This window comes from Calidris pugnax, unplaced genomic scaffold, assembly GCF_001431845.1.
Source record: "Calidris pugnax isolate Ruff unplaced genomic scaffold, ASM143184v1 scaffold111, whole genome shotgun sequence".
Lineage (NCBI taxonomy): Eukaryota > Metazoa > Chordata > Aves > Charadriiformes > Scolopacidae > Calidris > Calidris pugnax.
Genome location: NW_015090872.1, coordinates 6,354,245 through 6,472,430, shown reverse-complemented (window position 1 = coordinate 6,472,430; position 118,186 = coordinate 6,354,245). Strand labels below are relative to the sequence as shown.

At 47.4% G+C, this 118,186-nt stretch overlaps 1 protein-coding gene across 5 annotated transcripts; it reads left to right on the top strand.

Annotated features, from left to right (window-relative positions):
• Window positions 1–42,672: 42,672 nt before the first annotated feature.
• Window positions 42,673–116,187, top strand: P3H2 (prolyl 3-hydroxylase 2). 5 transcript variants are annotated; one of them, XM_014945745.1, is made up of 16 exons: window positions 43,436–43,481; window positions 63,576–63,641; window positions 98,760–98,906; window positions 99,851–100,040; window positions 102,810–102,941; window positions 104,116–104,258; window positions 105,687–105,776; window positions 106,266–106,306; window positions 106,805–106,899; window positions 109,787–109,914; window positions 110,384–110,479; window positions 110,563–110,713; window positions 111,233–111,350; window positions 111,866–111,941; window positions 112,836–112,976; window positions 114,027–116,187. In XM_014945745.1, exons 3-16 carry the CDS (start codon window positions 98,805–98,807, stop codon window positions 114,117–114,119), a joined length of 1,596 nt encoding a protein of 531 aa, XP_014801231.1. In that variant the 5' UTR covers window positions 43,436–43,481; window positions 63,576–63,641; window positions 98,760–98,804; the 3' UTR covers window positions 114,120–116,187. The 5 variants fall into 5 exon arrangements, 4 of the variants coding, with proteins under 4 accessions (XP_014801229.1, XP_014801231.1, XP_014801230.1 ...); XR_001412472.1 differs by lacking the exon at window positions 63,576–63,641 and having other exon boundaries at window positions 42,673–43,481; window positions 111,238–111,350; XM_014945743.1 differs by lacking the exon at window positions 63,576–63,641 and having other exon boundaries at window positions 42,673–43,481.
• The last annotated feature ends 1,999 nt before the right edge of the window (window positions 116,188–118,186 follow it).

The window sequence follows — 118,186 nt, the reverse complement described above, 5'->3', positions numbered from 1 at the left end:
GGGGGGGGGGGGGGGGGGAGGTCTTGGGCTTTTTGGGAGCCTGCCTGCCAGCCACTGTGGAGCTTGTTTAGCTGTTTGTATCTACAGCAGACATAGGTGGGGACAAATCTTCTGCAGTGAGTCAGGCAGTTGTGGCCTCTGGCAGAAACTCACCCAGTAATCTGCTGCGATTGCAGCCCAGGAACCAGAAGGTCTGCTCCTCTGTGAGGCAGGCTGCACCCTGGGTGGAGCAGGAAGGGGTAGGGGGAAGGCAGATGGCCCCTTCACAGGGGAGTGGGAGCTGCAGGAATGGGGTAGGGATGGGGTGTGGAGCCAAGGCACTCCCAGGAGGGATGCTCTTGTGTTTCAGCAGTGCCTTGTTCTCTCTAGCTTTATCTGGGCTAGGGTATGTCCAGGCTGTGGCTAGCTGCATAAGATGCTCTGCCTCCAGAGCATGAAGAGACCTGCTGACCTATGTGTCTCAAACTCTTCTGTGCAAATCCTTGACATTTCTTGGTTAACAGGATTGTGAAGAGAAGGGCCATAGGAGGATCCATCTCACTCTAAAGCCTCTTTGAGAGGGTATTGTGCTTTTCCCCAGCTGTGACAATGAGCACAACCAGTCAGGTGTACGTTTTTGCGGGTGAGGTAGAGAATGGTTCCAGGTAGGGATGGTCTATTCTAACCTGCACTGATGCCTCCCCAGGGTAGCAAGGCTGTATCCCCTTGCTTCTGCCTGGCCTGGAAACCTTTTTCCATTCACCAGAGCTCTTGTGTTCATCCCTTTCATACTTTCAAATACATCTGATGAGAGGCAAACTTTATTTAAAACATTTTCTTAAGTTTAGTCAAGGAGCTGCCTCCTCTATTCCCTCTCTCTCTCTCCAAGGGCTGTTTGCTTTTGTAATTACAAACAAAATGAATAGAGCTAATTAGGCCTTGTAAAGCTGGCAGAGCAAAACAGCCAGGCATGTGGCTGGCTGAGTGAGCTTGCAGTGCCTGGAGCAGACTGGTTGCCTGGCATAGTTTGGGGTCTGTGGTCATTCTTATTCCAACCTGTCAATTAGTCAAGGATTTCCAATGAGATTAATTTTTTCCCATGTTTTCATGCTCACTCCCTCTTCAATGACTTTTTCAAGTTCTACTCTGAGGTTTCCTGGGCAGAAGTAAGGTCATGGGCAGAAGAAAAGGGAAGGAAAGCAATCCTACCTATAAAATGGTCAGTAGGATTTCTCATCTGCTGGAAAAAATAAACCACTGTGGGAGACACAGATCTGTGTGTGAGGCTGTCACAGAGAAAACAGCCAGAGGCTAGCTTGTTTGTTTGCTGTATTTTTAATTTGACAAAATTCACAGCTAAGCTTTTATTTGGATAGGGCTTGTGGATTTCCAGCAGGCTGGCTGGGAAGCCAAGGGTGAAGTCTGGATGTAAATGTGATCTCATATGGCTTATGATCCTAACTCCAATTTGGTGATGACAAGGAGCAGCAGCTCTTCTCTTACTATGCAGGGATGGGGACAGGAACATGGAGAGCTGGTGTCCCAAGTGATGACCCTGTCCCAGTTAGGACAACTCTTCCCTTCCTTCACCCTGCTTGGGCGGGAGCTTTCCAACCCTTTTCTCCTGTCTTTCACGAACAATCATGGAATTCCTCTTGGCCATATTTTCTATAACCCTTTGGCCATCTCTGCTGTAGGTTTCATGGAAAAGGACTAACATGAAAGTTGGGAGAGTTTCCCACTGGATTTCAATCCTTGCATGTGATTGGCACTCCTGCTGCTAAACCCATCTTTCAATGGAATGATGGCATTTGTCTGTACAGACAATGGGAACTTTGACTGCTTCTTGGCATCGTCTTCCACACCTTATTTATTATTCTCATGGTGCCAGAGCTGTGTATACCATGCAGGGAACTTCACTGTCAGTGGGAATTACATGCTCGTTTACAGTGCTTAAATATTTCAAAGAAGAGAGCTCAAGTTGTTTTTGGAATAGCGTCAGACTGTTGGATTTCTTGGCTTCTCCAACTCAATAATTTTAAGAAACTGTCTATGCTAATGCCTTTATCAGATTCAGCTTCTGATTTACACATGAGCTTCTTATAATAAATTTGCCTTTGTTTTCTGTACTGCTCTGACTGCATATATATATAGTGTATTAAAGCACTAAGAACTCTCTGACAATGGAGATCCCAGAAATAAACAAAAGAGCTGGTGACAAGAAATGCTTGTGAAATATTCATACAAGCTCAGAATCTTTATAATATAAGACAGAAGCAGAAATAATGGCATTATTGAGGAAAAGAAGTTAATGCAGCACTTCTGCTTAAAAGCAATCCCCAGCAATGCCAGTAGCTGCCTTAAGATGCTCAAATGTAGCAGATTTACAAATCTAGATGACTAACTAGACTGAAAGAGCTTGAGCCTTTGTTCTGAGCGTGGAGACTCCAGGGCAGCCAGTAAACTGATGGTGATGTAAAATTGTCTCAGTGTTTTCACAAAGGATGTCTAAAAGATGCCAACAGCAGCAGCATCTTCTTCCAGCATCTTATACCTGTGTCTAGTTGAAGAGGCATCCTGCAGCCAGCTCTTTGCACTGTGGCAGGGCTGCAGTGAAATTCTGCAATGTAAGACTTCTCACATGGCCAAACAGTTCTGCCAGCTGCCTGTGTATGCCATCAGGATCTCTCCCCCACAACGTTGTTTGGCCACCATCTTAGCACCCACCAACTGGCAGAGAAGACGGCTGGCTCCTTACAGAGCAGGGATGGGATTGCTCATCATGGATCTGGTCCAGGTACGCTCATTTTTCAGAGGGTGCAGCAGCTTACCCCGCCAACCACAGACTCACAACAATATGTTTCAGCTGAGGCTTTTCATCCAACTGGGCAACTGACCTGGACTTTCCAAACTGGCCCTTTGATTGCAACACAAGCAGCATTGCAAGGGTTTCCTCATTATCCCTATTTATTAGACTCTTCATTCCTCCAATCCCACTGGCTCCTTAATTTGCCTGGTTGCCATTTCCTTTCTTATAGAAGCCTAGCCTGTGACAAGGACCTTGCTGTTCTATGGCACGTTGCTTTTGACCCTGTCTGCAGCTCCCGCAGAAGTCCTGCCTGCTATTGCATCTGCATCACTGAGCAGAAAGGGAAAAACACTCCTTTGTTGAGCCTCATGTGCTCGATTGGAAAACATCCCAACTCCTACAGCTTTTCCAGAAAAGCCCTGCCTGGATTCCTAGCATACTGCGTCAGGGACTTGGTGTTTCTAGGGTCTACATTTCCTACAGAGACCTGTCGGAGACTCCAGGAGCCCTTGGCCAGGGGAACCTGTGGGTGCTTTGGCTTTGCTGTCACAGGGGCTGCAAGCAGCCATCAGCCAGAGTCCTGCTCAGGCTGGGGGTGAGAACTGGGCAACCCATTTGGGAAAACATCTGCTGGGTTTGTCTCTGAGGCACATAAACTGCGCTCCGCTCCTGTCCAGTTAATCATTGAGGCCCAGGAGCAGGTTTCATGTCAGGAAGCTGAATTTTGACATTGTTTCCCACATTTAGGTGTTTTTGTGGGATTGTTTTTTGCTGATCTTCCTGCCCCTCTTCTCTACAGTTGTCCAGGTCCTCCTCCTTGAGGAAGGACTTTTTCAAAGTCCCTGCATTCACCAGGTCCATCTGACCATACCAGGCTGTTCCTGACAGGCACAGCTGGGCTGGGTTAGGTGAGCTGGTGGCACATTCTGTCCAGGACATTTCACAAGTCCTGTTCTTACCATGATATTTTTGTACTTCACCTACCACATCACAAAATACCATACCTGCAAAAGGTACATGACTGATTCTTGTCCAGGAATGTGAAGGATGTGACAGATATAAGAAAAGAACTGCATTTTCACATCGGGGCTGAGAACAAACTGTCTCATCAGAGTTAAGGACCTCCATCTGCATTCTCAGCAAGGATTCCCAGGACTGAGGGGTACAAAGACAGCCTTTGCCAATGACCTATAGCTTACAGGTGGCTTTTAATAATAATTAAAAGAAAAAAGGTGAGGACTCTATCCTGCAGGAGGCAAGGAAGGAAGAACAACATGGGCTAGCTAGTACCAAGCTTCCCTGGATCCTTGGAAAGACTCAGCTGTGTGAGAGCTGCTCAGTGCTAGTACTAGTGCACTTTCCTGCCTTGGATCCACCTCCTGCTGCAGGCAAGGGCTTTGATTTTTAATTTGGGAACCACACAGCAACATTCAGCAGGTGGGAGGGGTGGGATGCTGGTACTCCCAGCCCGGCACTCCTGGCAGCCTTCAGAGCCAGCTCCCCCAGCAGGAGAGCGGCAGGGGAACCGTGAAAACAAGCTCAGCCAAGGGAAAAAAAGCAAGAAATAGCATTCTTATTACAAGGTAAACAGCATTAACTCCATCTTGGGGGAGTAGAAACACCACAGCAGTGATAGGTTTTTCTGCCCACAAGCCGTGGAAGGGCGGTGGAACGCACTCCACCCTCCCCTTGTGTAACACTCCCCACGCAGCAGCTGTAAATAATCATTTACCTGTGTGTGTGCCTCTTTTGCTGCTTTTTTTTAGGGCCTTTCTTCTTAAATGCAGGTCCCGGAGGGGTGGCTGCACTGAGGTGTGCATGGCACGGCGTTGGACAGAGCTAGCAGAGCTCTGCCACACGCAACCGGAGCTGAAGCCAGTGCTGGTGGCCTCGGGTTACTCCTGCGAGCTAAGCTGCCAGCTGCACTAAGGGGGATGGGAGAGTGTGGGCTGCATTTGTTGTTTTTCCAGCAAAAACAGCTCAACGGTTCATTTTAATTATTGTTTTTCCCAGACCTGCAGTAGTATTTCTCAACACTTTGCAGTTCTCTAGAAAAGGTCTGTTAAAAACCACATGGGCCAAAACACATCTGCCCGTGAGCCAGGTCTGCTTGTTTACCTGCCTCCAGAATTTCAGAGCAAGTGCTCTGGGGAGTTGTTAGAACCTCTCCTCACTGCAGGTGCTCAGAAACTGGGGACAGCAAGGGGAAGCCAGTCCTTCCTATGTGCAGGGGTTTTTTTTTACATCAGTAAAAATGCCCTACCACTGACCCAGACCTATGGGTCCACCTTTGTGGAGACTTACTAGTTACTGGCATGGGTGTAACATGAAAAAAGCATCCTCTGGGGAGTATGCATGGGACGGATGCTCTAGAAATGTTTGCAGAAATGTGACTGCTCGTGCCCAAGCACACAGCTCCATGCAAGGGGCAGGGGAGACCAAGGAATAACGAAACTCTCTGCCGCTGCCTTCCTTAAGGGAGGGATGTGGCCTTGGCCCAGTAAGCAGAGTCTGCACAAGAGGGAGTCTAATTTACAGTGCCCTGTAATTTGCTGAGGCCGTAATATGTTTAGCTTGGGGAAAAGGCTCTGTTGATGTTAACGTGTTCGCTCACAGTGGAGCTGCGGTATGTTCCATCCACGTGAAAAACAACACTGCACCGGGCTGCGGCTGGACCATCCTTGTGAAAATAACGGAGCAGCAGCTCGGCTGGGACTGAGCTGTTGGGGCATCTGTGGGGTGGGAGCAGCCCCCTCAACCCTCCAGAGCCAATTAGGATGTGCCAGCCCTGCAGCCGCTGCAGCCTTTTCGTTAAGAGCTATTGCCCAGGTTAATTAGACTCAAAGTGCTAGCACTGGGTCAAGCAGTGTTGCCCTTCGAGCTTTGGAGCTGGCTCCAAATCACTCATGACAGTGTCAAAATGCAAAACTTTATCCCCGATCTGCTCCAAAAGTGCTGCTTTTGGAGTCCAGACAACAATGGCGAGGATATTGTTGTTAGTACCAACAGTGATAACAGAAATGATAAGAATGATCTCAAGGCATAGACTGGGGTGCTGGGGTGACAGACAGACAGATGTGCACTGAGCACAAATAATTACTGCTCTGTGATCTGGTCCTACTTTGGGATACAACTTTGTGATGGCTCAAACACACCTCTCTGTTTGCCTAGCAAATTTGTCATTAATAACTGCTTATGCCTATGCAGCTCTGGAGCTCGTGGGACTGCTCCAGGCTGCGGGCTTCACGGCTCAGGGTAATTCTGCAGGACTAAGCCCTGCAGATAGAGAAAGTACTTGTTTGAAATTCAAGCCAACTCCAGAGTGGGTATCTATTTCCACAGGACTTACATGGCTCTTTACAGTTTTATCTGCACACCTAAAGTCACCTTCATCATCCTCAGAGCAGTCTGGTGGGCTAGGACAGTGTGTTCAATCTGCTTACAGATGAGCAGCAAGCAAACTATAGTTCTAAACATAAAATTCCTGAAATTAAGGGAAATGCCTACAGATCTATGAGGCTTTGAACTTGAGTCTCCTGTCATCTGTGCTGGTGCTGTATCCTTCCTTCTCCTCCAAGCACTCAGAGAGCTCCAAGTATGTTGATTTGGGTCTGACCAGCTGTGATGAATTATCCGGCTCTGGGTGCAGGCACAGGATAAAGGTGGACCACTTTGTCCTGAAGCTGCTTGGGAAAGGGGAAGGTATCCCTTGCTTTATCCTCACTGGCCGTGAGCTCTTGCCTCCTTCTTTTTGCCATTTCTGGAGCATGTTGAGGTGAGCAAATATTTCTCTGCCAGGTTTGTCACGGGAGTGGTCAGATCAGCAGAAGGCAGGGAGCAGGGAAGAGACCCTTCAGCTCAGAGGCAGGGAAGAAAAGCAGAGCAGTGGGGTAGAGCTGTGCTTTTGGCACCAGTGGGCCCCAGGACATGGCAGCCCAGCAAAGCTCCCAGGCTTTCTGCAGGATTTCTCAGAAACTGGAACACAAAATAAGTAAGACTCTGTCTGGTGTTTTATCGGCAGAGAAATGAACAAGCTTTCCTTGCACACACCTAATTCTGCTGAAGGCATGAATTAGTCCTGACGCAGAGCAGTTCTTATCACCACAGGACCATGCTTTAATAGGAATTTCCTTGCAACTTTTCTCCAGAAGGAGGCTCAGGCCAGCTTTGAAGGTGATGACATCATGACCAAAGTTAGGAGTAGACGAAAACTGCTCTGGTAGAATTGCGCTTTGCATGAACCTTTTTCCAAAGAGGACAGATCAGGTATTTCAAACTGAGTTAAAAACCTTAATTACAGCCATAGCAGTAGTTCAAAATGTGACAGGCCTTTTATAACTTGTTTGTTACCATAGATCACAATGTCAATATTGCAAAAGTGTAGTTTGTTTCCATCATAATCAAGTTGTCTAGCACTGAATAATGGACTAGTGGAGGCTGCCTCTTTTTATCTTAGCATACACAGAGCTCAGCAGTGTGTGTCAACATTGAGAACACTTGAAGGATTGCATTGCTTTGTTTGCTTGGACCCAAAAACACAAGGGCTTTGGAAGGGATTTGAGTTGATTCGTAAAGTACCCGCTCTAAGCCAGCTTACCCCCTCTTAATATTTGGCAAACTTGCTTATCTATGTCCTGGCTTTCAGAAGTTAGCCCTCCCTTTCCTCCTATTATTCACCTGGATAATCAAATTCATGCTGTGTGAAAGGAGCAGTGATACACTCTGCATGCAGACTGGCAGAGGTCTCCATTGGTGCACTGCTAACCCCAATTCTTTCAGTATTATATAAATTATATTGTTCCCCAGCCCCTCTGAGCACTGGCTTCAGTTTAGCTGTGCCAGGTGCTATACAAACAGCCCAAAGCTTGAAAAAATAAATAACGTATTAAGGGTGGGACAGAACTAAATATATACACTTAAATCAACTTGCTAATGCATGACTGAAGCTCAGTAATAGCTCTGGTTAAGCAGGCAGTATAGTGTCCCTGAGCCTGCACCCAGAATTGCAGCACCTGAAGTCCCCTTTTGGGATGCAATTTGGATGTTCCTACTGATTTTAAAGAAAGGATAACTATGGAAACGATAGGACAAAAAAAGCAGAGGGGGTGCTGGGACTGACCACAGTCCCATCCCTGCTTTTGGTCAGTTGAGTGCTTCTTACAGAATAGCTGCAGATGATATGCAAAGCGCAAGGCAAGCTCTGCTCCTTCCCTGCCAGAGGGGCGATGTGGACGTAAAGCGGTGAGAGTATTTCCATGAAGAGATTTAGAGAAAGGCTTCTTTGGGGCTCCCCTAGGACATGGGTAATTTTGATTCACATCTCCTGGAAAAATGGGAGCTAAAAGCAGTGATTACAACATCCATGACTTTCAATGGGAGATTCTTCCAGGACATTTGAGTTTTTACTTTTTTTGTGGAATTGAAGGGAATTCAGAAGAAATGCTGATAAAAGCTAAATAAACACTCTTCCTTCTCCCATGGAATTCATCTGCAAAACACCTCACATTGCAGCTAATAGAGATTGGAAAGGTTCTACTCAGCCATGACTTTTCTTTCCTCTTAAGAGTGAGGTGATTTCCTATGAAAGACTATTTCTGCTCAGTGTCTGTGGCAGTGTTTTTCTTCTCAGGACAGATGGCCACACATATTTGTGGAGACCACTGGTGCCCTTGCTGCTGGATGTGCTGTAATGCCCAGTCTGGGATGGGTGAAGGTGTCCCTCTCCATGAACATGGCACATGGGTCTGTTCCTAACACCAGGAATTCAGCACCAGCTCTCTTCCTCCCCATGCTCCTTGGAGCCCCCTCAGCAGTGCAACCTCTTCCATTGATTAGATTTATTTTTTTCTGGTGGATGTTTCTCAGGTGGATTTAATTCTGTTTGTGGACGCTGCTGTGGGTACAGACCAGAGGAACAGGGTAGGGGAGTGGCAACTTCCCACATGTTATCTCTGGTTGACCAGGGCAGGTGGGGAAGGGAGGCTCTGGGCTCCATCCAGCCCAAAACCTGTGGGATTGCTAAGGACGGTTACTATAATGATGATATCTCCTTCCAGAGAAGACTAGAAGAATGTGGTGGGTGCAATCTGGGACGCATTCCCACACCCGCCTCTGTACACTTACACTCATTCAGCTTGAACATCCAATTAAGCTTGATGGTAGCAATTAAAAAAAGCAGCAGTATCTGTTCTTACTCATCTGTGAAAACCAGTTAGCGAGATTCTCTTACAGATGATCAGTCAAATTTTAAGCTGACTGGTGAAGTTAGACTCCCAGGATAATTCTGTCTTCAGGAAACGCTGCACATGTGTGTCAGTGTAACGAAGCACAGCCCAGCGCAGGCAGCCTTCCAGCAGGGTGAAGTTTAACTACTCACCAGAGTGGAGAATGGGTTTCTGTTCTGACTAGGACCTGCAGGAGTAAAAGTGTGTTTGTGCGAGTGTGCACACATAGGTGACATGCACCCTGGACTAACTTTTCAAGGGCAAATGCCAGAATGCTAGAGACAATCACAGCATCTGTTTGAAAAAGGTTTTTGGAGGTATCGTAAGAGTAATGAAAGCCTGGGACTTCTGCCATTTGTGGGGCAATTTCTGTTGTTTTTATATGGAGTTTCCACTGGAAAAGAGGTTAAGTCCATTTGTTTGTTTTAACAACACAGGAAGGGAAGAGGTTTTCCTTTTATCCTGCTATTACAGCTACCTTTGTCATCATATCCCTTTTCTCATCTGGTTGAGGTCTGTATTCAAACTAGTAAAGATCTTGTCTGTAGCTACCATTCAGTAAACAGTAACAAGCTACAGCCAGCTTTTATCTAACTGAATTAAGCAAGCAGCAGATCAGTGATGTAACACATTTACCTTTCCTTACTCTGCAGGAAGGGGTATACTGGAGTCCAGTAGGAAAGCGTCTCCCTTGGTTCTGATGATAGAAACTCCCAACTGCAGCTGATCAAATAGAAAGCTCTTGATTTCTGAGCTAAAATGTCCTAAATGTGGTTGACAAGCTTCTGACAAAACTAGTGGTGAGCCCCTGCTTCCTTCAGGTGCTCAGGTCAGTTCAAATCCAGAAATGATCCCAATCTCTCCAGACTGTTACTATTTGAAAATGCCATCAGATTTTCAGATCTGGATGTACCCTGACGCAGCCCTTGGCTACCAACTCTGGACTTTAATCAGCCACCAAAACTTCGACTAAGCCCTTTCTCCTTTTGGATAAATAAACCACCTTTTGCCTCCCTGATCCCCATCCAACAGAGCAGTCACTCCCGAAAACGAAAGCAAGCTGATTTACTGATCTAAACTGCTCATTTCCCAACATAATACTCAATGCTGTGAGTCATACAAAAATACTCTTCCCTTTTCCGTTAAGGTCAGAAGCAGTTTCAGTGGGGAGCAGGCAGGATTGGCTGCCTGGTGACAGTGCCAGGCTGAGCTGGCAGCAGAGTTCAGGTGGAGGAAGGCTTCCCGCACCTGCCTCTGTCACAGATCCTTGCTGGCTGGGAAGAATATACTTGGGGAAGTATATTCTTTGCACTGATAAATCTGATTATCAGCTCAGTTACACTGTGGCGAAGCAGGAAATACTCCTCTGGAATCAAATGTGTAAATAAAAGTGTAAATAAAATCCAAAGTCAGACCGTAATCTTAAAGGAGGTCAGGTGAACCAGATCAGTAGCATTGCCCCAACCTTCTTTTTTAACGACTCTTTTGGGATGCAAATAACTCAGTTTAATAAAGGTAGGTGCTGCCTCAGGACTCCATGTAATTTGGGTGACAAATGAGGGATGACTGGGAGGCAGGGAGCTTTGCCTTACTTTAGGAACAGTTTCATCTCTCTCTTACAACTGTAACAAGGGGGACTTTTCTTTGTGTTTGTGTCCTCAGACAAACTTCCTTTGTTCTGGTGCAGTTTCTCCTCCCCTGGAATTTGCTGTCCCAACTGCCTCGCTCAGTCATGCTCAGGCTTGCTCCAATGCCAGCATCTCAGAAGTCTGATGAAACCTTTGTGGTCCCCATACGCCTGTACCCAGCCACCCAAAGAGAAGGCACAGAGCCATTTTCATCAGACAATGTTGGCCCAGCAGCACCATGCAGGGATGAAGGGATTGCACCTGCTGGAGCTGGGCCATTGGGTACAAATATTGAGTGACTCGTGTTCAGAGTAAGACTGGCTCACCAGGAGCACGGGAGTCTTGTCTTTCTTGATGGGTGTTTCCACATTTGGGCACACCTTGACCAGAGTCGAGGACAGGGAGACACCCAGAAAAGCCACCAAACTGACCAGAGCAGGAACATGAATTTAATTTTCCACCTCTCGCGTGGATATCCTAACCGTGTCCACAAAGCAAATGCTGCTTTTTCTCAGGCTGACCTTATTACCAGCTTTGAGGACCCGTGGGGCAGAGGCTGGGGAATTGCCACTGGGTTCTCCTTTAGGGAGAACCAGCTTGAGCTTGAGAACAAGCTCCAGCTTGAGCTACTCCTTTGCAGGTCCTCACCTCTTGGGCACCTTGGCACACCTTGGTGAAAGCTTGGGATCCTGCTAGGTACACGGACACGCTTGAGTGAGGAACTGTGACCCAGGAGCCAAGCCCATTCCCACCAGCTGAGGCCAGTCAATCAGCAATCTGGGTGGCTGACTCAGCCCAGCTCTCCCATTCGGCTTTACTGAGGAGCACCTCAAATCATGGTGTGACTTCAGACCTGGCTGATACAGGCACTGGACAAAGGAGTCACTCTAGGATTTACGGATTTGAGTGCCAGCTTAACTTGCTATCTTAGACCGGGTTCATTTTCTAAAGGGCAACACCAAATGCAAAATCTAAGGCACCAAGATGCCTGCTGCAAGAACCCTCCTCCATTTCGTTGCTGCTCGTGGAGTCGCGCGGCCATTTCAGAATCAGAGCTCTCTCAAATCTCCTACATCATTCTTAACCCTTAGCGTGTTCCTCTACACATAGAAAGCCCTTTTGCAACAGGTAGGATCAAACCTAGAGTCAAAAAGCATCGCTATGTTCAGTGAGGGAATTCTCACTGCCAGCGTCAGAGCAACATGCTCAAAGGGCCAGTGTGAGGCCAAGTTTTTCACACTGGGTAGGGGCTGGAATCACTGGACGGAGCCAAGTTTCGCCCTGAGAGGTCGTTTCCACCAGCGCTGCCTGCACCTGCCTGTGAGACACCCACCTGGGAATTACAAGGAGGGGGAGCAGGAAGGGACCGGGCTCCATCTCTGATCCAGTCTGTACCTACACCCTCCCCTTAGCTGCTTGCTTTATTCTGCTTTGCGTTTGCTTCAGTGCTTTGTGGGAGCAAAACTCAAGTTTCAGGAAGTGTCTCATTAATTTTTCCGTATTTTGAAATGGAGTGACTCACTCTTACCTAGCCAGCCACTGTTTTGTCCTTGCTCTGTGTGCTGAACCGAGCACACCACTCACCCCGGCCCCACGATTGGCCCTAGGGGCCGGTCAGCAGCCAAAGCTCATCACCTTCCCCCTCAAAAAATGTCCCTTTGTGGCTTTTAGAGACAAACATGAATGTACATGAAAGGGCAGTGGGTGGGGGTTTGTGCTGAATAATAAGCAGGTCTCCTAGAAGCAGCCAAACGAGTCGAGCAGGTCTGTGGAAGGCAGGCAAGCCAAAAAGATCGTAAGGCGAGATGTAATTATGATCCCTCTAAGCTGGGACACCAGGAGCCGAAGGATCCACGACACAAACATCAACCGTGCAGCCATGTTACACCAAGGGGAATCAGGCCCCAACTAACAACATGTTTACAACTTCACGTTTGTCTTGGATGAGGCAGCTCCGTGATGATGGAACCGGGAGCGCGCCACACCTTGGCCAGGCCAAAATCTTTTCGGGTGTAAGAGGTGACGGGGAAGAGGGACACAGGGATATAGAGCACTTTTAATTTTTTTTTTTCCTTTCTCATGTCCTATCCTAAAAATATTTAACTGGAGAGCAATTTATTCAGCATTTTTCCCCTGTTTTCCATTGTGTGTCACGTGCTTTGCTGGTGTATCAATGATGAAGGGACTGCAGAGCAATAGCTCACATCCAGCGAAAGTAAAATGAAGGTTCAGAGTGCAAGCAAACAGCCTCCAAATCTCTGCTACACCGTTAGATAAAAAAGAGGCCAAAAGGCACCTTGGTTTTCACTAGAAAATAGCTTTTGGAAGTATCCTGCTCATTAAGCTATCCCTCGCTCGTTTGCAGGTCTTGGTTACACAGTGGCACAATGTGAAAGGATGAAAGGGTGGCCATCATCAGCCAAGTGCCCAACCTAAAGCTAAAGGGAAAGAGGGAGAGTTTGATATTGACTGGTCATTTCAGATAAGATCTGACTTTCTACAGCTGAAAAAGGGAATAAAATGACAGGGGAGAGAGAAAAAAAAAAAAAAAAAAAAAAAAAAAAGCGGGGGAAAAGCTAAAGACACCACAACAAGACTACGGAAGAATAGAAATTAGCATACGGTGAAAGGAACAATAAAATTCCCTCCCGAAGATACCAGCCAGAAAGGGGAGAGAAAAAAAAAAAAAAAAAAAGAAAAGAAAGAAGCTGGGGAAATGCTGAAAGCTTTCAGGCTTTGTTCTTATAGCACACGAAAGAAAAAAAAGGAGGAGCACGTTTTACCCTTTGTGAGTTGTATTTAAGAACTAGACCCTTCTTCATTTCAAGCGAAGGGAATTTTTACTTTTGAGTTTGAAAAAAGCAGAATCAGGGTCATGATTTTTAAAAAAGCTGAAACTCCAGGCATGTTTTAGAAACGGATTCAAAAGCACATGCTCACTGCAATTATCTACGCCTGCGGTGTTTTCGGACATGTGGACTTCAGGAAAACAATAGCCAGCCCTGTTATCAGCACAAAGGAGGATCAGTTTGGAATTACCGTACCTGTAATGTCGGCAGCCCATGGCTCTGAGGGTTTCCATTCCCACTGTTGTTCAGCTGTGAGTTTACTTACAACATTCCTGAAATAAAAAAAAAAAAAAGAAAAAGAAGGGCACTCCTGACGGTGGGGCAACGAGGAGAGCTGGCATCCTCTAAACAGTAATCTTAGCACCACAGGTCTTGTCTAAATCAGGGGGATATTCTCCCAGTGGAAGCTGATGGCTTTTGAAGCAGGAAAAAAAAATCAGATATGTGTGTGTGTGTGAGTTATCTGAGCCCTGGGCTGCTCCAGCTCAAATCCAGGCATTGCACAAGGGTAAAGAGGTGTTGGATATGTCCCTGGCTGCAATATTCCCAGAGCAGAGACTGTTCCCATCCATTTAAAACATTGGACCATGATGAACCATTGCCACCCCAGAGGGCATTGGTTTATAGAGAGATTTGGAGATGATGGAATATATCCTGATGCTACCTGGTGTGATCACTCAGAGGTACACACATCCTTGGGTAGCTGGGTTGGGCTGGTGAGGAAGTATCCCTTGGAAGCCCTCAGCTTGTTATTTAGGTTAACTACATGTGACTCGTGTATTTAACACTCCAAGGATAATATTGTTGAATTTCAGAAAGTTGGGTGGGACGCAGCTAGGCAAGGGCAGTTAAGACTTAAGGACTGAGCTGAAAAAAAAAAAAAGAAAATAAAAGGTGTGGTGGAATTTTGGTGAGTTTTAGCAGGTTCTGACCACCTGGAGCAGGAGCTCCAGAAGAAGTGGTCTCTCTGCTCTGCTTGCACTGCAAACTACACAGTGCAGGTAGCAACCCTGCTCAAACAAAGTGCCAGAAACATCTTAGAAACATCTTAAAAACATCTTAGAGAACTTGGGTCTCTATCCCAAGGGCTACAAACCGTCAGTGGCCTGGGCCTCTATGGTATGTTGTGTCGTTGTAGGGTGATGGGTCACCCTGTGGGTGGATGCTGTGGAGGAGCAGAGCTCACGGCAGCCGGCTGGGGGGACTCTGCTGTCAGCACAGGTGCTGGTATCTGTAGCAGCCATCTCGGCTCCTGTCAGAATCGATGGGGAGAAACTGGGAGGAAGGCATGATTCACCCCACCTTGCCTGACACTCCTCCAGAGCCCTGCATGGGTGACAGACCTTCTGCGTGGAATCTGCCCTGCCAGACTTCTACCACCACTCCCCTCCCTGCGCAGCGTGTCACCTGCACCCCGTGTCACGTGCACCCCGTGTCACCTGCACCCTGCACCACCATGCGCATCCTCTACTAACAGCCCCTGACACCCAGACCCAGGGTGGGACGCTGCAGCCTCCCTGCTGGCAGCTTGTGCTGTGAATGCTGGGACAGGGCAGAAGCTATGACACGGGGCAGCACCCCCAAACCAGCACCCTGCCTCCTGCACGGGTGATCCCTTGGCACCTTGTAAGCAGGAATGAGTTTGTGTCACCCTTATCCACACGATCTCAGCTGTGCGTTTCGTTTCTCCATCTGCCAGAGGAGGAGCCGAGATCTGTTCCAGGTGTGATTCATTCATGAGACTGCAGCCTATTTGTGCCATTACTATGGGTAAGCCCCATGGTGATGATTAGCAATCACCTACATAAAACACCAGGTTTCCAGGCTGTTGGGTACCCATGAACGGAGACAGATTGCAGGCAGGGTGCTTAGATCTCCTGGATCCCCTGGTCTCTGGCAGAAGCACCCATGGGCTTCCTTTGCCCCAGGCTAACCAAAACTGTGATGCTGTGTGGCAGTGAGCCAAGGTAACAGCCCTGCCAGAGGGCTTTCCCCTGCCTGGGGTAGTGGGTACCTGAACCTCCCTGTGGTCCTGGTCCAACTGTTGGTCTGGGAGGTGCAGGGTTATCTTGAGGGAGAACCAAGCCAGCAAGAAAGGACTTGGGATGGGAAGGAGGTAGGAGGGTGTGATTGTGGAAGGGAGGATGTGGGACAGGCTGTGCTAACGGAGGGGAGGGGGGGTTGGAGAGGGGGACAGACCTTGGAGGTTTCTCTGGGAAGGAAAGGCTGGTGAAGGTGTAGGGTGAGAAGGTGACAGTAGAATGTGAGGATGCTGGGAGCAGACACACTGGGGTAATGGGATGGAGCTGGGGAAAGAGTTAGCAGAGGAAGGGAAATGTGGTGGATTGTTTCCCAGCTTTCTGCCATAAATGAACGGAGCAGGAAAGGCTCTGAGGACAGATATGGAGACTCAGCTAATTTATCTTGAGTTAACCCTTCTCTAAAGACTTGCTGAGCAGGTAGCCCATCCAAGGGGCATGCAGGAGCCAGCCCTGATGCTTCATCCTTCTGTGTCTGGTGGAAATGCACCAACTGCCGCTAACTCAGCATGTGCAGAGAGACCGAGTGAGTCCAGGCTGATGGCAGCTGGATGAGGGACAAGAACTCCTGGTGCCAGGCTCATCCCTCTAGGGCTCCTGGCAGGGACCACACTGAGCCTTGATGAAGCCAGATAACGGGGTCTGGGTGAACTGGTCCTGTGGGGAGCCTGGCAGAGCCAAGCAGCCAGCTATGCACTGGTTAAAGTCAGCTCTGTTCCTCGCCAGAAAAACACTCTGATAAATAAGCCAGCCAGCCGTGTATTTACCTTCCGATGCTGGCCAGCACTGACATGCTCTGCAGAGCCAGGCCAAGCTCCAGCGAGAGGGGGAGCGCCCGGGAATGCTGTTGTGGGGAAGCAGGAGGATTTATAGCTGTTTGCAATGGGGGTCAGGTGGGTCACCTGAGCTGAGGGGGCCTCTCAGGTCCTTTTTTCTCCCTTGCCAAGAAAGGCTTTCCTTGTTTGGCCTCCTGGATAGTTGGATCCTGCAGCCCCCTCCCGGGGAGAGGGGTCACGTCAGAGCATCTGAGCCTGGGAAATGACCCCATGGGTAGGGCTCCCATCTCACAGGGAACAGAATCATGGTGAGGAGAAGAGCTTGTGGGGCTGCAGGGAGCTTGGCAGAGAAATGAGCTGGGCTGTGGATAAGTTCTGTTTTCCTGAGCTTTTCTGTCTCACCAGCTGACCACTTCTTTGTACACCCCCACCCATCCTGGCTGCTCTCACACTAAACAACAGCAGTAAAAAGATATTTTGGGGTGAAATGGGGCTGATGCCTGACCTGGGAGGGGTGCATAGGGATGGGTTGTTTTCTGGGTACAATGGCTTAGACTGAGACTAAGTGTTTTGCCAGCCAGAGCATTCTGCAGGGACTGTAGCACCCTGACGTTAACCCCCCCAGACTGACACACACGTAGCCGAACATCTCCCATCTCTGCTCACACTACCATCACCTCTGCTCACTTGCTGATTTTTACTTTTTGTTTTCCCTCTTTGCCAAGAATGCAGGAACCTGCTGCTCCTGGACATCTCTGAGATGAGTTTCCGCTTCAAGTGCTTCCACTTCCGAAGTGGAGCTGAGAGTGCATCCAGCCAAGCTGCCGGAGACCTGCACTCTGCCAGGGAAACGCCTGTCAGAGGCTCCTGCAGGACCCCAAAGTGCCTGGAGCAGCCAACCTGGCGTTGGGAAGGGACACAGAGCTGGAAGGAGGGGATGCATGGGGAACCCCGCATCTTCCCTGGGTTGTGGTACGGCTGTCGGGAGTGTGTGTGTGTGGGGAAGGTGTGGGCATTGCCCCAGCTGCTGCTCTGGGAGAAGCTGTGTGGGAGGAGCACTCGCAGTAACAATTTTCCACAAAACTGGAAAACCTCACAGAGTGTTTCACAGCAAGAGGTGGCATTTAGGTTTTCCCCTTGGGAAAATTTCTTTGGTTCAGGAAGGAGTTTTTGCAGGAAAAGACAGAAATCTGAGGAGGGTCTAGCAGGTTCTTCTGTAACCAGACGCTGGGGACAGGGTCAGTCTTTCAGGGTCACTGAATATTGAATATTTATGCTAATTGAAAAGCTTGGCAAGGTGGAGGCTGCCTCTGCAGCTCCGCATGGTGGTAGTCCCGGTCCCTGTCTTAAAGTGCACAAAACACAAATTTCAGCATGTTTTCTAAGCAAATGACCGGACATTTGGGTTAGTGACTGTTTACTTGTGGTGTTGGCAGGGCTTCCCTGCCTGTCTCTGGGACTTCTCTCCCTAGTTAGGAAAGCGTTTCAGGGGCATCATTGAATTCCTCCAAACATAACAACGATTCCCCAGTCTGGGGAACCTCGACTTTCCCATGCCAAAGTCTGTGGCTGGAAGAGGGTCAATGTGCTCCCCCCTACCGCTGTCCTGCTGCCTGCCTCACCCACCACCCACCCGGGCTTTGCAGGCAGGGTGGGTGCTGCCTGCAGCCCGTCAGAGCCGCTCTCGCAGCTCCATCTGCAGGTGCTCAGCCCAGGCTGTGCCTGCACTGAACCCCGCAGCGTGGATTTCCAACCAGGCTGCCTTGGTCACGCTGGGTTTGCACAGCACATTGCTGTCTGGCCCTTTCGGTCAGGTTCCTGCCCTTCGTTGCAACACCGGGGTGCTGCTCCACCCGGCTGTCCCACTGTCTGCCCCACCGTGCGGTGTGTTCCCACGCTTCACCCTCCAAACTCTTTGAACCAGTCTGTAAGATCCTTTTATCCTCCTGCAGATCTTCCTTCGAGACAGGATTTCACTGGGACACCGAGGAGGAATTCATCGTCTAGGTATGAGGAGAGGAAGGGTGTGGGGCGGTATCTTTAGCTCCAGTCCCTGCTGGGACACAGGCTGCTGGTGTGATGTGAACCACTTGCTGACATCCACGCTTTTAAACTCTCCATCAGTTGTTCTGGTTGCTGCTGAGTTTCTTTGGAGAAACAGGACCACAGAGCCATGGGTAGCAAGTCCTGGGAAGGTGGTTGAAGGAGCATGCAGATGTTCCTGTCCCCACCTGCCCATGTTACCCCCTGCCATATGTGACTGTCCTCAGAGCAGGCAGGAAGGTCTATTTGACCTCAGTGCAAAGTCCATCAACAGTTAAGACAGAGCCTATAACATTTCATCACCCTGTGCTTCTCAGGACTGGCAGGGAACAGTGGCAGCCTTCTCCCAGCTCCACATGGGGCTGTGGCTGTCCCTTTGCCTGCTGGCAGTCAAAGTGAGAGCCCACATCACCCAAAAACCAGCAGCTCTCACTGCCCCTTTGGTGACTGCAGTGGTTCAGGTGGCTCAGCACACCTTGAAACCACAGCCGCAGGGTTACTGCATTGACCCAGGCAGTGTCTGATCAGATTAGCACTCTGCAAGGAGGGGATACGAGGATTGGGAAGACCTTAAACACCCTCATCTGCACCTATAACCAATATCCTGGGAGCAGCCATGAATGGGGAGGGGGCTTCTGGTCTCGTGTTATTAATAACAGCAATGAAAAGCTTTTTAACAGCAATCCTACAAAACCTAGTGTGGGGCTTGTAGATGCAATTCATACCTGGTTTGCTGTGTGTTGTGAAAGGCACCTGCTCCGAGATGTCTGTGGGCAGAGCTTGGCAGACTCTCCACAGGTGAGAATGTCAAGGTACTGGTGCAGACTGTGGAAAAACTGCCCAGGAAGAAAGAAGCTCCTCAGCCCAGGGCTGACTGGCTGTCAAGTTGGATTTCACGGTGGCTGCTGTTGCTGTACCAGATTACAAGATAAACAGGCGCACTGGCCTACAAGGCTTTTAACTCAACAATTTTTCTTGGTACGTGAAAGCAAAGCTGACCAAACGAGCCAGCGATGGTCAGTCGCTCAGGCTTCCAGCACTGTTTGAAGCAATGTATTCAGGCTCATGGGGTGTGTGTTGATCCCATTAGCCTCAGAAAACGTGGGCAGAGTCACTCCTGTCAACCAGACAAGTGCTTCACACCCCATCTCTTGTGCCTATGCGCACAACCCTTGCTTATCCATCCATCTGAAGGAAATGGCAACAGGGAGAGCCAGACTGACCACCAGCCCAGTGTCTGGGAACTGCTGGATCTGAAGTTTAGGCTTGGAGAAATCCCACCACCTGTGACATATAAAATGGGCAACAATGATGCTTAAGTAAAAGTTGCTTAGAGCTGTTATGGGGATTAACTAGTTAATCCCTGCAAAGTGCTGTAGACATCTGAAATGCAATGTTAATATTACTGGCTTCCACGTAGGCAAACAATGTTCACTTCATTTGAGAACTTAAAGCAGACTGCTCTCATTAAGACTCCCAGAAGAGTTTTTGCAACCTTTTGTGTATATGACCTTGTCAGGGATGATGTGACCAGTCTGTGTGAAATAAACTACCACGATCCTATTAATTCTCTTTTTTTTTTTTTAGCAGTCAACCATGGTTCTTTCATCAGCTCATTTGTCTGATGGAGAGACCAGTGCGTGGGATTTCAGGCCCCTGGACCAAACCTGGTGCCTGTCTCGGCACAGATGGGCTGCTGTTGGCCTGGCTTCACCTGCAGGTTTGTAAACTCTCCATACTGAATAAGCTGGCAAGAAGCACACAAATAGCATCAATCCACTTACACGTTCACACATGGCAAATCCAAGCAGTACGGTCTGGAGCAGAGTGTGCCTTGATTGCTTCAAAACCAGAAGAGGGCAATTAGGAAAGTACCACACAGTGGGAAAATGGCTGTTGCACACAGCTGGGAAAGCCAGCAAAGAGGATCTCTGTCTCTGAGAGAACCCAGGGATGCGGAGATGCTTACCAGCCCTGGCACAGCTTTGCACAGTTGGTAGGATGGCTTTTTTGGCACTGCCAAGGAGGCAGGAGGGTGCCTGAGGAGAGGCGGGCAGCAGGGCTGAGTCAGGCTGCAGAGGGACCCGCTGGTGCTGCTGCAGAGGCTGTGCAGTCAGAAAAAGCCCAGTAGATGGTGGTATGATCTTGGCACCTCTTCTTTACGGCGCTGATGCAGTGAGGAAGCATCATTTCGAGGAGAGCAGAGGTGATTACCCGGGTTACCGGGCCCTCAGCCCAAAATCCTGCCAGGCAGAGCCCTGTGCCTTCAACTACAAGAAGCCCAGAGTCCCAAAAGTCTACCATACCTCAGACAACCCTGGGTGTGCTGCTTACAGCTGGTCTTTGTTCTCCCAGATCCCCACGGTTTGTTCCCCAGCTCTAACCGAGGGAACATGCGGAGGAAGGAGGGAGGAATTTGCCAAAGAGCCAGCTGGTTCTGACCTTCCTACCCTTGCCCCTTTCTTCCCCCCTTGAGCGCAGGGGCGGCTGCTTCCCCGCCTTGCAGGGAATGAAAGGCCAGGGAGTGAATGAGAAGGGAGGCATTGTACCCTGCTAATCCCCTTGAGCCCACACTTGTCAATAAAAGGCGTGACTTTGGTCTCAAAGGGTGTTTTCTGCCTCCTCAGTGCAGCCAGGCAGCGTTGTCCCCAAAATGCTGACTGGCCTTGTCGAGAGGCTGCCAGCTATAACTTCAGTCCTCAAAACAGGACGACTCAACCTCCCTCTGCCCCTCCCGTGCTATGGCTCCTCTTTTCCCTGGGTTTTGTTTGCCTCATGCAGCATCTAGCTCTGTTACGCAAGAATTATGCAAACTTAATCCTTAACCTTCCACTATATTGATTTTCCTTTTTATATTTTCCTATTAAAGAGAAATACTTCCCAGGCACTGAGGAGTCATCTTACTCCTCCACCTCCTACTCCTGAATTCAGTACCTGGGAACAGCAGAGGTACCAGAGAGCAGGGGGACATGAGGGGCAGCAGCGTGTCTCCTGGACGCGTTACTGACCTAGCAGGACAAGGGCAGTGCTGGGTGGAACCGTACATGGGAAGGGAAAAAGAGGGACTTCTTACCATGGGATGGTATTTTTTGGTCTTGTATTTTAGAGCCTTAAATTTCCCCGGGATGGGAGTCTGGGCAACCTCCCCCACACCTACGAGTGGGGATATCCCCCTTGTGACTATCTCATGCCTGTGGGACCTTCGATTTTCTGTGTCCCCTCAGGTTTGCCTCTATGCAGCACAACACCCACACCTTCCTCTTGGCCACCCATGTCCCCCCACTCTGCTCTGGCACCAGTTTTCAGCAATCCTCCTTCACACTCCAGCCCCAGAGGAAGAGCTGGGAGGAGGGCAGTAAAATAGGCAGACAAGGAGCTGGGGCAGGAATTAGGGAAAAGAAAGACCAGGTAGACCATAACTTCTGTCCGGTGGTTCATTCTCCTGCCATGCCCCCCCACAACCACTTTGTCTCACTGCTTCCCAAATATCTTCTGCAATACAGACACCTTGCTTGCTTGCTACCCTCCAAGTCCTCCAGCAGCTCCCCAAACACTCCCTAATACACTTATACTCTCCTTTTTGCCCTACTCCCCATTCCAAAGAGAGAAGAGAAGCCATCCTCACTGCTCAAGTTTACAAGGTGCCGTGTCCTCCTTCTCCCCCCTGCACCCATCGTAGCCAAGTGGCTGAGGACAAGGTGGGTGGGAAGCATTCAAACTCCCCGGGCAGCTATAGAAATTTTAACACTGAATAATACCCTCCCATGCACCCCAAGCCAAGGGCTGCTCCTGGTGCACGCAGCGTGCTGAAGAACCTGGCCTTGGTTTTCAGCACACTTGGGGCCAACTCCTGATTTATTTATGGCAGTTTTCCAATCAACTGGAGTAGATCAGGACTTAGACTGAGACACACAATCTCACTAATGTTTCACATAGCTGTAGTTATTCTTGCAACATGATGGTCTTGTTAGTAGTTGGAAGGCTTCAGAAATGTGCAGAACAGATGCAGGTAATTTGGGGTTTCCAGTCTTGGGAATATTTTGTGCCCATTGAAGTCAGTGGGAAAGCTACCACCACTTCCAGTGGGTGCTGGAATGCCTCTGAGCTATTTGGCATCATAAATTTGACTGTCTTAATGAATAAAGGAGGGCTTAGTTTTTCCACCAGATAAAATAATCAGCAGTAGTGAGCTCCAGAAATGGTTGTGCTGTCACTGACATATCTTTCATGCAAAAGAAAAAAAGATATGAGAAAAAAGAAGTTCTGAATGCAGGAAAAATTAAAAAAACCCAAACATCTTTTTTTTCCTTAAAAACTCTGGGCATCCAGTGCACTGTGAATCACTGTAGAGCACTGACTGGTTTGAAATCAGGGTGTTTCTTAACCCCAGTTTGTTATGGAAACATGCAGCCTGGGTCAAACAAGCTGGTATTTCTGTTCTGAGCAAAGAGCTTATCTGGCAAATGAGCCAAACTACCCAAAAGACTCGTGTTTATCCCACTCCTATGGCACAACAAGGTCCAAATCCAACTCCATGGACTCACGCAGCTGTGTATGCAGCCAAGCTCATTTTGGGAGGACCCTTGAGAGGAAGATTTCCAGGAGCTCCACACTGTGCATGGGGTGCTTCTTTCCCACATCATGGATGTTTCCATGCTCCCAGCTCACCCATTAGACTGATGGGGGCTATGTCTCCTGCTCAGCTACCCAGGGAAGACTGCAACCTCAGAGTCAAAGGCTGAGATGCAAACTTTTGCTGTACCTTTTCTTCTTCTGGTCTGTTATGCCGTGCTTTCCCTTCCTCCAATAAGGAGATTACTTTTTTCCCTCTGAAAATGGGTTGAGAAGGGGGAGGAAGAACCATCCATGCAGGAGCGAAACCTCTTGCATGATGTGAGGCTGATTCACAGCCTCCTGTTACACTGATAGGTAACAAGGGTATCAGCTGCGTGATGGGGGAGATATTCTCAGGAGAGCTTAGGAATCTTGAACAAGATACAGAAATATCTCAGTATGGAAATTCTTTTCATTCATGAGACATCAGGGACTCTTTAAAAAAGTCATGAAAGAAACAGCCCTTTGAGCATGTTGTTCAGGGACCTGCGTGTTTTCCTAATGCGGGAATAGGTGATGGAAAAGCCCCCTTCTATTATCAAATCCTTATAACTGCTCTCAGCCAGGGGAGTGCTTTCTCTGTAGCATGTTTTCCCTTTTTATTGTGTTATTTCATCACTTTAATATCCCTTGCTTGTATTTCTTCAGTTCCTAGCTACAGAAAGCGACTTCAGCTGTAGTTGTCCTGCAGCCAAACTGATGTGCTCCACGTAGGAGGCAGTATCCTGTGAGTGACCTTATGATGACTTCACTTGGTGCCTCACAGTAACCTATAGATACTGATACTGTAGAAATGTTTTTTTGAGAAGTATAAATACAAACACCATGAGATCACATATTCCGAACTATAACTGAATGCAGACTCTTGGAAGAAAATCGCCTCAAAGCCCTCCTGGAAAAAGCTGTCAAGAACAGCACACTTCATAAATTTTTCCACAACCCCAAATGTACCATGCATCAAACAGGTTTCTCTCAGAAACTGGTGCTGTGAACCCCACAATGCTTGGACATTGGTTAGATTACATGTAATCCATCCAGGATGGGGAAGGAAAAGGGCTGTCTCAAGTCCTCTGTGCTCGTGGTGTCCTGAGATGCCTGTCCTTGGCAATCTCCATGAGAACCATTGTGCAAGACCATAATGAAGGAGTCAAGTGTTTGCTCTGTAAAATGAGCCTGGTGGCTTCAATCTTGTGCCCTGCGACAGCTCCTCTTGCCCAGGGAATAATAACGAACCTGGTTGATTGAAGACAGTCCCAGCAGTAAAGCTGGTGAGTGCGTGGATCAAGAGATAAGCCCACCCGACCCAACTTTGACCCTGGGTAACGAAGGAGGAAACGGTGCTGAATCTCTGTTTTTCTGGACTTGAAGTGTCATCAATGGATCTGAGACTCACATACTTACCCACCAGTTTAATTTTTGCTGTCCTTTTCTCTATAACTCTAGGCAAGCCAGAGTAATGACATTCCAAGCAGGACTCCTAACAGCTTATTACCCTTGCTCTGGAGCCATAATCTTTCAGATTTCATTGGAAAAGATTAACCATTCTGGCAGATGCACCTGCTTGCAGTCAGAGTAGCCAACATCTGCTGTGCATATGATTTAGTGACAGTTAACCTGGCTGTAAAAGGTGCCATAGCAATGAAAATTACAGCATGGCCAAAGGGATCTCAGAGCTCTTTACATCCCATCCCATGCTTATCTATTAGTGTCTGGTGATGTTGCACAGAAGCCTGGTGAGAGCAATCAAAAAGAATTATGAGCTTAATTAAAAACTACCATGACCATTTAACTAGGCATAATGATGCTAACCACCCTGGAATTTGCCCAGCACTCAGACACTTGCTATTTCAAAGGAGTAAAAATGGCCAGAAGTTGTTTTACATTTTGGGCAGAAAATGGCATATCCAGTCCTACAGTCCCTCTAAATCCATGCCAAGGCCTCAGTGCAGCATGATCTTTTGTGCATCTCCTACCATACAGTAGCTGGGCACCGGGCCACCCCAGCACAGCCCCTGCCAGGAGCGGTGGCCCCGTCTCAGCGTGCTGCACACCAGCCTCTGCTACGCTGCAGTTTTTTCTCCCTCTTTCCGGCTGTTGCTCTTTCATTATTCACTGGAGCAGGGACTGGATGCTGTGACAACAAAGTTTGTGCTGCAATCCTGCAGGGTCCCTCCCAGATTAGTAAATAGTTGTTGATATTGAAAATAATCCATCCGGGCTTCTGTTCAGCATCAGAGGAGGAAAATACAGAGGCCATAGAGGGCTTCCACTGCCACCTCCTGCTCATGCTGTTTTTAATGAGGTTTAGCCATGCTCATCAAGGCTCTGGCTCAGCAAGGGGCAGCAGCGCAGGAACATCTGTTTTGGGAGGGATGCCAGAGCTTAGCCATGACGCAGGACCCCATCCCTCAGCGGGGTCAGCCCAAGTGACCACTGCTGCGTTGCCCCTGAAGACACTGCAGGCACACAGGCTGGGTGCCCACTTGCGCTTCTGGGCAGCACCTCCCAGCAGAAGACCTTCCTCTGTGACTCTCTGAGCTAAAGGTTTCCATGCGGTCTGCCCGCCTCAGGCATTTCCATGTTTTTGGAAAGTTTCAGCTATAATTGTCCTATTCTCTGTGGCTAAGATTTGGGACACGTATGTAGTTTTGCGCATTCTTGTCTCTGGTTTGTTGAGAAAACAAAGTGCTGTCCAAGCCTGGAGGTTTGGCAGGAGGTGCCCACCTTGAATAGGAGGTTTGCTGCTTTCCCCAAATTGGCCAAGTTACAGGTGAAAACATTCTGATAGAATTTGGCGAGGCTGATGGTGCTTGTGGATGCTCACTGATGTGGCTGATGTTAATAGAAATTGAATCCTAGATACATTAAATATGTCATACTCTGAAAAATCAGCATACTGATGCCTCAGAAGGCACACCAAAGTTTGTTGCTATATTTCATCTTCATTTTGTGTGGATTGATTTTATACAGATAACATGGAGCTGATAGTATTTCTTTCTTGCACAAAGAAATTAATGAATGGCAGAGCAGCCCCTGGGGACAGCATAAAACAGTCAGAGAAAAGCTTAAAGTGAAGTTGTGTTCTCAGAGCAATATTTAAATGCTTGCTCTGAATGAGGCCTGAAGCTGCATGCTGAAGAATAAGGAGAATACAAAACACAAAATTATTTCATGCAACGTGAACATCTAATCTGTGGTCTGAGCAAGACACAGTGCTGAGGGGGAAGGAGGCAGAAAGAGTAAATAATGAAGAACATGCCCTACAGGCCTCCTGTTGTGCATTCATCTCATGGGTACAGCAGGAAACAAAATAAAGCAGCCTTAGCTCTGATGCCCCCTAATTTCAGAGAGTTAGGCAGTACAACTGTCGCATTCTCATAATATTTTCCTTTTTATTTCTATTCAGTGAATATACATAGTCAAAGATTTTTGATTATACCTCCTGAAAATATTTGTTTGCTTATCTGGAGATGTATAAAATCCATTATTCTTCTATTACTGTATTCAACCTAAAAATCTGCTCTGGGTGTGCATCTCTATTCTGTTTCTCCTCTCCTCTTGAGACCTCTGACTGGGTCTCTCCCACAAAGAAGCCACCTTTGCACAACATGAAGCTTATTTTCATAATAAATTATTCCCAGGCTTTTGGATTACGGTAGGATGGAGAAAAAAAGAGAACTTCCTTGCATGACATGTTAAAGCCATTTATTTGTGGTTTGCCTTCAGTATCCCCAGCTCTTTGACTTCCCTTGGGCTTGCATTAAACCTGTGGATCTCTGAGATCCTACGCCTCTTTCAGATACCTGGCCAGGCTCAACCTTGATGTCTCTTCAGCTTTCTAGCATACTAGATGAATCTCGAGAACATCTAATTTGTACCTCACTGTGGGGTTCATTTCTCTCCCCCCACTCCAAGATGCCAGGTTGAGACCAAAGGGAGGGAAGGGAGCTGGAGGCTGGGACCCTTCTTCATTATTCAGGACTGGGTGGGGTGATGGGATGGAAGGTTTCCCTTGGTTTGTTTGTCATCATGAACCCATGAGTCTGGATTGCAAACCTTTCACCCACCTTCTCCAAAGACAGACCACTTTGCACAGGTTCACATGAAGCCCCCAAACAGCCTGGGGTGGATTTATAAGTTAGTGTGGAAGGCATACAAACCCCTATGCTTTTTGGCACAAATGCAGGCAATATAACACCTATTGGCTTCCAATTAGGAACAGCATTTAGCACATATATAGCACCTGCAGCTTTCAAAGTGTTGTTCCAACATCACCAGAGTCCTGGGAATGTGGCTGCAGAGAGGTAAGAGGCTTGTGCAGAGACCTGGCCCCAAGTCTGTGCTCTCTGTTGGTTGGCTCAGGTGCAAGTAGCAGACTTTTCCATATAACCATGATCTTCCTTTTCCTAGTTTATGCTAGGCTGTTTATACCACAGCAACTGTGGCACAGAGAACAGCAGCCTTCAGGTAGCAGCCACTAATCTAGTCAGCCCTGTTGCAGTGGCTTTGTTTGTCCTTAAAGAGTCTGAAAGATCTTTGCTTCCTTCTGTGGTAAAATCCTATGGAAAATAATTTGTTTGGCTTGACATCTGATGACTATACTAATAAGTTAGGTCTCATACTAGAAAGATTTTGCTCTTCACCTTTCAGTGTCCCTAGTCTGTGCATTTAAATAACACCCTGAGGCCAGTGCAGACACCAAAAATACCAGCTCTCCTGAGCTAGTAGTGGTCCTGTGAAACTAGACCTGCCTGCAGACACGTGAAAATGGGTGTCAATCAACATGGTAAGTAAATCAGGTGCTGGATGGCTTTTTTTAGGCATCATAAGTTTAGGGTTTTTTTATCTATTTTTCTCTGTGTCTAGCTGCTTTCTGTTTTTATGTTGTGAGATCCTGACAGTCGGGACTGTTTGGTTGGGGTTTTTTATTTTGTATTTGTACAACATTTTGCACAAGTCCTGAGTGCTGCCATAACACAGATATTCTAAAAATTCCTGTGTATGTAATATGTTGTGTTGCTTCCTGATCTCGTGATGTAGTGTATGATTAATGTATACATCCAATGCTTGGACCAGCTCCATAGCTGGTGTAAACCAGCCTACCTGCCTGGTTCTTGTCCTCTGGTAGCAGGATTACTATATTTAACCTGACAGACCCTGAAATATTACATGTGGCTAGAGATTTCTGTCTGAATTTTCTCACACACACCTGTCACTGTGAGAGATCATTTGGTACCAGGCAGCACTGGTTCTCTCTTATCAGCTCTCAGCCCTTCAAGGAGAAGGGCACCCAATCTCAGCTCTGTGCTTCACTGACCGTACAGACCGTGCTGGAAACCAGCAGAAACCTCTTTGAAATGAATAGGTAGCCCTAATATATGATGATAATAATATGGCTCCAAATATGTTTAAGGGAGGGACATCTTGATCTTTTCTTTCCTAGCTGTTTAGATGAAGGAGAAAAAAATAGCGAAGACACATATAAGACAAATAGAACAGTTGGAGGCATGGGGGTAGAAGAGGGCGGTCTGTATTCATGGGTGCCTGCCCAGCCATTTCCCCTTTGATATGAGGAGAGGCAGTGCCTTGGTTCCCAAACACAAGGATTTATTGTCTCAGCGTCAGATTGTTGAATGTCACTGAAATGTCTCGGTCTCTAGTTTTGCTGTGCTAAGTGCAGGAGAAGTCTCCATGGCCAAACCACTGCAGAGAGATGAAACACTCTGATTTCCCTTGTGTTAGGGGCTAAACCTGCTCTACTCTGCCCACTTCAGCATCAACCCTACTCTGTGTTTGGGACAGAAGGAACTCAATCTTGACATAACTGTTAGCCTTGACTTAGCTTTTACCTCAAGTAATGCTGTCTTGAGCACAGAAGCTCAGTCTACTAGCACAAAAATATTTGTGTGCTTGCGAGGCTGGGGGTGCAGAATAGGGAAGAATGAGTTGCTCTGATGTTCTGTGATGAAAAAGCAGACACACAGTTAAAGAAAAAAGGTCCCATTTTCTCCTGGCCAAGCCTCACTGGGGAAACTCCAACAAAATCAGTGATGTTTGGCTCAGAAAGTGAGCATGTTGGCATAAGCATAAAACAAAGCATCCAAACACTCACAGATGATTTATGAGAACTCCTAATGCCTTTACTGCCTTTTCCTCCAGCTGCCCGAACTCCTTCCACACCATCCTCCCATCCGAGAGCAGGAATTAGCCTCCTTTTTCCTAAATGTGAAATCTGACTAAGACATCTGACTGAGCAGGCACTCTCTCCAGATGCTCGTGGGGTGGGTTCAAATATAAAAGGGCTTATCTTAAAATAAACAAGTTAGCTTGAGCCCCCCTGGAAAACCAAAGACCTCCCTTGGGTTCCTTGAGCAGGCAGTGTTTCCCCTCATGGAAGCACAAAGTCTGTGTGTAATGAATACAGCATCAATTAGGGAAAATCTAGCACTAGCACATAGATGAGCTGTGTGATTTGATCTCTCCCCCACTGTAGCATGGGCGGTGATATTTTGCCTTGGGTTCTCTGCTTGCTTATTCATCTCTCCATGTCAATCCAATGCTTGGTTAGTCCCAGAGCTGAACCATGCTTTTACATAGGTCATCTTCAGTCTCCATCTACATCTTCTGCTCTTAGGGCAGGGGAGCTGCAGAGCTGTGGTTAATGTCCTGCAGAGACCTGCCAAATTCATGAGGGAGGAAGACGATCACAGACCTTTGGTGTTCCTGTCAACCTGACCATCATGAGCTTGAAAAATCAAAGCAGCCACTCATTTCAGCTGGGGGCACTGAGCTCCTGGGAGATCTTACTGACTCCTCATTTTTGGGGAGTGATGCTCAAAATAGGCTTCTTCACTTACAAATAACCTCCAGCTAGAGGTGTGCTGTGCTCCAGGAGCCAAAGATGGTGGCAGTTTTTAGACAGCTGGGGAGTTGACAGTGGCTCACTGAGACCACAGGACTGGGGAGGTGCCCTTGCTCTCTGCTAGCTGGCACTGACCCTGATGTCAATGGCAACCCTCAGCACTGTCATCACAGCTGGATTTTGCCATCTTCTCTCCTCAGGCTCTGTCTCTAGATGCTGTGTTGTCCGTGAGCCATCCCTGGCTTAGGGACTGACCCTTGCATCTTTACCAGGATGCCACTCTTTGGGGAGAGAGAGACTGAAGAAAAAGCTGTGGGCACAGCATCGCTGTTTGCCACTGGTATGCAGGATCCTGATCAGCAAGCTGCTGTCGTGGTGAGTCAGAGAAAATCCACTGAAGCCCTGCTTAAGCAGCCAAGCTTGGCCAATGCAGTATGAGCTGTTCTGCTCAGATGGTTAGTGCAGAGGGAGAAAAGTTTCCCAGGGATGACTCACAAATTCCTGGTGATGAATGTACTGAGGTTTGTCTGAGATGAGGTCAGCTTTCATAAAGCACAAATGCTGCGGGAAGGGGGTTAGCTGTTGACTTGGTTTCCATCCCATGTGTGTACAAAGAGGCACCAGCTCCAGTGCAGTGTCCAGCACTGGCACACGTCCCTCTCCAAGGGCTGAGCAAACACAAGAAGCTCTGCCAGCATCTCTTTTGCCATCTCTCCCTACTGTATTAATATCTGCAAACTCGTCTGGAAGCAGAATATCAGCATTTCCTTGGGATTTGTTTGGCGCTAATAACCAGCACTGTAGCATGCTTATAGGCAGAGACAGAAGCAGAAAGAAAAACAAGGGAACACTGCAGGCAGTGCTAACATCAGACTTGTTTTTATTTTAACTTTCAAGGTGCTTTTCCAGATTTAGTTGTGTTCAATAGTTAAAAAGCACATTCATTTTTTTGTTACGCACAGCATATTGGAAGTCCCTGTTCTTAAGTTGTTTTGATTTCTAGGTATTTGAGAGTTTATTAAGGGTTTGTGTTTGTTTAAGGAATTATTGCCCACCCAATTGAAAGATAATGGGACACTGTAGCCTTGCCAAGTGTTTTTATGCTTCAATAAAACAACAAGCAATTTACACAAGGCAATAAAATAGTACCCTGCGTCCCCAATGAAGACAAGCTTGGCCAATGCAGTATGAGCTGTTCTGCTCAGATGGTTAGTGCAGAGGGAGAAAAGTTTCCCAGGGATGACTCACAAATTCCTGGTGATGAATGTACTGAGGTTTGTCTGAGATGAGGTCAGCTTTCATAAAGCACAAATGCTGCGGGAAGGGGGTTAGCTGTTGACTTGGTTTCCATCCCATGTGTGTACAAAGAGGCACCAGCTCCAGTGCAGTGTCCAGCACTGGCACACGTCCCTCTCCAAGGGCTGAGCAAACACAAGAAGCTCTGCCAGCATCTCTTTTGCCATCTCTCCCTACTGTATTAATATCTGCAAACTCGTCTGGAAGCAGAATATCAGCATTTCCTTGGGATTTGTTTGGCGCTAATAACCAGCACTGTAGCATGCTTATAGGCAGAGACAGAAGCAGAAAGAAAAACAAGGGAACACTGCAGGCAGTGCTAACATCAGACTTGTTTTTATTTTAACTTTCAAGGTGCTTTTCCAGATTTAGTTGTGTTCAATAGTTAAAAAGCACATTCATTTTTTTGTTACGCACAGCATATTGGAAGTCCCTGTTCTTAAGTTGTTTTGATTTCTAGGTATTTGAGAGTTTATTAAGGGTTTGTGTTTGTTTAAGGAATTATTGCCCACCCAATTGAAAGATAATGGGACACTGTAGCCTTGCCAAGTGTTTTTATGCTTCAATAAAACAACAAGCAATTTACACAAGGCAATAAAATAGTCCCCAATGAAGAAACACAAAGCAATGTTTGAAATGATGTCTAGCTCAGAAAATAAATCCACCCTTACTCAAGAACTCCATAAAGTTAACTAGGTACAAAATCCCCCTTACACTCTCCTTTTCCCAGAAGTTTAGAAAATTAGCACAAGATGCGCTTGAAAACCCTGTAATGTATCCGCATAATTTGTCCCAAGGTACTTTGCTGTCTGCAAAACAGCAGACTGACTACTCATTAGGACTTCCACAGGGGCATAGGTTTGATCATATACTCCATCGTCCCTGATTTCTTTTCTCTTTGGTCTCTGTCACTTTTAGAGCCTTGCCCAGTTGTGTGAAATGCTGAAGGACTCCATCTGATGTCATGATTTGCCTCTTTACCCACTCTGTTGCAGGGTTCAAGCATTTGATGGCATTTTCTACACTGGCTTTCTGAAAATTTGGGGGGCTGTGCATCTGTCTTCTATCCAAGGATTGAGAGCATCTCTGAATTCTGAGTGACCTCTTGTTGCCTTGCCTACTTCTTCTGCAGTGGCAAAGGAAGATTTTTGGAATCTGTTCATGTCACAGTGAGCACTTTTATCCCACAGAGACTGATGCTAGCAGGGAAGTAAGAGCCCTGTGCACTCAGAAGCGTGCTGTCATGTATCTTGGCTCAAGTTGAGTCCTAAGCTTCAAAAGCCTACCTGAAGCTCCATCTGAAAGACCTTCTGGCCATAAGGATGCTCTGCCCTGCCCCTTCAGGGACTGCCATAGAGAAGAGATTTCAAGTTGTGTCTTGGCTAAAGTGGCAAGAAGAGGTCTGAGCCCCAAATGGGGTACAAACCCTGCTGTTCTCATGTCCTGCTTATTCTTGGCAGGAAAGAGTTTCTACTGGCTGTTCCACTGGAAAATACCACAATGAAGCCTGAGCTTTGTTTGCTGATATACAGTGACCTGCACCATGAATGTTGCTGTTGGTAGCACAGCAGAGGCACCACCAATGAGTATAGGTTCAATTTTCTCTTTGCAGATGCCAGCTGAACTGAGGTCCTGAAGCATGGGATGGCAAAAAGCATGGTAGAAAATCACAGCAATGCTGCCCTTGTTTACAGCTGTGACTCAGTGGGGAAACACGCTTTCCAGGGCTGTTTGTTAGGTGGTTAGCCCCTTTCAAAAACCATCAAACCCAGCATTTCAAAGTGTGCATTGTTTCAAAAGCTTGTAATCATTCTTAATAGCACTAGCCCTATTGGCATGAGGCACCCCCAGATCAGCATCCAGCTGCATCCAAGGACCTTCTGAGATGCTTTTTAGGACTGCATCTCCACCCAACCAGCTGCTAATCCCTTGGAAATGCCCTACACCCTGCTTGGAAATGCTCTGCTGACCTTTGCTTTGGGGCGCCCGCCAGCCTCTTCAGCAGCTGCTGCTCAGAGTGACCCTCCTGGCTTATGACAACGGAGGCTGTTTAAAAAAATAAATATACAGTCTGGCCAGTTGCATAGCCAGGTTCACAGCAATCTCTCCTGACAAATAAGGTCACAATCTTCTTAAACAGAAACACACCCTGGCATAAAGATTAAAGCATTCGCATATCTCTTTTGCTATTAAAATCCCACTTCTCATGAGAAACCTCCCTCCTCCTTCCATAAATGATCCAGCCCGTTTGAGCCATCCGCTTGTCAGAGTATGATGGATTAATGCAGCCAAAGGTTGCTGAAGCTTTTAGCTCTCCTTCTCTGGGCATATACTTCAAAAAGCCCCCTTGGCCTGGCATACTGAGCGAATTTCACTCCTAGTCCTGAAGGTTTGGCCAGGGGGATGCTTCTGAGACCAGATCACTGTTCTCTGCAGAAATTACAGGGGTCAAAGAAGTAACCGCACTCTAATTTCTAACAGCTGAGATCTTCGACGCAAGGAGCAGATACAAAAGCACCACTGTCTGTGGCTTACTTATTTTTCACTAGAAGCTATATTACAGAAACTAGAAAATTAAAGAAAACAGAGTCCTTGCTACCGTATTCAGAGATCTTCTCCTCTTGGCTATCCTCTTAAATCTTTTTTTGGACAAGTCCCAAAGGTAATGCAATCTAGGAGAGAGGGAGCGAATGCACACTAGGGTCTATTTTTAGTTATTACAGTAAGGCTGAGATCTGCTTCCTCCCCTCTCTCCCTCCCCCCAAAATCCATCCTCAGCCAAAAAAGGGCCTGGAGAAACTGCTGAAGCTATAGTGAACAGCCTGTGCAGTGACACCCTCTCTGCTGGGGTGCGCACCTTCAGTGCCTAGCACTGACCTAGCAAAGGGTGGCTCCATTCAAGATCTCCAAGAGAAGAGTCGTGAGAGCTGCTTCTGGGTGATTTCAGGCTGCTTCCTTCCCTGCCTGAGTGCACAGCACCTTGTGTGTTGGGAATCCGCTCCCTCCAAAGTCTTCGCCTACTCCCGTTGGAGGAACAGCCACTAATCACAGCAACATCAGCTTTCTCAGAGCACTACACCACAGGGAGCGTAGAGGCAATTTCCCTTCTCATTCTTCAGCAGTGTTTCTCATTGGCAATTTCTTTAATTATAGGGAATGCTTCAATGAGACAGGATATTTGCTCCTCTCCACTTCATTATCACCATCTGGATTTGCTGCTCTTGCCGTCTGTTCCCTAGCTGATGTTACTGTCACCCTCTGCAGTGCCACCACCAGCTGGCACGCAGCTGGTGTCCCTGGTGCTTGGCATCTCCTGGAAGGGGAGGGTTGCACAGGGGATTCAAGGCAGCTTCTGGTCTCACAGGTTTCAGTGTTGATCTTGAGCAAACTGGAGTCACTCTGCATCTTTACACCGCTGCTCCACCATATCCTACACTTTCAATAGCCAACTTTTCTGTAATTTATACCGCTGTGAAACCAGAGTAAATATGCTGCTGTAGGGGAATTCATCCAGCTTTACTTCAGCTTTAACGAACCCTAAAAATTGGCCATGGGGGAAAAGAAGGAAAGAGAAAAGGGAATGAGGGAACATGTCATTGCCTGGATTGGAGAACTGTTCCCAAACTGAGTGTTTTCCACTGGCTTGCAGCAGCTCTGCAAATAACGGTGTTACTCAGTCACCCATTCCAGTCTTCTTCCTCTGCTCAAGGCTTTCAGCCTTCTCAGACCTTCCTCCAGCAGGAAGGGCCCTGTGTAGTACCCGTGCAGCATCCAGCTTTCCCCAGTTATTGATACAGGTACAAAGGATGGGTTGAGAGGAGGAATGATGGTGCACACCACAGCTGGCCACAGACCCTCAATCTCCTCATTACCTTTGGCCAAGCTTCTCTTGTTGGGGTTGATCAAGTGTTAGGAAGTTTCTCATGGGCTGGGGGCCAGGAGGTACGCCCGCTGCTGTGTGGAACCAAGCTGGTACCAAGAAAGGCAGAGTAGTTGCTATGGACCCACCCCCAGATTAATCCTGGCTCGGTCCTTGCACACTCACAGCCCAACTCTGAAATCTTGGGGTTTTCCTCTCATTTGCCCCAGGGCCACACAGTTGGCTTCAGTGCTCCACCTCCCAAATTACATGTGTGAGGAGAGACCAGGACCCCCAGAGGTCTGTGTGTTACACAAAATGTTAAGAATTCAAGTTCTGCTTCCTTTCCCAGGGGTAATTTCCCTTAAGAAGGGATTTTGCTGAGATGTCCTGGGTTGGTTATTCCCTTCCCACATCTGGGTGGGAAGCAGTGTGCCAGCAACCCTTCTGCCTAGCAGCTGTAGTGAAGTGAGTTTTATGTGTATAGCATTAGCAGAGCATTTTAGGATTCTCTAGGATGAAAACTATTGCTATATAAACCTATCACCTTGCAGTAAAAACGATTCTGCCAAATGCACTTTGGAGTGTATTTAGTTTTAACTATCTCTGTGCCTCTATCTCTGCGCGCAGTGTGTTCATGATCTGCCCCAAACTCTTCATCCTCATGAAGATTTTTTGACTTCTAACCAGACAGGTCTTCTTTGAGGAAATCAGGGACCAGGTACAGAGCTACATTAACTTATACTTAATTGCACACTATTTCTTCCAGTTTCCCTTTGTTGTAGATGATTGGGTTGTGGATGTTGATTTATGCATTTTGATCGGATTAGTCAGGACTGCATTAATGTACAAGAAAGATGGACGGTGAAAAGGGAGCCACAGGGACCCAATAATTGTGAAAGAGGTGAACTCAATGTTTTTTATAGTCTCTTGGTCCCCTGCCTTTTCACTGAATCATAAAAATTAAAATTGGGAAAGACTGACAACATGAGAGTCCCCCCTCTGCTGCTGCTGTGCCGCTGGCAATGAGAGCTGTTGGTGTTTGCTGTGGTCCTGCTGAGGGCTGCCCCCAGTTATCACCTCTGGTGCTCAGCTGTGCCTCTTCCAGGGAGCTCCTCTCCGCAGAGTGCATCCAAATTTAGTTTTAATTTCCTTAGTGGACTTTCTCCACTTCTTGGTTTTCCCCTGCAGCTCTCTCCCCTCCTCTGATTTCACGGGCAGGATGTTGGGTTTCCCCTTGTGACAACTCTCCTTTCTCTTCCACTGGGTTGCCCTCCAGTGGGCCTCTTCCCCCTGCCTGATGTTTCCTTCTTTCTTCCCACAATAAGTCGGGGTCGGGCTCGCGTAGAGAGCTCTGCAGGGAAAACAAATATTTGCTCTTGGAGACTCAGTCTCTCACTGCTGGGTAACTTAAGGAGAAAGGTCTGTGGATAAAACCTTGCTGTTTGCAGGTTACGTTTCAGAGCTCGATGCAGTACCTACCTGAGCTGGCTCAACAGCCAGGTGGCTTTCACATAATCTTATTTTTAAATGTTTTTGAAGTAGATGCTTAATGATATTTTGAGACTAGACAAGAACTGATGAAGACAACAGCAAAAATAATAAATGCATCAAGGTGTCCAGGTTATGACTTAATGCATAGGAAAAATAAGTACAAGGTCATGCAGAGGAAAATATGGCCACGCTGGATTTGGGGATAGTTATATTGATTTTAATGGGACATCATTTGACATGTCTACTAAAAGATACAAGCTGTTTCAAAACAGCTCTCAGGGGATCCTTGAGTATTTTCCCTATTGTCCCACTTTGATGCCCACATCTTGCTTTCACAAACTGAGATTCTCCCATGTCACTCAAGACCAGCTCAGTCCTGACATTTTCAGTGTGAGCAGCCCCGTTGCAGGCAGCAGAGCGGCCAGCACAAGGAAACCTGGGAGTCAAAGGTACCAGATGTTTACGCAAAGATTTTCATGGTCATGGTTTTCATGGGGAGGTCTTGCCTGGAGAGGTGGTGAGTCTGCAAATATCCACACCAGCTGCACGCTAGCCTGGGCCACTCCATCCGCAAACTCTCTTCTCTATGAACAGCCTCATTTTGGGCAAAAATAGGAGGTTTTCTACGTCTCTTTCTATGTCTCCTCTCTCCCCCGTCTATCTTCTCCCTTCACGCACCACCACAGGGCATCATAGTCATGTCAGAGAGAAGTGTCACCCCTCCTAGATGAATTTCATGTCCTTACTCAAACAGGGCACTTCATCCAGCCTGTCCCACCACCATCCATTCACCATGTGTGGGACACAGCCAGACTCAGACTGTGCGTGCACACGCTCTACACTTGACCCATCATTTTGGCAATGTCACTGACTTTGGTCCAATTACAGCAGCCCTGAATTGGACCCTGTTCACCCTCTGAAACTGAAACTGCCGCAGCTTACGGCTAAAGTTCAGACTGTTACACAATGAAACCATTCACACGTCTCATTAACTCTGGACTATGCATTGAAAATAACTGTGTCATATGAGTCTGTGATTAAATTTTCTCAGTTTATAGCATTTATAGGTACCTTCCTGTTCATAACAGCAACTCTCTCTCAATACGTAAAACTTTTAGTGCTGCCACTGTAGGAAAAGTGCTATGTAGAGCTCAATGTAACAATTCCTTAGTGTTATTAATTGTTGTCATCCTAAATAACACAGGCCATGGAGGTATTTTAAATCCAGGCTCAAAGATACAGGCATGTGGCCAATGCCTCCAAGACACCAGAGCGCCTGTGGTTGTGTATGTTGTACTTTTTGAACTTTATTTTTACTGGGTTTTAATTTATAACGGCAGTAAAGTAGAGTCCAAGTTTCCGAGTGAGCAGAGCGTAATGGACACTTGGAATTCAATAAGGTTATACTGTTGCCTACACGTGGGAAGACACAAGGATCTTCTGCTTATGTGATTTATATGATTGTATTTCTCTGCTGAGTGCCAACAGCAAGCCTTGTCTTGTACTCGCCTGTGCTCATGTATTAAGGTTTTTATAACAGATCCAGCGCAGGGATTTCTGTGTATCACGAAGCTCTTGCAGACTGAAGCACATGTCCAAAGCCTTGAGAGGCTCAATGGAGGGATCATTGCAGAGATGACTTTGGGGAGTTAATCTTGGTTTGTGCTGCAGTAGAGGAGCAATGGAAAATTCTACAGCACAAAACCTTTTCCAAAACAGGCAGAGATAGAATAAGCCCCATGAAACGAAGCACAGAGCCAGGCCAGAGCAGGACAAAGAAAAGAATGAGCTGTCAAGGCCGGTATTAATAATGGTGTGTAGTAGAGAGAGATGTGGACGAGCACGTGGCTTCTGCCTGGGCCAAGGCAACTTTACTGGATGCTGCAAAGGTGGATATGAGATGACCTTGACAGTGTGTGTGAGGAAGCATACATAGGTGGGTGATGTACTCAGAACAACATTGTAAGCAAAGCTGGCAATCATTTTGTCCATCTGCAGAGGTAATATCTGTGCAGATGTCAAGGGGAAGTCATAAAAAAAGAGGCTGTTATCAGCAAGATATGAGATGGACATGCCTGGAAGAAATAGAAGTATAGAGGCCTGCTAGGACAGAGGACTTCCCATGTTCTTGTGATTGTAGGTTATGGAAGAAGAATATCCAGTGTTTGATCACCAATCAGATGTCTGTTTGGGGGAAAATGATAAAGTCAGCTGCCGGCACATCCTGAGCCTACAGAAATATTGATAGAGGGAAGACAAAGTGAAAAGGTTCAGGAGGAAAAATTAAAGACCTCCTGTTCACCTGTGCTGACCTCAAGTCATCAGCCACCCACCTGGAGCAATGTGTCAGAGACAGGCTGAAATGTACAGCTGTGGGGAAGCAGATCTGTAAGTCAGCAACAACGAAACAGCAGGTACAACCTGGAGGGGATGGGGTGGCATCCCCAGCATGCAGCTTGTGTCCTCTCCATCCATATTCTGCTCTGTTGCAATGTGCATTCATTGTGCTATAAACAAGAATAATAATTTACAGAGAAAATTACTCCTCGGTCGCTCAGCCTTTCACCCCTCCTAAGCTTAGACCAGTTTTATGTGACTCTGATGATGGATTTTTCCTAGAAGGAGGTTCCCAAAATGTGGTGCATGTTAATTATTGCAGCACAGCTATTTATTTGGTATTCATTTCCTGACATCTACTGACATTTACAATCACTTCCACACTTTGTTGAATAAAAAAGGTGTTGGGTAGATGGAGGCATTCCACAGAATTTTGGTCTGGATTTGGGTCTAAATCATGAAGTACTTCACTAATGGTTTTGATATATTCAGTAAACGTGTAAATTCGTACATGAGGCAAGGACCAAAGCCCTACAGTGGGGGCGTGTTGTATTTTTCCATCTGATTCAAAGCTCGCTCGCTCACTCTCTCTTTCATTAAGGTACATGGCTGAAGGGGTCACCTGTGTTTGATTTGGGAATTATAAAGTTTGTCCATGAATTAAATGCAAAGGCAAGTCTACAAATTGAACAGAGAGGGCTTGAAACTTAGGTCTGCTTGTAATGTGCATGTTGAAAAGCCATTTTGAAAGGCATTTTAAAATTTTCTCTTATCTGGTTGCCAAATCACCAGTGGTTTGACCCATATATCAGAGTTTTCCTCAAAAAAAGAAAAAAAAAAGGGGAAAAAAAGCTTCAGATGAATCTATTTACGTAGGAAAAGGTCTTTCAAAACAACTGCACAGGGGCCAGGATCAACATTTGAACACGGACTGAGTTGTTACATTTTTAGAATTATTCCTTTCATTAGATGCATGAGGGATATCTCAGGCATCTTGGGGCCTGATTCCAAGCTGTAACATCCTAAAGTACTAATTGCCCTGCTGGTTGAAATCCTGCCTTTATATGTACAAGGGTTCTAAACCCAGCTCCTTTCCAACTCTAACAAGGCAAGCCCAACTTGCCTACCATGCTGCTGGCCAAATTGTTATGGTTCAGATCTTCTGCAAGAACAAGACCTCCAATCAGGGGACCAGCAGACCTCTTTCATCTGGTTGCTGCCCTTTCATTTAGGCAGTGAGCAGGGGCATAAGAATAAGGGTGGCTGCTCAAGCAACTGCACTACATGCCCTAGAGATACCTTGGACTGAGTGCCTTGTGTGTGCCAACTATTTTTGAGCTCTTTGCTGCAATTAGGTAGTGATGAATCATCAAGATGAGAGAGAGCACAAACTTTGGTGAGCAAAGAAAGTGTGACCCTAGGCAGGAGGACTGCAAAGCAGGGGCAGTGTCCGTCTAGTCCTAGAGTGAGTGGGTGCCTGCAGAGAAAACCCTGGAGAAAGCACAGCAGAATTGGGCTGCAGGGTGTCAGAACTAAGAACCTTTTCTTTACCATTTCAAAAAGGATTTTTAATGAAAGAAACATCTGGATCAGAAAATGCAGCAGGATGAAGTTTTAAAAAAAACCACTTTATTTCATTCTCTTTTCAGTCATTCATTGCAGAAATGTCACTGACTTGGAATCAATATGGAATTACAGACAGCACTTCTGCAAATAGATCAGCTGAGGTGAATCCATCAGAAAGTGCACCCAAGGAGCACATCGTTTATCTGTGCCATTTGAGGCAGAGCTGCCTCTCACTCTAAACTTGTGCAGTCACCATTGGCACCTCTGTCTTATATGTAGGCAGGAAATCCTCAAGTGACCCTCGAGAAGGTTGAAGTGGCCCTCTCATATGGTCGCTTCCATTCCCCAGCAGTGCTGATAGCCCTTCCCTTGCAAAAAAAACCCTTCCTTTTACCTGGACCTGAGAACTCGCATTGCATGGGCTGGTGGTACAGCAGGTACCTCTCCCCACTGGATATCTCCCCTCAGGGTGTTGTTCCCCCTGTTGTGAGTACCCTCCCCAGCATGTCTGGCTGGGCAGGAGGACAGAGGGATGCTCAAACCTTGAAAACATTTTGTGCCAATTTGTAAGAAAGCAACTGAGATTATGTTTGTTATGAAATTTTTGCCAGATGGGAAAGCTCTTCATCAAGAACTCTAGTAAATCTCCAGCCATGTGGGAAAAAACTTCCCTTATGTGAAACTGCCGCAAACCAGACTCCATAATTTCATCACTTGCCCAAAGAGAGGGCGCTGAGCCCTGTTTCTGATCCTGGACACAGCAGCATAAACTCAGAACAATTTGATCAAAGCCACTAGAGCAGCAGAGGGGAAAGCCCAGCTCAGCAGGACTGTGAGGAACATCTGGCTTGATGAAATAACAAAATCTGGACCAAATGGGTTTTGAGCATCTCCCATTGGCAGCTATTTTAGTCTATGAAAAGACAGCTAACAGCTACAGAGATGTTCCTGAAATGTCTGAAATGACTAAAGCCACCATCCCTGGTGAGAGAGCCCTGAGCACAGTGCTGTATGCAGAGACTTCAGAGTACTCGAGCCCAGAACAGCTTACAGTAAAGCATCTAATGGGATCCAGGATTTGCCTATTCCCTCTCACTCAGAAACAGCTGATTTTGACCAATTTAACAGTATTAATATGAAAAACTTCTTGCTGACAGGTGTTCAACACTGAGATTATTTTAAATGCCAACTAAGATTTTTGTGTGTGTGTGTGTGTGTGTCACTAGGTTGCATTGCCAAACGTCTCGTCACAAGAATGCCTTAAAATTCATGAAAAAAAAAAAAAAAAAAAGAGTAACATTTTTGGCAGGGCAGGGATTTGCAGCATTGGAAGAGAGAAACCTTGGAGAAAGCCAGGCAAACACACAGCTGGGAGCTGAAAGGGCTTTAGCAGCCACTCACCGTGCCCATCCCAGATGACTGATTTGCAGAATTCCCGGCGGCGGGAGGCTGTGGGGGGGGAAGAGGGGCTAGGAGGAGGAGAACCCGGGGAGAACCGAGCAACGGCCCCGCCGAGGGGCAAGAAAAGCATCCTGCGAGTAACGCCGGCAGCCGCGGGGATGTGGGGAAGCGGGAGGAGGTGCGGGGCACGGCCGGGAAAAAGAGGGAGGAAAATCTGCCGCTGCCCTTTAAATCACCCCGGGGCAATTTCAATTTCACGCCGTCATTTTACAAAATCCCTGCAGCCAGGAGGCGAGTCCCAGAGCGGGGATGCTCCGAGCGGCTCCCGGCCGGTGACTGCCTCCCGAACCCCCGCCTCCCCGCACCACCACCTCGTCGCGGAGGAGGAAGGGGGGGGCTGGGGGGAGGACGGGGCGGGCCGGCCGTGCGGGGCCCTTTAAGAGGTGCCGGCGGGGCGGGAGGGCGGCACAGGGCCGGGCGTGCTGGGAGCCGAGCCGCAGACCCGCCACCGCCGAGGGCAGGACCGCAGCGGAGCTCCCCGGACGGACCCCCGGACCCGCCGCACCGAAAGCCGTTGTGGTGTGTCCGGCTCCTCCTTTGCACAGACCCCCGGGCCCCCCCGCTGCACGGACCCCCGCATCCCGGTACATCGAGACCCACTGTAGGGTGACCGGCTCCCGTTGCACGGACCCCATCCCACCGAGATCCGTTGTAGGGTGACCGGCTCCCATTGCACGGATTTCCGGATCCCACTAGACCCAGATCCGTTTTACGGTGGGGGGGGCTGGGGGGAGGACGGGGCGGGCCGGCCGTGCGGGGCCCTTTAAGAGGTGCCGGCGGGGCGGGAGGGCGGCACAGGGCCGGGCGTGCTGGGAGCCGAGCCGCAGACCCGCCACCGCCGAGGGCAGGACCGCAGCGGAGCTCCCCGGACGGACCCCCGGACCCGCCGCACCGAAAGCCGTTGTGGTGTGTCCGGCTCCTCCTTTGCACAGACCCCCGGGCCCCCCCGCTGCACGGACCCCCGCATCCCGGTACATCGAGACCCACTGTAGGGTGACCGGCTCCCGTTGCACGGACCCCATCCCACCGAGATCCGTTGTAGGGTGACCGGCACCCCTTGCAGGGACCCCCCCACCGAAGGCGGACTCCACTGCGCGGCCCCCCGGCCCCTATTGCACCGAGCCCCCGCTCACACAGCGTTGCGGACCCCCCCGGCGCCCCATCCATCGCACGGACCGCCGGTGGGGCGGGCATGGCAACCGGGAGCCGGCCCTGGGGGGCCCTGCTGCTGCTCCCGCTGCTGCTGCCGCCGGCGTGCGGGGCTGGCGGCGTGTGTGCGGGGGAAGGCGGCCGGTTGGAGCCCTTCGACGCCCTGTACGCCAGCGGGGTGGAGGCGTACTACGGCGGCGACTTCGCGGGGGCGGCGCGGTGCATGGAGCGGGCGCTGAGCAGCCGGCGGGAGGTGCGGGCCGCCCGGTTGCGGTGTCGGCGGAGCTGCCGGGGACAGGTGCGGTTGGCGGCTCCGGGTCCGGGAGCCGGCGGTGATTTGCCTTTCTTCGGCTCGGTGCTGCGGAGGGCCGGCTGCTTGCGGCGCTGCGAGGAACCGCGGTTGGGGGCCGCCTCCCGCCACCTCGCCTCCGAGGAGGTGGGGGCCGACTTCCAGCGCAGGGTGCCCTACAGCTACCTGCAGAGAGCCTACATCCAGGTAGGCATCACCCCCCACCCCGAGCAGGCCTGTCCCCCGCCCTGTCCCTCCCCACCGCCCCCCTCCAACAGGTTATATCCTCTCTTCCATCCTCCCAAAACATCCCGGGTGTGGTCCCCCCCTCTTCCACTCTCACTGGTGTCAGCAGTCATGGCCTGTTCCCGACACAGAGCATCCTGGATGACAACTCAAACTCTGTCCAGCCTTGGCTTACCTGTGCTTTTCCAGTTTTGTTTTTTTGTTTTAGGGGAGGGATGTTTTTGTTTATCTTTTAGTGTAACATAGTATAATTTTGCAAATGGTTTGCCTTCCATGGAGAGTTTGCAGAGAAAAGTCCCCAGCAGTGGTTGCCAGTGAGAGGACGAGGGGTAACGGGCATAAGCTGGAACATAGGAAGTTCCACTCAAATATGAGAAAAAACTACTTCCTACTTCACAGTGAGTAGAGTCCTTCACAGAGCCCTGGAACAGGCTGTCCAGATAGGTCGTGGAGTCCCCTTCTCTGGAGATTTTCAAGACCCGCCTGGATGCAGTCGGGAGTAACATGCTCTAGGCAATCCTGCTTCAGCAGGAGAGTTGGACTAGATTATCTCTATGGTCCCTTCCAACTTCAAAAATTCAGTGAAATTCAGTAAACCCCCCCAGTAACACGCCGATGTCCTCTGCCAGAGGTGTTTCGCTTTCAGACAAACTGAACTGATGCTCTTGTTCCCAGAGCTGGGATTGTGTGTGGAGCTGGGGGATATCCAACCTCTGCTACTGAGATCTGATGATCTTTCTGCTGTTGTGTGATATGAAATGCCTCGCATGGCACTGTGCAGTCAGTATTTAGCAGCCACTGGCATCTTGAGTGTCATCCTCTTATCCCAGTAGCTTCTGCCTTGTAGCTGTTGCTTTCCATGAGGAAAACAGTGTTACACTTTGAACTTCCTTGCCAAAGGAAGACAAAAACCCCAAAACAACCAACAACAAAACCCAACCCGTGCCAGCACAGTTAGTGGTATTTTTCTTTTAGTTCAAGACTTGTGCTCTGTCAAGCCAGGTACCTGTAGTAAGTCTTCCTGTTCATGACTTGTAAGGACAGAAACTGTGGGAATTTTTATTCCATGCCAAGCTGAATGTTTAAAACATTTCTGGAACATTTCCCTCTGGGTTTCTGCTTTATTTGAGCACATTCATAACCTTTTAGTTGCTATAGGCAACTTAATAGGTGAAGACCTGCACAGCGGAGCACAGGGAGGGTGATTCTGCTGAAATCTATTTCTGGTTGGAGAAGCAAACATCTGTCCCAGGCAGTGCCAGTGCCTGGGGTGCAGTGTCTGTACAGCCACACGTTGAAGAGGCAAATCATCAGCTACTGCACTTTAAAACTTTTTGGAAAACCATAGCTATGTTGCTTTTTCTGTACTTCCTTTTTCTGCCTTAATGTAATTTTTTATAAGTCAGGGACTAGAACTGCATTGGCTTAAATTCCAGTGTCCATGTGCTGCATAGAGTTCCTGAAAGAAATCCTGCGGGTGAACTGGGACTAGAATTTGGCTTGTATGTGATCCCAGTGAAGCTGGCAGATGCTCTATGTAATGTCACCAGCTGTGGGAAGTGACACAAAATTTGTCATGCTTAAAAATGAAGGGATTTCTTTGCCTGAATTCAAAGCCTTTCCCAGAGTCACAAAGGTTTGTTCATGTCAAGCTCATCAAAAACTTCCCTCTAAATTAGGGAATGGGGTTTTTGTCTCCCGTTTCAGTAAAATTGATATACAAAAATCCAGATAATTTTTGGGGTATGGTTTGTTCTTTCATTTCTGATTCTACTGGGTCTAAGGTTTTTATTTTTCTTGTTTAAATGTACATTGTAAAGTTATCAAAGCAATGTGTTGAAAAGAGCCTTCTTTTTTTTTTTCTTACCTTTGACATCTTAATTTGTGTTTGCAATGTCTGGAGATTTTATATTCATGCTAACACTTTAATTTTGCCTCTCTCTGGTGCAGTAGTGGATGTTGCTATCTGCATGGATGCCCAGATGTCAGGCACTGTAGCCGAGGGAAAGTGCTCTTCGAGTAGAGCTGTTTGTGTTTTTAATGCCTTTTTCTGTAGCTCTTTCTGATGTTCTTGGGCTTTGTAAGCAGCACAGAGCAACCTGTAGTGGTTTGTCCACATCCTCCCCCTGGTGCTGCCTGTGCCTGAGCTCTGCTCCCAGGATTGCTCTTTTGATCTGGCTCAACAAGTCTGTGCGCGGAAGAAAATGCCCCGCGTCGGATTTGCCCACACTTGCACAAAGCACGAGGTCTAATGTCTAACACTTACGTACTCTCGGATGTGAACCATCCCCTCATGCCAAGGCTGAGTGCCAAGGCCTTGGCATGTTCCCGGAGGGTTGGGATGCATCTCCTCCAGGGAGACCTGGGCTGCAGCACCCGCTCGGCGTTTTGGCTGAGGAGGGGAGCTGCAAAGAGGAGCTTCTTCAGAGCCCCCCTACCTTGCCATGGGAGCGTGGGCAGGCTGCGTGGCTCCAGGGGAGGCTCTTTGACCCACCGTGTTTTTTTTCTCCTTGAAACCCAAAAGGAAATGAGATGAGGTTAAACATCCTGCTGCGTATCCTGTCCGGTCCCTCCCCGGGCTGCGTGGGGAGGCTGGATGCTGGGCACCGGCCGGGCTGGACAGACAGCAGGGGTTGGTGGCATTTGTGGTTTGAGAGAGGAGGAGGAGCAGCATGGAATGTGCTTCCCACCTCCCACTCCCGCTGACCTCCTGCTTGTTTGTTTCTCAGGAGGGGAGAAACGCATCCCTTCGGGAGGGGAGGGAGTGACAAAGCAAGGAACAGATTTAAAAAAATCAAAGGGTTTGGCTCTCGTGCAGTGCTTTGAAAAATGGTGCTGAATAAACATGAGCTAATCCTTGCAACACTTCTGTGGGGTATGAAAAGCAAAGGCTTTTAGTCCTGCTGGACAGATGCACAGGCCAAATGTTGGCCTGCACTGTGTGTGTCTCTGTCGCTTTTGGGACACCCCGTGTTCCCTGGAAGCAGGCTGGGGTCTCCCATTGCCTTCAGTCTCCCACTGCAAAGCAAGCGCCACCACAGCCTGGCCCAGTCGTGGTGACGTGAATTAGTCTCTGCAGTGAATTGGTGGAAAACTGATGTTAGAATTGGAGGATTTGGATTTTCTTGGCTGTGTATTGGACTGTAGCAGCAGCTGCCCTGGGCTGTGTTGCTCCTGCTGCTGAGCAAGTGCTTGAGATACTCCCTCACGGAGCACAGAGAGGTGACGATGTGATTAGGTTAAATGCTGGTGATGACCCTGTTTGAGAATATGTTCCATCAGCCTCTAGATCCATGTCATCTTATCAGTTCCCTAAATGACTTCCTAATTTATTTTTTTTCTCTGTACTTTTCTGAAATAGAAATGGTGGTGTTTTGAAGAGCACTCTTCTGTTTCAGAGATGTGATCCAAGTGTTCTTGGTGACTCAAGCATGATGTGAGGGGAGACTGTAGTGGTCTGCAGGACTGGTACAGCTTGTGGATTCAGCTGAGGGTTTCTGTGGTCTTCAGGCTCTGGATCAAGCCCCTGAGATTGACTGCAGTCTCTACAGAGACTGTAGACAAATTGCATTGAACAAGCAGCACAAGTCCAAATGTGCTTGCAAGTCTTCTTTGCAGCTTCCAAATATGTATTGTAAGTAGGAAGACTTCTCCTTTTCCTAGGAGAGCTGATGTTTTCAGGTAATTTAGAAATATACTGGGTACATCTAGCTGAGGCAGTTAGAGTGGGATGGGTTTTGAGAAGATGTGGAAACAGAGAAGGTGATGAGAACATGGGATTTCACTCTTGTAGTGTATATAGTGAGAGGGTTCTCCAGACTACAGAGAAAAGGTCCTTCCGTGGGTTTCTGATGACATGTCCCATGGGCAGAAGGGCAGTTTTCTTTATGCTTGTGGCTCTCTACTGTGTGCTGGCTGCTTTGCTCTTTGTCAGTGAAATACCCTCTAGGCTTGGCAGATGAGTGTGTGGGAGCAATCTTTTTGATCTCTTAAATATTTTATTAATCATGTCCTCCTCCTTTTGCCACCTTAGTCATCTTGTTTCTGTTAAAACCTAGCCTGCAGGAATGGTATTTCTAACCCCCCTTTTTTGGGGATTTTTCTAATTCCGAGAATGAGTGGAGAAGGAGGGAACAATGTACACTGTGTGAGCGTTTGGTAGCCATGAACTGCTGACTCAGTAGCCATGTTGGAGCTTGCTGTGGATGGTCTGCCATGAACCCTGTGACAGAACATCGCTTCCAGTCCTGGTTCTGCCTCCTGCAAGTCCATCTGGTCCAAAAATAGCAAGTAACCTAGAAAAGTTGATCACTGTATCAATTACAAAAAAACAGGTCTTGCCTCTCTTCTACCCTGCTAACCCATCCCTCAAGGTCTCTTTCTCTCATCTCATCTTGTTCCCAGCCAGAGTGTCATGGCCTTTTTCTGGGCAATCGCTATAGCTTATTTTCATTTTCTCTGTGTATTGTTGTGCTGTTCCTGAGATCTTATTCCCATTTTGTAAATGCTGACTTGCAATGGTGTCATCTTCCCACTTGCCTGCATGCCCTTTTGCACATCGGTGAAGCGCGGCAGGAATCGTGCTTATGTAGTGTGTAACCACCAGCCTTGGATCTAGATGAGGAAAGGCATTTTGGTCTGTGCTTGCATTTAAAACAATAAATAAAACAAGTCTCCAGTGCATAGTACGTTGCTCCTCTCTGGGTAACGTGAGATTGTAAGTAGAACAAAAGGTGCAAGAGTCCAACTTGGTCTTTCTTATTCTGTCTTTGTCTTGAGTTCCCCCTTGCTGTCTCTGAGTTGTGGTTTAGTTCTATTATCATCAGGATTTCATGTGTTTCAAGCATAAAACAACAATCTTTTAAGTTTTTCATGTTGTAGGAGAGGCTGTTTATTTGTTCTTTAAAGTTGTTGCTTTTTAAAAAAAATCCTCTGATCATGCAAACTTTATATAAGCAGCTTAATCTTTCCAGTGGTCTTGTTTGTGGACAACTTTGACTTCACACTGTTGTCTTCGGTGCCGGGTGTTCCACGCTGCAGCTGATAAGGCAGTGCTGGAGGCACCACTGGGAGTCCGTCCTTGTGTCACCCAGTGCTCTCCAGCCCACCCATGCCAGCAAGATTTCTGAAATGCAATATGGACACACTAATGACATGATGAAAGACCACAGAGGAAAAAAAAAAGAAGCAGAGTGGGAGCCCAAACTTCAGAAACCTTTGTGATACAGGTTATTATTGTTGCTTTGCTCCAGTTCTGCCTTTGAAAGCTCCCTATTTATGGGAATCCAAGCTCAGGGGAGGAGACCCATGTATGCAAAACCAGGACTCTAACCACTCCAGACTGATCATTCTGTCTTTTGCCAGTGCTTATGTGAGCCTTGCCACCAGCCACGCTTGGAGATCTGTTTCTGAGCATCTGTAGCAAGCCTTGGGATTGTTGTTAAGACATCACCACCAAATTCATTCCACCTCGCATAACTGTTTGCTGATGCTGCTTCCCATTTCTGTGCTGTTGCACCAGGCCAGAGTCTTTTGTCTCCTTGATAGACATCTGCATTACCGACCTAGGGCTTGCAGAGTAACTCTGGGTTCACACCAATGCTGGGAATTTGATTTATTTCACTCAAGTATACTGGTATTTCCCATGAACGTTTTGCTCTGTTTTCCTTCATGTTGCAACGCTGCATAAACTTAAGGAGATAATAGTGTCCTGTCCCTGGGGTGAACTGCAGCATTTGTAGGAAAGGTGGTGATTTCACTTATAGCATCTCATGGGTAGTGATACAGAATAACGTGCAAAACCCCACAACTTAAAAATCTTTGTGGAAACAGCCTACTGAGGTTATTTCTCACCACAGCCACCACCTGTCCTGTAAGGTCTATCCACTTAGTTGGTCTTGTTTTCATAGGATTTATATGACACATCCCAGACAAAGACCTATAGTAAAACTGTCAGATAATCATTATTATTTGGATTATTATGATTAGCAGTGTTTATTTATCTTTAATCTTGAGAATTGGTATTACTCAGATACTGGATAAATAAATAGATCCCAGAACTAATCTTTTGGAACGTCTCTTTATTTAGATTTTCTGAGAGAGCATTCCTAGTCCTCACCAGAGGGTAAATGTTAGTGCTCAGAAAGTTAAAATTATGTAGACAAAAATAAACTCAGTTTATGGGATGGAAAACTTGGAGTCCTGATGGTTGGGTCAGTGTCCCAGGTTTAGGGAAGGATATTTAGTCACTGACCCAACTGCCCTTGCCCCTGTTCTTGCTGACCACTTCAAAGGAAACATTTCTGAAATGTTTCGTTTTGGGTTGAAAGTCTTATCAGAGAGAGAAAGCGGTGGCCAAGGGGCTCAATACTGACACTAGCAAATGCACACTGGAAGACAGGCACATGGTTTTGTGGCGAAGGTGAACTAGCAACTTACCAACATACCAGGAATTACACTGGACTCCATTGCTGTCTTCACAGGAAACTTAGTCTTGACTTTTCAGATTTGACTCTGGGCTGGTGCTGTACAAAAATTTAGACTAGATGGTTGTAGTGACTTTTTTTTGGTTGTTTTTGGTTTGTTTTTTTAATAGAGAAAAATCCAAAAGCAAAACTATGGTGTTTGCAGATATCCACATCATTTCAACTGATAGTCAATTAGCACTACCCTGCTCAGCACTGCCGCAAATCAGGATACAACCCATTAGCACAAACTGGTCTTAGACCCACTAAGCTCATTTCATGCAGGCTGCTAATCAGCCATTTGATTGACCAAAGGGTCGCTTTTTTGTTTTGCTAAGTTCCTCTTCCTCATCTCATAGCTATGCAGTTGTGCCAGGGCTCAAAAATATACTGGTGGCAGGTCCCAGCCTGCAAAATTTCTGTCTTCTGGACAAAAAAGGTAAGCTTGGGTTCCTCCTTATTTCTTGGCAGTCCCTGGCATTCTGCCTTGGATGATGGAGGAGACAGTACTGTGACTCAAACAGTTTCACTGGATCTTTTGAAGTCTTGATCAAAAGGTGTCCCAATGCATGAGCTAGGCTAACATCCCAACTCAGGAAAAACTGGGCACCGATGGCACAGGAGAGCCCATTGGCTTGGGAGAACAGATTCCTGCTCTGTGCTGTAACCTGGGAACCTGCCCCTTCCCTGTTCTTCTATCTCTTTAGTTTCCTGTGGTTTTTTGCACCTTGCTCATCACTCATCTCGTGACGGCTTCTTCGGCTGGCTGCTCCTTGGCAGAGCCTTGCTGCTGAACTGCCCCGTCCATGTGCCGTGTTGTGCTGGGATTTGTTAAATGGCTTTTGTGTTGCCTGTTAATTCTCATCCATACATCCTAGTGAGCTCTGCTCTGGCTTCTACTGAGTCCTTTTGTTGTCCTTGGCCACAGGAATAATGAATGGCAGCTGATAATGAACTGCATGTGAATTGAGCCCTGCTAAGCAAACTTATGCCCAGTACTCACTAGCTGTGCCTGAGGTTTCAACAAGGATTATTCCCATTTCCTTGTACAACTGGTGATTTCATCGTGGATGGCGTGGGCAGTAATGAGAAACCATTGCATCAGTAACTGAGCCGTTTGCTGCCAACCTCCTGAGCGTTGCAGGAGCCTTGCTAGCAGGACTCTGGGCTTGAGGCAGCACTTGACATCTGGAGCAAGGGATTCAGGGGTTATTTATCTTAGGTTTTTTTTTCTTTGGAGGTGGTATGAATTAGTCATTGTGATTGGGTTTGTTCCTGAAGAGTATGGACCCCCACACTCTGCACGTGGCATATCTCCATGTGTGTAGTCTGGACTGAGGCTGGGCTGAGTTTGGCTACATCCATGTGAACCCAGGGTGACCCAGCTGAGGGCCGTGGAGTTTCTCTGCCTTTACACTGGGGAAACTGAGATCAGGATTTGGCTTGTGCTTTTTAACAGTAACTGATGGCAGGAAGGAGGGCGCGAAGTTCCCTGGATGCTTTTGTTTCCAGCCAATGTATCAGCAATAAGGTATTGACATTTTTATTTCTTGGCTGTGAGCTGGTGATGACTAATGAAGGCAGGGGGTCTGCCTGTGTGTGGGTTCAGGCAGCAAAGAGCTGATCCTCATCAGCCCGTACCTCCCAACCAATCCTCCCTCTTTCCATGACAACTGGTCAGTTAAACAGACCCTCCAGAGCTGACGTCAAGGGTCAGGGATTTGGCCACGGAATAATTATAGCAACAAAAATAGCATCCCCTCCCCACCCCTTCCTTCCCACACGCTCCTGCTGAACCCCAGCTCATAAATGTCCTTTTTTTCCTTTCTTGGATGGGAAGCAAAGCCCACATGTATTAGCTGGAACATATGGCAGAGTTTGGCTGCAGCCCATCGGTTGTGAAGGCCAAATACTCACTTGTAGCTTCTTGTTCACTTGATGAAAAAAAAAAAAAAAAAAAAGGGAAAAAACACTTTCTTAGCAAAGCCCACATGTATTAGCTGGAACATATGGCAGAGTTTGGCTGCAGCCCATCGGTTGTGAAGGCCAAATACTCACTTGTAGCTTCTTGTTCACTTGATGAAAAAAAAAAAAAAAAAGAGGAGAAAAACACGTTCTTTCAGGATTGGATGAAAGGCTGAGTCTGTGCTCATGCTGAGATGGGAAGCAGATAGTGTGCAGGACAGCACGCTGACCATGCTGTCACGCCGAGGAACGTGTCCCTTCACAGCGTGGAGGTGACAGGCTGGCCATTGAGAGGAGGTCTGGTGGCAGCTGCCACCACCCTCTGCTCCCTGCCATGATGCTTGTTCTCAGGTCAGGCAGAGGTTGCAGATGGGCTGCTTGGGAAAATGTCATTAGCATGAGGGGTACAGGGCACCCAGGAGATTTTAAATGTGGGGTAGCTATGGGCAGGAGAAATTTCTGTCTTTGTAACACTAAAGGTTTTATTGAGGTTGAAGAGGACATCTGGGGGGTGACAGAAAAACCTTGAAAGAGAAGAAAATGAAGTGACATTGTCAGAAATGGACTATCTACATTTTGGACCACCAAAATGTATCTCTGTCACATCAAGGCATAACATCAGATTTTTTCAGTGAATGGCTTCCCTGGATGCCCTAAATCACAGGGGCTCCTATGGGAGATGCGTTCAGTGCTCAAAAACTGGGATTTAGCTCCAAAACCAAACTCATGTTTGTGCCTTTAAACAAATCTGGTTTCCACTAGCAAATTGCATCCTTAGAATATGGGGTTATAACTTGGTAGCAGATCAGAAGCATGTTTCAGGCATGCTGTTGGCTCCAGGGTGCAAGGTGCTCTGTTGCTTCTCTTCCATCACTGGGTTTGCTAGGGTGATACCACGCTGTGTGCAGTCACACTTTGGCACATGCATGTCCGAGCTATTTATAGCATTGGGAGTGTGGGTACCACAGTGTATAGCTGGTGTGAGTGGGGCTGGACACGACATGGCCATCAGGAATCACTGTGGCTGCAATAGATGGCAATTGATGCTAAGGTACTTCCATGACTGTTCGCTGACTTGCACAAGGCTGGTGGGTTTCTTCCCTGGCAGAGCCAAACTTTTACTTGCCATGCAACATTGCCAAGCAGCATCGTTCCTTCCTTTGCATGGAGGCACTTTGCCAGGTCCTCTGCTTCTCTTCAATGCAAAGCCCCCCTGGGTCTTGCACAAACTCCTCTCCCTCCCAGCACATAGGGATTTTGCAGTGGAATTTAAACAAAAACCAAACAAACAAAAAAGCAGAAAACTCACAAAAATTATTGTTAGACACCAATATGCTGCTTTCTACCATGTTTTTCCCAAAACAGCTGCAGTGGTGGCCTTGGTCTCACATTGTATCCCTGAAGAAAGATAAGCCTGAGATTGTGGTGTGTCCTGTCAAGGTTAGAGGCAGGAGCACATGAATCCAGAGGACATTCTGCATGCAGCTTCGCCGCAAAAACAAAGGGTGGGCAAATCCTGCCAGAGGGTACTGCAGGTAGGGCACTGCTGAGCCCACAGCTCTTTGAGGTCAGGGCTGGACTCCCGAGGGTGTGATGGGGAGATGTGCTGAAGTTCATAGCCCAGGGCTGTGGGTGCAATTTCTTTTGAAGATGGAGCCAGCTGTATTCCTTCCCAGAAAAGATCAGTGGGGTACAGAGAGAAAGAGCTTGGAAAATATCCTTCAAAATATTTGCTGAAGGTGTTGCTGTGACTGCCCAGGGTCTGAAGCAGAGTCTGTTGGTTCCCTTGCTTGGAAAGCTCCGTTTTTAAAGTGGTTTTTGCCAAGGCACTGCCTGTTCTAAGGCTTATATATATTCTGGGGCATCCGTGTCCTGAGTTACTCTGTCTCTTTGGAAACAGATGAGAATTGCAAAGTTTCATTGAAGTAGTCTAAAAGGAAGAGCACTGACTTGTGGTACGTTGCACTGCGCTGCTGCTGGAAAACACTCCTTCACGCAGGGCTGCCAGACTCATACAAAGGATCTGTGAGTGAACAAAATACCTTAGTGATGGGGAGGAAAGAACATTGTGTCTTATCCCCGTTTTTCATACTTGTAGAACTATGTAATAAGTGGATTTTTTTAATGCACTGGTACTCATGGGATGCTTCACTGAACAAAACTTTTCATTTTACTCTTGAGAGTCTTTCTAGGGATAAAAATGGCAAAAGGACTCTTTGAGAAGTGTAGGTTGGGTGATAAGGTATTTTTTTTTAAGGGCGTTATTAAAACTCATTCTGTATTAAGGAAGCTAGAGTTAGTTAAAAACCATTATTTTCAGAGAGTTCACATCCCCTGTGTTCCTTTCAGATGTGTTGCAAAGCATCCTACCTGCCAAGAACAGCTGATCTCTGTGGCACAGGAGCTGACAACAGACAGAAGTTGTCTCACGTGTGGGCAGTGCTGATCTCAGGGGGGACATGCTAAACAGGCTGTGAAGCAAGAGTTGTGATACACACCGATCTCTGGAGGTGGGTGAGGGAAGGCTGTTTGTTTAGAGGGGACTGACATAGTTTTTGGGAAAGACTTCTATTGCTTGGTGGTGTTCCGAGTCCTGCTGATCCTTTGTGAGAGCAGAAGGTTGGGGCAGGGCTTGCTGCAGCCTGGGTGAGCGGTGCTGGTGCATCTTGTGCTGTGAGTTACTGTGGTACAGAGTCCGCACGCCGTGTGTAGGCACTTCAGGGTGCTGCAGTGACTGCAATTCCCTGTTGTGGGCTGCTGGAGAAGCTGGTTTGCAGCCTCGCAGGGACGGCTCAGCACTCCCACCCCTGGGAGAGGCAGAGGGTACCCATTTCATGCAGCTCCATGCAGCTGTGAGGTGGGTTGGCATCGTGTTAAGTCCCCAAATGGGCTCAGCCGGGGAAAGAATAGGCCAAAATACAGCTCCTAGCACCAGCATCACTGGTGTTGGTGGAGACCAGACACCTGACAGCAAGCACAGCCTCCCCACGTGGACAGCATAGCAAGAGTTGAATGGCTCTCATGTTCAGTCACTTCTGTTCTCTTTGCTTTAAGTACTAAAGTCTTTGGCAGCTGGTAGTTCTCCTCATCCCTTGGTTGGCAGCCACACTCCGTTTCCTTTAACAGAGGCATTGCATCCTGGTGTCCGGATGCTGGTGGCTCTGCTGCTTCCCTGGAGTCGGTGCTGGGGTCAGTCACGGACACGCTGGCCGTGCCTGCCCTTTCATCTCTTCCTCCAGCCGGTCACCTTGGCTCACTAGGGTACTGCTCATAAAACTTGATTTCAGACTGGATCCTTTTCCAAGGCAGGCAAATAGCAAATAAAACATCTGTGTGCTTCTTTAGGAAGCTGTTTGTCCACTCTGCAGCTGTTAACTCTATGTCCCTTCTGAACAGCCCAGGCTGTGCTACACGCTTCTGGTAGCTTCTGTGAGCATGTTCTGCACCTGGTAAGGATGCAAATGACATTGTCAGGTTCTGACCCCTCTTTACATCAGCCCCAGCAGTGCCCATAGAGCTTTACCTCTTTGATTTGCCTGTGTCTGAGCTGCCCATGCACCCTGCAGTCCCATCCGCCTGGCTGCTGTGGCAAACCAACAGTGCCCTGGTTCAGCTGCATGGGCATCCACCAGGCAGTAATTCTAAGCCTGTTTGCTGCAGTGCTCCTTATCTGACTAATGTCCATACCTGCTCCTCGCTTTCAGTCAGGTTACAGCTGAAGTCTGGCCCAGTCAGGTTTCACGCAGCGCTTTCACCTGCATGGTGGAGACCCCTGGCTCTCATCAGCACGTTCCTTGTGCTCTCCTGATGCTCCTGTTCCTGTGTTTCCTTCTTTCCCAGCCATCCTTCCTGCTGCTTGGTTTGCCTTCCACCACCCAAACTGACTGAATCTTTCTCACTGTGACCTGAGCATCCCTAGACCTGACTGACCACCACCATACAAAGGGGCAGATCCTGTATGTACTTGGTGCTTTAATGATGGATTTAAGGTCTCATTCCAGCAGCCCCAATGACTTGGCTGTAAACTAAACCACAACATGTGACATGGGTGTCCCCCCTCTGAGCCCAGTTGTTCCCCCGTGCCTGAGCGGGTAGTTCAAGGCTGGGTGATGGGAAGGATGCCGTGAGCAGTGTGAAAGGAGGTGCCTGGGGGAGACAGCTCTGCAAGGCAGTGGTTTGTAGAGAACAAAGCTTGTAGCTCCCTGGATGCCTGGGATGTGCAGGACAGCTTCAGTTTTGGTGGCTGGTCTCACCAGAGTGACAGATGAAGCTCTGGGAGTTGAAATATTCTTTGAACATTCCCAAGCTCAGGTCAGAGTAAAACAAAAGAGATTTTCCCATTTTAGGGGACTTGTTCCAGCCTGATTACTGTTTGGGTTTTAGATGTTCAACAAAACAGTCCCTGGAAAATGACTTTTGCACTGTAACATGAGGCTTCCCTTGGTGTTTTTTTTTTAAGTCCAAATCACTGTTATTTTAATCAGTGAACTTCTGTTTTCCAAATCTATTTTTGAATCCTTGCTGTGAAATCTAGCTAGATTATAGAATCCCAAATAAACCATTTCTACCCTCTAGTGCTTTTTGAATCGATCCAAACCAGGTAGAGAGATCGGAATAATAATTTGCCTGGACTTTTTCTTTGAAAGTTACAGAACTTAAAGCTGTCACTGGCTTGCCTGTAATCAGTGTGCTCAGTTATCTTGGAAAACACAGTGTGGAAACCATACTGTCTTTCACGATGCCTTTGAGAAGTATTAGATAGGAAGGGTTTGCATGCTTCAGGCTTATTGTTTACATTCTTGTTCCTTTGCTATTATTTTCCGCGGTGGATGGTACAGTTCAGCTCCCAAATGGAATTGTCAGTGGAGTCGGGGATCCCACACCATCCTTAGGGATCTTCTGTGCTGCTCGTTGGGGATGCTTTGGTGTTGCATCCAGCCCGTGCTGAATGGTGAAGTCCTGCTAAGCAGGGTTGAGAGTTGTGCTCTGGGGATGTGCCACAGGCTGTGCTCACGTGTGCGCAGAGAAGCGTGGAGCTGGGGTGATGAAGAGGAAAACCCTGCTGGTGTTTTCCCGTGCTCCACACCTGAGACAGGAGGGACTTCTCAGGGGTAGGAGCCAGCCACGCTTGGCCCTGTGCCTCAGGGATTATTTCACTGGGGTAAGAATATACTCAAGCCTAGAAGGAAGTGTTTTTGGGAAGCGATCAGGACTACTGTGCCAAGCGAAGCAGCATTCTGGTGTAGCTACCAGTGCTTCTAGGTACAGCTGGGTCAATAGTGCACTATGTGAACCACTTCACTGTCCGTCTTGTTTAAACTATTTAACACCAAGTTTGGAGATAATCCTCTACAATTGAAGAAGAAGAGCTAAGCCCAGATAGTTGAGTTCTCAACCATATTTAATTTTTCCATGTTTGCTTGTTGGGCCTGAGGTAGGAAAAGTAGAGTTTTGAGAAAGACAAGGAGAGGAGAAGCTGCTTCTATTTTCATAATTTGTCCTATGTGCCAGGAGGGTCACGAGGCCTTTTGGAGGTTATCCTTGTAGATTCTCCTGTTGCAAAACTGCAGTAGATTTAGGCTGCGCTACACTCTCCCTTTTATGTGCCAGCTGCTTAGTGCTTTAGCAGTACTGGGAATGGAGAACTAGATCTGCTTTTACTTAGCATTAGGAGTCATAAAACAGTGCTCGGCTATCTCTTGTTTCAGAGCCAGGATGCTGCTCAGTGCAAGCACAAACTTTCTCCCGCTAGTGACTGGTGACAACAGAAGGATGTCAGCGCTAGGGAATTTCAGGCAGAGATATGTACCAAATGCTGCTGGAAATAGCAGGGTTTGCAGCCTCCTGACTTGCATGCTTTGATCTTGGTCCATCCTGAGGACAACTGTTCTGAGCGCCAGACTGTGCAGTAAATTGATTATGGATTTAGCAGAGTGTCCTCACAGGTGTCTGGGTTTGAAATCTGGTGATATGACCAATAAAGGCTGCAGTTTTATACGGTGTAATGGCATTGGTGTGTCTGAACTGGAGGTTGTTAGTATAAATGGAAGTGACTGTGACTTAGCTTATGCAGAAAGAAAAAGGGTTGGCTGAGTTGGTACCTCTACTTGCTGTGAACTTGCCTGCATCGGCTCTGATGGCTCAGGTTTGTGGCTGGTCACTTACTAAAGCACAACAACTGCATTGTGCATTGAACCATACATTTTGAATCCAGAATGTTGGGTTTTCATTGGTTTTCATTTTGCACAGTGCTCCGTTGTGATCTGGCCGACCATGTTTATAACACAGCAACAGCTTGATGGTCTCAACTGTGTTTTATTTGGGAGTGTGTGACCTGCACAAGTGCTCCTGTGGCCGTTGCCAACAGCTCATGAGGCAGGACAGAAATGACTGGGACTGGCCCATTCCAGCCCATATTTTGTCAGTTTAGGACAAGGGGAACCAGCTCTCCATGCTCTGGTTTGCCCATCTGTGGGATGAGTCTGATGTGCAGGAATCAGGCACTCGGCATTGTAAGACATAACTGACATCACATGTTTGGACAGTATCAGATGTGCTGCATGATGTCTGTGCACTGCGAGGAAGCTCCAACAGGAATAGCATGCATAAACAGTAGCAGATTAATTAAAGATGTCCTGTACTGCAGGAGAAAAGCCCAATTATGGAAGTAGTTTGCTCAGAGTCAGTAGTGCTGCCTGGCTTGTGGAAACTGGTGATACAGCAGAGTGAATAGTCACAACTGTCCTGCATATGAAGGAGGAGACATATGTGACAGTCATGCAGGTCCAGAACAGGTCATCTTCAGACATGTCCCTTTGGTAAAGCTCCTTCTCAGGGAGCAGTACAGTGTCTGTGTTTCAGCAGCACGGGACTCCATACAGCAAACCTTTGTGGTTAGGTATTCCTTATTACCTTCGCAGAGATCTTTTTTACTTCAGGACTTTCAGCATATTTCATTCCAGCTGTTTTTCCCTGAGCTGCTGCTGCTGTTTAAAGGGCCCTTAAAACCTGATGACATCTCTGGGATCTGGGGGAAATTGAGTATCTCAGATGAGTGGGCGCCCTTAATTATTAGCAGGCTGCAGAATAATGGTTCTCCTTGTTTTGGGCCTTTAAAGCCTGATAGGATCACTGTTGGAAATGTGACCCAAGGGGTTTTTTTGGAGTCGTTCCTGAGTTACAGACACTTTCTGGTTGAGACCTGGGATGAATCTGGAAAGCTCACTGGCTTGTCCAGGAGCAACAGCTTTCATTTCACAGAGCAGGATGCGTCCAGCCTGGGATGAAAGGTGAAGTGAGGGTGCTCAATGTCCTGATCTCAGTCCTGTCACTCTGTCACATCACCGCACCGTGACATAAATCCCATGCCATCATGATGCCACAAATTCCCCTGGGAATCTGCCCTGCACACCTTTGTATTTCTTTCTGCTGAGCCTCATCAGCAAAACCCCTACAATTAGTATGAGCTGGTGCAAGGAGAGTCAGACCCATCTTCCTCTGCTGTAGCCCAAGTGGCTGAGAGGCTAAGCAGGGCTGACAGCTTGACCTCTCTACAGCTGTGTTGCTTGAGGAAAGTTGCTGAGTCTCCCTTTGCAGTAAGACATTATCTATTTTTCATATTGCTTTGCTTTAAAATAAAAAAAAAAATCACTGCTGGAAAAATAATTATTTCAACATCCATTGAGAGTTTTTTGGAAAGAAGAAATTCTGCTTAATTTCAAATCCATGGAGTGAACTGTAATTTCAGCTCTGGAGCATGTTTCAGCTTGTCTTCCTCCCATGGGAGAATCAAAGAGAAATGTAAGTGAGAAAAGTGGTGCAGGGAACAGAAACGGCAGGGGAATACGAGGGGAAACGAGTCACAGCATCAAATGATCTTGGCAGACTGCACCAAACTGGAGGAGGAGGTCACAAGGACACTGTCCTGTTTTGAGGAGGATGAGTAGTGATGGCTTTGGTTTGTCTTGAAAGAAGGAACTTGTGAAAAGGTTGGATTTGAGCTTCTTCGTGCAGAAAACCAGAGCAAGAGTTTGTGCTGGGACTGAAGCAGCCAGACAGGCTCCACTCCAGCTGGGAAGGAGGGAGCTGAGGGTAATGTCTTGCAGGGTCTCGATGCTGAACAAAGCAAATGTTTGTCATTCGTGTCTTTTAACTTGTTAGATATTTTGTCTGTGTCCCAGTTTTGAAGGCCATGTAGCTTTGCTTCCACCCCTGTAATGCCTGTGTCCTAGGTCTCTGGCAAAGCCAGCACTGTCAAATGGGGGATTTGGTCTTTCCCCCGGGAGGGACAGGTCCTCCAGGCCAGGCAGACGGGCAGGTCTAACCAGGGTTACTCTCAGGTAGTGCACGTCAGATTTTCCCACCACTGAAACATGTCCAAAATTTGATTTTGTTTGTTTGTTTGTTCAGACCCCGCTAGAACACTTCACCATGTCCAAAATTTGATTTTGTTTGTTTGTTCAGACCCCGCTATTTATAAAATAACCTTTCTTTTGTTAGGGCATTACTCTTCAGCAGGAGGCATAGATATATTTCTTATCTGAACTACAGTTACATGCACTGTTACAGAAGGAAACTTATAACGGAGCTGATTGGTCTTATGATGGCTCCCAGGTTAGCAGTTGGGAGCATCTTAGCCTGTTCATAAACACTCTTCCTACTACAAAGTGAGGATTTCCAGGAGCTTTTGGCCTCTGCATTGGCAAAAGGGATATACTTACCTGGCATATGGTGTATACCCCATACCTGGCTGTACCCCAAACCTGAGACATACGTCTTTGTATCCAGTTACACAAGTCTTGGTATATTAGACTGCTCTGTGATGTCTTCTGCAGAGCTGTGCAGGGAGTCTTGTGGATTTGGGAGCTCTCAGAGCTTGCGTGTGTGCACTCATGGGTGCAGAGCTTTAAGAAAGAAAATAGCAGTTGTATTCCTTGAATCCTGCAGAATTCCCCCACTGGAAGAAAACTTGGCAAAAGTATGGCATTCTGAATTTGTAAATGTTTGCTTCTTTGTTCGCATTTGCTCATACCCCTGGAGGAATGAAGTCATTTATTTGATTTGCCCTGCTGCTTCACACTCCTACTTATGAATGGTAGGGAACAAGACTGGGAGTATGAATAGCCTGGCCGCATGTGGTTTTGAAAGACGTGTTCGCTTGCACATTAGAGTCCGAATAGAGTAGCTGGCTCTGAAATCCTATCAGTAAGGCTTTTGAGTAACTTAAAACCTTTCTAGTAGATGCTTAGAATTTCTTCCACTCTGACATTGTGTAAGCCCCTGTTGAAGTTTCATTACCTCAGTAACCACAGAAAAGCAGCCAGCCTTTTCACTGAAACCTTCCCCACAAAGGTTTGGATTCATTTTCTTTTTTTTTTTTTCCTTTTTCCTTGAATGCAGAGCACAGCTTATTGTGGTTTAAATACAGGGTAGAAGGCCAAGACCACATATGGATCTGGGTGGCAGTCGTGCTAAAGATGGAGTATGAATGTGTCTTGTCCCCTGGCTACGTCTGTGCATCCCTGCACTAAATATGGAAGATGACCTGTATAATTTTCAACATAAGGAGGATATTCAGTGCTTTCTTTAGAGTAGCTTATAAAAGACCAGTCTCAAACAGCTGCCGTTTCATGGACCATTCTTGGTATTTTCCATGCTTTAAATAACTCCAGATCTTTGTGTTGTGCTCTGGTGGTAGCTCTTGCTTCATGCCTTACCCACTTTCTGTCCAGAAGTTGTTCCCCGCAGACCTCCAGAGGCTTGTGTGTTGCTTTAGGGATTCACCTTTGGGTCAGCAGGACATCATGGCGTGGACAGTCACAAGAGTTCTCTATCACTCCTTCTGCCAGGTGCAGGTTTCCTGGCAGAGGGACTTCAGCCCTCCCCAGGATGGCACATGTCCTCCTCGGCATGAGTGTCCCCTCCCCACATTCACCACTGAACCCCATCACCGTTTCTTCCAACCTGATTGCTCCTGTTACTGCTAATGTAGACCAGAACAGCTACCCAGGAAAAAACAAATGTATTTTTTTACCCCGTTTTTATTCCTGTCTGGTTTCAGACCAGGGGACAGGGACAGTGTATGTCATTGCTATGTAGAGAGCCTAAAATCTCCTCTTCAAAATTTTGGGCAAATCTCTGCTCACAGCCAATACATGGTGCTGCTGAGGACTTTTTGTTACTGTGGGGTGCTGCTAGGACTCTTTACTATCAGGAAAGATGTTATTTTTTACCTTTTTGCCCCCCATCTTTTTTTTGTTTTTGAGTCACCTGACCCCAAACAATTGAAATCAATGGTAAACTGAACATCGAGTGAAAAGGCATTTTATTTGAACTCTCTGAACTCTCAATTTAAATCCAATCAAGTTCCACTTGCCAACACTTGGAGAGAGGCAAAGACCTTTTTAGACACCAGGCAGTGCATTTATATGTGTCTTTCCAGACACTCCCATTTTCATTTTCTTTTTCTATTCAGACACCTATAAAATTAAGGGGCTATTTTCTTTGGCACAAGATCATGCCTATTTTCAGAAGCATCCAGAGCTGCTCTGAATGCTGCAGTTACTGCTGCTGCTGGGGGAATTGGTGCCAGGCAGCTGCTCTTCATTTTTAAGCAATTTAAGAAAAGTTCATAGTGCTTCGCTGGTGTTTTATGTTTTGTAAAGCCTCTGTTTTCGCCCTCAGAGGTTCATTAATCACATTATTTGTTGCTTAAGCAGCAAGGTAGCAATCAGACAGAAATGATTGATAGTATTTGCTCATATCCAATACGAAGTTGTTGGAGTATGAAAAAAAAAAAAAAGACATCTGGGCGCTGAGAAAGAAAAGCAATTGCTTCTGTGTGTGCTGCAGGGAGTCCAAGGCCATAAGCTTACCTTAGCTGAGCAAATAAGCACACAAAGCTCATCTAACAGCTTTTCTCTTTTACCGTGGTGATTGCTTTTTTTTTTCTCCAACTAATGATTTTTTCTGTGTAATCTGTGCAGAGCCAGTGTGTGGTTCCGCTCCCTGCTAGCGGATGGGATGCTCAGGGCCAGTAACAGGCGTACACACTTCTGGAGTTAATGGACTTTCATCTCAAAGAGCCTGCAGTGTTTGCACTGATGTGGTTTGATAAGTTACTGAGAGTGTACAAGTTCAGCAAGATGCAAGGAGGACTGGGAGTTTCCTGGTCTCAGTTTGTGACTGTGGGCAGAATCTGATGGGCATCAGACACCCACCACTCCAATAAATGAAGACATGTGAAGAGGCTCGAAGTTTGATCATGTGCTTTGCTACAGATCACACCACAACTTGTTAGAAGTATTCAGTTTAGAAGACTAAAAGGCCCCAGTGAATTCCCTTCCATAGAAAATGAAAAAAAACCAAAACAAACAAAAACCCCAACAAAACAAAAAAACCTGAAAAAAAACCCAACCCAAAAGGGTTGTTTTGACAGAAGGGTAGCAATGGCAAACAAACTAGCAAGGCTGCTCTGTGCCCTGCTCTGGACAGCATGGGTCTCTCCAATGACCTGAATTCCATCCTACTTTCTCAATTCATTTTTAAATTTATTTCAGTCATGTAGGTACAGCTGTTCAAACTCACGTGCAGGTGAGAGGTTTTGTCCTACATGTTTTTATTGCAGATAACTCCAGAAGGAAGAAGGCTTCACCGCACCGTGGGCATTCAGCTGAACTGTGTGTGTTGACAGGTATACAAGATTTATCTCTTTGTTAGCAAGCTGTGAATGTTTTATCTAAACTTGGTGTGGGGGCGGGAGGTGTGAATTTCTCCCTGCAATTCATGTTGTGTTTCTTCTGCATCTCTTTCCCATGCCAGATGCTATCTGCTTCATCAGTGCAGCCACTTGTTTCCAATCTGTGCTTCTGGTTAGACCCAACCAAATCCACAAGCCCGGTGTAAGGAGGAAATAACTCTTGATCTTTCCTTAATATTCCCAAGATAGATGTTTGCCATGTCTTTCAGTGGATGCTGATGTTACCACTGCGTTCCTCTCTGGCTGTGTCTAGTGTGGTATGCAGTAGACAGGGCAATGAAACCATTTTACCATAAAAGCTGCAGCACTAGAGCTGCTTCCTCTAAGAAAGCTGATATTTCACACTCTTTACGGAGAAAATCTTGCCGTAATCTGCTAGATAAAGAAAGTATTTTCATTTCACCTCCCTTTCACCTCTGAATACACTGCTTGCTACGAATCTGGCTGTACCACAACTGCACATTTTTGCAAGGGGAGGAGGAGGGGGAGGGGAGGTAACCATCTTGGTTACCACAGATGCTGATCTTACCCCTTTACAGCTTGCTGACTCAAGCAGATGCAGCCCAGAGATGATGTAGGTTGCATCTCAGACTTCCCAGGTTTTTCTGCCCTTGCAGACCTCCAAGTTGGTCATTGCGGTTTCAGCCAAAAATAGAATTTAAGAGCCTTGATTGATCCTCCAGGGAAAGAGCAGAGGAAGGACCTGGATTTTCATCTCTTTTCCATGCAGGAAGCATGGTTGATCCTATGTTCAGGAGCTCATCACCTGAAGTTCTGCTAGGTGGCCCTGCAATGTGTGGGATCTGGGAACTGCTCCCAACACTTAGCCATTCACTGGGATATGAAGATTGCTGTACTGGCATTGCGTCAGTTGAAGTGACACTGAATAGGTCAGAGTAGAAATACCAACATGTCTTTGTTGGGAAAGTTTTAGAATGGACCAAACCCTCACTGAGAACCACGTGCTCACAACATTTTGGAACCAGGAGCCTGCTTCAGCCTTGGGCAGTCAGGATACTTTCTGGCTGTGATGTTTTGGGCTGTGATGCTGGATGCACCTGGAGCTGGGAAACCTTACTGGGCTGGTGCAAGTTCAGAAACACAGTTGGGGAAGATGCTAGAAGATCCCTGTATTGTAACATTTGTCCAAAAGGTATTATTTCCGGGAAGAGAGTGGCTATACTTCTTTCATAACTTCAGTTATAAGTAACCAGCCTGGAATGGAGCCTGGAAAATACAGTCATGGGCTTTTTCACTCTTAGTTGTACACAGCCTCTTCATCTTGGCCCTTGAAAAAGAGCAGAGCTCTGGTTTATTTTCCAGCTCACAGCCAGGGCAGACTAGTCTCATGGAAACTAGATCCTTGCAGAACAAAAATGTAGAGGGTGTTGGTTTGTTTTCTTTGCCATTTATCTTGCTGGAGAAGAGGAGGTGAAGGATTGGAAATGAGACAGGTATATCATCCCCTGATTAATGTGAATAGTCTAGTGTGTTTTGGGATGAATCCCAGTTTCATTTGGTTATTTTTATCCTAAAAGGTGTGAAGTACTAATCTGAATTTCATCAAGGGCCTTGTTAATGCTTCTCATGCAATAGATGCTTCAGCTGAAATGTCCCAGCATGAGGAAACAATCAGAAGCTCTACAGGCACTCTGTGAGAGAGCAGTAAATTAGGCTGAAGCTTGAGGTACCAGCTGAGGAGAAGGCTGATGAAGGCAGTGGTGCATGAGTGGTTGCGTGCCAGTGCCTGATGCACTCATTTTACACTACAGACTGATTTTCTGCTCCTGTGTTTTCAGAGATACCCATGACATCAGTCAAGCAACTTTTTGTCATCTTCCTCTTTCCTGGGTCTATACTGTTGAGCTCAATAAGGTGCCAAGGAGCAGCACAAAATCAGAAGTGACACGCTGCCTGGCCAACAAAGGGCTCCTTTGACTTCTGGTTTCAAGAAGAAGCATAGTTGGAAGAGATGCAGTTTCCCACCTGGAATTTCCTGTTTGGGTGCTGGGAAGGTTGTTAGAGATTCTGATCTTAATTAGGAATTTTCTATTTCAATTAAGATCCCTTCCAGATAAACTCAAGCCCCATACCAGATGTGTCATAAACCCTTCCCTGCAATTCTGGGCCTTTGAAGCTCCTTGCAATAACAGACTATTGACATGCAGTGCAGAAACCACATTTGGATTTTCTAGTGAGAAAGCCTATTTGTCCCAGGCTTTTTGTTATTGCTGTTGTTACTCTTAGTAACATTGTGTGCACTAGAAAACAGATGATTAATGGTATGGTGGGAGGGGGAGGTTTGTTTTTGTTTTTTGTTTTTAGGCAACTGACACAAGAGCAGCTGTATCCAGTTGGAATAAAGGTCTCTAGGAACAGCCAGCACTGGGCACTCAAGAAAGGACAGAAGAACAGAGACACTGTTGTGACACTTGCCTCAAATGCTTGCCCAGCCTCCAGAACCGGTGGCTGTGGGGCAGTCTAGATCTGAGGTTGGTCTCTGTGCCTGTGAGAGCCTCCACTGGATTTTTCCTCTATGAATTTGTCTGCTTGCTTCTGGAATTTCATAAAGGTTTTGTATCCACAGCTCCTTCAGTGAGGATTTCTAAGTGTAATGATGCTCTGCGTGAAGGCTTGCCACCTTGCCTTTGATCCAAAATTGTCACTTCCCCCTTCCTCTTTCTTCCCCTCCTCGAAATGTATTTACTTATTTATTGGTGACTCCCCTCACAGTTTTTTCAATTCTAACTTGAGATAACCTACTGCTTTCAGCCTTCCCTCCTGGGCCAGACCTTCTAGAACCATATTATCTCCCTCTTCCTCCCCTCCTCTCTAGCCCAACTCTGCTGGACTCTCTTTAGCTTGTATTCGCTTTTCCCAAAGCATGGACTTTGCGTATCTTGCTGCTCATGCCCTGCAGTGGGACTGCTGAGACTGATGTTATTGTGAGATACACTGTTTGCAAGAGCAGCCCACATTCTTCAAGCACTTACGTTTCTGCAGAAATCAGATAATTTGCCCTGCAGGTGTATCCTCTGTGATTGTAAGTCCAAGGCTGGGTTAAAACTATGCAGGACTAAAGAGGTATTTTTTTCCTGGGGGAGAGTGCTTGTGGGAAGGGCTCTTCCTACTGAGGGACCCGTGAGATAAAGATGGAGGGGTGATGATGCCTACTCAAGAACACTGACAGCATGTGTAGATTACCAGATGTTTCGGAGGCAATAGGATGGACAAAGGCAGTGTTTCCTGTTAGGGATGGTTATTTTGCTGAGGAAGTTGTATTCGGGGCCAAAGGAGCAAGAGCAGAAGAGTCCCGTGGGTGGTTTCTTGTGGTATTTTTCCAGAGGAGATGCTGATTTAGTACTTCCTGTTGTTCAGCGTTGCAGTGGGATTCTCCAGTTCCCAGGGCAGGAGAGTTCATGGTGCTGAGCCCTTGCTTCATCGTGTGCTTTGCAGTGGCCACGGGTGCTCTGCTGTGCCACCAGACACGGGAGATGCTGGATGCTGCCTGTCAATCACATTGGCAAATACAACTCTGTTCATAAGGAGTTCAGGGAGCAGGGGCAGAGCTGCAGGGTATTGCTCTGAAAGCAGATGCCCTTCAGGGAGTCTTCTACAGGGACCTGGTTAATGGGGTAAGGTCATAGCACGAGGGCTGAGCCATCTGCACAGCACCATGAAGCTGCAACTAGTGTTAAAAACAATGAGTTCCTTAGTGTTTTACTGAGTGTCCCGTGGTCACCTTTATAATTAAATTCCCCTGCACTTGGGTAATGAATTATCAGATCCAGACAGAGGAAGTATCTCATCATTCTCCTCCTCTGAGGTAACTTAGATTCTTTGTAAATTAACTTGTTTTACAAACTGGAAGCACAGGATAAAAAGACAGTAGTTAAGAATTTCCTCCAAGTACTCCTCAAATAGATGGAAACTTAATATAGGTCAGATTGCGATGCCAAATTCCGACTATCCAAAACGGATAGCTGACTTTCAGCTTTCCTAAATCCCTTCTCAGATGTAAGCATCACTAAGCAGCTCAACCCGTGTGTCTGTATTACAATCATGTATATGGATAAAGCCACACAGAATATGTTCTCCTTTGGGCTGAAGCTCTTTGATGAGCTCTCCTTAGAAAACCGGAGATGTGTTTTCCAGCTTTCCCCCCTCGCTCTGTTGTCTCTGACTCCAAAGACAGCTGATAACCTCTCTTCTCCTTATCCTGGCTTCATACTTACCATAAAGTGCTGGTACATTGTAGCAGACCGGTCCATAAGTGTGCTGGTGTGCTGTCACTCCACAGCAGGGTCGTCATCCTTTTCCCTTTTCCCTTTTTTTTTTTTTTTTTTTTTTTTTTACCTTTTCCTGTCATTTCCTGTCCTTTTCTGTAGTGGAGTTAAAGTTCATTTGTTTATGGCTGAGCACATTTTGTCTGCCTTCCAAGCAGTAAGTATGGCTTGGCAGGGTGATGCTGAGACAACGTGGGCCAAAAATTATAAATACCTTAAAATTAAGGTTGCATGCTCCCAATTTCAGTTTTTATAGGGGAAAAAGGATTGCTTCATGTTACAGAAGGAAAGTGGAAGAAGTAGAGAAAATCCAGTGTTTCAAGCAAGGTTTTGATCCAAGAAAGGAATCCAAACAAGTGCTGTCAGCTTGTGGCCTCTACAGACAGAGGCCATTCTGTAAGAGGACGTGAGCTTTGCAACGTGCTCCTGTGTTGGGGGACTCTGCTCTGCTGATGCTGGAGTATGGGGAGAAGGGGCCAGTGATAGCTTGAAGATACTTTTTCCAAAATGAGGAAGCCTCCTCATGAAGAAGGATTAGATGAGGAGGGGCCTTCCCACTGATTAGGTAAAGATTTGGGGAGGAGATGGACAGGACTGGGTGACCTCTGAGAGTGGTGACCAGTCATGCAGAGGAGCGTGCATGCAGGAAGTCCAGTCTGGAAAGTGTTCTTCCTTTAAATTCTGGCTTGCAATGAAACCTAGGTGGGAAAAGGGCACTTGTGGGTGCGACATTTAGCCTGGGGAGTTTTGGGGCGCTTTAGGGTCATGCTGGAGTGTCAATTACCTGGATTTATCCTTTGTGAACTACTGAAGTTCAAGTTCTTACCAAATGCATGCCCATGCTCCTCTATGTCTCAGTGTCTCACTTGTAAAATAAGGCTTGTGGCCATAAATAAATTCATTATATTTGGAAAGTCTCATAATACGTACATATTAAAAAGGGGAAGATACAAATTTGCATAAAATTCTGGGTGAGAACTGTTGGAAAGAAATTTTAGTAGGAGATGATTTAAGAAACAGATGTATGGATGTAGGGGACGGATGACAGTAGGGATTATGGAAGAGTTGAACTGATATGTTCCTACTTTGTTAATTGAAAAAATATCCTGGGGAAAAAAAAAACCCACAGTAAATTTCTATCAGGAGCTGGCCACCAACATTTAAATGATCACTTTGGTTTTGCCTTACGGTGCGAGATCACAAACCCATTCAGCAATATGTTTTAATTAATGTGTGAGTTCCCGCCTCAGGAAAACAGTGATCAAAGGTTTTTAGAAAATGCTTCCTTCCCACATGGAGGGAAATTCCTAGTATTATTTTTGGAACTGGGGTTACCAGAAGTTTTCCAGGAAGAAAATTGCAAATCTCAGTGCTCCACGGGCCATCTGCTTAATTTCTTCTTTTTTTCATACATGAGACATTTTGCAGCCTGTATGGAATCAGACAGTCGTGTTGACTGATTCTGGCGTGTCGCAGAACAAACACCTTGTAGCCTGAACCAGATGTAGGGAGGCTAATGAGGTGTCTGTAACTAGAGTGTGAAAACCTGAAACTGCAGCAAAGGTTTGGAATTTGATACCTCTTGAGGTAATGGAAATTAGTGCTTTAGGCAGAAGAGAGAGCACAGATTGGAGGAAAAGTGCTATTAAAGGCAATGAAGCAGTACATGAATTAGAAATGAGGGATGTTATTTTGAGAGTTGAAGGCTGGCTAGAAAGGGAGGTCCCTGAAGAAGTTTTAATGGTGTTTTTTTCTATTTGATTATTTCGACTGCTGAGAAAACACAGCTTGCAAACGTGTAATTTAAATCCATAGTCTGTTTTCATCTGGAGTGTGATTTTTGTATCTTGCACCAACAGCCTGCACAATGCTTGGGCTTGTGACTGGAGTCTGCGTAGTCTGGAGCAATGAAGTGGGTGCTGGTTATGGGCCGTGAGAGGTGACACACTGCTACTTCTCCCCACTGGTCACACGTAGATGGAAATAGGGATGGTTGGAAAAAGAGACTCTTTTGGAAGCTAGCAAGGGATGCTGGATTTCGTTTCTGCCTTGGCAGGAGGAAGAAAACTCAACTTTCCAGCTGTGTGCAGTCCCCTCAGACCACTATTACTCATTTTGATGTGCTTTATCCTCCAGCCCCGTAACTCATGTGTAGAACTGTTGGTGACCATATTTTTCTCTTCACTTGATCTTTTGACATCTCCCTTTGAGTGTGACAGCCCATTGGACTGCACAAGTGGTGAGGGCAAGAGTAGTTGGTCTCATAGTTGCAGATGTGGCTCTGCCTTCGCCTTTCTGAGACTGGACACTTGAAATGCATGTGGTGGGGTACCTGTAACTCTGCATGTCATCATCTAGGAGCTAAAGTGGGTCCTCCATGCTCCCAGTACCCATTGGCTCCTTGGGAACCGAACCCAAGGAGTGGTACCAGATAGGAACCAGATGGGAAAACCTGTGGAGCACAGGACATGTAGTGCATGTTGTTGCCCATGTTGGTGCCCACCCAGTGAAGTGACTTTTAGTCTGGAACTTGCTCCTTGGTGTTTGTAGTAAGTTCAGGCTGTAAAGCCCTCATCATTCCCTGGGGTGGCATTACTGCTGTGGCAGTTGTGCTCACAGCATAACATGGGTGTTGTGGGCTGGACTAGGGGAGAAGCCTTCTGGGGCTGTCCTGGGGCTGTCAAACTCCCTTCAGATGTTCAAACCTGCATTTAATTTTGAATGCAAAATTTTTATGGTAGCATTCTCCCAAAATAGCAAGGAATGCTTTACTGCCCCTTTCCAATACAGGGAAAACCCACGTAGTTTGGGATATCTTGCTAACACCCTGACATTGCGTGTGTTGCCTCTATCTAGACAGATAGGAATAATTATTTTAAGTTATCCTTCTTAGTTCAGGGCTTTTGTATTCCTTTGGGACAGGGCTTTTCATTCATTTCCCTTTGGGAAACTCCATATGTTTGTTTTCCTCTTGTCTGTTTGGCATGTTGAAGCAAAATGATGTGATTGACCTTTAAGGTTACGGATGAAGCCTAGTTTCCGATCTTCGTTAATTTAGGATAGCTGCAGGAAATTCTCGGAAGCACTATAGATATTACAGATGAAAGCAGAAGCTGAATGGCTTGAAGAGGTTCAGCACTTTGGAAATTTGTAAATATTCAGCTGAGAGGGAAGTGGAGCATGTGTGTATGATAGATTTACTGGGTGTCCTTGGCAACCTTCGCCCTTATTAAAGCAGAGGAGGAACAGCCATTACTTTTTTTTTTTTTAAAAAAAAAACAAACCAGGAATTCTGTTTGAATTTTGCTTGCGGAGTCGCTGAGCACGTAGATTAGGTGGCCTTGCTCTTCCATCCCAGTGAAATTCAAGGCACGAGGAGGAGGCAAAGGAGACACAGAGGGGTGGTGCTGCCTGGGGACCCGTGCTGCTTCCCCATGGGTCACAGCCGGAGCCGTGGCGCCTCGGACGCCGTCCTCCAGGCACTGCTTACTTTGCAGCTGCTGCACGCTGGCTGTGGGAGAGTCGCTCGGCATTTTTCTCAGGGATTTTGGAACATGTTTTCAGCACCACGTGGATCACATGGAGTCCCTGGATCGTGCTGGAGGGAGGAGGAAAGCTGGGTGCGATTCCCTGTCAGTGCGACCGAGTCCTACCCTTCCCCGTGATGTGCCCGGTCCCTCCTGAGGAGTTTCTGAGGAGGGGGCAGCAATCTCCAAATTCAGCCCCAAAGGACTCGGGAAAGAAAACTCTCTCCTAAGCAATCTGCTGTAATAAAATTCAGCCCAGAGCCTGTGGGACAGACAGATAAATCCTCCAAACCCATGCTGACAGGGACCACTCCATGTAACTGGCTTTTGGTGGTGGGTCTGTACAAAACCAAACGTTGTGAGGCTGTTCCTGTTACGTCTCCCGGGCTCTGGTTTAACCATCAGACAAACTCCTGTTTCTTGCAGCATCCCTGCCTGCTTGCCCTGCCCCTGAGGAAGTCACAGCTCTAATGGAGCAAAGCCACAGCAATTAACTCGAAGGCACGGGGTAATTAGTGACAAGGCTGTTTACATATCAAGCTCCCTTTTTCTGACCCAGTGATTTGGCACTTTGAACGCAGCTGCTGGTTTAATGCTGAAGCCAGCCTTTTCCCAAGGAACAGCAAACTTGGCTGCGAGAGAACCGCTTAAAAATGTGTTGCCTAATTGCTGTTGCTTAATTAAACAAAAGAACATGCCAGTTCTGCATTCTGGCTCTGCTAGAGAAGGGAGACAAGCAAAGCTGGGAGGAGGAAAGCTCAGAGGAAGCCTGGTTCTGTGCAGGTCTTAATGGTCTGCCAAATGCTGCTGAACTTTTTCACTGGGCTGCAAAAGCTGTTACAAATTTTTCTTTCCCCTGTTCTTTCTTTTCTTTCCCACACGGAGCCAACTCCAAGAGCTGCCAGCTTGGTATGGTATGGATTGGATGGGAAGGTGTTTGCCTTAGTGAGTCCTAGAGGTTTGTTTCTAGCTATTTCCCCCCTTGTTTGCTTTGAGCCAGAGGAAGGTGGGTGTCCTGGGGTAGCCAGCACCTGGGCCACCAAGTCAATGTGGAGCAGAGCAGCACCACACAGAGTTACCTGCCTGGGTGTGGGAACAGTATGGTTGTGTTTGTGTACTGCTGGGCTCTCAGCTGAGAAACACTCCAGGCAGAACTTGCTTGTGCACAGCATCCTGGAAATGCGCTCATTTTGCCACAGCTGCATTGCCCAGATGTTAGGGCTGTGCAGTCCCACTGCTTCCAGGTCTCTGGTCAGTGTGTGTCAGATATGGTCAGGTCTCTCTGCACCCATGCGGTGGACGTGCCTGGCGTTTCACCATTCTGACTCTTTGGCTCTAATTCCATAGGATTTTTGGTTTGGTTTGGTTTGTTTTTTTGTGTTTTGTTTTGGGGTGGTTTTTTTTTGGTAGCATATTTCTAACTTGCAGTACTGGTCTTTGAGGTCCAGAGGTAGGAAAAGCTTGCATGGTCTTGATCTCTTCACTGCCTGTGGAGAGGTTCTCTCCTGTGAAGCTGGAGGCTGAGCAGTGGTGGCCTGGCTACGTTCACTGGTGGGAAGGGAAACAGGAAGGTGTTGATGTTCAAACTCAGCTCCCAGCCAGCTCATTTATAGCATTAACCATTTGCTGCGATGGAAAGGCCATGTTCAAGCAGAATATCCATATGTGGGTCTTGGATGCCAGTGAAGTGAGTGAGTGGGTGTCCTCTTCTGCTGCCTGGCGAGGAGTATGTGCAGCCCCTACCCCTGTGGGTTCAGAGAGCAGTTTAGATCCATCTGCAGAAATGCACTGAGCCTCTCCAATGGTTAAATGGCTGTTGAGTCTTGGAAGACAGGGCTGGAACGTAAGATCAAAGGTAGATGGATGAGGCTGTGGGTCTCTGCCATCTGCTAAATGCATTGTAGGTAGCGGGGCTGGCTCTGCTGCAGCTTTACATTCCCAATGCCTCTTGCATTACATCGCAGCACAAGTACGCGGGCTGCGCTGTGCCGCAATAGGGTTTAATTAGTTTTCCAGACCAGCTTTTAATCCACTTATTTTTCAGTAGGCCTATTTGAACATAAATGAATGTAATTAAATGTGTGTTTCCCAGTTGGACAAAAGCAAGAGAGAGGAAGGCAGCTGGCCTGGAAGGAGGCACAAAGGCTTTGAAACCAGCTGCTGTGTGGTGCTCTGATGCTCTTTTTGGACTTAGTGAATATCCAGTGAGGAAGATGCCAGGGAAAATGTGGCTTATACCTATGTGAATTGCCTTGATCAGAATCCTCCTGTTCATTGCAGAAGCGTGTGGGACTTGGCAGGGGAAGCGGGAAGAAAATGAATGTCTCTGGAATCTCAGTTATGGCTATTGCATGTGTGTGTGTGTCTACATGTCGTGCTGTTGCTGTAGATCTGTTGGAGTTGTATCATCTGATGAGGTGCTGAACAAAGAGCTCTCAAGGTCAAGACGTATTGGTGTCACTCAGTGTTTCACAGGATTTGACCCACATGAGTAAGCTAATGAGATACCTCAGTGTGTGTGTTATCACTCCAGGACACCAATTGCTTAAGAAACATGATCATCAAATTCCTAAAGGACACTGGCAGGTCACAGAGACACAATGAGGTGAAAAAAGACCAAGTCAGAAGTCCAGATTTCTTCTCTCTTATTTCCTCACCCCATTTTTTGCAATTCCAGTTAAAAAACATCTGAGCCTTCATATTTAGAGGATTACAGTAGAGTTGTGTTCCATGGTGCTTGCAAGAAGGGGTCTGCACTTGCGTCTCAGCACAAGGAAGAGGCGTAATCTCACCCTGGTCTTTTCCAAGAACGCAGTAGTTAGCAAATTTGCAGGAAAGAGGGAAATTTGCTGTGACCCAAAATAATTCCTCCTCTGTGACCAACCAGGAGTGGGTGTCCATCTGGCCATCACATCATCATTCACACCACAGTTTGGCTTGAAACCTGGAAAGTGGATGTGCCATCAGAGGTTTTAAGGATACTATTTGAAACATGAGGATGCTTTTTTGTGTCGTATCCGTGGGTTCAGCTGAAGCTGAACATCCCTTTCCCTGCTGTCACCTTCAGGATGTGCTGGGGAAAATACATCTTTTGTCAATGCAGAAGTCACACACCATGCCAGATGGTCCTCTACATTTCCACAGGAGTTTTCAGGGATGTGAAAGGGAAGGAGCTGTGATTATGCCTTCCCAGACAATGTGGTTAGGGTCTGTTCTTCATGTGGGGGAGATTGAAGAAGTTGTGAGTAGGTTGCAAGTTTGTTATTGATGTGGGATGCAGGAGGACCCAATCAAGATGTGAAAGGAAGCATCTAAATATGAACACAGGTCAGTTTCAATTCTCATGCTGCTACGAAGGCACTTGTTGAAGTGTACAGTAGATTGAACTGGACCAGTGACAATTTCCTCAAGTACTTTGACTGATGGAGCCTGGTGCCTGCTTGTGATCAGATACAAACATGATGGCAGCTCTGTGGGCCTAGAAAAAGAAGTACCACAACATCTGTTCATGCCTCATCCCTGGAAGTGTCAGAACAGCTGGAGCTGCTTGAAAGTACATCCTGGAACTGAATCTTTGATTTACTTGCCCATCATTTTGGGAGGTGAAGTGGATGTAGTTTCAGTGCCTGAGGTTTGTATTTTCAGAATTGCTGTGAAGAATTTCTGATGAAAATCCTCTGGAAGCTTTAAAAGAAAAAAAGCCCAAAATTACTATAAAAACTTATCCCCAGATCTGGGTTCCTCCCTGCGGTGTTCTCCAGCATGGTCCCACCCAGGTTGACACCAGATCAGTTTGATGCTGGGGGAGGCTCAGGGTGCTGCTGGGAGCAGGTTGGTGGCCAGTCTACACATGGGAATGTTGTGTGGGCTCAAGTTCAGCAACTAGAAAGGAAGGTAGCCTGAAGGCTAAGGGATAAATAAGCTGCTGATATACCTAGAATTGACCACTGCTGGCTGATGGAAACTGATGTGTGTGTCTCAAGCTCTGGATTTCCTTCTCTTTTCATGCAGTCAAAGCTAAAACATTTGTGCACAGTGAAGCCACAGTGTAAGGGTAATTTCTTAGGCTGCAGAGGACGGGTTTTGTTTCAGCTGGTGGCCAGCAGTGCCTAGGGTCTCTAGCATCTCCCATCAGTGGAGCTGGGACAAGGGGCAGGAGCAATGTTTCCAAGTTCTTGGTGATGTGGAATGTATCTGGCTTGTTTCATCCCTCCCTGTGGCAGCTCGGTGGGGACAGAAGCCACACTCAGAGAGTTTGCTCACCCCCACGGTGACAGCAGCAACATCAGTGCTGCATGAGGAGACAGGGCACAGCTGCTCTGAGCAGGTGAAAGATGAGAAAACTCTTTGGTCCCCCAGGCCCCTCGGCACAAATCCTGGAGCCGCTGACTCAGAGCAGCAAGAGGGGATGAGGGCAAGGGATGGGGGCACGGGGAAGCCGTGGGCCCACGAGCTGGGGTGAGCTCAGAGCCATCCTGTTCCCTCGGTGAGAGCAGCAGGGCAGAGAGGGGAGTCAGTATTTCCAGTCTTGACTTTCATGCTTTATTACTGCTGCTTTCAGCAGACTTGTTTGGCAGGAGGAGCTGTAGGGGGGCTGAAAACAATGTCTGCTCACATTTTCCAGCTGTCAGACACTTAATGACATTCATTCCCCAGCCCTCTATTTTTTTTAATTTAATTTATTTTTTTTTATTTTTATTTTATTTTTTTTTTCTCTCTGGCACAGCCAGCTGAAGTGCTGCCAGCAGCCACCTTGACCCGAATCCTGGCCCCCTTTGCTGCCCTTCACCTCCCAGGGGACCCCCTCTGCCCGGGCTGCCCTCCAGCAGCAAAGGGGCTCCCTGCTCCTAGGAAGCAGAGCGCTGAGCAGCCGAGGTGGGATGGAGGTCCCTGATCTTTCCCTCCCCCTGAGGAGCTGCAAGTGTACATTAACAAGATGTACGTGTGGGTGGGAAGCATCTCCTCCATGAGAGTGAAGAAATAATTTGTTTTGTGTATGGAAAAGGCATCTGTTCTCTGCACAGACTACTGAAAGCAGCAAAAGCCATCCGGTCTTAGCACTCCAGAGAAAGGGAGGGTTCAGGACTTTGCCAGCTCCATCATCCTGCTCACCCACAGCCACTGGTGTCCCTGCCTTTAACCTATTGTAGCCCCCTTCCTGCAAAGGCTGCCAGATTTGCTCTAGTCACGCACTGAACCTTCTCCCACCATCCTGGCCCCTTCAGCAGCCACTGGGCTATGGGTCCAGTCCAGGCTCTGGGCAGGCTGAGGTCTGAGTCTCACAACCTGCATGTTTCCAGTTGCTTTCCTGAGCCCTGCTGGTGCTGGGCTGGGTTGACACTGAGCTCAGGAGTGTGCTGAGCATTGCTGCAGCCCAGTTTATTCCATTATTCTTGTGAATTAACAGGCAATTTGTATTCAGCCTTTCCCAGGGGTAAGGGTGGTGGAGGAGAAGACAGAGAGGAAAAGGGAAAAGTACCTTTGGACTCTGTTCAGATCCTTAAATTCTGGAGCTAAGTTATATTGCAGCACCTCTAAAATGATCCTTTCCACCTAGCTTTGACTCTAGGCATAGTTTGCCCTTGTTATGATATATGCACTATATAGAAGTGCATGTAGGTCTGTACAAACCTTGTACACAGGTTGCACGCTGTCACAACATGCCTGCTGCTGTGTGTGAGCACGCTTGTGTGTTTAGATCAGAAGAGCTCTAATGCTTTCAGGAAGCTGCAGCCTGGGAATATCATCCTGAAGATTTAAGGTGCCTTTATACCTCACTGCTAGCTGTGTGCTGTCATATGCATGCTGCTTCGCTCCCATCGTGTGCTCTGGGCTTTGCACAGACTCTACAGGAAAAAAAAAAAAAAAGGAAGCTAATTTAGGAACACTCTAGAGAGTTCCAATGAGTTGCTTCAATTAATTCATTGGTATTCCTGCTTTTATTTATTTTTGCTGCCATAGCAGCAGGGAGTCACAAAGGGTCAGTGGTTCAGTTTGTCAATCAGTGTAAAGGCATGTTACCAAACCCTCCCTGCCCCAGAGAGCCCAGGGTCTGTCCGGGCTGTGAGGCAGATGGGGTGCAATGGGCTCAGCACAGGAGAGCCAAGGCATCAAAGTCTGGTAAAGTCTAACCTGTCATTCTGTCTAGCAGCAAGGAGATGTCCTTTGCAGGTTTTGATTTAAGAGCGGAGAGCCTATGGGTCAGACTTGTGAGCCACAATTCATTATTGGGGTTAAGTGCCAGCCAAAAGCATTTTTGTTCCCCTTTGCACTGAAGAAAGTGCACTTTAATGGCTCTTGAAGGTGGAGAGTGAGGATGTCCTTCCTCCAGCACATCAGAGTGGGCGAGAGGACCATCCGGCTTGTGTTTCCCAGGGGCTTGCTGTGGTTTGGAGGAGACACTTGCCAATTTACTGGCAATGCAAATGCAGGAGCGTGGGACGATTCCCATGGGGTGGCGAGTAGGAGTTGATAGCTCGTACCTCACAGACCTCCCGATGTGCAAGAGAAAAACTCGAGCATTAAGGGCACTTGAAAGCTGTCGTTTCTGCAGACACCACATTATTCCAGTCCACTTCATCTGCAGCTTCTCCTTTTTGCACCATTTCATTTTCTGCTTGACTGCCGATGAAAGCAATATGCTATTTTGATATTATTAGTGATAGAAAGCCCTAATCAGACCTTTTCTTCCCTTGACAATATCTGCCGTGCCTGCATGGGAGCTGATCCAGCCTGCCTGGCCGGTCATGCAGTGGGATTTCCCAAGGTCTGCAGCACGGCATCCTCCTCCTGTTCCTGATGCTTGTCCCACTTACCAGGCATGGAGGACTGTGGGAAAAAGCGAGCCTGATTTTGTCATCCTCCTTGCTCTGAACTGACACCTCCCTGGGTTATTAACTTGGCTATCAAATCTCAGCCGTGGGCTGGAACTTGGCAGAGATGGTATTTGGGCAAAGTATGTGTGTGTGTGGGGGGGACAGGATATAATGGATTTTCCTGTAGGAAGCATCCTGGATTAGGGACATAAGCACAGTAACAGGGTCAGGTTTGCCTTGGTTCTAACTGCTCTGAGATGCGTATCCTGTAATGACTGCGACCCCCAAAAGCAAGGGTCTGCTTACTCCATCAGCTCAGAGCTGGTCCAAACCCTTTCCCATGGCCAAGCCCGCTTGTAGATTCAACTCAAGTGACTTGCCTCCATTTCCCAGCAGTCTCAATAACAGCTTTTTACCTTAAAAGTTGGCTGGGAAAATTAACAGGAGAGGTTCTGCGCTGGAAATTCTGGCTACTTAATTAATTGCTTAGAGGTGCAATTAACTGCTGTGGTTTATTTTGCATGTTAAACAAGAAGTTAGACTGGCACATGCTGGAGTTGTAACATCTGGGTTTATGTTGGGAGCGGGGGCAGATGAGGAGATACAGCACTTTGCCAACCAGGGCTGAGCTTACTCTGCACACTGTCCTTGCTGGTGTTGAGCTGATGTGACCAAGTCCTGGTGGAAATGCTCCTAGTGCTTACCAGCACGTGTCCTGGCATGGTGTGTACCACAGCTATGCTGTTGTGGGCTGGCATCGTGCTTGGTACCAACTGCAGACATGGGCACTGCTCTCAGATCTATCCTCACTGAGCCTGTGGTGAACGTGGCTGGGTGGGTCCTAGCACAGTGTTCTCTTAGGTCAGTGTGTCAAGCTGCTGACACTCTTATATGTTTTTCTAACCTTTATTAATAGCAAATTGTATGTTTATCTGCCTAAGCAGACCTCAACCTGAGAGGCCAGAAATATGGGGTCTGCCTTAAACCAAAACAAAGCAGGAAAATATCTTACAAGTCTAATGGTGGCCTGAACCGTCATCACCATGCTCCTGGCTTTCTTCACAGCAATGTGATTTATGGGCAGGGGCATAGTCCTAGTTTCAGATTTCTTCAGTCGGTATTTGTGGGCTGTGCTTCATGCTGGTCTGCTGGACCTCTGACTCCTCGCCACTAAATGCATAGTTGGGTCTTGTCAGGATCATTTGTTACGGTGCTCAACATACAGTAATAGAAATATGGATTTCTCCCCTGGAAAACTTATGAAGTTCCCCTCTCCCCCTCTGCAGATCTGATATAACCATCTAAGCAAGCTGTGGAATTAACCATTGGCCACAGAGAGCAGAAGGTGTGTAGGGACCCTTGTCTGTGGTGACGCTCAGAGGTAGCCATCACTTCTCAGGAGGGTCCCTGCACTGAAGAAGTATGAGCTGGAGAGGAGCAGAGCCGTTGGCTGAGCACCACCCTGTCTGCTTCTGTGTGTCTGTGTCTGTGCTGCCGTGGGACACCCAGCCCAGCTGGCACAGCAGCTGGCTACGTAGCCAGTATGTAAGAAACAGCTGGATTTAGTCTGCCAAACTGAGATGGCTTGGGGAGTGGCTTTGAAGAGACAGGCAAAACTAGATTATTTGGGTTTTGGGCCACTTTACCTGTGGTTGTATTTTGAGTCCCCCTTAGTGCTAGAGATTTGCCATTGACTGTAGTCGTCCTGTGTCTTGATGCTTTCCTGCACCTGTATGTGGACTCAAAACCATTCAGCATTATATGTAGAGGGGGACTATTCGGGTCAAGTTTTACTTCTAATGCTCTGCAGCAGAATGTAGTGAGGGAAATCTGCCCAGCACCAGCAGTAGCAGGACCCTATAGAGCATGTTGACACACGTGTACAGTGCATCAGCTCGCGTGTTGTGTGCCAAATGGCAGTGTGGACATGGTCATCGCTCCACTTGAGCAGGTGGTGAAATGCTGAAAAAGGTGTTTTACTCCTGTGGAAAGAAAGGTCACTTGTCCAAAACCCCTCCCTGTGTTGAGGCAGCACCGCACTGTGTTCCGACACCTAGAATCATAGATTCATAGAATGGGTAGAGTTGAAAGAGACTTTAAAGATCATCTAGTTCCACCCCCCGGCCCTGCCATGGGCAGGGACACCTTCCACTAGACCAGGTTGCTCAAAGCCCCATCCAAAAAGCCTCTCATGCTTTGCACACCCTTTCCCCTTTTTCCCTGCTGGACCTAAGCAAGGAGGGCTGAGGAGGATTTTCTTTCATTTTGTTTCACCAGCTTTCTAATTTAAGTCTCCTTGTCGCTTCCTCGCTCCAAAACTACTTCTTTGGCAGGGTTGGGAGCGTGAGTCATGGCCATGGGCCGGGATCCTGCCTCCTGCTTTGGCCAGCAGTGCTGTGGCTGGTTCAGAGCAGACCTTCTGGGGATGCTTGTGTGCACCTGCTTGCTGCAGGGGATGGAGGCACTAACTTGGAGCAGGAGGGAGGCTTTGCAGGTGTGAGTAAATGAGTAGGTTAATGAGCAACAACCCTTATCCTGATGTGTGACCCCAGACTGTTTCCTAACGCGTTGCTTTCCAGGGGGAGGGTTGTGTGCTCTTACTTGGTACCTCCAGGAAACTTCTCCCAAGGCAGGATCACTCTGAAAAGACAAACCACATGGGAGATAATCTGCATGGAGGCTGTCTCTAACATCAGGGGCCAGAAAATGAAACTAGATTGTAAATGAAGCCATTCCTTAGAGATTGAATGGCTTTTGCAGATTTTGGCTGAATAGGGATAGCCTTTCCATGAGGCTCATTGGGAACATGGATTTTGTTCTTTCTGCTGATGTCTGCCTTGTGCAGAACCCACTGTTGGAAGCAGAAGTGCAGTTCTGGTTGGCAATGCTTTGAAATCCAAGGTTTCCTGGAGATGCCCCTCCTTGTTTCCAGTGTGGCAGGATCCTGTGGACCAGTGCTCAAAGATTTGCCTTCTGCGTCCCACTGCTGAAAAAAAAGCTGGGAAAGTAAATATGCAGACCCTTGGAAAAAAAGCCAGGCGACTGCGTCTGTAAAAATGCAAGTGGCTGCTTCAGATAAGAAAGAGAGGGAGAGCAGCAGGAGGGAGGAATGTTTTGTTTCTGGTGCATAGTGTTAAAAGCAAACAAAAAGCCCCTCTTAAGGATAAAGGAGACTCTCAGAAGTAGCCTGTCTGAGACATGCAGAACTTTCTCCACAACCTTGAGGACTTCCAGACTAGCTTCAAGCATCGCATGCGCCCGCCAGACAACAATGAACTCTTTGAAACATTTTGGGTCAGAGTACTGTTTTCTTGGAGGGAGAAAGGGAAGGGAGGCTGCTGCTCTGGTCCTGTATCAGCAGCCATCTGTGGTGAGCCCCAGATGCCGTCTGTGGATGGCAGGGCTGGCTGCGGCTCCTCTAAGCAGGCTGGTTCCCAGGGGACTGAGGTCTCCCACAGCAGCGGGTCTTCTGCAGAGCCATTGCTCTGCAAGGCTTGAAACTTCTCTGCCCTAGCTCTGCAATTTCAAAGACAGCTTTTAAAATAATGTGGGAGTCCATTAAATTATCCTGCTGTGATGTGTCAGTTGTTGACACAGCAACATGACAGTATGTCATCACTTATTTCCTGCTTGAGGGATCGTAAAGTCTTTTTTGCATGATTTGGGCCCATCTGCTTTCCAAAAGCTAAGCTTTATTGTAGTCCTCTTGTCCTCACTGACCTCGTCTTCCAGACTTGGTCTCTGGTGCCTTCTCTTAACCTCATTCATGAGCTCTCCAGACTGAGGGCTTCTTAAAGCCTTCAGTTGACTTAGGCATGGGTGAAGGAGTTTCCCACCTTCTTGTAGGTGTTTGGGATTGTGCTGGCCAGCTGGCAGAGGGCACCCTGCTCTGAGCTGTCTCTTTGGACCACTGTCATCATATAAATAAGTAACAACCTTTCCATGGGAGAGCTGATGAAACGTATTTTTCTGTTCAGTTAATGGGCATGTAAGTCTGACCTGATTCCTTGCATAGCCTAGGACCAGAAGTGCTTGCAAGCCAGCCACCTGTTGGACACAAGAGAAAAGTCCATGATATGGCATGGGAGTCACATATAACAATTGCTTTGCAGCCCTGGTTTGAGGTGTCCAGGCATGATGGGCAGCCCTCAGTCTGTGCCTGAGGGAGAATCTCAAGCTGCAGTGAGAAGCCCACCCACTCCTGCCCATGTGCCTGAGCAAACCGAGGTGTAGAGGCTATTGAAAAGTTCAGATTGGGCTCTGGCCCTTCCTGGGGCTTCACTCAAAGCATCTCTGTTTTTTTCCAGAGGAGTCACAAGCTGCTGCTGTTGTTGGTCTGGTGTAAAATCCAGCCAGGGGTTGCTGGAAAGTTGGAGGTTGGTGTTGTCACTCCTGACCCGTCACAAGAGAGTGCTTTTGCTCTCACCAGTGGCATAATAAATCAGAGCCTTTTCATCTTGCCAGTGCAAGGCCAGGTCTATGTGCAACCCAGAATCACACTTATGCACGGCCTCATGCTAAACACTTTGGAGAGCTGCTGAAGAAGGATCTTGGCTCAGGTCTCGTGTCAAGTGGGATGAGGGAGGGAAACGTCTCCAGCTTGTTTGTGGTCTGGCAGCCAGAGAGCTTTTTGCTGCTGTCACTGGAAACCTTTTTTATTTTTATTTTTTGTTTTTACGTTTGCGTCATTCCTGGGATGTTTCTGCTGCGCGCGCCTGTGCCGCAGCCCGGCAGCGTGAGCTGAGCTGAGCTCTGCCAGACCTCAGAGGCTCACGGGTATGGCCCTGGGCTTCAAAAACGGGCTCCAGGCTGTGTGCTGCTCCCCGCTGCGTGGGCTTGAGTGGCTTCATCTGGGTGAGCCCCACATCCCCCCGTGGAGAGAGGCTCAGGAGCATCCCACGCCGGGGACACCCTCCCGAAGAGTGAGAGGGGAGAGATGCTGCCGTCAGAGGAAGCATCTGTAAATAATAACCCATAGGGATGAATGCAATGCTGGTGCTGGCTATGCAAGTCTGCCCATGCCTCTGTTTGCCAACCAACTCACCATTTAGGTCATGCGGATTTTATTCTGTGGCCTAGATTTATTTTGGATGGAAAGCTGCGTGTTTCCAGTGAAGTTACACCTGCGGTGATTTATGTTTTGAATTAGCCTAAGCAAGGACGAAAACACATTTGTCAGAAGTTCTTAATATTTGTACTTTTTAAAGCATTATTTTTATTTTTTTTTATTATAATTTTTTTTATTTTAGAAGTATGCTCTGCTTTTTTAACAGTAGTCTGGGCTGGGAGCAGATGAATGTTTTTCCAACAGCTTCTTGAAATGAACAGCTGTTGTGCACTAAATTAAACAGAAGAACTTGGTGGAAATATGTCCAAAGTGATTCTTTTTAAAAACAAAAACAAAATTAAATGCAATAATATGGTAAAGTGCATGTGCCAGGAAGCTAAGTGAGTAAATGAGACAATAGACTTGTGACTTAGTCTTCCCCCTTATATTTAACCCACCAATAGCTGGCTGTAGATTTAAGTTGAGAACAGAAATGTTGGAAAGTGGTGAGGCTCTGGCACTTTGCAGCGCGGGATGCTCTGAGATGTTGTTATTGGTGTGTGGTGGTGTGGGGGGTCTGGGAGACCCACCGTTTGTTGCATGGTCTGTGCTGTACCGTTGCCTGCTGTGACCAAAAATAGGCTTAGCTTTTTTGGGAGACACCACTACTGGTTAGGCTGTAGGCTTTGTGGATTACTCAGGCTGAGCAAGCGTGCTTTGTATCTTACGAGAGATGAGATATGAAGTCACAGATGATTTCCTAAGTGATGCGTTTTTAAAGTTAATACTAGAATAACCCCTGAGCTCTTTCTAAAGGGCTGCTGTACTGGAGATGCTGTCTTTGGACTGAGATGTAAAATGCAGATCCTTTTCACTGGTTGTGATGGGATTTCTCAGGCTGCATGGTTTCCACTCGGATGTTTGGGGTGCGTTGCATGGGATGTCATCACATCCTGACTACCTTGCTCCGTTCTGTGCCTTCTATTTCAGCCTCTGCCCCTCTCAGCTGTGGCCCTGGATCATCTTTAAATAAGTTAAAGGACTTTTGTGAACCAGATTATGATTAGGATGATTACTAATAAGGTTTATTAATATAGTCAGCTGTATTTTCTTTCAAAAATCCCTGCATTGAGATGTCTGTTTCTGTAAGTATTCTCTTCTCTGTGCTAGGGAAAACCCAGACTTGGTACTGGACAGCGAGAGGGTGACTGGGTAGGATTCTGCTGCTCCAGGGCAGGGAAGAGTTAGCAGCACGAAGTCTGCTAGATGGCAGAGTTCCTCTGCCTTCATCCACATCATGTGCTGTCATTGGAGCTCTTGCAGGTTTTCTTTTCTAAAAAAAAATAATTCTTTTTTGAGGGTTCCTGGGTTTGCAAATTGGGTTTTCAACAGAATGGAAACATTTGCAGAACACGAGGGTGAACCAACATCTGGCAATTTCCTCAGCCACCAGATTTTTTTTTGTTTTTCTTTCTTGTGGATAAATGCAAAAAAGAATTTAAGTGAAGTCTTTGTGCACATAAAACCCTCACTGTCCAAGCATGATTGATTAGAGACGCTTGCTCTTTTCCTAATTCTCTTACTTAATCTTGGCATCATCCACCTTTTCCGTCTTAGCTATTTCCACTAGAGATGAAACGGTTCTTTGCGAAGGGACAGGAGAAACCCACCCACGTCGGAGGCTCCTCAGACAGACGGGCTGCTGTTCCCTGTGGATCACAGGGGGAGCGCGAAGCCACCCCTCCCTGGCCACAGCTCAGGGCAGCAAAGCCATAGCGAGCCTGACCCTATTTGACTTCTCCTTTCTAGATCTCAGTCTCTATAAACAGCTCTTTTATGGTATTTCCCCTTCAAAGAGGAACCAGGGTGTGGATGGGAACAGTGACAAAGAGCCACTTATGAGGATTGAGTGAGCTCTTACAGTAGACCAGTCCATAATTTTAAGATCAACAGAAAAATTTTGCAATGTCTTAAGCCCTGACACGTCATCTGAGGCATTTAAATGCTGTCATTCAGCCTCCCAGCAGCCAGGGCCGGAAGGTTTGGGCTCCATTTTAACAGGGAAACTGAGTCACGGAGATGCTTAGCGACTGGTAGAAGAATTCCCAGTACGTCAGAACCAGAGCCAGGATTTAAAAGCAGAAACCCTGACTCTGCTTGGAAGCGCTCAGAAAACACTGGCTGCAGCCATGTCCTCAGCAAGGGCAGACAGCTCCTCATTTTTTGCATACTGAAAAACAGTTTCGCCCCAGACGGCGGGTAACGTCTCTCAGCCAGCTGGGGTGACATCAGAGGTGGGGCTCAGCTGGGAGCTGGGATGCAGAAGGTGTCAGTGCTGTGAGTAATAAAACCAGCCTGTGTGTGCGGGGGGGAAGGAAGCGATCCCCGTTGGCATCCCCGCAAGAGACACCATCCTGGTGATACAGGTATCCAGGCTCCCTGTGGGCCCCAGGCTGCTGTTCATCCCGCTGCTGGCGGGGGTCCCTCTCCAGAGGGCTGCCATCTCCCCTGGAGCCACACCAAGCAGCTGCTTTCCCCGTCTCGGGCAGGCAGAGCAGAGCCAGCAGTAATGGAATAAGCACCTGTGTTGTTCCGGCAAATGACACACACATCCACTAGGATGTTACATCCTGATCCCGGTGAGCACTGAGAAATTGAAGAGCCAGCACTTGGATAGGGGAACGGTGAAGATCATCCAGCACTGTGAATGCTTTTAAGCCCCTGGATGTGAAGAAGTTTGTGGAGGAGTCCAGTCCTTGAATTTCTCTTGCCCAGAGTAATAGCTCAGTGTCCTATTTCCAGCTTTTGGCTGTGAGGAAGAGGAAAGGTGAAGGTACATACCTACAGGAAAGCAGCCCAGAGTCAGAAATGTGGGATGTGCTGCTGATCAGCCCTTTGCAGAGGGCACATTTCTTGGTTGTTCTCAAGGATAGATGTGCCAACTTCCTCCTGGATCACCCCTTTGGCCACACGTGCACTCATCAGCTGGGAGCTAACACATCCCTCCCATGCTCTTCCACTGACTTCATGAAGCTGCAGCACTGGAGGTGCCCACAACCCTGCTCTGTCTTTCTGTAGGCTCGTTCCCAAGCCAGGGTAATGGGATTTCTGCCTGGAAACCTCGGTCAGAGGACACTCAGCCCCTTAGCACAAGTCTTCTTCACCTTTCTCTCCCAGGCAGGTTTGCTGTAGGTCGCTCCCATCGGATACAGCACCCACAGCCACTGCTTGGCCACCCGCCGGGATGGGCAGCAGGTCCTGGGCAGCTCGCAGGGGAAAACTGATGCTGCTGCAGTAGCAGATCTTGTGATTTGGTGCTAGGGACATTTAAACTCCATTACTGTGCATTTATAGGCTTTTCTTAACACACTAATTAACCAACAGTTTGATTTGATGGTGATATTCTGAGCTCTATTACAAGCAGGCAATTGTAACTCAACATCCCAGCCGGCCCCATGGCACAAAGGAGGGATTTGAAAGTGCTGTTCTGTGCACAGCACATTTGGCAAAGGCTCCTTCATCCCACCGCTGGATCGAATATCCTGATAAGGAGGCAGAGCTGAGTGGGCTTGTTTCACTCTGAGGAATGGCGTTTGGAGCCGGCAACCCTGGGATCTGGTTCTGATTTGCTGTGAGACATCAGACTCCTTACCTGCAAGCCAGGGAAAATGATACCTCTTTGCAGGGGCCTTGCAGGGCTCAGCTAAGGTTAGTAGGGGAGGGAGGGGAGATGAAATAGCTGTGACATTTTATTGTTATTATTAATGATGCAGAGTGAAGCCAGGGCATCTCTGTGAATAATCACTGCAGTTTGCCTTTTGAGATTTGGCTGCATTTTTTCCCCCTCCTCTACCCTCTGCTAATCAGAGCAAAGTTTGATTTTGTCAAAAGAGGGCTCAGAAACTAACATTTCTGTGTCTGAAGAAAAAGCGAGTGTTTCCTGGTGTAATTAGGTCCAGGCTCTCAGGAAATGAAGGCCGTCTAGTTGATAAGTGTTTAGTAATGATTACCAAGCTATGGCTGGGGAAAGCGAGCAAAGTGTTTTCATTTCAGAAGCAGCAAATCCAGCCGAGACTTGTGGTGTGTGTCATGTATGGAGGCAATTGTCCAAGTGGTATGTGGCCTCGCTCGCTGAAGCACAAGCCAAATTCACCCTGGTGTAACTCCACAGGAGACTTTGGAGCCACACCAAGAGCCTGAGCAGCAGCGGACATTGTCAGTAATGTGTCCCTGGGCCGAGTGTCAGAGCTGTCATTCTGGAGATGGGTGTTACTCTTCTCTCAAAGCCACTAATTCCTCTCTCAAATTAGTAACAGTGGTCATCAAAGCTTGGGGAGCTGGAGTAGGGCAGGAGTCACATTTGCAAGGGTAGAATTACATCCTCTCCAAATGAAATACACATTTCTTCACTAGTGCTGGATAAACCGAAGATGGAAGTGCATGGGTTCTTCAGCATGCTTTTGTTCTGTGCGTCAACCTCAGCTGAAGCAGTCAGAAGCTCTTAAGAAGGAAAACCTCTCCTCCAGGATTTGCAGGGTCAAACTTTGCTGAGAACATGTTTGGCAGTTGCTACGCTGTGAAATCAACGCAGTCCATCTCACATCAGCATAGTCATCCTGCCCACCAAGAGAGCACCCTTGACACCTGATGTTCTTAGCATCCTGGATGAGAGGGTGGGTTGCAGGCTCCCTCCCCTGCCCTGTTTCACCTGCCTTCATTCCACAAGATGCATTTTTGTGGGAAAACTCGTCCCTGTTATACTCAGATGGGTTTGAGTCTTATTGTAATGAAAGTTGGAGGAACCAGAGGAATTTTGCAGTGCTGCTGCAATGGCTTTTGCCTTCCAGGTGTGTAAACGTGTGTGCAGGTGTACTTGCAGCAACCCCCACATCTTCTGAAAACTCTAATGTAGCCTAGCGGTAGGTCTTTCTCAGCCACATGTCTACTCTGGGGGAAATAATATACTGATGTCTTAAAATCTCCCAAATCCCTTATTTATTGCAGCTTGTGTAAATGTGTTCCAGAAAGGATTACACAGCTCCCCAGAGGATAGGTCCATCAGTGGCTTTTAAGCACAGTGGTCCTGAGGCAAATCCTGATTCAGGAAGCCTGTAAGCTGCTGCTTTCACTGACGATGCCCTCTCTGTGAAGGTCACTGTGTACCTGGCGTGTCCTTATGTTCTGCCCACAAACGTCCACTGCTGGGGTAAGGTTCCTGGGAGACATGAACCTTTGGCCTGGACTAGCTTGGCAGCCCATACAGGTAGTGCCCCTTGCAAGACCTTTCCTTTGCTTTCCAGCCCAACTGAGATTGTATTGCAGAACTATGGATATATTTTTCATTTCCCTCTCTTTCTCTTCAAACACTGATCCCTTGCAGAAAGTAAATGCAGTGTCTCAATGCTGGCCCACTAATGGTGAATCTGTCAGATCAGCATAGAAGTTTCTTTCCAAAGATGGGAATTTTCTCAAAAGTCACCTAAGTTTGCTTCCCCTTGGCATCAGTCAGTTCCCCTCGTGGTGAGAAGAGCCAGCCCCTGAGTTGTAGATCTTCTTTAGTCTTTGCCAAATCCTTGTTGAATTGGAATGGTTATCTGATGATTTATTTAATCATCTGCAGTGCCCTAATGTCCATCACCACCACAATGGTTTCCAAGTACTCAGCAGTTGCAAGTCATGATCCATTGCTTTATGACTCAAGTCATGGAAAAGGTATTCCAGAAACATTGTGTTTGGAAAAAACGTGGTAATGAAAAACATTTCCTTGAAGACTGTCAAGAATTTTGTGTGAGGGGACAATGCATAGATATGGTGTGAGTCTGTTTTCTCCTTGGGATTTAAGGTTTGTTTGCTTTAAGGTTTATTTCCCTTTGCTGTCCCATCCTGGCTCAGGGCACAGAGAGATAACAACCTCTTTCTCAGATAGCACAGTCCACCCTCAGGGCTATGCACTCTGCTTTTCAAACAAACGCTCTGATGTTAATAAAATAAACTGGCCATAATCACTGTTGGGGTCAGTCAGTACCTTTATAGGAGACGACCTTTCTATTCCTCAGGGAAAAGGTAGGGAGAGGCAGTCTTCAGGCTTGGGACAGCATTTAGATAAGCCATTTGACAAAATTCTATTTACATCAGAAAAGGGCTGCAAAAAAGGAGTACTGTTTTATCACCAGATCAGTGTGGTTTCTGGCTCCAGGATAGACATGAGTAATCCACGCGTCCTCTCAGAAAGGCGTTTTCTAGGGGCACGGGTAGCTGTTTGGATGATGTTGGGTAACAGCAGACAAGCATATGTATTTTCACAGGAAACTTTGGCTCCCAAAGGACATTCAACAGCTCATCATGTCTGACTCTTTTAAAAGGTGCTGAGCCATTGCTAAACCCTGGAAAGGGAGGAAAGTTTCTGCTGTAAGAATTTTTCTGTTTGTCTCAGATTTTTCTGTTGTGTTTTTCTTACGTGTTTTAGCAATTATTTCTATAGAGATATCAACGTGGAGACAGCTTGGTTAGAAGCCTGCCCCAGTGCCTGGTGTTATCAACCAGTGCAGTTGCAATGTCCAGGGAGGCAGGATGCTGGAGAAAATTCACATCTAAACTGTAAAGCTGCTGTTTTATGGGTCTCAGAGAGGGAAGATATGTATAAGCAGGAAAAATACAGAATCTGGAAAACAGAGAATATGTGATAGCTATGCGAATTTTGGATCTGGTCTCTGACTTGTGTTGTTGCTTTCTTGCAAACATATCAGAGAAACGTCATTGATCCTTTCCAGGCAGAAGTATAGATGTCCAGAAGTTTGCTGCAATAAGCTGCTTTGCCTTATTCCTGTAGGCACATGGATGGCATCAGCCTGTCATGCCCAGCCCCCAGGTTGTTAACCTTTGCTTGTATATTTGTTAATCAGTTCAATCACAAGAGTCTAACTCTCATCCACTTGTTGGGAGAGGGGTCTTCTTGTTGTGTGTTGCTGTTGTTTTAATGAAATCCTTTACTGATGGGCAGTCTGTTGATAGAGACGTGCTGCAGCGTGCTTTGGCCTGCATCCTTTTTAGGATAAACACTGCTAAGTTTGTTTCTGTGCCGATGACTGTGTTGTGGATTGTACTTGTGTTGGGATCTTAGACATCGTAAGATCATCTGCAAAAGCACTGTCCAGTGATCCTCTCCCAAGCATCTCCCATTCCATCTCTGTGTCATCAGTTCTTTCATCACAGATGAGTTTGCTTTGTTTCTGGCCCAAATCAAATGCCTTTGGGTTCCTGAGGTTGGAAGACCTTGTGGAAATGTAGAATATTGTTATGTTCCTGAGGCACCTCTGCTGCTCGAGAGTGCCCTGTCTGCTTCCCCCTGTGACTCATGCTTTCATGATGCACCCCACAGCCCTTTTAACTGCCTGCCAAGTTTGTTTTGCTCTGTTTCTCTGCTAAAAGCATGCAACCAGTTTTAGCCTCAATCAGATTGAAGCATTCCAGCCTTGACCTTCCTGCCTTCACGGCCAAGGGGCTCCCTCGCTCCTTGCTCCTCACCTCTCCCCACAGGAATTACCAAGACTCTCTGCAGGGGACCACCTGCCTCTCTGTCTGTTATCAGCCAATATATCAGATGAAAGCTCGTTGTTTGTCTAACAGGCTGTGGCCCACAGGACTCTTGCTGGTGGTCTGTGAGGAGGGGATAGTCACGTACTGCTTGTTTCCAGCTGCTCGATTTCATTAGCTTAAAAGGCACGGGCTAATCTTTGACTGATACTTTCCCAGGTGTGCAGCAACTGGGGCTGCCACGGGCATGTTATAGCAACAGGAGGAAAGACATGCATGAGAAAACCTCTGCTCTGGGAAGTATGGCTGCTTTATACCCCCCACCTTTTAGTATCTAGCACTGCTCATTGCTATTGGTCTGTAAGTGTGTTACTTCTGCCATACTATTCATCTCCAAGGGCCACTGGCTCTTCTCTAATTACCTGGCCAAAGAAAATTCTGAAGTGTAGGAGCATCGTGACTAAACATCTGCACAGATTCCTGAGGGATGAACACATCCCACCTCTTCCAAGGAAAATTATAAGGGAAGATCGTGCTTAGCCTTCAAATTATGTTAGTATCCTTAAAAATAGAGAAGGAGCCTATTTTTAGCCAGACATGGCTTTTGAAGGAGCCCCCATGGTTCAGGGTGCAGGGTGTTTTGCACCCCTGATTGTGACGTGGCCATCATGTGTTGGCAGCGTGGTTGTGTGTTTGCAGCTGGAGTGAGGGGGGCAACTGGCCAGCTATCTGCTGATAGAAGGGGCTTTTTTTTGGTACAGACTATTGTGCTGAAATAAGTGTACTGCCCGTTCCTGTTGTGCTCTCACCTGTTGTGTGCTGGCACAATCTACATCTACATCCCATCTACAAGGGCTTTATTGACTGAGCTTTAAAAACCCAGTTCTAGGGATTTTGGGTTTTGCCAGGAGAGTCCACATTGTATATTTTAGGATTTTTTTCCTTGTTGAAAATGCTGTCTCATGCACAACTTGGTTCTCATCAGATTTTGTCAGTGTTCACACAGGACAAAATCTGCCTTAAAGTGTTTTTCACAATCAGTCAGATCGAAGGTCCAGTAAACACAAACACATTCCCCACTGCTTGCTCCGCAGGGGAATCCCGTGATGTCTCAATGTGTTCAAGATTTATGTAGGAAGGGTCTTTCCTGCTGGGAAGTGGTTTTGCAAGTCACTTGCTGTAAGTAATGCCCTGCTCCTTGCGCAGTATTTGTTACACCACGTGTGCACTGAAGCATATAATGCACAGCCAGAAACATGTGAAAATCTTCATTCTTACCTGCCTGGGAGCAGTTTAAGAGGAACAAGTGAGAGGGAGAAAGGAGGAAGAGCCTCAGTCTAATTTGCTTTCTCAGTGCAAAATGGACTTTTCAGGAGGGGGGATGCAGTCAGTCTGCTTGGCACATACATGTGTCACTTACCTAAAACACTGCCAGCACAGCCCAAGTGAAAGACTCATTAGGAAATCTGATTTCTGCCTTGGTTAACTGAAAGAATTTGTTCCCTGGACACTATTGAAGTGGTTTGTTCAGTTTAATCTTAGATTTCTAAGCATCTGCCACTTTCTGGAAACTAATTCAACGTCTAGTCACCTTTTTTGATTGTGTAACTACCAATCTGCATATGTTTGTGTACTGAAAAATTGCCTGTCGGAATAACAAAAAAAACCCCAAATGCTTCCCAGGTTTCCTTTCTCATGGGAAGTTTTCCCTGTTTCACTTGTCCAAATTTCACCTGTTTTGGATTTGAGTCTGCCAAAGCTACTGGTGAGCAGCAGCACACAGCGAGGCACACTGGGGTGGTCTGAGAGGAACCATCCAAAGCACACTGGAGGTTGTCTGCATTTTGAAAACAGAGAAGACCTCTGAAAAGATGCTTGTGGAGCCTCCAGGAAGGCATCAATACTGCCCCCCATCACACTAGTAGCAAGGAGAGGGAACCAACCCTATTTATCTTGAATTGGAAGACAAGGAACTAGTAAACTCCTTGCAGAGCAGGAGATGGTGTGTTACTGGACTTAAAGGCTGCTTAACATCTTCATCACTTGGTACCTATTCTCTACATTTGGCTAAGGCCCTTTTCTTCCATACGCATGCCTTGCTGTCTGATTTTAGTGTTTCTGAGGGGTCATTGGGTGCTGTTGTGGGTTGCAGACTGTTCAAGCATCTTTCTGTGAATGTGCAATCCTATCAGCAGAGGGAAAAAATCCTGATTAACTTCTCCAGAGAATTTCTTCCTCCTCTATTTGCAATAATAAAATAGTTGAGACGAGGTCACATGCTATTTATAGCCATCTCACTGCTACTTGCTTCTATGTGCCCAGGCAATAAGCTCTGCATAGACACAACGAGATTAATCCTTCATGACACTGAACCTTTTATTTCTGTTGTTATCTGTGCTTACCGGCTCCAGAGCCTCCCTCCTCTGCAGAGCCCAGTGCACTAAGCCTTTGATGTAACACAGCAGCAGCAGAGCTAGGGAAAAGTTTTTAAAAAAACAGTATCTGTTCAGCAAACCAGAAGCTGTCTGAAGCTTCGAGACTTTCATTTCTAGGTAACTGGAATGGTTTGAAAGTATTTCTCACAAGCTCCATGCCAGGCTCATGCAATTAGCAGAGGTTATGTGCAGGTAGGTCCAGCCTTGGCATGGGAAGAAACACTGGGATATGGTGAATCCTCTGTTTTTCTCTTTCAGGGACTCAGCAACTGCAGTGATGATAAAATCAAATAGCAAGTTAGACATATTCCAGCAATGTGGTTTATTTCCTAACCATGGCAGGTTGGGATAGTGGCCTTACAGGTACAAATTAGATTGCTCAATGTGGAGTTTACTGGCTGATACATAGTTTGACAGGTACAAGAATGGGAATGAACTATTAAGGGACATTATATTATATCTTTCATCAGGCATTCCATGAAAGCTCCATAAAGGATTTTCTCAAGTGGTATCACTGAGAGTTGGCATCGATTGCATAGTGATGCTTAAGATGCTCATTCAAGGTCCTTTCTCCAGCCTGTGTTTGGTCCTGTTTAATGCTCTAGTTAAAACAAACAGCCTTCCTAATCCAAGTCACTACTGCAGGTTGAAAGTCACAGTTCCATTGAAGTCCAGGCCAGCATTGTCCCAGATGGGAATGAAACCGGGCATTTGCAATTTGCTGAAATTCTGAGGTTTTGCTGCTTAAAATAATTTTCCTGTTTTTATGTGATATGAAACACTCCTAACATTCAAATGAGGAAAAAAAATATTTTTCAGCATCAAAACCCAGAAGCATTTAAGTGTTGTGTTCTTCTCTTCTTGGGTCTAGCCATTGGCATGGTAAGATCAAAATGAACAGAGTGTTCCCAGGGCTCTCTGAATGCTGATGTTCTGATTTCATGCATCTTCTCTGACCAAAATACACAGGGTTTGGTACAAAGCTGCAGCGATAGTCCAGCAATCTCATTCCAGTAGCATGAACAAGCAGACCTTAAAGCACATATTCAGGTTGTGATTCTACAGTTGTCATTTTTTCCTTGCTGATTTTCATTCAGTGATGGTTGTAGAAAAATCAAAACCCCCTTGTGTTACATTCTTGCAAGTGCTTATGGTCCCTGAGTTGCTTGCCGTCTAAATAAACAAAATGATTACCCTGTAGGAGAAATGCTATTATTTTTATTGTTATTCATTTAAAACAATGGAAAATCAGGCATAAAGAAAACAAAATGTATTTTCCAATGGCTGCACACTGAGATTGCGACAGGGCCAGGAACTGAATCCAGGTGTCCTGAGTCCCAGCCCAGACCTTTAAACACCAAAATATCCTGCTACTTTTGAATTTGGAGTGTTTTGGCAAAAGTTTCCCCAGAGTGTTTCATAATTAATGTCAGTGCTAGTCTCTGAACGTGTCTTACCAGTTAGGAATTTGCTTTTATATACACGCATCCTCTTAAAAACTCCCCAAAATTTAGCAGCTGTTGGCTTCTTTGTGTTACTTGAATGTTTCTAATGCAAATATGGGACATGATAAATTGAAAAGTGTTGAGTTGACATGTTCTACTTTGAGTCCACTTAGCAAAATCCAAAGGTCATCTCTGCTGTGAAGAGCCAGCAGGACCAGACACATTATGAGCCTTGTTTCAAGGGTGGGAAAGGGATTTTCTGTTGTGTCTAGAAATCAGACTCTTTCTATTTCGCAGGGGTGAATTTAATCCAATAAGAGCTAAGCTCATCCTAGGATTTGTGACAGTTTTTGACAGATTTCTGAAAAGGAGCTAGAACCAAGGTAAAAAATAACATCCCACAACAGATTATTGCAGCCTGAGTCTCAAGGGACCCGTTCCCTGGCTGAGATGCATTTGGTCCCTTTTAAGTCTGCAGAAGCAGGATGCTGTCTGTGAATAGAAATCCGTGGTGTAGTGTGGAAGAATGCAATTCTCCTGAGTAGCTCAAATAGCGGCTTAATAGCAGTCCTCCGGATCAGGTCAGCAGCTCATGTGTCTCCAACAAACCTCTTGCCCCATCTCGACCTCTCTAATTACCAGCTGCAGTGGTAGTCCCACCTATGCTCATCCCATCATGAGATGCTCTAGTAGGTCCTTTATCCTGTATCAGATGTTGCCCAGCTGCGATGAGCTTTTTCAGGCTGGGATTATGTTGAGATGAGCTTTTTCAGAATGGGATATATGTTGATGAATAGGAATGTCTCTCTTTTTAAAAAATTGATATTTGTACACTGAAGGGATTTGGGGTTTTTTTGTGCTGTCCTGGATAAAAAGTTCTTACAATCATTTTACTCGGCTGCTGGGAAGCCAGGGTGTTATGCTGGAGAGTGGTGTCCTTAGGAAAACTCCAAGCAAAGGACTGGAATAGATCCTGTTTTTACAGTAAAAGTTGGCTTCCCTACGTACGTTGTCAGCACAGAGCTAATTTGAAAAACTTCTGAAGTTTACACAAGGCAAATTTTTTGCGTTTCTGTGGGCACTGCAGGACAGCGGTGCTTTGGTGTTCAAAGGGCAGCTCTGGGGAGAGGGCTGAGATGCTGTCTGACCAGAGCTTTCATCTTCCTTTCAGAGGTATTCACGCGTGCTTCTTCAGCCAGCTCTGTCCTGCCTTTCTGGGAACTGGACAAGCAATTTCAGCTGTGCTGGAGCAGCAGAGGGGGTTTAGGAGAGCGCCTGCCTGGCGTTGGTCTTACCCGCCGTGACAGCTGGGCTTTTCTTCCAAAAGGTCTTAATGTATCTGGGCACCTGCTTTCAAAACATCTCCATGCCCCAGCAAGCAACTTGAGAGTGTATCCAGAATGGCTTGTTTGATATGAAAGTGCCAATTTGACAAATCCCTGGGTAGATTTGAGTGTCTGCTCCCATTCAGTGTCTCCCTGTCAGAATCACCCAGGCATCCCTGACAAGCTCAGCTAGTGACTTCCCACAGCCATGATGTCTCCAGTTGCCACCAGTTTGACTCATGGTAGCCCCCTTGTTTGCTGTGCAGACTGTGTTTGCGCTCGTCCTAGTCCAAACAGCCCAGATGAAAGCGCTGGGCACTTCTTTGGGAGATTTACTGCATGCCAGGAGGCTCAGGGTGTGTCCTGCTGTTCTCCACGTCTTCTTCTCTTCCCTTGCCTTTAAACCAGGCTCCCAATCACCGTCATCTATCTATCTATCTATCTATCTATCTATCTATCTATCTATCTAATTTTTCTTAATGCAAAAATTGTTTTCAGCAGCTTGCTGCACTTTCTAATTCCTCCTTGTCTGGAGAAAAAGCCAAATGAGACCTGGTACAGTAAGTTTTTACTATTTGCCACTTGGAAATGGTATTTGAGAATGGAGATTCAAAGGGCATCGTCTGCTTTCTTAGGAGCCAAAACTCACTCCCTCCACACTGCCCTTAAAGAAGGTTACCTCACAAAAATAATGCACATCTTCGCCCTGTATTTTCCCAAGTCTTGCCAAGCTTTATGTGCAGTAGGAAAGGAGGCATCATTCTGCCAGTTAAAGAGCTGAGGTATTTTCTTTAATTCTGGCAGACAGCTCCCCTTTCCAAATAGGAGCAGATTTGCCAAGTCTTGGCTCAGTGCTTCCAGGTAAACTCCTCTTGTCCAGCCAAATCAAACGTGTCACTCTTGTCCCACTCCAACTATTCCTGCTCAGAGCAGCGTTCAGCATAAAAAAGGACTTTATGCCATGCTGTTGTTGCAGCCAAGTGCCTTGAGGAAATCCTTTGCATTTTTTCACCACAAAGCTTTCAGAAGATGCATATGCAAAATTGCCATAGGATACGCATATGCAGGGGCATCCCTCAAGGAGAAGACCCCATGATTCCACCCAGGTGTCAATCCCACTTGGTTCAGCAGGAGTTCGTATGTTATTGGGGAGGTATTTTAATTTTGAAGATGGTTTCAAACACTTTGGTGGAGGTAAACAAGCAACCTGCTGATGAGGTGGCTGCTCAGACAATTGACAGTTGAGCCACATCTCTGAAAATTATCATATGTCAGAGATGAAACTAGTTATTATATGCCTGGCTGGAGATGAGTGTTTGCATGCCCTGTCTGAGCTCCCAAGAAATGCAGCTACTAGGTAGTTCCTGGGAGCTCACTGAAAGAGGCTTTGGGTGTTTCTCAAGGCTTGGCTGAAAGGCAAACTATATTTGATGCTCATTTAAGTATATGCAAGTATTAATTCAATGTTAAGGTGCCCCAAGGAAGCCACCGTTGTCTCCCGGGGATGAGAAGGGGCTTTAGGGCAGCCATGGCCTCACCTCACCTCACATGAGCTCTTTGCCATGCTCCAGGCATAGGATGACAGGGTGTGCAGCTTCGGCTTCTCTGCAGGTCTCTCTTTCAGTTCTTGTCGTTTTGCTGGTTGGGTTATCTGGTGGGTACGTGTGCAGGTTTCTGCAGGTGAGCTGCTGTTCCATGATGGCAGCATAACGTAGACGTGCCTGAGCTCACTGGTGCTGGTGCCTCAGGAGGAACCTAGCAGCAGTGGCACAGGGTTCAGTGTAGGCTTTGCTATCAAGGAGAACACTTGGTTACAGCATCACCAGGACTAGCATTAGACTGGTCCTGGCTAACAAGCTTGGGTGAGCCTGGTCAGAATGCAGACGTCTTCCAGGGGCCTGACTCTGCACCTTGCTGGCACTCAGTGGTGTTGGCTTTCTTTGAGGAGCAAGTGCATTAGCCATGGAAGTGGTCTCTCTCCTGCTAGACCACACAGCTGTTTTACCTGAACATCTGTGTTAATTTACAAGGCTTTCTCCAGGGTGAAACTAATGTCTGGTCTTGTTTCTGAATCTCTAAATCCAAAGTAACTCAATATACCAAGATAAAATCCTCTTTAGACCTCTGTCACTACCAGCAGAGTCTGGCTTTTTGCACGTATACACAGCTAAGCTCAAAAAATGGTCCCAAGTCCCCACTTACAAGCAGAAGCCCTCAGCCTGGGTGTAGCTCAGCCTCTAAGGCGCATAAAGAGAGCAGTCTTAGCAGCTGCTTTCCCCTCATCTCTTCATCTCGTATCTCACGAGAATATCTCTCCACCTGGGACTGTGCAGGGAGTTGGAGTAGCCAAGTTCAGAGGATGAGCAGCTGGAAAACAGGCTGTACCCCATCATTGATAGACCAATTGCAGACAGATAAGTGGTCTGTCTGGCTGTCAGGAACTCCAGCTTTTCCAATTTCCATTGCAATGGGTTTTCCTCTCATTTCAGCCTCTGCATTCAGGTTTTCCTTGGTTATCCCATCATTGCCCAGTCCAGTGGTGTCAAAGGGTTGTCAGAGGCATGTGAGAGTGCAGCATAAACTGCTGTGTTGGCTGTCCTACGTCACCAATTCAGTCAGTCTTTCTTATCTTGTTACAGCTCAACAGACTGGAAGACGCAGCAAATGCAGCTCACACCTTCTTCATGGCCAACCCTGAGCACATGGAGATACAGCAGGACATTGAGAACTACAAGACCACGGCAGGGAAGGTTGACTTGATTGACCGGGAGGCCAAGCAGCACATGGTGAGTCTGAGCTAAAGAGGTTCCCGGGTTAAGCGTCAGGCAGTCCTGGGGAAGAAGAGATTTAGGAGGCCAGGAGAGCTTCATCTATGAATGGGGAGATTCTTGCCAAGGTCTGTATTACAATACAGCAAAAACCCCTCTCCCTTTCAGGGCTTTCCTTCAAGGCAACCTAGCTCCTGCTTTTTCAAGGCACTCTCTGCTCTCTGATGGCTATGCTCTCAACCTGGTCCCTCTCTTCAGGGAACTCTGGGGTCATCCATGGCTGTGAACAGACATCAGCAAGCAGCTTTGATGAATGCCTTCATGGGCACTGATGGACAGATCTTGGCTTATGTGTGTTTCTTTTGAGCTGGGTTCTTCCACCAGGGTACATGCACACAAGTGGCTGTGCTGGTGAGGGTGCAGGTTGGCAGGCAAGAGAGTGACACCTTTTTCCACCTTCCCAAAGCAAAAGACCAACACAAATGCCAGGGCCAACCCCAACTTTCTGATTTCACAAGACACAAGGAAGCAGGAGTGGTCGCTTGGTGTAGTTAATGGAGTTGCTCATTAGGGGCCATAAGGCAGATATTCCTGGGTCAAGGGCAGCCTTTTCCCTTGGCATTCAGCGTAGTTGTTGGGTAGGAGGGTAAAAACAAAGAAAATGAATGTTTTTTCATAATAATGCTTAATCCAGCAGTGGCACTGAGGATTTCCTAAGTATGGAGGAGTTCAGCAGAGCATTTAGGCAGGTTTACAAGGTTCCACTGATCCAAAAGTCCATTGGTGGCTTAAACATGGTTTGGTACAACCGCTTACATCTGGCAGGTACCCAGGGAGATCATTCTGTCCCTGCCCCCTTGTTTGTTCTTATGAGAAGCACCCGCAGTTGGCAAGGGCAGGATGCTGTGGTCCAAGTAGCGTGGCCCACTCATGGTCTTGTTTTCTGTCTACCTATTTTTCAGGAGGACTACAGTGCCGGAGTAAGGCACTATGACAAGGAGGAGTACGAGCTGGCCATTGACTTCTTGGAACGTGCATTGAAAGGTTACTACTCTGAGGATGAAGATTGCCAGCTTATGTGCGAGGGACCGCAGAGATTTGAGGAGCATGAGTACCTGGAAAATAAGGCTGGCCTCTATGAAGCTATTGCAGGTGAGATCTTTTTGCATCTTCAGGGTTCTCACCCTTTGCCCTGCAATGTTTTTATTTATTGAGTTTGGGCCTTGGGCTGAATTTGGTGAGGTGTCTTCCCTTCTGTCACTGCTGCTGGTGAGGCAGTTGGAAGGCCAGAAAATGCGAATTGAGAGGACAGGGAACTAGAACGTCTCGTTTTGGTCCTGAATAGAAGCTGGGCTAAAAGAATTGCATTTCCAGATTGGAGGAGCATTTGCAGCCTTCTGTCAGAGCTGGAAGTATAGGTGCTTTAACATAAACCACCTCGGTTTCCCCCTGTACACAGTCTGACATACCTCCCTGGAATCTAGACATTGCTGGCCTCTGTTTATAGTTTCTGTCTTTCAGTGCATATAAGAGAGCAGCAAAGTCCTCTTGGCCATGCTCCAGATAGCCAGGAAAGTTGCCAAAAAGGCTCAGAACATAGATTTCTTCCCCATCCAAAAAGGATGGATTTGTCATTAGCAGAGGCCCACCTAATTATGATCTTGACTGGAATCTCTGGAGAGAATCAAACGTTGCTATGTAATCTTCAGATTTGCATGTGTGGCTCTGAGCCAGAGGGGATTAAAATGGCTCATTCTCGGTAGAAATGAGATTACATTTAATTAGTCGTAAGGGAAAGAAGAACAATAAATTAAGGTTTGTTTGGTGACAGAAATCGTATTTATCTGCTCATGGTCTTGGAGTTGCATCAAGCTCTGGAGTTTTGCTTCTTGTGTGGAAAATACTTCACTCAGATAGAGACTGTGTTTTGGTTTTGCATAATTTTGTTTGTGTCGAGACAGGAAATCTAATTGAAATGACCAAGACAAGAAACCACCATCATACCGGATGGGAAGCTGCCTTTGTTGGATTTATTTACCCGTGGAAAAAATACGAAAAGTGTTGTAAGGGTTGACTTGGTACCAAATCATGCCTGCTTTTAAAGCCATGACCAGGACACCAAGGACAGTATCAAGCCCTTTAAGAAATTTGCATTCAGTGGCAAAGAGAACCCACCTTCCTTCTCAGTGAAAGGTGCTGCTCGTCAAAGAGATTTGGGTCTCTGTTAAATTGTTTGTGCTGTGCAAGTCGAGTGCAGCCTTAATGAGCAGAGAAGTTTCTGTGCTGGACTTTGCAGAGGGTGGTCATGGTGTGGTGGTCCTCAACCCAGCACATCAGCTGGGAGTGAGAACAAACCAGATGGTCTCTGCAAGTGCAAGTGCTGTGGCTTGGGTTGACCAGATATGCCTGGAAACAGCAAGTCCAAACCCTGGTGCCATTCAGGCACCTAAAGAAACAGGGAAGTGAGGGTACACAGATACAAAATGCAACTGCTTTGCTATAGGGAGCTAAATGGTTCCTTATGGGACAGCATAATCCAGATTTCACCCCTGGGTCCAGGGCACTCAGCCTCAGATGTTTCACCAGGGAGTGGGAATACTAGTACGCCAAGAAAAGAGGGTTTAAATTTCTTCAAAACTTGTTTCTCTTTTCAATCCCAAGCTGATTTCTGTGCTGCTGCATGGGGTTGAAACACTCTCACCTCCCCAACCCAGGGACAGATGCATTTCAGTGAATTGATTCCAGTCCGTACAGCCTGTTTCCAGGGCACCTTGACAGTACTAAGAAAAAGTGGTGTTTCTCAGTGATGGATTATTCCAGGACTAGGATGCTTAAATAGGTTTAAATTACAACAAAATTATTTATGTCCTTTTCATTCTTGCTTTCCTAATGTAATACCCTGGCTATGGATGGTAAATCAGATAACTACTCAGACTACCTGCCCAGAGCAAATGGGGGACTGCTTTGAGTTTCCACTTGATTTCATTGCAAATTCCTCCGGCTGTTTTTTTGGCAGCCCTGAGAAATGCTTTGGTAGCTGAGCACATGTTTTGTTTTATGGGTTTTTTTTTTCCAAGCCTGTGTGTGTTTCTTAAGGTTTTAAATGGTGTACAGAGACAGTGCAAGCAAAGTAGATTTGTAAGTACATTGCAGCAAAGGCTCCAAACTGGAATCAGATGTCAGTGCTGGCTTCGAAATTGCACAGCTGATACAACGCCTATATTGTGGACTCCCACCAGTTAAGAAACCTTGCTAATGACAGATGTTTACCACGTGCTTGCGTTCCTCTGGGAGATACCTCATCTTTGAGAAGGAGCAAACACAGGGATTTTGCTGCCTGTATTTGCCCCTTAGACCTTTCAGACTCCTGGCACAGGTGCCTTGCTCTGCCATGCTTGGGAAGCTGTGCTGACCTCTCTTACCTAAACAATCCCATGCCCTTGGGAGCTTTCTTGCTGCAGAAAGGAGAGGATTAAAGATGAGCTGAAGGAAGTGAGTGTGGAGATGGCTTTGAAGTGGCAGCACATGTGGCCACCCTATCTTCACGTCTCCGCTTGTTTTGCGGGTCTCCTTGGCTTTGGTTTGACTCTTGGGGTTGAAGAGATACCTGCCACATGCAGGTCCATCTGGTTTTCCCAGGCAGAAGCAGCATCTCCCAGCACACAAAAGAGATCCTCAAGCTCCCTCTACAGTTGAAAGAAGGAGGAAGACATTTCTCAATGGGGGTAAAAATGTGACTGCAACCTTCCATTGGCTTTGGGAAGGAACCTGAGCTATTTCTCTAGGTATGCAGTCCCCTGCTGGCCCACAGCATCGTGAGTTGCATGTCTTTCAGTTGGTGAGATTTAACCTTTGTCTGTCCTCATCTCGGCACCATCCCCATCCTTCTCAGTTCAAACCATTTTCTCCTTTTCTCGGCAGATCACTACATGCAGGTCCTGGCTTGCAAACACGACTGTGTCCGAGAACTTGCCACACGTTCAGGCCGTATCTCACCCATCGAAAATTTCCTTCCCCTCCATTACGACTACTTGCAGTTTGCCTATTACAGAGGTAAGGGCTGTCTTTCTGTTCCTCACAGTGTTTGCTGCGTTCTGTTACATTTTGTACAAGTTTTAATTGCTTCTTGTGGAAATCAGGGTATTTCCCCATGATGTATGTGCTATGGTGACGCAGCAGCGTGGTCTGAAAGAGTCAGGAAGCGGAGGACATTGGAAATTGTCTCTTCAGAAGTCCTTTTCCTTTCAGGTTGACTGAAATGCAATTATGTGTTTTTGTAAAACTGTTTTACATCATCTGCCAGGTTTTAAAAGCCCAACCTTTAGCATAAGAATTATTATTCTTTAAATAAATCATGCATTTTTAGGGTCCTTTCATTTGCCTTGTGATATTGAAGTTCTGGAGATTTATGTTTCACATTTTCTGAAACCAATAGATAACATTTTTTAAGTTAATATATTAACAGATATACAAGTTAGCCCAAGCTTATCCCAATATGCCAATTTTTGCTAATTACCAAATATTTTAAGATTCATAGTAAAGTTGCAGGAGTTGGCAACATTGCAAAACATCAGGAGTTGGCAGTGCTATAAAATATTGCCAGTTGTGTGGTCCTATGTGGCATTTTATTATGTTTTGTTACATAAAGAAAATCTAGGCAGAATTTTGCTATCTCAGGCTTACACTAGGAGTTCTTTCCTGAAAACAGCAGCATGTGGGAGGGTCAAAATTTCTACTCAAACCTTCATTCATCAACGTAATGGGAAAAAAGCTGGAGGAGTCAGCAGTGTTTCATACATGGTGTATAGGGTTTTTTCATTCCTCTGCTGAATTAGATGTTTAATGTGGTGGGTAAAACCCCTCATAGCCCTGCGAGATGCTGCACAGAAGAGAGGCAGTTTGCTGCTGGGCAGCATCCACATCCTGCCCATCCAATTGGATCCAATTTGGATACCACTCAACCTGTGCATGACCTCAGAGAAATCATGTCTCTGTGCCTCGGTTTCCCCGATGGTGAAATGGAGTGGTTAAGACAAAGTTGCTTCTAAAGAGCCTTGTAAAGTGCTGGGCTCACCCTTCAGCTGATGGGGAGTTCAGGCTGTGCCCTCCCTCTCTGCAGGCTCGCCTCAGTGGCTCTGCCCTGCCATGCTTGGCGTGAGCCCCCAGCACTGCTGGCAGGGCTGTGCCCCTCCTCTGCCCCCCCGACAACTGTTTTGTTGCCTTTCAGTTGGTGACTATGTAAAAGCCCTGGAGTGTGCTAAGTCATACCTGCTCTTCCACCCTGATGATGAAGATGTCCTGGAGAACGCAGGTTATTACGAGGGCCTCTTGGAAGGTACGATGGATCCAGACACAATCAAACCCAGAAAGGTGAGAGTGAGTGTCACCTAAGAGCCCTTGGTGGGAGGCTTTAACAAAAGCATCAGCTGGAAATTAAAGCAGCTTGGCAGCTTTCCCACAGTGGGACCACTCTGAAAACAAATGTGGAGGTGCTGGACGAGCTGGTGATGCTAATTGTAAGGGTGCAAGTCCAGAGTCACTGGTGTGGGGGAGAAACTGGAGGGTAGGATATTCTTTAAACGGGGACTTCAGCTTAGCAAAACCTGAGCAAGAGCAGGGAGGGTGATGACTGAGTGCCTCAGCAATGTAAACCCTCCCCTGGTTCAGTGCTCCGGAGGAGATATGGAGGAGGAATGCAATGCAGCACTGAGCGGAGGGCAACCTCTGTTAAGAGAGGGCCAAGAAATATTTTCCCAAGGGGAGGCTGGGATGTCAGCTTTACTCTCCAGTCACTGAGCTTGGAGTTCAGCGCTCAGCCTGTTCTGCAGGGAGCAGCCTTGCTATCACAGGGTTAGGTTGGGGTCAAACAACCAAACTGCTGGGTTCAGTCACCCAGCAGGACAGGCTTCATCTCCAGTCCGGGCAGACTTTATCTGCAGCCCTGAGGCTGCCTTTCTCATGATGCAGAAGCAAAGAAGTTATCCACCCATCCCATCACAGCCCTGCTGAGGCTCATTTCCCTTGCACTGTAAGCAGAGGGTAGGCAGGAATTGGATTTTTCATTCCCTTGGTAATTCCTTGATTTCTAGGAAAATCAAGGTGATTTGATTGCTGAATGCTAAAAAAGAAATATATAATAAAATATATATATTAAAAAATATAATATATATAACATATAATATACATATAAAATATACATAATATATTATTATGTATATAATAATATATATAATAAATAATAAAATGCTAAAAAGAAAAGGGAAAGGATAAAAAAGAAAGCAAGGACAATTATCATTTCTCCTTGCAAAGTGAATCTAGGAAAGAACCTGAAGTTGACAAAAACATTTCGTTGTTTCCTGTGTTTTGAAATTTTCTGTAAAAAAAACCACCAGGCTCCAGCTAGCAGGGGGGAAACAGAGGCACAGCCCAGCCAGGGTCCCTGCTCCACCAGCCTGAACCTACCTCCCGCTCTGCAGCTAGGGTTTCTCTGGCCAGCCTCTTGCTCGGATATTTAGAGGCTTTCCAACGTGCTCAGCACTCTCTGCCACCTATGCACATGTATTTTGGGGATTCAGGTTTCCCAAATAAGTTGCTGAACACCTCCCCTTCTGTAACATAGTGAGTAGCTCAGCCCTGTGTCTGAGGTAGCTCTAAAGCATGACCCAAGCATCCATAGCCCCATAGGAGCCTACAGGGTTGTGTTGTGTGAAAATCAAACCCCTGTTGAAGCAGATGTGCATTGACTGTATCTTGTGAAAGCTAAACATGCAACTACTCTCCTTCTCTTCTTCTTTTCAGGAGGCAAAAGCGCTGCTGCGGCGCCATAAGCTGGAGTCTCACCTCTTGCAGGTGGCTGCGGCCGGCCTCGGATACACCTACACCGAGCCGGTAATGCCTGGGTCTGCTATGGCAAGGGCCTTTAGGAGTTCACAGCCGTAGGATGTGAACCTCTCTCTCCTGTAAAATGAGTCCCATGTAGGTGACTCAGGAGCTGGGTCTTGGCTCAGTTTGTTCCCTATGGGAAAAGGGCAATGGCAAAGCAAGGGAGGCAGCCGTTCCCGGGGTGAAGAAGGAGCAGACACAGCCCAGTCCAGCTCTCCTGCCATGGTGTCTGGCTTTGTTTCAGCCACTGCCATGGTGGTAGGGCAGGACAGAGAAGGCTGGATGAACCGGGCTCCCTCTGTACTCGTTGTACAATATCAGTTTGGGTTGGGGTTACATTTTCAATTTGGTGACCCCAGGCAATTTCCCAGAGTTGTGTGGAATGGACCCATACCAGGGAGGCTGGCTGTCCCCAGGTGTGAGGCAGAGCAGGTAGCTCCCTGGGTTTGGCTGGAGCACTAAATTAAGAAGCATGACCTCTCTCTTTTCCCGCAGAACTACTGGAACAGGTACGGCGCCCGCCAGGATGAGCACAGGTGAGCCACCACCCAACCCAGCTAAGCCCACAGCTTCACCAGTCCCTGTAGTGGGGCTAAGGGGATGTGCACATGATGGAGTACCAGCCTGCCACTTGGGGGGTGCTGCCCATCCACCCCAGCACACCATCATGGTTGAATTAGGGCCCTTTGCCCCTTACCATTACAAACAGTCCCACAAGCACCTTATTTCAGCTGAGAGCCTCAAAACCAGCAATGGTCTAGAGGGAACTTGGTCAATGAAGAAAGTGTTGCTGTTCAGGTCTGTTGGTGTCTGTGCTTTTATAGTGGAAACTGTTGTTCCCATTACCAGAAAAACATGATTTGGCACAGGACAAAATGAGGGCTTCTACTTGTATTGTTGTGACATTTGTACAAAGTACCAATTTGCCTGGTTTATTCATGTATTGGTTCCTGAAGGGTGCAAAACAGCACAATTCCCAGAACTGGAGAACTGTGGCCAAAGTCATGTTGTTCCTCTTCTCTCTTGCTCCTCAGTGTCCCATCAAGTATTAGCAGTGAACCAGAGGAAGGGCCCCGGCTGTCCCTGGCAAAGAAACCCATGCCAAAACCAGATCGAGAGCTGAAGGAAGGTAAGCCTGATGAAGATGTTTCAACCAAATCATTTTTTTTCCTATTTCTAGAGAGTGCAGGCTGCAAAGGCTGGCCACTGAGCGATAAGGGCCAATCCTATCTGAAGGAGTTACAGTTTTGTTTAAGAGACAGAGAAGTCTTCAATGCTGCCACGGCATTTCTGGGTCTGCGGATCCCACCAGCACTGCTCTGCTCTCGGACTTGTTTTTGCTGCCTGCTGAGCTGCTCAGTATGGAGTCCCGAGATGTGGGTCTGGCAGGCTAGGTCCTCCTCACCGTGGGAAAGGTGGCACCAGCAAATAGTAGTCTTTCCCCAAGGTGCTTCTAAGATTAAAAGGTTCCCTGTTGTCTGGGCTGCAGAAGGATGGATGCTGGAGGCATTAGGTTTTGGGAACTTTGGTCCTGATGCTTTGCTAAATGTGCTGGATGACACCATATTGACAGCCATTTCTGTTTGCAGGCTGGCTTGTGATTTCATGTCTTGGCTTACATCAAATCACTTGGTTTTAAGGCCTGTCAGCAGATATTTCAGCTGATTCCAGCACATTTTCAGCAACCACAGGAAATACTGTAACATCATCTACTAAAGACAAGATTTCCCCCAAAACAATTTTGAAAAACTATATTGTAGCCAAATACCAAAGTGTGGTCCTTGCTGCAAAACAACGGGATCTCAAGCCAGGAGGTGTCTTGTGTCTCTAGTGGGCAGCTCCACAGCAGCAGGCAATTAAGCCTCCCTGTAATGCAAGGGATGGTTGCGCTTTTTGGAGAATTCCTCATCTTTCCATGGCCCAAGTTGTGTCCAGCTGCTCAGTGTCATGTTCAGTGCATTGTTATCCCTTTTCTAGCCATACATAAAATAGGCTAATACTACAGGATGATTTATATTTGTTGGCCTGTTTCACTTCTATAACCAAATAATTTCAGAGTGCATCTTTCTGTGTTTATTTCTTTTTTTTTTTTTCTCTCTATGCTTTTATTCTGGTTTAGCTGCAGAATGTTTTCGAGTTTACAAAGAAAATGGAAACCAATCAAAAAGAAAATGTGATTTTTGTCCACCCAGCTGCTTCCTTTCTCTGTTGTCTTTTTTTTTTTCTTTCTCTCTTTTCACTTGGAAAAAGAAGAGAAAAGGTGAAAAGAGAAAAAGAAATGTCCACTTTAATTTTGTAATTCTCTTCTTTACTTCTCTCTTTTCCTTCTTCTTCTTTTCCATCAATTCCTTCACTCCTAAAAGTCCAAATAATTCCCCAATTTCTTTGGGGTCTTTTTCACAGATCATACACAGGAAACAGGTCTCTCTCTCTCTCTGCTGGTGCTTCAAGGCAGTGGGGGCGAGGAAGGCAGCCGGGAGCACGCTGCTGGTGTAGGACAAGGGTTCAGTGTTCCCAGCACAGGGCAGCCCCCGCTAGCTCCCTGGGAGGAACAGAAGAAACTGGGGAAGTGGTGAGTGACGCCTTCCAGGTTCATCCCTCATGTGCCTACGGCAGGGGAAGAGCAACATCCGAGCTGGAAAAGTCAGCCCTGGGTTGTAGTGTGCCAGAAGTTTGGATTTCAGAGTCCTGCTTCTGATCCAGCTGCATTTATAATAAATGCTATTGTTGAGCAACAAGAACAGCAAAGTGAACAGAAGGAGCATCCTATCTTTTCCGTTTCCAAGAAACCTAACCCTTCGGAAATGAAGCCGTGGGCTAGCAGTGGGGCTCTGCCCTCAGGGTTACATGTCCTCCATAGGCCAAGGAGACTCTTCCAAAAACACACAATGTGCCTTAACGGACAGGAAAATTAGTAATTATAAAAGCAGTGAAACAGAGAGGTTTCCTTGCGCCACATGGTGAGAGGAGCTCTGAGGCTCTGCTTCCTCTGTTTTATTGCAGCTTTGTGGCAACAGATAATTTCCCCACAATTTAGATGCAAGTCACCTTCCTCCTGGAGAAAACATCTGGTTTAGGTTTTTACTGTTGCGATTTCTTTCATTCTCTCTCTCTGAGGAGATGTGGGGAAAGAGGCTTCAGAAGATGGTGATTTAGTGGCCTCACCATGCTTTTCTGATCAGACAAATTTGATGGGGATGGATCGAAACTTCTCGTAAAGAGCTAATCTCTCTCTTCTCCTCGCCTGTTCTCTCAGCACATGTCAAGGCTCAGTTGCCCTGTATCAGGTGGGAGTCCAACAGTTTACAAGCCCAGCCACAGTGTATTCACATCCCTGGGATGCTACCTAGGACCTCCAAAACGCAGCCAAGCCATTGGCTTCTGTCAGGCAGAGGGAGGCAGCTTGGAGGCAGGGAGTGAGACATGGTAGGGACAGCCACGGCAGCTCCCTTTGACTCTGCAAAGGAGGATGTCCTCAGGGTCCTCTAACCCACCCACTCCCAGCCCCTTTTCTTGGTGGAGAACAAGTGGTGCTTGCTGCAAGCTCAGTGCTGCATTAGGTTTTCTACATGTGTAAAAGACAAGAAACCCACTGATGACAATTGCAGAGAGCAGCTTTGCACGCAAAGCCGACGAGCCACACAGCGCAAATGGAAACTTATGGCCTCCATCGATGTTGGCTACCGGGCAGGAGGGCCGTTAGCCAGTGTCTGTGTCTCTCATTGTGTCCCATCGGGTTTTTGCATTTTCAGGCTGTGGTCCCCGCGTTTACAAAGCAGCTAATGAGAAAGTGGAAAACGCTGATGCTCTTGCAGCACATTGATTTCATCTCCGTGTGTTTCCATTGCTTCCCTTTCTTTCGTTGCTGATGTGAGGCCAAACTCTGCTCTCTACTGTGAAGCTCTTCCCCTGGCAGCGCACCCGGGTGACTTCAGCTGGCCCTCAGCCACGGTACAAGCTGTCAATGAGGCCAGGGCATGTTTAGCAGTGTCATTCTGTGTCTCTCTTTCCATCAGGGGGTCCACTACTCTACAGCGATGTGAAGTTTGTCTACAACTCGCAGCAGCTGAACGGCACCCAGCGAGTACTACTGGATAACGTCATCTCAGAGGAGCAGTGCCGAGAGCTTCACAGGGTGGCCAATGTGAGTAGGCAATGCCCCCTGGGTGGGCCATGAGTGCCACCTGGGCTGAGTGCCTGATGGCTTTTGAGAGCTGAATGTGAGATCAGCCCCTGGAGAGGCTCTGGGTTCATGCCTCAAACTTGAGTGTTGCAACTGATGCCAGGATGCCTGTGTTATAGGGACAGAAGCTTGTCCCCGTAACTGCTGCTGCTCCGTCTTTGGCTGTTCTTAGAAACATGCTGCAAGACAAAGCCCATGCAGAGATAGCTCTTTTCCATATGTTGTGGAAAGGATGCAGCCCCAAAGGATGCTCATCCACAAACCTGGTTGAGCCTCCTCGTTCATTGTCAATTAAGCCTGAGGGTGCCTGAACATCCCTAGTCAGATGGTGGGTGGCTGTTTTCCAGCATCTCAGAATGGACTGTGTTCATGGTGAGCAGCCCTCTCCTAGGGCACCAGTTCCCCCCTCACCCATGTTCGTGTCTTTCAGGGGATCATGTTGGCTGGAGATGGTTACAGGGGCAAAACTTCCCCCCACACCCCAAATGAGAGATTTGAAGGAGCCACTGTCCTCAAAGCCCTCAAGGTACATCTTCTCCCCTCCTCCTGTGTTCTCCATCCCAGCCGGTATGTGGTGCTGACTCTCTCTTGCTCCTTCTCCTTGCCCAGTATGGCTACGAGGGCCGTGTCCCACTGAAGAGCGCCCGCCTTTTCTATGACATCAGCGAGAAGGCTCGAAGGATTGTTGAGTCCTACTTCATGCTGAACTCTACACTCTACTTCTCCTACACCCACCTGGTGTGCCGCACTGCCCTCTCCGGTGAGGCTTGGGGAGGAGGTGGTGGGGCAGGCCTGGGAGGACAGCAGGGGTTCAACCCCCCACAGAGGGTTTACGGGTGGGGGACCCAAGCCTGAGCACAGCTCTGTTTTGCCTGATGTTTAAACTGGTGGCTGAGGGCTTGGCAAAGTCACCATCCCCACAGCAGCAAAGGGTGGGCACTGTTGTCCTGAAGAAGCTGAGTTCTGGGGTATCTCTTGTTTTTCATGCCTCCAACTTTTTCTCTTTTCTCCTCCCTTTTCTCTTGCCTCCTCTCACTGTCCCTTCTCCTTTCCACCCCTCCACAGCTCTCCATCTTGCTTCCCTGCAGTAAGGGACAAGCAGAGCTGTGCAGATCTGAGTCCTCAGATGTTGCCTTTTCTCCCCAGCCTTTTCTTTCCTCCTCTCACCTGTGAACACCACCTGGAGTGGGGTTGGGGCAGTGACGGACCCCACTGAACATGGCATTTCCATCTCATCTACCCCTTCTCCTTCCCCCTTCCTTCACATGGTCCTGCCTAGGCCAGCAGGAGCGGAGAAATGACCTCAGCCACCCCATCCATGCTGACAACTGCCTCTTGGACCCTGAGGCCAATGAGTGCTGGAAAGAACCTCCTGCCTACACATTTCGGGACTACAGGTAGGCAAAAAGGGGGGGCTGATCCCAAGGGCACACAGGGACCCTCCCCAAGGGAGGGCATCCTGCTTCACAGACCTAAGTCTGGTACATCCCAGCCGTGGCAGAGTGAGACCTAGCAGGTATTTTCTGGTGGCAGCAAGCATCATGGTTAAGCTTCAAGCCAGAGTTTAACTGTAATGGCTCTGTGATATTTTAGGGTTGGGAGATCCCGGCTGTGGCCCACAGGGCTGTGTCTCTGTCATGTGGTTTTGGTGCAGAATGGAAGGATGAGAGCTGGTGGGACCCAGGGGATATTTTGCGAATTGTTCCCTAGCCAAGGAGAGATCTGTTGGTTCTCAGCTGTGGCTCCAAAATGGGGGCAATCTGGGTGTCCCTGACCAGCCTCACAGCAGGACCTCCCCTGCCTGGCAGCCCCCTTATTGGCATCTCGGTGGAGCAATGCAGGATCTACCCTGGAGGCAGGGGTAGCCCTCCCTGGTGCTCCCCTCACAGGGGTCTCTCACTTCTTTCCCCAGTGCCCTCCTGTACATGAACGCAGATTTCGAAGGTGGCGAGTTCATTTTCACCGAGATGGATGCCAAAACTGTGACTGTAAGTTGGTGCTGTGAATCAAATGCCATTCCTCAGGAGTCTGTGCCAGGGCTCTGGGCTTCCCCAGGCAGCCTGTGGCTCCTACCTTGCAAAAAGCCCCTACAGAGTTGCACAGACCTTCTGTGCCCTGCCCAGAGGCTGTGCTAAGCAGGAAACTTGCAGATCAGAGGGATGGCTGAGAGTTGTCCCTGCCTGGAGGACCACTGAGCTCCCACCCCATCTCGTGGCCAAACACAAAGCAATGCCTCTGTACATATGCAGTGTGTGGCACAGAGCAGGTCATGATGGTGGACATCAGTCTCTGAGAAGGATGAGACCCAGGCACAAGCCCCCTCTTCTGCATGGGGCTATTTGGGAGGCTGGGCACCCCTCCGTAGTTGAACAGAGCATCTCAGCACCATGCTGGGATTCTGAAGTCCAGTAGATGCTGGAGAGTTGATTGCATGTACCTAAGACCAGTGCTAGACAGTTGATTTGGCTGGCACTTCTGTCCCTGAGGTCCCGCAGGATGCCTGTTGTGGACTTAGCAGAAAGAAGAAGGGTATTTCACAGCCTATGCCAGGGTTAGCCTGAACCTCCCTGGAGCTATGTCGTGGCCCTGTTTTGCTGCAGCTGGCTACCTGCAGGCTTTGCAAGGACTCCATGCCCCCACCTCCTTTCTGCATGATGACTGCACAGCAGGACTAAGCCTCACACCTCCCTATTTACCCCGCACACTTTTACAGCCATTCCCAGGGCTCTGCATGTTCTCCAACACAGCTCACTGGGTCCCGGGACAATGCAGAGAGATGCTCAGTAAGATCCCAGTCCTTGGACCATGATGATCCCAGATGTGTCCAATGACTGCTGCCATGCTGCTGCTTGCCATCCTAGTGTCGCCTCTTTTTTCCACAGGCTTCCATCAAGCCCAAGTGCGGGAGAATGATCAGCTTCTCGTCAGGTGGTGAGAACCCCCATGGGGTGAAGGCAGTCACCAAAGGCCAGCGGTGCGCTGTGGCTCTTTGGTTCACCTTGGACCCACTTTACAGAGAGCTGGTGAGTCCCTCCATCACGATGTAAGAGGAGCTAGGGGGTACCCACTATCCTGAAGAAAACTGGACCATCTTCAGCCTCCAGTCCTAGCACATCTATTTTCATCACACCCCCCCTCCACAGGAGCATTCCCATCTGCTGCACTATGGGGACATGAGCTGGTGGCCCTGGGACTTCCCTGCTGGACATGCTCCTGGGCACCCATCACCCTGGGCCTCTGGGGTTTGGGGCAGGCTGGGGTGCTGAGAGGGGTGCAGGAGGGCTCTGCGCAGGACTGGGCTGGCCATTTCTGACACCTAGTGGCAATACCCTGATGAACAGGGAAGTCCTCCACAGCCATCTGCAGCTCGGAGGCCAGTGATGTGCGGCTGCTGCCGGGTCCTCAGAAGTAGTTTGTCAGCTTGAAGCCCATCATTCTGGGCACTCAGATGCCTTGGGAGGTCTGGGCTGTGGTGCCTTTCAACAAGCAACCTCCAAATTCTATTTGAAAAGTCTACTGTACCAGCCTCTGCCTTCCTTTGATAGCAATTCTGGTCTCTAAGAATAAAAAACCAAGCAAAACTAAACACAGGGAGAGAGCAGAACCCTCGTGCCTTTGCCTTGTGAAGCAGACGGGCTGCAAGCTTTGGGAGAAGCTTATTTTCAGACACGTACTTTACTGTCTCTCTGCTTTTTGGCACGAGCTGGAATTCCTCCATGCTTGGTGCATGTATGGAAGGAGATCCCAGGATCCTGTGTGGACAGGAGGAGGGTACACTGTGGCGGTGGCTGCTAGTGAAGTGTGATAAGGGAACAGCACTACATCAGTTCTGCCTTAGCCATTGCAGCCCCTGGAGGGAGGATGAATTAGGTAATGAGGTGCGAAGTGATTTGATTAATTTTGCCCAGCAAATCCCCAGCTCAAACCCAGGCTGTCCCCTGTCCTGTCAGATACAATGCTGGTTCTTAGATGAACTGCTTGCTGTGGGTGCTTCCAGCTGAGCCGTGCTGAATAAGCTGAGAGCAGATGCTGAAGCTCTGCTGTTAATGGTTTCTTCCCATCCCCACTTGCAGGAGCGGATCCAGGCAGATGAAGTGATCGCCATGTTGGACCAGGAGCATCTAGGACCCAGCGAAATGAACATCAACCCAAAGGATGAGCTATGAACTAGGCCAAAGACTTTTTCTATTAAATATTTATTTAATATTGTTAATCTTATTAGAACCCTTCTATTTTTGTACAGAGCTGCTGTATAAATTAACATATGATTGTGGAGTTTCAGGAGGGCTTCTTCTGTGTTTAGCACAGCTCTTGCTGGGACCCCTCATCTCTGTGCCAGCCTCTCCTGCTGTGCCTGCCTCTGCCTCTGGGATTCCCTGTCCTTCCCTAGCACTTCTCAGGACTTATTAAGGCCCACTGTACCCCGTTGAAGAATCCTTTTTTTTTCTTCCTATGCCAGAAACAGCTGCTTCTCTTTAGCCTCTGCTAGAGAAATGCCTCAGGTGTGATAACAGACCAGTCTTCCTGCTTCTGCTAAGTGCTGGCTGAAGACCTGGATAGTGCTGGAGGAGGAAACTGGAGCACAAGTCAGTTATTTCCATCTCACCATTTGAAATATGCTTTTTAGGGAAAAAACAAAGCAAAATCCAGGTCCTAGCAAAATGCATGCAAAGCTGGCATTTGGGCATTAATTCTGAGCAGAGTTTCCAGAAATCACTGTCTGGGCAGGGTCATGAGCTGTGCACAGGTGACAAGGGGTTTGATTTGCAGCTGACTCTTGTGAAATAGGGTCTGTCACTCATGTTCAGTCCCTGCTTTTTCTAATGGCTTGGGAAGCACGAAAAAAAGTGCTTCACAGTGCATCTTTGAGCCTCCAGCTCAATGCTGCTGCTGGTAAAACTCAAGGTTAGAAGTCATCCTTTCCAGGTCCATGTTGGGAAGCAGCTGAAAGGCCCGGGGATGTTGCAGTGCCATAGTGTTGGATGGTGCAGCTTTGTACGCTGGATGTCCTGGCTGCTTCCTCCCATCCTGACCCTGCAGGAGCAGTGGATGTCAATGGTGTGGTGGCGTCTATTCGCTTAAAGTATTTCTGACCCAGTCTGAGGGTGTTGCATTGAAAGCACATGCTGCTTGTCACAAGAGATTTACTATGCCAGGAACTGCTACTGAGCTAGTAATTCATCTTTTTTCCCACCATTAAATTAACTCCTGTGTGTGGGATCAGAGCAGCCCCTACCTCAATCAGAAGGAACACTGAAGTCATAGAACCACCCACATCCCAGTCATAGAAACAGCTTTTATTTTGACCCAACAGCTGCTTCAGCTGCTAGAAAGCAGTTCCTAAAAGGCAGATTGCAACAATCTTTACTGCTGAATTTACTGCAAGGCTTCTGTCTCTCCAGAAAGCACTGCAGGGATCTTGGCTGGAGTCTGGATCCCTGAGAAGTTTTGTTCAGCTCCTGCTGTGCTGGCACTTTCTCAGTCCCTTTCTGCTCTTCTCTGACAGCTTTGGCATTTCCAGGACTTAAAACTTGCAATAGGGAATTGTCTTTTTTTTTTTTCTTTCACCCAAATCTTCCAGGCTTAACAGCACTCTCTTCTCATCCAGTCACTGGCTGCAAAGGCCATAGACAAGGATGATCCTTCTGCAGACACTTCCTCAAAACGTGATTCTAGGCCAGATAACTCAGTTCATCTGGAAGGCAAATGCCCAGACTGTGAAGAAGGCACCATTACTGCCTAGAGAATGATGGGAGGCTCCCCAAAGAACTGCCCACAGGTCTCTGCTTTCAGAGACTCTTCCCTGCTTAAATGCCTCCCCTGTAAATGCTTAAATCTCCTTTTTTACAATAGCCAGAGGAAAAGCTGGGGGAAGAAGGGGAGGACAGCTGAAGAGCCAAAATGCCAGTGTTGTTGCTCCCTGTCTGCACCATGCTATTGCATCCAAGGCTTGACTCCTACATGCTGCACCTGCAGTGTGATTTTGTGTTGCCACCCGCCCTGACAAGCACACCTTCCCCAGCTCATCCTGCAGAACGGGGCCCTCTCCAAGCTGCTCAGTGCAGCCCCTGCCCTCCCAGGGGCTGCGGGGATCCCACCAGCTGGTCCCACCAGCTGGTCTTCCTGCGGGGAGGTAAGAAGCAGGACATCGCAGGTCATGGTTGGTTTGCTGCTGTGGTGGTTAGCCAGAGCTGTGTCTAAATCCAGAGGAAATAAACTAAACGTAACAACTGGGCCTGTTTCTGTCTTTCTTTGGCCAAATATTAGAGGGGGAGACCAAGGAGTATGCGGTGTGTTCATGATGGTATAGCTCCCTGAGCTTTTCTGCCCTGGTCCATAGAGCACATAGACACATCTCCCATGGTGGAGGAGCATCAGAGACACTGATGGCGCCAGGATTAAGCAAACTTGTGTGTCTGCATTTGGCTGCCACACAATGGTAGCCATCTCTTTTGCTCTGCATCCAGCTGCTTAATACCTTATGTACGATTGGCACGTTTCAGGCATTTTGGAGAGAAGGAGAAGGATGTCGCAGCCTCTCTGTGCTGCTGGGGTGTGCAGTAGGCTGGGGAGCAAAGCAGGACACTGGCTGGCTCCTGGTCAAGCAGAAGCTTTGCTGGAGAAAGATAGAGCAGCCTCAGAAGGATGCTACATTTCAGGATTCAACTGCAAACATGAACTCCAAATCCCCAAGAAGGGGAAAGACTCTGGACCTCATGCCTGGGCCATGAGGCTTGCCAGGCTGCTGTGCCGCTGAGACCTGCCTACGGTCCATGCCAGGCTGAAGCCAGGAAACAGGAATGCAGTGAGTCAAAGGCACTTTTCCTGTTTGTTTTTCCTTCTCTCTGCTCTGGCAAAGTCTAGCTCAGAAGTGGATTTGTATTTCTGCTGCAACAGCAGAAGTGGTTGCCAAGTTTATTGGCATACTGTAGCCTTGCAGGAGCAAGTTACAGAGCTCTTTGGGGCATGCACCAAAATACATTGTAGGCTTTTGGGTCTTTTTCATACCTGAGTGGGACGGGTTGCCACCAAGGTGGCTTGGCCTCTGAGAAATGAATTTTAACTCAGATTTGATGTAGGGGCTGGCATCTCCCAGAGCCGCATCCAGCACTTCCTGCAGGGCACCTGCATTCCTGGAGAAAGAAAGCTAACACCAAAAAACAAATGTATACACCCCTCCTTGGTCAAATATGCCCCAGGGACAACTTGGTGCACTAACATTTTTGCTTCCTGCTACATTGACTCACATTTGTTATTCCCCACTTGCCCTTTGCTGCTTCCCAAAGCCCCTACATGAACCAGCTCAAAGTCACACCATTAGGAATAAAGCTGATGTGCATTTCAGAGCAAGCCACATGGCTCCCCAAGCCAGCTCTGAGCTCCTCTAGCCAAAGTTTGGCCACTGAAGGGAATGACAACCTCCCTATGTGTTGGCCATTTGTTATACATGCCCGGTTCTATCACCAGCAACGGGAGCAGTTTTGAGATGGAGGTGCTTGAACCGTGTCTTAGTTCCTCGTTAACTCTGCTGTGCCCCTCCTAATACTAATAATATGTGCAGGGTGGGATTAGCAGGGTTGATTTATGACATTCTATGAGAAAAAAAAATAAAACAATTCATAAAGGAAATATAACAGAATTTAAAAGTATTTAAAACAACAACTGAAGTGGCTCTGTGTGTGTGCCCGCGCGCTGGGGTGCGGCTGTTGCTCTGAAGTGAAGCCCTGCACGGTGTTGCTCAATGCCAGGGGATCTTTACTAGCAAGGAGCTTTGATTTTGTTTTGACATTCCAGTGGGCCCAAGCCAAGTTTGGTCACCCTTTGCACAAGGTTGCTGTTGCGGATTGGAGAGGGCTGGAGGAACCCAGTCTGTGCCACAGATATGCTTCCAGCGACTGGGCGTCAGTAGTGTTTCAGGAAAAAAGTACAGATGAAATGGATGCCTTCGTTAAGGAGAAGATGAATCATTGCACTTTGCAGTCATGGATGTGGCAGCAGAGCCAGTGGTAGAGAGGGCTCTGAGGCGTGAGGAACAGTGGCCCAACAAGGCACTTGATACCTTGTGTAGAGGGTAGGAGCACAGAAAATACCTCATACAAGCAAAGAACCACTAACGGGGGCCAGCAGAAAGTCTGAGGCTGAGCCCCTTTGAACTGTAAATGCCATTCTGCAAGTGGCTGCTGGAAGTTCCCATCCAGCCAAGAGGTTACCCCTGAAACCTCACCTGAATATC

Excerpts from the sequence above, each read along its gene's own strand:
- P3H2 (XM_014945743.1), top strand. The coding sequence starts at position 43,029 with ATGGCAACCGGGAGCCGGCCCTGGGGGGCCCTGCTGCTGCTCCCGCTG. Across the intron at positions 98,907-99,850 it reads GGGAGGCCAAGCAGCACATG|GAGGACTACAGTGCCGGAGT; the intron begins GTGAGTCTGAGC and ends CCTATTTTTCAG. Across the intron at positions 105,777-106,265 it reads GATACACCTACACCGAGCCG|AACTACTGGAACAGGTACGG; the intron begins GTAATGCCTGGG and ends CTTTTCCCGCAG.